Below are 144,179 nucleotides of genomic sequence, written 5' to 3'. Positions count from 1 at the left end.
GCCCCCTCAATGCAAGTCTATGGAAGGGGGCGTGACTTCCCCTCCCATAGACTTGCATTGAGGGGGCCATGGCCGTAACGTCACGAGCGGGGCTTGACCGTGACATCACAAGCCTCCGCCCCACATCGGCAGTCATGCGGCATGGAGCGAAGTTCGCTCTGTGCACTGGATGTCTGGGGTGCTGCAGCCGAGATCGCGGGGGTCCCCAGCGAACCTTTGGATAGGGGATAAGATGTCTAGGGGCGGAGTACCCCTTTAAAATGGCACAACATAAACATCCTGTTGTGTTAACGTATTCCCACCCATAACGTAATTATACATCCTAAGGCAGGAAGGGGGTTAAAGGGAGTGCTCCTGATCTCAGCTTATTACCTGTATACAACAAAAAAAAAACTACACAAGGCTGCAATGGGCTACAAGAGATTTGATGAAAAGTTTACAAGAATCAGTGCAATTATTCGCAAATGAAAAAAACACACAAAATTACTGTCGCTCTCCCTCGATCGGGGGCTCCATGCAAGATCTCACCTTGTGGAGTTTCAATGATTATGGAAACGGTGAGGAATCAGCCCAGAACCATCTTGTCATGATATCAAGGCACCTGGGACCATAGTCACCAAGAAAACAATTGGTAACACACTGCGCTGGGACGGAACGGAATTTTGCAGCACCCGCAAGGTCCTCCTGCTGAAGAAAACACATGTACAGGTCCATCAGAAGTTGGCCAATGAACCTTTGAACCAATAAAATTATAGACTGATCATTTCTTTGTCAGTGGGCAAATGTACAAAATCAGCAGGAGATCAAATATTTTTTTCCTTCACTATAATAGCCCTTTGTTATAGGATATACATGCATGAAAAAAATCATGTGGTGAATATGTACTACCCTAGCAGGACTATTCAACTGCTAAGCCATTGGCATTGCTGAGGCATAAGGGTTAAGTCATAGAGCAAAGAAACAGAAGAGAAATTGTGAAAAGGGTTAAAAAGCCCATAAAATTATTGTACAGTGTGCCCAAAGATACATTCTATAATATTCTGCAGTTTCGAGAATAGGGACCCAAGACCCAAGTCTTTTATCAGAATGGAGCAGTGGCCACACATGCATTTCATATCACCACTCCACCCCTTTAAAGCAAATATGCTATTTACTAAGTTAAACAATAGCAGTCCAAGAACTGGACTTATGGGTATACGAAATGATCGGCCACATATCTCTGAATATGATCACTGATACATTAAAAAACCAATTATAATATCAGATTTGTAAAGCAATATACTTTAATATATACATAACATAAGGCTTCAATGTGGGACAGTGCCAAAAGCTATTGCAAAATCCAAAAAAAAGCTGTATATACATGGCTGCCCCTTAGTCTAAATTTCTACTTAACTCCTATCAAAATGACGTTTTCACATATCTTCCATTATGTACTCCCTTAACAGACCCTCCACCCTGTCACACAGTCTTCTCTTTAAAAAAAAAAAAAAACCTATGTTCTATGACATACCAACTTATACTTTTTAAGGGTACTATGGGTAAGCATATTTGATGCTGTGGATGCGCTGCCGACATACACAGAGTTAAGGCCGAGTGAACTCCCTGCTTCTGCTGTAGCTCTGTGTGTCTGCTCATATCTGCAGATTTCCCACAGTCACAAGCAACACACAGAGCTACTGCAGCAGCAGCAGGGAGTTCGCTCTGCCAAATACGCTAGGATACGCTCCTGTGTGAACATACACTAATATCCTAGGAAAAACCTAGAGAATCTATAAATTCTTTAAACAAGAATACAGAACTGAACTCAGCTCTCTAGTAACTCTAGGGTGTAAACCATCTAGTTCTGCTCTTGCTTTGTTCACATTTACTTACGATCTAACTTTGCTAGGGGCATGTCTAGATTTAGTCAGCTAAGCTATGGAATAAAATAACCTAGAGTTTTATGTGCCCCGTAAAGAACTCTAACTCTTTTTTTTTTTTTTTTTTATCTTTATTTATTAATTTTCATACTTTACATCCAAAGAAAAATACAAACATATACATTAAAAACAATAACTAATTTCACGTTGATTGCCTTATCTAATGTTTATTATGACATTATACGTCCCAGAAATCCCAAGAGAGGGAAAGAAAAGAAAGGAAAAGAGGGGGGGGGGGGGGGAGAGGAAGGAGAGGAGTGAGAGGAAGGAGTAAAGTTATGTAACTTAAATAATCAGCAGCTTGAAATCTAGCCATTTAGACCAAGCATTTGTAAAAAGCCTAAGTTTACCATGAGCCGAAGCTATTGACCATTCCATAAGGCAGTTCTGATGAACAGAATTGATCGTGGCCCCCACTTTGGGTACTTTTTTGTTGAAGTTGGCCAAAGGTGGGAAGCTTACCTTCTATTAGCATATCACCGTAAGTATATATACCCTGGTCTACCCATTTTCTAAAGTTGGAATCGGAGATCTGGGACTGAATTTTCTCCAGGGGGATCTCCTCTTTAGACAATGGGAGCACTAAATCTTTTACTATAGAAAGTTTCCAGACAGCATAAGCTGCCGCTATTGTTGGAAATTCTGCTCTATGTATTATGGTTCCATAATGTCTAGATTTAGTCAGCTAAGCTATGGAATAAAATAACCTAGAGTTTTATGTGCCCCGTCAAGAACTCAAACTCTTTTTTTTTTTTTTTTGGAGTTTGACGGCCATCATTTTGATGGGGCGCAACGGGCAACAGCGGATCCCAATGGACCCAATTACAGTCAATGGTGTCCATCGAGCACCGCTGTTTTTCAGCGAGAGTAGTGGGAGAAAAAGATTTCACAAGCAGTATTTTTTCTCCCGCTGGTCTCCCTGGCGCCATCACACTACCTACCACGTGATAACTGTAGTGTGAAAGGGGCCATACATGTGTAAAGGGGTATAACCATTTTTTGGTGGTACTTAGGGTCTTGTGGGTAAAATGGCTATCTATGGTAACATATCATATCCCTTTGTACTTATTCTATTTGTTATGTTACAGGGGTATTCCAGGCAAAAACTTTTTTTTATATATATCAACTGGCTCTGGAAAGTTAAACAGATTTGTAAATTACTTCTATTAAAAAATCTTAATCCTTCCAATAGTTATTAGCTTCTGAAGTTTTCTGTCTAACTGCTCAATGATGATGTCACATCCCGGGAGCTGTGCATGATGGGAGAATATCCCCATAGGAACTGCACAGCTCCCGGGACGTGAGTCATCAGAGAGCAGTTAGACAGAAAACAGCAACTCAACTTCAGAAGCTAATAACTATTGGAACGATTAAGATTTTTTAATAGAAGTAATTTACAAATCTGTTTAACTTTCCGGAGCCAGTTGATATATATAAAAAAGTTTTGGCCTGGAATAACCCTTTAAAGTCAGTTTTTGGCTGTATACATGCATCTAGGCTCAATAAAGTCATTGGTTTCAGTCAACATCTGCACAAAGCTTACATGTTCTCCTGGGTAGTACAAAGTGATAACTTAGGGAACTTGTGACACAGCCGAGGCACCAGACAGAAGGCCCCTTTTGTTCCTGTCTGCTGCGATTATATAGACACCCCCTGACACATTCTACAACCTCCCTTATCTCACTGCATTCGTCATTCCCTCCCTCATCCTTCCGCTGCAGTGCAATGGATTCCATAACTTTCCAAGGTGTGATTTCCCAGCTTTGATCTACGCAAAATGCACATCCGAGGCCGTCCTAAGTCCTAACAAATTGTCACACTGAGAATTAGATGGAGATTAATTGAATGTATGTGTCACATTGGTGGAGAATTACTAATGGGGTTTGTACTTGGAACAAGAAGCAACCATGCGTGTGTTTGTTTTCATATAACGAAGAACCTCAAACTACCGTAAGTCTTTAGAAATGCCACACATTTTCCAACTAAATTAAATGTCAATATTTTAATTGGTCTCAGGACTCAGTTGGTAACCATTGTATTTGCCACCATTTACATAAATATATATACCGTATTTTTTGCCATATAAGACACTCCGGCACATAAGACGTACCCAATTTTAAAGGATGAAAATCTAGAAAAAAAAAGATTCTGAACCAAATACAATGTAAAGTGTATAAGCAGTAGAAAGAGAGAAGTGCTCATGGGTGTATAGGGAGAGGTAGAAGCAGTAGAAAGAGGGAAGTGCTCATGGGTGTATAGGGAGAGGTATAAGCAGTAGAAAGAGAGAAGTGCTCATGGGTGTATAGGGAGAGGTAGAAGCAGTAGAAAGAGAGAAGTGCTCATGGGTGTATAGGGAGAGGTAGAAGCAGTAGAAAGAGAGAAGTGCTCATGGGTGTATAGGGAGAGGTAGAAGCAGTAGAAAGAGAGAAGTGCTCATGGGTGTATAGGGAGAGGTAGAAGCAGTAGAAAGAGAGAAGTGCTCATGGGTGTATAGGGAGAGGTAGAAGCAGTAGAAAGAGAGAAGTGCTCATGGGTGTATAGGGAGAGGTAGAAGCAGTAGAAAGAGAGAAGTGCTCATGGGTGTATAGGGAGAGGTATAAGCAGTAGAAAGAGAGAAGTGCTCATGCCGCTGTACAGAACACTGGTGAGACCTCACTTGGAGTATTGTGCGCAGTATTGGAGGCCGTATCTCCAGAAGGATATAGATACTCTAGAGAGAGTTCAGAGAAGATACTAAACTAGTACATGGATTGCAGGATAAAACTTACCAGGAAAGGTTAAAGGACCTTAACATGTATAGAAGAAAGAAGAGACAGAGGGGATATGATGGAGACTTTTATATACATAAAGGAAATCAACACGGTAAAGGAGGAGAGGAGATTTAAAAGAAGAAAAACTACCACAAGAGGACATAGTTTTAAATTAGAGGGGCAAAGGTTTAAAACTAATATCAGGAAGTATTACTTTACTGAGAGAGTAGTGGATGCATGGAATAGCCTTCCTGCAGAAGTGGTCGCTGCAAATACAGTGAAGGAGTTTAAGCATGCATGGGAGAAGCATAAGGCTATCCTTCGTATAAGATAGGGCCGGGACTATTGATATGATTCAGATTATTGGGCAGACTAGATGGGCCAAATGGTTCTTATCTGCCGACACATTCTATGTTTCTATGTAAAGTATAGGACAGTGATCTTCAACCTGTGGACCTTCAGATGTTGCAAAACTACAACTCCCAGCATGCCGGGAGTTGTAGTTTTGCAACATCTGGAGGTCCGCAGGTTGAAGACCAATGGAGGAGGTAATACTCACGTGTCCCCGCCGCTCCGGACCAGTCACCGCTCATCACCGCTGCCCTGAATGTCGCCCTCCATCGCTGTCGCCGCGTCCCCGGGGTGTCCCCGTCGCTCCGGAACGTCTCTGCTGCCCGGTATCCTTGCTCTCAGTCACCGCCATCACGCCGCTCCGCACGCCGCTCCGCACGCCGCTCCTATTGGATGATGGGACGACGTGCGCGACGACGTGATGATGACGAAGGAGAGCGCCGGCCATGCAGGGGATCCCGGCATGGAGCAGACACCGAGGAGGCAGGTAAGGTCCCTCCCGGTGTCCTGTAAGCTGTTCGGGACGCCACGATTTCACTGCGCCAGTCCCGAACAGCCCAAGTGAGCAGCTGGGTTAGTATCACTTTCGCTTCAGACGCGGTGGTCAGCTTTGATCGCCGCGTCTGAAGGGTTAATACAGGACATCACCACGACCGGTGATGTCCTGTATTAGCTGTGGGTCCCGGCCGTTGATGGCCGCATGGACCGCCGCAATAGGACAGGGTTTTAATGTGTATTTGCCGTATAAGACGCACCAACTTCCCCCCCCCAGTTTTGGGGAAGAAAAAGTGCGTCTTACACGGCGAAAAATACGGTAAGTATACTTTTAAAGGGGGCTGTCCTCTACAGACAATACCTCCAAAATGAAAGCGGTTTCTGGACATGTGAAAACATTTCTGGAGGGTAAGGATTGGGAGGAAAAATAAAAACAGAAACTTGTACTCACCCCCCTCTAGTCACTCATGGTCCTGCACTGCCGCTGCTCCAAAGTCTATGGTGGAAATTCCCCGTTCATGTCACCATCCATCCGGGTCAGTGCGGCCAGTCACTGACCTTTGCAAAGCCCTTTTAGGGTGTGTTCCCAATTAAGAGATTTTCTGTTGATTTGCTCCTGATTTTGACTTCACTATTAAAGTTAAAGGGGTACCCTGGCGAAAGAATTCTTTTTTCTATAGTTGCCCACGGCGCCAGTTTCAAAAACTATACTTACTTCCTTACCAAGCTCCACCAATGCTCCTGGTCTCCACCACGCTCTCCTTTATGGTGCCGGAGTCCAGTAGTGTTGCTCAGTGTCCCGCTGCAGATACCCCAATGGATTAGCTTTAAAAGGATACTCTGCTCTAGTCTGTTGCATGCAGTAGAATAGAATGGCTTCATTGGAGGAATCCGGCTCACACAGCCCTGACCGACCAGGACAAGGTATGGAGGACACAAAAGGACTTTATTGACCAAGATGCAACACGTTTCTATGCGCATGAGCAGCGAAACGCGTTGCATCTTGGTCAATAAAGTCCTTTTGTATCCTCCATACCTTGTCCTGGTCGGTTAGCGCCATGTGAGCCGGATTCCTACATTGAAGCCATTCTATTCTACTGCATATACCATGTTTCCGGAGGGCAGCAGACGACCTACCATTCTTGTGCCATCATCATTGTTGTGTATGAAGCTACACAACCACCCAAGGGTGATCGGTCAATCGTTTGCTATCTCACACTGGGGATTAACAATATTGCTGTATGGAGCGCTTGACTTTCTACTTTTACTGGTCTGTTACATGACAGTCCATTGATTTCCATGTTGACTGTGTAATGTGTTTTGTCACAGGGAATTGCAGGGGACTTACTGGCCAGATATCCATGCAGATTAAGGGGCTGTCCATCAGGAAAAAAAATAGGTTACAAAAATTGGTAGCGGTAGAAGATGAGAGAGGGTGAATAATTTTTAGGGTGCCATGACGTTTGTGTCACGCGCTGTGCTCCGGCCGTGAGCGCAGTGTCCCGGGGTCCCCGTCTGTCGGCGGGGCTGGGATTCGCATCGCGGGACGCGTCCACTTGCGAATCCCAGCCCGTCACTTACCCCGCTCTGCTGCTTCTGTAACTCAGCTCCGCCGCGCTCGTCCCCGTCTCCTAGGGCGTGCGTGCGGCGGGGCTCTTAAATTTAAAGAGCCAGTGCGCCCATAAATAGTCTGTGCACCTGACACCACATTATAACTTCCTGCACCTCCCACACCCCCCTGACGGATCTTCAGTGCTCATTGCCTATTGCCTGTTTTACCTATCCTTGTTCCAGACTTTCCTGCTACATTTTTGACTCCGAACCTTTGCCGCCTGCCTAGACCTTCTGCTACACTGACTACGCCTCTGCCTCATCCCCTGGTACCTCGCCTTGCCCAGTTACCTGTGAGGTCGAGCCGTATTGGGGGCAGCGACCTGGGTGTCGCCTGCCGCAGCAAATCCATCCTGCTTTGCGGCAGGCTCTGGTGAAGACCAGCAGCACCTTAGACTCCACTCCCCGATACGGTCCGAGTCATCAGCCACACAGGTAGAGGATCCACATCCTGTTCCAGACCGCCCGCATTCAGGTGCGTTACAGTTTGTCTAGTGCTCTGCAGTACTGAGCCAAATCCCTTGCCACGACTTATTCCACAACTGATGGCACAGTATATCAGTTGTGGCATGGTCCGGCACCCATTCATTTCTGCAGGCCGCTGCAAAATGCGTTTCCCTCTCCGGCATGTGTGGTGTCACAATTGGGGCACCGGATGAATCTGAACTGTCTTATTTTTACTGTCTCATCACTTTCCCTGCAGGACCAATGCAGAAGACGAAGAGCATTACACAAGTCACACTGACAATCAATGGCCGTCCATGTAATCCTATGGTGCCCAAAGCAGAAACAATCTTTGACAGAGGTCTAAATAAGAACCCCCAATCTAAAGAAAGAAAATAATTTAAAATAATAATTATTAAATGGTAATAGCTACATAATAAAAGGTAAGTCCAGCTCAGGAAAAATCAGAACACCCGCAATAAAAAGGCCATAATTGTATGTTATTCCACAGTCAAGACATAAGGGAAGAAAAGATGGATCCAGCGCAGACTTCGTGCAAATAGGAACTTCTTTTATTCGGTTACCAAAAAAAGAAGTTCCTATTTGCACGAAGTCTGTGCTGGATCCATCTTTTCTTCATTTATGTGAATCTTTGCCGGTGTTGGGGTGCACCTGTCAGGGCGCGGACATTGACCATAACCAGGGGTGAGCTGATGAACTCTTTCTATCACAGTCAAGACATAGAGTGATAGCAGGGATCAGTGTTAGGCAGGGTTTACATATCTATGGTGTCCGTGAGCTGTCCTGGATGGGAGCGCCAGATGCAACAAGGTAAAACTTTTGCTTACGATGTCCCATTCACGGCACAATAGGCTACAATGGGGCATGGCGCCAGATCTATAGACCATCTTACATGGTTTCCCTTAATTGTCGTTTTGCTCGGACAAGTAAACGCTGCATGCAACAATTTTTTTTTTACCTGGTGCCTGACTATGCTAGACCATTTTATGAACAGGTATGAGCCCTTAGGGGCAACTTATACAGTGTGGACTGTACCCAGTCCACACTGGTTACAATTACAGGCCTCCTCTGCCTTGCTCCTATGTTATCGTAGCAACAATAGGAATTATGGCACCTAAAGCTATTTTATACTTTTATGCCACAAGATACCTGCTTGGCTGCTCAATGTCAATGCCAATAAGCTCTGAAGTACTGGGGGTAGGATTAGTTGTCATGGGGACACACTGACACAGATGTTCGCCTCACAGGAAGCCCGAAACTTCAACCACTGACTCTCAGCAACAGTATTAAGCAAGTCTGATAAATTCTGTTTTATTAACAGTTTTATTCCTACTAACCTCAATAAGAATAATACACACAGAAGTATAACGTGAAGGTCCGGCATTGCTACTGTCTAAACAGGTCCAACTATACAGATGGTTGCGGCTTCACCTGATATCGATCTCACACGGGGATGCCGTTCAACAGATCCAGTCCATAAATCCAACAATTTATAGAAAATGGAGAGAAGGCACTCACCCGTGGCAAACTTGCTTGCAGAACTTTATTCAATAAAAGCAGACATGGTTAGACAGGGATAGAGTGCAGCCCTGAACTTACCCACTCCCTCTGTCCCTTCCCAAATAAGTGATGGGTAGTCAGTGGTCAAAACATCAAACTACAAAAACTGACAAAGGTCGTGCTGGAGGCACACAAAACTAACAGAAAAAAACTAAACACACACACACTCAATGCAAAGTAATTGAGCCATGTCAAAGCCAGTAGGGAACAAGAGAGCAAAAGAGTAGTTAAAAGCCAAGCCAATAAGTCACAGAACCAGATAAGACAATATAAGTACAGAGATTGCTAGTAAGAGTCACAAGAACTTTCACAGGTGAGAAATGAATGGGAAAGGCTTCCTTATATATCCCTGTGCAGCTAGCAGGAGGACTGTGATAGGCTGCAAACTGAACCACACCCAGAAGCACAGAGGCGTAGTCCCTGCAACCAAGATAAACAAACTCTCAGGGCTAGAAGGCATTAACCCTACAGGTTCTGGCAAAAGCAGTCATCACAATGGTACAGCGGGTAGAATCAAAGGAGCAACAGCGTGACAACAGACTGTTTCCTGCGTTTACTGAATAAAGTTCTGCAAGCAAGTTTGCCACGGATGAGTGTGTTCCCTTCTTTTTCTATATATTCCTCTTATATCTTTTGTCATCTTTATGGCAGTGAGGTCTTCACACATTCACCAGGGTCCGGGTGCACCTTCCAATTGTGCACCAGTGGTATTGCCTTTGGAGGAGAATGCCTAACCATACATTGTGTGCCCTAGCAATGCCTTGTACTGTACATGAACCCAAGTGCACAGGGATCCTATATTCTTAAACAGAACACCCTCGGGGAAATGTATTATTTGCTTTGCTTCTTGCACTACACGTATGTTGTTAAAGCTATTGATAGACTGGTTTTCCCTGTGTGTATTTTATCATTTGTTGGACATCATGTCTATTACATGGCCGGTGCGCATTACACCATATAATACACTGGCCCTTGAATTAAAGAGGTGCTCCGGTGGAAAACTTTTTTTTTATTTTTAAATCAACTGGTGCCAGAAAGGTAAACAGATTTGTAAATTACTTCTATTTAAAAAATCTCAATCCTTCCAGTACTTATCAGCTGCTGTATAATATAGAGGAAGTTATTTTCTTTTTTAATTTATTTTCTGTCTGACCACAGTGCTCTCTGTTGACACCTCTGTCTATGTCAGGAACTGTCTAGAGCAGGATAGGTTTGCTATGGGGATTTGCTTGTACTCTGGACAGTTCCTGACATGGCAGAGGTGTCAACAGAGAGCACTGTGGTCAGACAGAAAAGAAATTCAAAAAGAAAAGAACTTCCTGTGGATCATAAAGCAGCTGATAAGTCCTGGAAGGATTAAGATTTTTAAATAGAAGTAATTTACAAATTTGTTTAACTTTCTGGCACCGGTTGATTTAAAAAAAAAAAAAAAAAATTCCACCGGAGTACCCCTTTAAGGTTAAAAATAAATGTCAGAATGTAACTTTTCTGCGGTAAAACCTAAAAAGTGTAATTTAATACATTCAGCACATCTGTAAAAGTAGAACATTTTTGCGCACTTTGCACGCTGCTCAAGTTTTTGCAACAATACAAAGCAGAATACACAGGGTATATGAATGATAACTCCTTACCTTTTCTTTTGTGCAGTGAGTGTGTGTATTATGTATAAGAAACAATTTCCATTTTTTGGATACGTGTATGGCCCAAAATCTTTTAAAAGGATCCATAAACCTTTAGACTGCAGCCCGTAAAGGGACACCGCATAGAAAGAGCTTCATATACCATTCAAATATATGCATGTCATTTTTCCAGACTATGATTTATTGGTTCGGGTGTGATACTTGTCTCTCCTTTGTCTGTCACTTCTCTCCCTTCCATCTCGGGTCCTCTCTCCCTTCCTTGCTCTCTCCTTCTGTCTCTTCTCTCCCCTCCCCAGTGGCTGGGAGCGTCCTGTTCCCCATGCTGGCACACACAGCTGTAACCCATCTGTCTGATTGAGCGCTGACAGTGACAAGCAGGATCCTGCTAACTGCGGAGCACCTCCACAGTCCTGGCATGTCACATGGGGTGCCCCCGGCAAGTGTACAGGCTGGATAGGTATTCTCACAATTCGAGACAATGTGCCAAGTTTCTTCCACACAAACAACACTGTGCCCTTGGCGTCCAGACAGGTTGTATGGTTACATTTACGGGATGCCATTGGCATACTGGTAGAGTGGTGGCCAGCTGTAGTCAGTCTGAACTGCTCTGTAGGCTTCTCAGGGCTACAAAAGGCTACCTGACCATTACACTTCTCTAGACATTACTAAACACCCTACTATACACACTACTAAACACCCTACTATACACATTGATACACACTACTACACAAACTAAGAAACAAATTACTAAACACCCTACTATACACACTACTAAACACCCTACTATACACATTGATACACACTACTACACAAACTAAGAAACAAATTACTAAACACCCTACTATACACATTGATACACACTACTACACAAACTAAGAAACAAATTACTAAACACCCTACTATACACATTGATACACACTACTACACAAACTAAGAAACAAATTACTAAACACCCTACTATACACATTGATAAACACTACTACACAAACTAAGAAACAAATTACTAAACACCCTACTATACACACTACTAAACACCCTACTATACACATTGATAAACACTACTACACAAACTAAGAAACAAATTACTAAACACCCTACTATACACATTGATACACACTACTACACAAACTAAGAAACAAATTACTAAACACCCTACTATACACACTACTAAACACCCTACTATACACATTGATACACACTACTACACAAACTAAGAAACAAATTACTAAACACCCTACTATACACACTACTAAACACCCTACTATACACATTGATACACACTACTACACAAACTAATAAACAAATTACTAAACACCCTACTATACACACTACTAAACACCCTACTATACACATTGATAAACACAACTACACAAACTAATAAACAAATTACTAAACACCCTACTATACACACTACTAAACACCCTACTATACACATTGATAAACACAACTACACAAACTAATAAACAAATTACTAAACACCCTACTATACACACTACTAAACACCCTACTATACACACTACTAAACACACTACTATACAAACTACTAAGCACACTACTATACAAACTAATAAACACACTAATATACAAACTAATAAACAAATGACTAAACACACTACTATACAACACTACTATGCACACATCAGCATATGCAATGTATTACACACAGTAAACTTACCAGGAGGGCACAGAGGGTGGGGGAATAAAAACTGACCACTACACTACTATACATGCACTACTTAACACCCTACTACACACACTAGTAAACACTCTACTAAACACTCTTTTTTACACACTAGTATAAACACTCCTATACACACTACTAAATACACTACTATATAAACTACTAAACACATTACTATACAAACCACTAAACACACTACTATACACACACTTCTTGACGCACCTTGTCAGCCCAGTGGGGCACCTATCTCCTACCCTTGAGGGCGTTTGGGGGTCTGGCCTCCTATGTGTCAAGCTGATAGACATAACCAAATGTGAATTGTGTATTGTACTCATGCACACTTTGCACTTTTTACATGTTCCAACATATTGCGTGTGCTATCCACCAGATGCCAAGAGGTATATGCCACCATTTGTTTTTTGTTTGTTTTTAATTGTTAAGATGCTCCCACATGAAAGCTAGTGGCCTCTATCCCATTTGCATTGCATGATATGGGGGAGGGAGGGGATCACTTCTTAGCTTACGGAGTGGGAGCGCCTGTAGTCCCATAGCAACGACTCATGTGTCATGATCAATGTAAGTGAACCCTCATTTTATTGCTGTTCACCCGCATTACAACCCAGTGTATTGGGTATAGTGCCGGTGAACGGGCAGTTGGGTTCCTTTAAACCCCCTATGAGTGCTTATCCCTGAGATTAAAAATTATTCTGGTATCAAATTGAAGCGTTGATGCGACATGAGTTGAATCTTACCCACTCCTGTATGCATGGATACGTTGATTTCTGCGCCATTGTGTTTCTTAGATAGGTAGATAGATATGAGATAGATAAATAGATTGAAAAAGAAGATCCTCAGCACTCCAAGTAAGGAGAAAACCAAACGTGCACTTTATTCACCCGTGTTTCAAGATACAACGTTTCAATGGCCTCTTGACATCTTTTTCAAGTGTGATAGCTTGGGGGAGTAGGGTATATGGGGGTGTAGCTGTGCGGTTATTAAGGGTGCTTGCTTAACCCTTTCTATTCGTGACGCCAGGTTGAGGGCTATTCTCTGTATGCTTGTCCTACCGCCACCCTTCCCAAGAGCGATAGGGAGATAGGAAATAATTGATTGTCCATAACCGGAGATTTGCAGAAACTTGTCAGAACTTTTACTGAAGATTTTAGGCAATAATGAACAGGAACAGTTCATACAACAAAGTCTATTAGAGCTTGACAACCTCGTGATTGGGACCTCGTGAATCTATTGAGCTTAGGAAGGTAATTGTTGCGGTGATCCACTGGATTTAGGGGTTTAGATTCGGTTCAGTAATCACGCTAGCTTTAGCGGGGAATGAAATTTTAACTCATGGTTTAGTTTCAGGCTGAGGCCGGCAGGCTTCTGGTCTAGCGTGTCTTTGTAAGTTGCGCAGATCCGTCCTGCTAGTCTGGCATCCATGAGAGCAACAACCCAAGAGAGTGATAATTGGCTACAGCTCCCTTATATGGGCAGGAGCTGGACTAAAGCTCACTGGTCCATACAACTGTCAATCTCCTGTACAAAGAGTTATGGGTAATCAAGTGATCCAAGGACCTTCAAAAGGTCCTCCAACATACCATAGAGGAATTAACATAGTCACATGACCGAAGGTCCTGCGACGCTACCAAGGTAAGCCCTAATATACATTATATTAAATCTATACATTTAAACATTATAGAAGAGGCGACTAGGGGCTATCCCACCTGGGGGACCCTACCTGAACGTAGTGACTCTGACTTTGGGGACCACCATACAAGGTACGGTATGCAATACGGTACCGGGACACCACACAAGCATATGGCGAGAGACCATTGAAATATTGTATCTTGAAACAGGGGTGAATAGAGTGCATGTTTGTTTTTCACCTTACTTGGAGTGCTGCGGATCCTCTTTTGGATTAGAATTTTGTTGATTCAAGCTCAAGGCCCCAACATAACAAAATGTGAAAGGGTCTGAAAACTTTTAAAAGGCACTGGAGATGGGAAAGAGATAGAAATACATGAGATAGATACCAACAGTGACATTATCCTTTCATTGCGTTCAATAAATAACCAGTAGTATCTATAAACATAAGTGTCAAAAAAATATTCACAATATCCGAATATCCAAAGGAGAATGTTAATAAGTGGTGAGTCTTCACCTGACATGTTTTATGCAAAAGTATAAACAAAATATATCCTTAAAGGGGTACTCTGCTGCTCAGCGTTTGGAACAAACTGTTCCAAATGCTGGAGTGGAGAGCTCCTTCCGTCATAGCCCTGCCCCCTCACGACGTCACGCCCCATCCCCTCAATGCAAGTCTATGGGAGGGGGGCGTGACGGCTGTCACGCCCCCTCCCATAGACTTGCATTTAGGGGGCATGACATCATGAGGGGGCGGGGCTATGACGGCACAAGCTCCCAGCTCCAGCGTTCAGAACAGTTTGTTCCAAATGCTGAGCAGCGGAGTACCCCTTTAACACATAAGATTCACCCCCCCTCCTCCCCCTCTACCACAGGTACGCTGCAAATAAGTACACAAATAAAATATTAGGAATTACAGATAATGTCTAATCTTATATTCCTTGTGAAGAGACAGGATGTTCAGATTTCTCACCTTTCAAAATCAAATTACAGTGAACACAACGTCTAAGCAGTCTGAGCTGCAGCAGGTTATAAAGCGGGAAAAGCTGAACAGACTGATAAATAGTGGAAAGAGATTTAGCAGAACTTGAATTTAAAGAAACATTCCATTTTTTATTTGTTCGCTGATGTTATGCTAACTCAGCCCAGCATTCCTGCAGTGTCATTAGTTTCTTTCCAGCTCAGCTGCATACATATATTGTAATAGAAACGTACATGCTCTACTGTGTAAACAGGAGGTGAGTCACCTGTGTTACTAACCTCATGTGAACTACAGACCTGCATCATCAAAACCATTTCGATCCCTCAAGACAGCTCACATTCTTCCCCACTTTGGTATGTCCCTAATGCATGGAATGCTGCTGAAGATTAAATGTTTGGCCTCTTTCAGAGACCAGAAAAGCAGTGATATAGTAGGTGAGTCGGTACAATGGTCAGCTGCCTAGGTATATACACCTCTTTTCTGTGTGCAAATTTTCTAGTATTCTATGTGATGCTGCTGACCCTGCCCTCCTGTGTGTAAAGGCTAAAACTCTTCACAAGGAGACAGGCTTCAGCGGTATCACATATAATTGGGGACAGAAGTTCTGTGTAACCTATCTATCACTTGCTGCACTTAGATATAACTCAGAGTAGAGCAAGAGCAGTGATGAGACTTCACCCCCTCTGTCTTTGCAAAACCAAATACGATAATGTGGCATGACATATAGTTACGTCATGCAGTGTTGACTGTCTTTGAAGCGAGCACAGGAGATACTCTTGCTTCATAGAATGTAAGCGATGGCCGCTATCAGCAGCCGACACTTCACTGTCAATGACAGACATCAACGATCATGCCAGTGTCAACCGTAACCCTTTAGATGCTGTGATTAATGCCGATCACAACAAAAAATGTGTCCAAAGGGCCCCAACGCCCTTGTGGAACCCCTCACCTAGTAAAACTTACATTTTATTAAGCTACGAGGTTACAATAACCTGTGAATATTGAAAAAAGATCAAACTCACAGATTCTATGGTCCATACTGGGCTAACCTTATTGGATTGTATCAAAAGTTCCCAAAAGGGTAATCTCACTGGGGGGGGGGGGGGGGGTACTACTATAGAATAGGGCCACACTTTAACACAGCGCTGATATGATGGACAAAACAGCACTGGTATGATGTTATAAATAGCTGTGTACTAGTCCCCAACCTAAAAACTCCCCGAAGTACATCAACTCTATTGGAATTGATTCTCACATTAAAGGGGTACTCCGCTGTCAGCACAAACTGTTCTTAACGCTGGAGCCGGCGCTGGGAGCTCGTGACGGAATAGCCGCACGCCCTCATTATGTCATGCCCCGCCCCCTCAATGCAAGACATAGTCTTGCATTGAGGGGGCGGGGCATGATGTCATGAGGGGGCGGGGCTATGACGTCACGAGCTCCCGATACCGGCTCCAGGGTACAGAACAGTTTGTGCTGAGCAGCGGAGTACCCGTAAGTCTGATTGAGTATACCCTGATGAAGCCATGTTTAGTGGTGAAACATGTAGGAGGTAGCAGTGTTGATTATTTTAGTTAGCTGCTCCTGTGTGATGTACTGTTCTCATATAAATCTATCATTGATGTGAGATGTAGTGGTGGCGCATGCTGCAGAGGAGTCTGCCACTGACATGAAATGTGGCAACACATGGGTTAATCATCTAATATTCCGTGTGGAATTACATTTTCCTACAATTGGGAAATATTTTGGTAATCACCCTCAAAATCATGTTTTACAGTGTTCGTGGCAACTTAGGTATGTAGTATCCAAAAGCTTGAATCTTTATTCCATTATTCCAATATAGAAAAATAGGTAAGAGGACAATGTGGGGAGAGAAAACATAGGAGGCTATGGAGCAAATGGTTCTGACAGCTGTTTCGTGCCCATAATACATTTTGTCGGACCACCACCAGGGATCTGATGCAATTGCAGGGATCCCATGAGTTAAAATAAGGGGCAGAGGTCTCTCTCTTACACCGTGCCACTTGATTTATCCTGTAGAAGCAGAGCGCCGATAACACTGATCAATACTGTCCTATGGCATAGCATTGTTAAAGGGGTACTCCGGTGGTACAACTGGTGCCAGAAAGTTCAACAGATTTGTAAATACTTCTATTAAAAAATCTTAATCCTTCCAGTACTTATTAGCTGTTTAATACTACAGGGGAAATTATTTTCTTTTTTGGAACACAGAGCTCTCTGCTGACATCATGACCACAGTGCTCTCTGCTGACATCTCTGTCCATTTTAAGAACTGTCCAGAGTACGAGAAAATCCCCATAGCAAACATATGCTGCTCTGGTCAGTTCCTAAAATAGACAGAGATGTCAGCAAAGAGCACTGTGTTCCAAAAAGAAAATAATTTGCTCTGTAGTATTCAGCAGCTAATAAGTACTGGAAGGATTAATATTTTTTTAATAGAAGCAATTTACAAATCTGTTTTACTTTCTGGCATCAGTTCATAAAATAAATAAATAAATAAAAATTAAAAAAAGGTTTTCCACCCCTTTAAGTGTTAGCAATGAAACGATTGCTTGTAGTAGGGGACTATTGGGACTAAAAATAGTGTTTTTTATTTTTATTTTATTTAAACAAATTATGTTAACAAATGTGAACTAACCCCTTCCCTAATAAAAGTTTGAATTACCCCCTTTTCTTATTTTTTATGCAGAAATGTCAGAAAACAATGTTAGTAAAAAAAACAATGTTAGTTAAACCACAATGTCAATGTCGTGAACGTAAAAAATACTAAAGTTAATAATTGCTGATTTTTGATCACTTCATATACCAGAAAAAAAATGGTACCAATAGAAACTACAGATCACGGCGCAAAAAATGAGCCCTCATACATCCATATATACGGAAAAATAAAAGCACTATAGGGGGTCAGAAGAGGACAATTTTAAAGGGGTATTCCAGGCAAAAACTTTTTTTGATATATCAACTGGCTCTGGAAAGTTAAACAGATTTGTAAATTACTTAAAATTCTTAATCCTTCCAATAGTTATTAGCTTCTGAAGTTTTCTGTTTAACTGCTCAATGATGATGTCACGTCACGGGAGCTGTGCATGATGGGAGAATATCCCCATAGGAGCTGGACAGCTCTCGGGACGTGAGTCATCAGAGAACAGTTAGACAGAAAACAGCAACTCAACTTCAGAAGCTAATAACTATTGGAAGGATTAAGAATTTTTAATAGAAGTAATTTACAAATCTGTTTAACTTTCCGGAGCCAGTTGATATATATAAAAAAAGTTTTTGCCTGGAATACCCCTTTAAGCCTACTATTTTTCTTACAAAAAGTTATATATTTTCAAAAGTAGTAAAATAAAAATAAAACGTATAAATTGGGTATCATTGTAATCATATCAACCTACAGAATAAAGATAATGGCCCTCATTTACTATTGAAAACCCGACATGTATTGTCGGGTAGTGAGCCAGATTTTGCGCAAGAATTGAAAAGCGTGGTCACAGAAAAGGGGCGTGTTCCCGACATTTTCACAAAAACCCAACATATTTACTAAGGTTTCCACAGAAAATGTGGTGGATTTGAGCTGAAGAAAACCGGACAGATCAGAGCAGGTGTAAAAAAAAAAAAAAAAAAGTGTAGGGAAAGTGGAAAATGTGGGGAAACCTTAGTAAATACCGTGGAAAATAAATTGTAGGGAATTAAAACCCACAAAAAAACCTACACAACACTCTTAGTAAATAAGGGCCATTGGCAGAATCTGGCGCACAACCCGACAAAACATGTTGGGTTTGCAATAGTAAATGAGGGCCAATGTGTCAGTATTACCATAAAGTGCACTGCACAGAAGCAAAACTTCCCCCCCCCCCCAAAAGTTGAAAAATTGCAATTTTTTTAATTCCCCCACAAAAAATATTCTTTTCTGCTTCGCTGTAGATTTTGCGGTTAGACGAAAGGTGTCATTGCAAAGTACAATTGCTTGTGCAAAAAACAAATATGGGCCTGTGGAAACATAAAAGGCGAGGGAAAAAAAAAAAATACATAAATATAAATTGGCCCAGATATTAAAGGGGTACTCCGCTGCCCCATCGTTCAGAACATTTTGTTCAGAACGCTGGGTGACGGCGGCGGGGGTTGTGATGTCACGGCCACGCCCCCTCGTGACATCACACCACACCCCCTCAATGCACGCCCCCTCCCATAGGCTTGCATTGAGGGGGCGTGATATGGAGTCATGAGGGGGCGTGGTCATGACGTCATGACCCCCGCCATCGGCACCCAGCGTTCTAAACTAACGCTGGGTGCTGCACAGAGATTGCGGGGGTCCTAGCTGCGGGACCCCCATGATCAGACATCTTATTCCCTATCCTTTGGATAAGGGATAAGATGTCTAGGGGCGAAGTACCCCTTTAAGGCCAACAAAGCCTGCATCATTAAATTCTTGCCCATTCTGGGTTTAGGAGCCCATTAGGTGGGCCTACTAAGTGATTGACAGCCTTTCACTTCAATAAGTTTGAATAAGTGATGACAGTCAATGAGTTGTTAGGACCACCATGGGCTTTTCCAGGGTAAATATGATTGCTGATCAGCAGTGTGCAGACATACAGCACTGCCAATAATCAGCTGTCCGGGGCCTGTACTGCACATTGAATGGGGCATGAAGCAGTTGGCTGCGTATGCTGTGTAGTGGCTGGGCCTGGTTACCGCAGCTCACTTGAATAGGAACTGTCCAGAGAAGGAGAAAATCCCCATAGCAAACATATGCTACTCTGGACTGTTCCTAAAATGGACAGATATGTCAGCAGAGAGTACTGTGGTCATGACATCACAGGAAATGCATTTGTTTTTTTGATTTCTCTGTAGTATACAGCCCCTAAAAAGTACTGGAAGGATTAAGATTTTTTAATAGAAGTAATTTACAAATCTGTTTAACTTTCCGGCACCAGTTGATTTAAAAAAAAAAAAAAAAGGCTTCTACGGGAATACCCCTTTAATCATGAAAAAATGTATTGTATTGAAAATGGAAAATAAATAATTATAAATATATATATATATATATATATATATATATATAAATATATATATATATATATATATATATATATATATTCTCCTTAGTTGCCCAGAATTCTGTGTAGCAAACATAATTCTGGGCAACTTACTAATATAGTCTTAGGCTACATTCACACTACAATTATGCAATATGGCTGCCGGATCCTGCGCCGTATCTCGTTAATTTAAATGAGCCTCATTTTTAAACCCGATCAGTTTTCATTGTGGAAATTAGTGCTAAGCCGACCATCCTTCACACAAAACACATTAAAGGGGTACTACCGTGGAAAACTTTTTTTTTTAAATCAACTGGTGCCAGAAAGTTAAACAGATTTGTAAATTCGGGTAGAAAACAGACATGGTGCACATCTACAATCTTGTATGATGATCTGATTCCTTCTCAGCATAATATCAAAAACTAACAGGTTGTTATTATACATTTTTGATCACAAGCCCACTCGCCACGTCAAGGCCACCTATTTAGAGTGGGTCCCTAACGTCCCTAGCATAAAATAGCACTGGGCGGCGACCACCACCGCCGCAACACCTGTGCCCACGGGGGGAACGACCCACTGGCAGAGCAGCCCCAATGCCACTCAAACCAGTCTATGGGTCGCACCTCCCCGCAGACACGGCGCTACGGCAGCAACGGACGGCGCCCCACACCACACCAGTGTGAACAGGATGTTACAGCTCACTTACCATGTTCTCCCAGTCAGACTGGGAGGCTGCTAGGAAAGAAATGGCCCTTGTGTAGCTAACTACTACTTATATAGGAGGGGGAAAAAAAGGAGGGGATAGAAATCACAGTGTGAATTCGGGTAGAAAACAGACATGGTGCACATCTACAATCTTGTATAATGATCTGATTGCTTCTCAGCATAATATCAAAAACTAACAGGTTGTTAGTATACATTTTTGATTACTTTGTAAATTATTTCTTTTTAAAAATCTTAATCCTTCCAGTACATTTTAGGGGCTGTATACTACAGAGGAAATGCTTTTCTTTTCAGATTTCTCAGATGTCATGACCACAGTGCTCTCTGCTGACCTCTGCTGTCTATTTTAGGTACTGTCAGAAGCAGCATATGTTTGCTATGGGGATTTTCTCCTGCTCTGGGCAGTTCTTAAAATGGACAGCAGAGGTCAGTAGAGAGCACTGTGGTCATGACATCAGAGAAATCTAAAAAGATAAGCATTTCCTATATAACCTTAAAGGGGTGCTCCGCTGCTCAGCGTTTGGAACAAACTGTTCTGAACGCTTGAGCCGGGAGCTTGTGACGTTATAGCCCCGCCCCCTCATGATGTCCCGCCCCCTCAATGCAAGTCTATGGGACTCCCATAGACTTGCATTGAGGGGCAGGGCTATGACGTCCCAAGCTCCCGGCTCAAGCGTTCAGAACAGTTTGTTCCAAACGCTGAGCAGCGGAGTACCCCTTTAAGGTTATAGAACAAAAGGGTTGCAGAAAAGGGTCGCAGAACAAAAGGGTTGGGTGTTAAAATACAACATGTCCGATCTTTCTCTCCCCTGACATCATGTATCAGGGGAGGCCTTCAGACACAGCTAGATATTTGGACAGTTTATGCGGAAGTCAGCGGGTTTAGTCAATTTATGGCCAAAATGTAAGGGGAGCCATTAGTGACAACCATGGATTCCACAGTGGTTATCACCAAGCCAGGGACTATCTTAACGGGAACCAATCAGCAGATTTTAGCATATATAAAGCTTAACAACGTATTATATATGCTAAAATCATTATCCTCACCATCCCCTGGGGGACGTTTTTGCCCCAGGGATGGTGAAGATTAAAATTTAATTATAAACTCCCCCTTGGACCCCCCGCAAGTAGTCCCGTGGGCGGGGACTTGTGCTTACCAGTCCCCATCGCTCCCCATTGCTCCAGCCGTGACTCTGCCCCATCGGCTTGATTGGCGTCTGGCGTCATTACTCAGCTCCCTAAGCAGACGGAGCAGAACGGTGATGCGAGCCGCCAATCAAGACAAGGGGAAGGGACAACAGCCGGAGCGATGGGTGCTGGTAAGTAGATGTCCCCGCCCAGGGGACTACTTGCGGGGCGGCCGAGGGGGGGGGGGGGGGGTTTGGGGACTTTATAACTTAATATCTTCGCCATCCCTGGGGCAAAAACATCCCCCGGTGATGATGAGGATAATGATTTTAGCATATATAATGCGTTGTTAAGCTTTATATATGCTAAGATCTACTGATTGGTTCCCTTTAAAGGGGTACTCCGGTGAAAACCTTTTTTCTTTTAAATCAACTGGTGGCAGAAAGTTAAACATATTTGTAAATGACTTCTATTAAAAAATCTTAATCCTTCCAGTAATTATTAGCTGCTGAATGCTACAGAGGAAATTCCTTTCTTCTTGGAACACTGATGACATCACGAGCACAGTGCCCTCTGCTGACATCTCTGTCCATTTTAGCAACCATGCATAGCAGATGTATGCTAAGTTCAACATGGTGGCTCAGTGGTTAGCACTGCTGCCTTGCAGTGCTGGGGACTTGGGTTCAAATCCCACTAAGGACAACAATAAATAAAGTGTTATTATTATTATTATAATAACATCAGCAGAGAGAACTGTGCTCGTGATGTCATCAGAGAGCATTCCAAAACGTATCCTCTGTAGTATTCAGCAGCTTATAAGTACAGGAAGGATTAAGATTTTTTAATAGAAGTAATTTACAAATATGTTTACCTTTCTGCCACCAGTTGATTTAAAAGAAAAAAGGTTTTCACCGGAGTACCCTTTTAAAGCTTCTGGGCTCCAATATAAAATCTGTAACAGAGCCCTGCATCTGCCATGTGCCATTTATGATACTGGGATCTCCCTACTTGACAGAAGAGCCCCTAGTGGTACAGTCCAATCTAAGTCTTAGTGCCAGACGGGGCCAAAAGAGTTTTTAACCAGATAATAGAACATCGGTATTATAAATGACACATGATGGCTAAGGTACTTTGGTACAAATTTTGCATGGGGGCCAAAAGCATTACTGCAAGCCTCTGGTCCTTAAAGGGGTACTCCACTGCTCAGTGTTTGGAACAAACTGTTCCGAACACTGGAGCCGGGAGCTCGTGATGTCATAGCCCCGCCCCCTCAAGACGTCACACCCCACCCCCTCAATGCAAGTTTATGGGACAGCTGTCACGCCCTCTCCCATAGACTTGCATTGAGGGGGCGGGGCTATGATGTCACACGCTCTAGCCGTCACGCCCCCTCCCATAGACTTGCATTGAGGGGGCGGGGCGGGACATCATGACATCACGAGCTCTCGAAGCCGGCTTCAGAGTTCGGAACAGTTTGTTCCAAACATTGAGCAGCGGAGTACACCTTAAGGGTACGTTCACACGTGCGGATTTTTGCAGCGTATTTAGCTGCGGATCCGCTGGTGAAGGCCCCGCTCTATGCTGGCTTTATATGTGCCTGCTGGTAGTGGCAATACGCCCCTACGAGCAGACACAGTGCAGCGATGTGCGCGGCGTACTCGCACATCGCGGCCGCTCTCCCTGCTCTGAGCTAGGCAGAGAGCTCCCGCGATGTGCGAGTATACTGCGACTCGCACATCGCAGTGTGCCTGCTGGTAGCTGCGTATTGCCCCTACGAGGAGGCACATATAAAGCCAGCATAGAGCGGGGCCTTCACCAGCGGATCCGCAGCGTAAAATACGCTGAAAATCCGTGCGTGTGAACATACTCTTAAAGGGGTTATGCACGACTCGAAAAACAGACCTATTTTCTATCAAAGGCTGCTCCCTGCCTGTCTCCACTTTGTGTGTGGTGTTACAACTTGGCTCCATTCACTGCCATAGAACTGAGCTTCAGAACCACACCCAACCTGGAGACAGACAGGGAGAGGTTTTTGAAAGAAATTATCTCAGTTTTTTGATTCCTGGATAACCCCCTTAATGGAAACAATGATAACCCCCTTAATGGAAAAATAATTCAGCATTAAGAAGTTTGGTTTTGGCACTACATAGGGAGGCAGATTTGCCATTTAGGAGTCTAGGAAAGCTTTCTTAGTAGAAAAGACTGGATACAATTTTGACTGAAGAGGACGACTCAAGGACAGTGATGATTTTATATTTGTGAGGAAATGTTCTTTAAATGTTTCATGCTCCAGAAGAGCTACAATCCACTACAATGGAGTAAATCTGTCAAGCAGCTGCCTTTTACCCAGGCAACAGTGCAGCGCAAAATATACTTCATATGACATGTACAGCACAGAGTCAGACAAATGGAGCGTATGACATTAAAAGACTCAGAAATGTTTTAGAAACTGAAATATTGATGTGTTCTATGCCATAGACTGCACTGATCATACACCCCCCCCACCCCCCACTCCATCTTCTAATGTGCCGTCTACTGCAATGAGGTCTTCGGGATTTAAAGGGGTACTCCGCTGCTCATCATTTGGAACAAACTGTTCCTAACGCTGGAGTCGGGAGCTCGTGATGTGATAGCCCCACCCCCTCAATGCAAGTCTATGGGAGGGGGCGTGACGCTGTCACGCCCCCTCCCATAGACTTGCTTTGAGGGGGTGGGACGTGACATCATGAGGGGGCGGGGCTATGACGTCACGAGCTCCCGGCGCCGACTCCAGCGTTCGAAGCAGTTTGTTCCAAACGCTGAGCAGCAGAGTACCCCTTTAAGGCTGCTTATTGGATAGACCTGTCAGAAGACCATTATGGATAATGATGAGGGAAAAGATGGCGGTTGTAATCCAACGATATCCAAGCCAAGGCAACAGATTATGGAGAGAACGATCTGTTTTCAATGTCATATGGGGTTGTTCATTTACAAAAACCCATTTTGAAATTCCTATAAGGATAGTCTTCATCTTAGGACCTCCATCGCTTAGTGGCAGGGCTTAAGCTTCTACAACGTGATGTAAGACCCAATACAGCCATGCATTATGGTGGACCACCGTGTAATGTATAATTTACCCTGCATGGTACAACTAGCCACTGTACAGTATGGGTTATTGGTACTCTGTACGAAAGATAAAGCAGAATAATCTGAATATTATTGATGGAATGTGGACATTTTCCAATGACCATTGGAGACTAGAGGCTTCTTAGTAAATACAGTGATCCCTCAACTTACAATATAGATTTCCTCCAAAAAGGCAGAGATCATAAAGGCGCTGGAGATCAGGTAAAATGCAACTTTTTCTTTATTCCCACAATGCAACGCGTTTTGCTGAAGTTCCGCTTCATCAGACATATGCCTGATGAAGTGGAACTTCCCCGAAACGCGTTTCTGCCTTTTTGGAGGAAATCGGTACTGTATCTGTGGTTATGTGAAGCGGAGCGGCTGCTGAGATCCTATTACTACATACGCTCTCCCATGGTTGTACTTGGATGGAGTAAAACCACATTTGGTAAGCGCTAATTCACACTAAGCGTTACCACATTTTACCTGGGTATCACACAAGGGAGCGCATCCTTTTGTCTCCTTTTCTCAACTTACGATTGCCTCAATATTTTCAACATACAATGGTCTTTTCTGGACCATTGTATCTTGAAATCAGACTCAACATACAATGCTACTGACATGTATTTTTTGTATTATTGTATTAACTTACATGTTACACATCCACACCTCCATCTGGGGTAGGATGCCATTGTGGTACTTGTGGTTCTTTGCAGGCATCCTCCATTGGATGCATTTTTATGCTGGGGATTGCCCATAGCAACGGACCCCAAGTGCAGGATTTGTCTCCCCAGCATAAATGCACATCGACATTTTGGGTTGAGCACATCCTGCCATCTTTGACCACGTCTTCGTAGTTGTAAAAATTTTGATATGTTTTACTAATGCGCCTCATTATCATTTGAGGTACCATTTTGGTGCACCTGTGAGGCCAGCCACATATCAGCCAACTTGGGTGGGGCTTATAGCCTGTCTGCCTCCTCCCATTGTATGTGTGCTTAGCCGCACTGGAGGTAACCTGGGAGCAGCCTGTAAGTCAGACCTAATGCTGTTGTAATTGCCTACTGGCCCCTGATTTTGCTTATCATGCACAGGTAGGTTAGTGTTAGGTCCCGTGCCACTTGAGAAACCTTGGCGTGGTGTGCGAGCTCAGGTATGTCCTTCATCTAAGGATATACTGGCGAATGTCTCAATTTTACATCAGTTTTGAGGGTTAGTCAATGTTATTATTTACATCTACCACAGTAGTGCACCTATTTTTGTATTTTTCGTATTTTTGTATTAACTTATATGTTACGCATCCACACCTCCATCTGGGGTAGGATGCCATTGTGGTATTTGTGGTTCTTTGCAGGCATCCTCCATTGTATGCATTTTTATGCTGGGGATTGCCCATAGCAACGGGCCCTAAGTGCAGGATTTGCCTCCCCAGCATAAATGCACGTCGACATTTTGGGTTGAGCACATCCTGCCATCTTTGACCACGTCTTCGTAGTTGTAAAAATGCTACAGACAGTCCAGATCTACGAAACGTGTCAATGGCTGGAAGGACCGACCAATCAGAATGGACATTTACTGGTAAAACCCCTGTACTACTGAAGTGCATGCACTGACTGGTGTCTGGTAGCGCCCCCTACAGTACAGGGAGGTATTACATGTTCTCTACTCTTTACCTGTACCAGGGTTAGCTGCTCCTTTGGACACCAGGTAAGGGCGGCTCCATGTTACTTTTTTAGGACACTGTGTACTGTACAGGACCCCGAAGAAGCTTCTGTCCTCTACATAGACAGTGATTACAGCTCCCAGCAGATCTTTATTACTTTTATATATAAGGATTTGCTTTATCTGTATTAGTTTTCTACTTATTTATCTTTAATCCTCACATTTCCTATTTTTGGATGACATTTTGGTGGCTTCAGAACCAATTACCATGTTTCCATAGAGTTATGGTCTCAACATACAATGGTCTCAACATACAATGGTCGTCCTGGAACCGATTAATATTGTAACTTGAGGGAGTACTGTATTCTGTATGGACACGACTACGGGGTTAAGTTAAACAGAAGAACCCAGAGAATCCTCCTAACAATGCAGCCGCTGATAACACATCCATGATGCCTTCCTCCCCGGGGAGCAGTTTATAAACAATTACAAGGATATTCTGTCAATATGATGATGTGATTAATTGCAGTCAAATGGCTGAATGAGCAGATGAGGTTTGAGACTGAGCATTAATATTAGAAGACAGGGCGTCTCCTGGTCTGCAGAGGGTAATGTATAAGGGCGGCAATAAAGAACTGAAAAGTCAGGGGCCTGCAAAGTGCTAGGAGAGCTTTGGGGCCCTATTACTTGGCCGATGAGAAGCCGTACAGGCCCTAGATAATGGGCCGAGGGATCAGCAAACACTCTTTGGCCGGGGGATCGAATCGTTTTAGCTGGTTAAAAAAATTCTCATTTGTCGGCCGCAAATCTCCTCTTGCAATAAGGGATATGCGGCCAATAAGTGATAAAAGTGAAAAGCTGCACACACAATCCAGTGATCATCCCTGTGGCCTTGTATGCAGGATAATAAAGCTGTGTAAAGGTTCTCTAAACAAGCGCTGATCATCAAGATTGCACTCGTATAGTAGCAACAGTCTGTCCATCTAAAAAGACCCCTACCTTGTCTATACAGGGTCGGCCATGTATATGGATGCACCTTAATAAAATGGGAATGGTTGGTGATATTAACTTCCTGTTTGTGGCACATTAGTATATGTGAGGGGGGAAACTTTTCATGTTGGGTGGTGACCATGGCGGCCATTTTGAAGTCGGCCATTTTGAATCCAACTTTTGTTTTTTCAATAGGAAGAGGGTCACGTGACACATTAAACTAATTGGGAATTTCACAAGAAAAACAATGATGTGCTTGGTTTTAACGTAACTTTATTCTTCCATGAGTTATTTACAAGTTTATAGTCACTTATAAAATGTGTTCAATGTGCTGCCCATTGTGTTGGATTGTCAATGCAACCCTCTTCTCTATATACTGCTATATACTACTATATACACCGCAGGAGAAATGCTAGCACAGGCTTCCAGTATCCGTATACACTGCTATATACTACTATATACACTGCAGGAGAAATGCTAGCCCAGGCTTCCAGTATCCGTATACACTGCTATATACTACTATATACACTGCAGGAGAAATGCTAGCACAGGCCTCCAGTATCCGTATACACTGCTATATACTACTATATACACCGCAGGAGAAATGCTAGCACAGGCTTCCAGTATCCATAGTTTCAGGTGCTGCACATCTCGTATCTTCACAGCATAGACAATTGCCTTCAGATGACCCCAAAGATAAAAGTCTAAGGGGGTCAGATCGGGAGACCTTGGGGGCAATTCAGCTGGCCCACGATGACCAATCCACTTTCCAGGAACCTGTTCATCTAGGAATGCTCGGACCTGACACCCATAATGTGGTGGTCACCATCTTGCTGGAAAAACTCAGGGAACATGCCAGGTCCGAGCATTCCTAGATGACATGACTAGCATAGGTCATGAATGGGTGAATGGTGTTGCTTCTGGGAACCCCACATTGGTCCCTACAGTGTTTTTCCAGGTACTGCAGTGCATCAGTACATGTAGCTAGTTCTGGTACCTTTCACACAATGATAACCTGCCATAAAAGCATGGCCATAGCTGAGAAGAGGTGTAACTTGTAGCTTCTGGGCCCCAATGCAAAATCTGCAACAGGGCCTGATGCGGCAATTATAATAATGGTCTCTTATGGGGTAGATGTGCTTTGGAGCCCCCTTAGTCGCCAGGGCCCTGGTGCAACTGCTAATTCTGCACCCCCTATATCTATGCCCCTGTCATAGCTTCAATAGCTGTCGTTTTTTTATTTTTTTTATTTTACTACTTCTATTATAAATTAAACCTGAAATCTAATAGTTTTCCTTCTGGCCACTAAGCCTCATAACAAGCTGACACGTCCTGTTCTGTAGAGAGTTTTCAGCATTCAAAATAGACACAAAAAAAAGTGAACAGTGGCACTAGTGTATAAATCAGACAAGATCAAGCCATTTAGAATTGATGATGATCAGAGCTCACCTCCTCCCCTCTGCCTGCACAGGTCACAAAGCATGCCCAGAAAGCTCTCCCATAGAAGTAAATTTCTTTGTCTATGGGGCTTGCTGTAAAGCATATGTCTAAATACTGTTAAAAACAGCAAGATGGCTTTACTAATACAGTGATCCCTCAACTTACAATGGCCTCAACATACAATAGTTTCAACATAAAATGGTCTTTTCTGGACCATTGTAACTTGAAACCAGACTCAACATACAATGTACAGACAGTCCAGATCTGTGAAACATGTCAATAGCTGGAAGAACCAACCAATCAGAATGGGCATTTACTGGCAAAACCCATGTATTACTGAAGTGCATGCACTGACTGGCTGTCTGGTAGCGCCCCCTACAGTACAGGGAGGTATTACATGTTCTGTACTCTTTACCTGTACCAGGGTTAGCTGCTCCTTTGGACACCAGGTGAGGGCGACTCCATGTTACTTTTTTAGGACACTGTGTACTGTACAGGACCCTGAAGAAGCTCCTGTCCTCTACATAGACAGTGATTACAGCTCCCAGCAGATCTTTATTACTTTTACATGGAAGGATTTGCTTTATCTGTATTAGTGATCTACTTATTTTTCTTTAATCCTCACTTTTTCCTATTTTTGGATGATATTTTGTTGGCTTCAGAACCAATAACCAGGTTTCCATAGAGTTCTGGTCTCAACAAAGCGCGGCAGGTTTGTACCCGTGTCTCTCTCCATCGGACCGATGTATGTGCTTTATCCATCTTGCTATATGGAATCATCTATATCTTACATCATGAAACGTGAAATGTGATACTGAAGAATAAATAAGAATACATTGGAGATATTTCCGAGTAACCGCTGCCAGAAGATTCTTTCTATATACTTCCCCTGTCTGCTGATTAACATGTCTTGATAACTGTGTTGGAAGATAGTGATGTGGCCGACTATCAAGGACATTGCTTATTACAGTCCGGCAAAGTGTGGCCAAATGGTAACTTCTGTGGATGTTACGGTCTCAACATACAATGGTTTGAACATACAATGGTCGTCCTGGAACCGATTAATATTGTAACTTGAGGGACCACTGTAATGTCGTACAAAAAAAAAATAATAAAAAAGACTACAAATTAAAAATATGGGATAAAAAAAAAATAGGGGATAAGATGTCTGAGGGGTCCCAGCGGCTGGACCCAAACCCCGCCCCCTCCCCCCCCCCCCCCCCACCGACTCAAGGTCTGGCACCGCTGAGTTCTGCACACGGAAGCTCCTGATGTCATGCTCCACCCCCTCTAATCGTGTCTATGGGGGGGGGGGGGGCATGATGGCTGTGGTCGCCAGTCATCCTGCACGGAGTGGAGTTCTCTCCGTTCACAGGATGACTCGGGTGCCGCACCGGAAATCGCGCGGGGGGGGGGCCATGCCGAGGGCGATTCGCCGCTTTGGATAGGGGTAAGAGATGTCTAGTGTGAAGTACCCCTTTATGGATCACTATGTGGCATTAAGGGGTTAAATAGCACTGCATTTTGGTTCTGACTATTAAAATATTGCTAAAAATAAGTATTTGACCAGGTAGAATCTTTGTTTAGGGTACGCAACATATTTTAGGATTTAAAATACGCTGTGCATTTCAGTGCTAGCAAAGGCTATGGGTATTTATTATTTCCCCCATAGACTTTAATAGCACAGAAATACGGAGCGCAAAATTTGCTGCGTATACGCTACGTGTGACCCTACCCTATGCTGCATTTTATAAACCTTGGCCATTGTTCACTATAACCCCATCAGGGGGTGTCTAATTTTTTTTTGGGGGGGGGGGGGGGGGAGGTTAATTTTAAGATAGAAAAGGATGCAGCATGCCCTGACTTGGCCCAGTGTTTGTCAATGTCGCAAAACTACGACTCCCAGCATGCTCGGACAGACTTCGTCTGTCTGAGCATGCTGGGAGTCGTAGTTTTGCATCAGCTGAAGACAAACACTGCCTTAGTCTATTCAGTGTTAAAGGGGTGTTCCAGGAAAAAAAACTTTTTTTATATATATCAACTGGCTCCAGAAGGTTACAAAGATTTGTAAATTACTTCTATTAAAAAAAAATCTTACTCCTTCCAATAATTATCAGCTGCTGAAGTTGAGTTGTTCTTTCCTGTCTGGCAACAGTGCTCTCTGCTGACATCTCTGCTTGTCTCGGGAACTGCACATCGTAGAAGAGGTTTGCTATGGGGATTTGCTTCTACTCTGGACAGTTCCCGAGACAGGTGTCATCAGAGAGCACCTAGACAGAAAAGAACAACTCAACTTCAGCAGCTCATAAGTACTGACAGGATTAAGATTTTTTTTAAGAGAAGTAATTTACAAATCTGTTTAACTCTCTGGAGCCAGTTGATATATATGGTAAAACAATTTTTTTTTTCCTTGATAACCTCTTTAAGCCAATAATATATTTGCCCTCCACTGGTATTTGTGCGGATCTTTTAACAAAAAGAAGAGAAATACGGGAAAGAAGGAATCGGCGTAAAGGGAGCCACAGATAATTTATCTGTCTGACCTATGCTATGGACGTTGTTATTTAGTCCAAGGGCGATGAGACCAGATAAGAAGTCCTTCATTTTTTCGTGCGCCCTTGTAAAATACAGGTCAAAGACGGCAGGTTGGGTGGTGTCTGTGGGTTCCGGCAGGGTAGCCCGCTCTATATAGATAGACTAGTACAGGAACACGAGGGGAAGAGACTTTTGGGGATGGAGGTGGAGTAGAGGTGGTTCTGACTCATTTGCATCTTTGCAACATACCTTGGGGAGCTTTTCTTACAAATGTAAATTTGCGCTTTTATTAAACTTGCCAAAAAATTTGTGTTAGCTAATGGCTTCTTAATTCTGTCTGAAGCGAGCGGGGGAAATGATGCTATTTATCTTGTATTGGTTTAAAATCACATCTGACAAGTAATCGATCATGGAAGGAACATTACCTCTTTGGATCAGACCCAAATCTGTCTCGCGCTCTCTGCTGCGTCCCCCCGATCCATTAACTCCTCTCTCACCACATTTGGCACCTGTCCCACGGCCCTCTCCCCTCTCCCTTTCTCCGCTTTTGTTTGCATACACAGATTACAAGAGTCTTTGTGTGTATCGGCGTTTGTATCAGTGTATCCGAGCCGGTGGACTTTTTTTTTTTTTTTTTTGTCTGTCTGCGAGCATGTCATTGTGTCTGCGAACGCATCAGAATGTGAGGCAAAATGTCTACACAGAGAATAGGGGGTACACGGGGGTTTATATATATATTAATAGGATTCTGCTATTACGGTTTATCTTATCGGTGCATTGTAGCTATGAGGACCATATGACAGTGCCCATCTGATCACTTTGCAAGAAGTCTACAGGCGTGAAAAACGTGGCGGAAACTTCTATACCGTATGAGGCATTATGCCATACATCTACATGTCTGCGGCTGTCATTGTATGCTGTATGATGAAAGAGAACTTGCCCTGATGGTAATGGAGATGAATAGGCTTGAAGTTGGGTTTAAAGGAACACTCTGGGCAAAACGGATACTACGTGTTATGCCTCACTCATGGCCTTAAATGAGTTCTCCGCTCCTAGACATGTTATCCATTATCTAAAGGGATAACATGCCTGATCCCGGGTGGTCCGGCCACTGGGAACCCCCCTGCGCGCGATCTCCGGAGTACCCGTTTAAAGGGTATCTGTCAGCTGTTTTGCTGCTAAGAGCTGCAGACACCATTGGATAGCTGTTAGGGTATAAAAGCAAGTTGTACCTATCCTGGAGATGATGGTGGTTACCAAACGTATAAAATGGACTTGTTATTTTCCAGCCAAGTGTCAAGGAGGTGGAGCCGATCAGCTCGAGTGCCACAGCCTGGCACGCCTCCTTTGTTTATACTCACCTCCTAGCCTCTCCTTGATTGATTTAAAGAGCCGTGTATGATAGTCAAGGAGGGACTTAAAGGGGTACTCCGGCGCTAAGACATCTTATCCCCTATCCAAAGGATAGGGGATAATATGCCTGATCGCGGGGTTCCCGCTGCTGGGGACCCCCGTGATCTTCCACACCGCACCCCGTTCGCTCCGGGTCTGATTACTGGCGATCACGGGGACGTAGCATAGTGACATCATGGCTCTGCCCCCGTGTGATGTCACGCTCCGCCCCCTCAATGCAAGCCTATGGGAGTAGACTTGCATTGAGGGGGCGGAGCGTGATGTCACACGGGGCGGAGCCGTGATGTCATTATGATGTCGAGATGGACTCAGCCTGAGGACCTCCAGTGGCTCTGGAAGCCGCTAAAGGTGGGTGCTGCATGGTAGATCGCGGGGGTCCCCAGCAGCAGGACCCCGGCGATCTGACATCATATCCCCTATCCTTTGAGCAGCTCAGCTCCGCCCCTTTGACACAAAGCTGAGAAATTAAAAAGCAATTTTATAAGTCTGGCAGCCCCCCTAACAGCTGTACAACAGTGTCTGCAGCTCTTAGCAGCAAATATAGCTGACAGATTCCTTTTAAAGGGAATCTGTCATCACCCTCCTATTGCCTGAACCACAAGTCATCAGGGAGGCCCCGGCGACTTCCTCCAACCCTACCAGCCTATACTAAAACAAGGGGAGAGATACATTTTGGGCAGAAGAAGCCACTGGGGACCAACCTACTGACTTGTGGTTATGGCAGGATGAATCTGCTGGCAGGTTCCTTATAAAGGGGAACATGTCAGTGGACTCAACCTGCCTTAAACACAGGGAACATGTAATACCGACAAGTTCCGTTATCACAATGAACTACATTTTACAATGAGACCCTACAGTGTTTTTATAGAAAACTGATTTAAAGGGGTACTCCACCGGAAAAAATGTTTGCCAGAAAGTTAAACAGATTTGTAAATTACTTCTATTTAAAAATCTTAATCCTTCCAGTACTTATCAACTTTTATATGCTCCAGATTAAGTTATTTTCTTTTTGAATTTCCTTTCTGACAGACCACAGTGCTCTCTGCTGACACCTCTGTACATTTTAGGAGCTGTCCAGAGTAGAAGCAAATCCCCGTAGCAAACCTCTCCTGCTCTGGACAGTTCCTGATATGGACAGAGGTGTCAACAGAGAGCACTGTGGTCAGACAGAAAGGAAATTCAAAAAGAAAAGAACTTCCTGTGGATCATACAGCAGCTGATAAGTACTGGAAGGATTAAGATTTGAATAGAAGTAATTTACAAACTTGTTTAACTTTCTGACACCAGTTGATTTAAAAATTTTTTTTCCAGTGGAGTACCCCTTTAGGAAGAGCTGGACCAGGTTAAGCTTGATTGATAGATTTCTCCGTATTTGCATATAGACACTAGACAGAGACCAGGCAGCAAGAACGCGAAGGCCACATCCCCTGTGTCTAGGAAGGTACAAGAAAGCCTAAATGCATAATAAATATAGTGCAAGGCAAGAAAATATTTTGTCCGAAATTAATGGGGATGATAAAAGAAATTTGCACTAGGCAGGAATTTGAAGGGGAAAAAAAAGTATCTCCTACTGTCGTTCATGTGCAACAACAAATGAATGTGACCACTGAGGTCAGTGTAAGGCTGGGTTCACACCACATTTTGTTAAATACGGCTCCCGTATACGGCTGTGAGGAGGGGGCGGGGCTTAATCGCGGTGCCCGCACTCAGCCGTATTCGGGAACCGTATTTAATGTATGTCTATGAGCCGACCGGAGTGAACCGCAGCCTCCGGTCGGCTTCATTTTCGGCCGTGTGCGGTTTCTCGACCGCAGGCAAAAACGTGGTCGACCACGTTTTTGCCCTGGTCAGGAAACCGCATACGGCCGAAAACGAAGCCAACCGGAGGCTGCGGTTCACTCCGGTCGGCTCATAGACATACACTAAATACGGTTCCCGAATACGGCTGAGTGCGGGCGCTGCGATTAAGCCCCGCCCCCCCTCCTCCCAACTGTATACGGGAGCCGTATTTAACAAAACGTGGTGTGAACCCAGCCTAAGGTACGGTATATGTGGATGCCATCCGGTATGGGCATTTGATAAAATTTGTGGAGGATACAAATTTTCAAAAATTTCACTCTTCACATACACTAAAAAACTAAGCTAACTCTGGACTTTTTAGTGGTTATGCGTCCATTTTGCACCCTTTTCACAAAAAGTCTCAGTTGATAAATTTATTCCAACTGCATAAGACTAACCTTAACAGCTGGTCTGTACATACTTTAAAAAAAAAGTGTAAACCAAAAAGGTGCAAAAAATAGCTTGAGGTGCAGCGTTGCTCCAAATGTGCGACAAACATACACACAAAAACAGCTCTAAAGACAATGATAAATGATAAATGTCGTCCCCCCCCCCCAGTGACTACATTTGGGCAATTTTCTGAGCATATCCCATAAAAAAATTGTGATCTGCCACGTTTTTCAGTCCAAGCCAAAAGTTGAGTACACTTGTAAAATTACCCAAATATAGTTACTAGGGGGGAGATTTATCAAAACCTGTCCAGGGGGAAAGTTGCCCAGTTGCCCATAGCAACCAATCAGATCTCTTCTTTCATTATTCAGAGGCCTTTTTTCAAAAATGAAAGAAGCGATCTGATTGGTTGCTATGGGCAACTCAGCAACTTTTCCGCTGGACAGGTTTTAATAAGTCTCCCCCTTGGTGACTACATTCGGGTAATTGGATTGAATGGGGCCTATGACGCTCCAAGCACGGATACCTTGGCAGACGATTTTGAGCTTATCCCGACATATCTGTGCCTCAGAGGCATAAATCGCGATGTGAATGCAGCCTAAGACGTTACATTGGTCCATCAAGTATTCTGTGTTTTTCGACAGAATCGATCTTCTTTTCTGGCTATTTTTCTGTGAATTCTGACTCATAGGGGGGAGATTTATCATTGCTTTTTGTCTATGTTTTGGCGCAGTTCAGGCGCAAGCAGCATATTTGGAGACTTTTATGCGCCTTTTGATATAGACAATTTCACTCTTTTTGCCGACCCAAAGAACTTTTTCTTTTTGACCATGCAGTGGTCACGTATTTATCATTTGCGACTTTTGTCAGAAATCGTTATTTTGTGCGCAAATGTACTTTTTTAGGCGCAAAGCTAAACCACCTACCAGTAGGCGTGAGAATCCCTTCTACCTTCCACAATTCAACCTTTAACCTCTTGAGGACAACAGCGTCTCACTCCCCTTCTATGACACGTGCTCAGGAGCTGAGCGCAGTTCATAGCTGGGTGGTCCTGGCAGCTATCTGCCACCAGGACCCATCACTAATGGCAGACATCACCGATCATGGTAATGCCCAGCTTTAACCCCTTAGACACTGCAATTTGATTGTAGCGTCTTAATTGCAAGTAAAAATGTCCCGGCAGCTCTGTGAAAGTAAAAACACCGAACCTGCCAAATTCAGGACCCGGGAAAGTGTCTACTTCCCTCACCCACAAGTGTCTAGAAAATGTGTATGTGGTAGAGCTTCTCCCACCACAGCAGAGCTGCGCAAAATTCATCATCCTGCTGCACCTTCTTGATAAATAAGATGCACTCTAGTCATACCCACCACCCAAATAAACGTGGGAAAATAGCTCTACCGTATACATTCTGTGATAAATCTGGGCCATAGAGTACAGTAGTAATTCACATGTTAGCCTTGTGAATCATAACGTAATCTAGGCGGCAACATTTTACTATTTCTTTACTACTTTTACTGTTTAAAGGGGTATTCTTTTTTTTTTTTTTTTATCAACTGGTGCCAGAAAGTTAAACAGATTTGTAAATTACTTCTATTTAAAAAAAATCTTATTACTTCCAGTACTTATTAGCTGCTGAATACTACAGAGGAAATTATTTTCTTTTTGGAACACAGAGCTCTCTGCTGAGATCACAAGCACAGTGCTCTCTGCTGACATCTCTGTCCATTTTAAGAACTGTCCAGAGTAGGAGAAAATCCCCATAGCAAACATATGCTGCTCTGGACAGTTCCTAAAATAGACAGAGATGTCAGCAGAGAGCACTGTGCTCGTAATTTTTTTAATAGAAGTAATTTACAAATCTGTTTCGCTTTCTGGCATCAGTTGATAAAAAAAATTATAAAAAGTTTTCCACCAGAGTACCCTTTTAATGATGATACAATAAACACAATAAAATAGCTACAAAGTCGGATAATATATATCCAATAAAGAGAAACAGTCTAATGTCAGCACTGCCACTAGGATGCAAACGACGCACTGTAGTTGCACAACAACCGCTACTCACGGACCCTCCGCCGATACCCCGGTGCTCATCCAGAATAGCAGAAACAAAATAGAAAAGGAAGATACGGAGGCACTCGAGTCTTCAGCGGTGAATTTATTCAGGAATAGGTCATACAGGAGGTCGGGATAGGTCATACAGCAATGGCTGGCCCGGCCAAGCATTGCTGTATGACCTATTCCTGAATAAATTCACAGCTGAAGACTCGAGTGTCTCCGTATCTTCCTTTGTGGTTCAGATATTTTTATATACAGTACTAGCTGAGTACCCGGCGTTGCCCGGTTTTTCCTTCCTAATCCTCGTTGCAGAGGAAAATAAACAAAGGAGGAAGCTTTTGACTTTACATCCCATCCTCATATATTGTTGTCATATCCCAACCCCATATCCTGTTCTCACATCCCGACCTCCTATGCCGACCTCCTATCCCGACCTTATATCCCATCCCGTCCTCATATCCCGTCCTCATATCCCGACCTCCTATCCAGTCCTACTATCTCGATCTCCTATCCCGACCTCCTATCCTGTCCTCCTATCCAGACCTCCTATCCAATCCATCTATCCCAACCTCCTATCTCGACCCCCTATACTGACCTCCTATCCCATCCTCATATCCCGTGCTCCTATCTCGACCTCCTATCTCAACCTCCTACCCCGTCCTCCTATCCAGTCCTCCTATCCCGTCCTCCTATCCAGTCAATCTATCCCAACCTCCTATCTTGACCTCCTATCCTGACCTCCTATCCAGTCCTCCTATCCAGTCCTCCTATCCCGACCCGTAATATGTGTACCAGGTATTGAAATATCTCCGGCCGTAAGGAAGTTATGGGGGAACATACATTTCCCATTGATTTGCATGGGGCTTTACACAAAAATCCTGACCATGTGACCAAGTATTATCGAAATATCTCCAGCCATTCCTGGCAAATGGGGTGGGTAAGGGTTAAATCACCTTTCCTATGTTTGTTGCTGACATATAAGTAACATGTGGCCAAGTTTCATGTTAATATCTTTAGCCGTTTGGACGTGATGCTGGAACATACACACATACATACATACATACATACGCATACATACATACATACACATACATACATACATACACACATACATACATACACACATACACACACATACATACATACACACATACATACATATACACACACACATACACACACATACATACATACACACGCATACATACATACATACACATACATACATACATACATACATACATACACACATACATACACACACACATACACACACATACATACATACACACATACATACATATACACACACACATACACACACATACATACATACACACATACACACACATACATACACACACATACATACATACACACATACACACACATACATACATACACACATTGAGTTTTATATATATATATATATATATATATATATATATATATATATATATATAGAGAGAGATTATTATTTATATTATATTTATATTATATTATCAGATATATTTATATTATGTATAAAAGAGAATTTTGAATATTTGGTGTATGTTGCTTTATAGAAGCAAAGGATCGGACCCCTGCGGTACCCCTGATACCAGAGAAACGAACCAGATCCAAGCCCTGGGAGGTATTGTAGAATGGCAGGGATGGATGTGTCTAACATTGTCCACAGAGCTAGAGAACAGATTATCACACTGTATGATTCAGGAACGCCATCTGTAAATGGATATGTTTCCCTGGACAGGATATAGAAATATGCACATCATGTCTTTGTGTTGAGATATAATAAAGTCGATGCAGTAGACCAGACCCTTACCATCCATCCAGGGTCGTATTTACCCCATAGCACTGAAAGCCCATTGCCTCGGGCGATACCTTACGAGGGGCGGCACATATCGTTTTTTTGTTGTTTTTTTTCTACAAGAACCCCCAGCAATGAATCCAGAAAACCAGTACACAATTGTATCACTTGACACTATGAGAGTCTATAATCTACTGTAATCCTATACATTTACTTCCACTTATATGAAGCAAGGAGAGAAAAAGGGAGACCACACGAGGTGCCTAGTGCATTATCCCAGATGATTAGATAAAAAAAAAAAAAGTAGGTGGTAATGTGCTCACCTGGAGCGCAAAGATTAGCGCATATAACCCAAAGCAATGGGAACAGACGTTCTCTGGATACCTGGAGGAGTTGCAAGAGCCGTGGGAAGGTGGATACGGGCTGCGTCTGTCCACAATTGATAAGGCTAAAAGCAGTGAATAAAATCCCCTCTAGGCGCAAAGTTCTCCGGATGGAATCAAGCGGAGTGGTGTATTTAAAAACACAATATTTTATTTAGACCAATGACGCGTTTCGGGTATACACCCTTCCTCAGATTGGCATCCTATCCATTGGTATACTAATCTGAGGAAGGGTGTATACCCAAAACGCCTCATTGGTCTAAATAAAATATTGTATTTTTAAATACACCAACTCTGCTTGATTCCATCTGGAGAACTTTGCGCCTAGAGGGGATTTTATTCACTCCTTTAAGCCTCTCCACTTAAATGGGCACTGTCAGATACAAAAACTGACATGTTGTAAAGCATATATAACCAATAGTTTTTCCAATTGCTTTCATTAGTAAATGTTCAGTATTTCATACAGATAAAACCAGTCAAACAACTGCCCCCCTGCCTGCTTGGGGACACACTAGTCCTGCTGTGTCCATGCATCATCACCTATGTCATGGACACACTTCCTTGATTGACAGCTGTGAGCGCAGGGCTCAGAGCTGGAGGAAAAATCCTCCCACTGTCATCTTGTGTCCCGCTACTGTCAGTGAGGACAAGCTGGGAGTTGTAGTTTTGCTAATGCTAGGGGAGATGTGAGCAGACAGCATACTGAGGGAGGGGGCGGAGACCTGCACAGTGAGGCCACACCCCCTCCCTTTGAGAGGAATTCAGACTAGTGAGCTAAATTAAAAGTGTAATAAAAAAAAAATAAGGTGCTAGACACAAAAAATTGATGTACCTGGTCAGGATTAGGTACTGAGTGATGTATTTAAAGAAAAAAAATGTTGTTAGATCTGACGGGTACGCTTTAACATTTTACTATTTCATTACTACTTTTACTCTTCAATGATGATACAATAACACAATAAAAAAAAGCTACAAAAACAGATTACATATAAAAGAGGATTTTGAATATTTGGTGCATGACCCTTACCCTACATCCAGGGCCGTATTTACCCCATGGCACTGAAAGCCCATTGCCTCGGGCGGCACCTTATGAGCGGCGACACACACACACATATATATATATATATATATATATATATATTTTTTTTTTTTTCTACAATGAATCCAGAAAACCAGTAGACAATTATATCACTTGATACTATGGGAGTTTATAATCTACTGTAATCCTATACATTTACTCCCACTTAAACAAACCACATATGGGAATTTGTTGGTCTATTTAACGCACATTTGGTACCTACGGCCATATGATACAATATAGGGCAAATATCTGGGATGGGATTTAGTGAAATGGTAGTTAAAGGGGTATTCCAGGAAAAAATATATTATATTATATATATATATATATATATATATATATATATATATATATATATAGCAACAGAAGAATGCAGCAGCACACTGCCAGCACAAGGATATAGGTGCAACATGAATATGTAGTTAAAACATGGAGAGCTATACAGCTATGGTGTAATAGATGCAAATGTGAAACTATGAAATAGTGAGGCACTTAGCTCGCAAATTTGTCTCCGCCGGCGGTCAAATAGCTTGGACCGTCCCACCGCGATAAGGTAGCCTCCTGGGACGGACCCTACACTGTGAATATGCCTCTGTGTGAACAGTTCAGTAAGCATGGCAGGATCTGGAACATCCAAGCCACCTTATATACACACCTGATGGAGATATATATATCTCAACCGGCTCCAGAAAGTTAAACAGATTTGTAAATTACTTCTATTAAAAAAATCTTAATCCTTCCAATAATTATCAGCTGCTGAAGTTGAGTTGTTCTTTTCTGTCTCTGTCTGACAACAGTGCTCTCTGCTGACATCTGTTTGTCTCGGGAACTGCACAGAGTAGAAGAGGTTTGCTATGGGGATTTGCTTCTACTCTAGACAGTTCCCGAGACAGATGTCATCAGAGAGCACTTAGACAGAAAAGAACAACTCAACTTCAGCAGCTCATAAGTACTGAATGAATTAAGATTTTTTTTAATAGAAGTAATTTACAAATCTGTTTAACTCTCTGGAGCCAGTTGATATATACATTTTTTTTTCCCTGGATAACCCCTGTAAGCCAATAATATATTTGCCCTCCAATGGTATTTGTGCGTATCTTTTAACAAAAAGAAGAGAAATACGGGAAAGAAGGAATCGGCGTAAATGGAGCCACAGATAATTTATCTGTCTGACCTATGCTATGGAAGTTGTTATTTAGTCCAAGGGCGATGAGACCACATACTAAATCTAAAGCCATATACAACTTAGGCTGCATTCACATCTCGTTTTTGCAATACGGGTCCCGTATCCCGTTTCTGTACAAAAAACGTATGTCTCTAAACCGGACCGAAACGTATGCAACCGTATATGCCTCCTCACATTTTTAAACCATATACGATTTGAAAACGGATGTCCGTTTGCATACGTTTTAATACGTTTTCCTTTTAAAAAAAACGCATACGGTTTTATGTTTGTCAACATTTTAAATAAAGTTCTTTTTTTATTGAATTTCCCAAAAAAAAAAAAAAAGAAAAGCAGTATTGTGCAAACCGGATGTAAGCGTACGCACATACGGTTCAATACGGTTACCATAGAACTCCATTTTAAAATAACTGTATACAGGTTGGATACGGTTTTGGACCGGGACACAAAACCGTAGTAGACTACGATTTGATGTAACCGTTCAAAACCGTATAAACCCGTAAGTGATGCAAAACGTACACAACCTGATGCTACAGTTGGCATACGGTTTACAATGAAATGTCTATATATGCGGTTTGCAATACGGTTCGATACGGTTTTTTTCAATGAAACCGGATACGGCAACCGTATTGCAAAAACGAGATGTGAATGCCGCCTTACATGGAGGTACATACTGTTTTGTATCACTCCCTGTACAAGAAATACTTCTTGAATAAACTACCGGTATAATATGGCGTGCATGGAGAATGCCTTCAGCTGTCTCGGCATGCCGGAAGTTGTAGTTTTGCAACAGCTGGAGGCACACTGGTTGGAAAACACTGCTACAGATGAATAAATAGGGATATTTTAAAGCAAGAAGTAATTTTGACCCTATAGATCAGTGGTCTCCAACCTGCGGACCTCCAGATGTTGCAAAACTACAACTCCCAGCATGCCCGGACAGCCGTTGGCTGTCCGGGCATGCTGGGAGTTGTAGTTTTGCAACATCTGGAGGTCCGCAGGTTGGAGACCACTGCTATAGATATTAAAGCAGTCTTAGTACCCTACTAAATAGGTTCCTTTTCAGCCACCTACAATTCTTATACAATGTTATATTTATATGTGGGTATATATGGTGGGTATATATGGATTCCATGCATATATATATATATATATATATATATATATATATATATATATATAACTGTGTGTATATATATATTTTGTTTAAACATCTCCGTAGCCACAGTCTATGGGACTTCCGATACATCTTCTGATGTTACTCTCAGGCTGCGGAGATTATCAGGTGCTTTTAAACATCCTGCCACCAGGGCAACATCATGGTAAAGTATGATTTTACTGTTGGGCAGGCAGGTGCAGAGAATAGTAAGTGCGGGGACAGGGGAAGTGAATGGGGTGGGTAGGGGAGAAAAGATTTATTGTGGGCAGAGAGAGGAGTGATGGGAGGGAGAAGACAACAGTGTGGGGGCAGGGATAGGGCATGGAAGCCCTGCTGCAGTGAGGAGCACAGTAAGGACAAGCAGTCTATCACTACTGGGTCTTGAGGAAACTGGAAAAGCAGGGTAGCATGCAGCATGCGTGCCTCCCAGATTTTCCGGTCTCCTGAAGCCCCAGCAGTGATAGACTGTTTGTCTTTCCTGTACTGCTCACTGCAGGAGTGCAGGGAGGACAATGCTCTACAGTACCCAACAATATTCCCCCGAGGTGAAGATAGATATCAGTTTAACTTAAAGGGGTACTCCGATGGAAAACTTTTTTTTTTATCAACTGGTGCCAGAAAGTTAAACAGATTTGTAAATTACTTCTATAAAAAAATCTTAATCCTTCCAGTACTTATTAGCTGCTGAATACCACAGAGAAAATTATTTTCTTTTTGGAACACAGAGCACTCTGCTGACATCACGAGAACAGTGCTCTCTGCTGACATCTCTGTCCATTTTAAGAACTGTCCAGAGTAGGGGAAAATCCCCATAGAAAACATATGCTGCTCTGGACAGTTCCTAAAATGGACAGAGGTGTCAGCAGAGAGCACTGTGCTCGTGGTGTCAGCAGAGAGCTCTGTGTTCCAAAAAGAAAAGAATTTCCTCTGTAGTATTCAGCAGCTATTAAGTACTGGAAGGATTAAGATTTTTTAATAGAAATAATTCACAAATCTGTTTAAAGGGGTATTCCAGAAAAAAACTTTTTTTTTAGATATCAACTGGCTCCAGAAAGTTAAACAGATTTGTAAATTACTTCTATTAAAAAATCTTAATCCTTTCAGTACTTATGAGCTTCTGAAGTTAAGGTTGTTCTTTTCTGTCCAAGTGCTCTCTGATGACACGTGTCTAGGGAAACACCTGGTTTAGAAGAGGTTTGCTATGGGGATTTGCTTCTAAACTGGGCGTTTCCCAAGACACGTGTCATCAGAGAGCACTTAGATAGAAAAGAACAACCTTAACTTCAGAAGCTCATAAGTACTGAAAAGATTAAGATTTTTTTAATAGAAGTAATTTACAAATCTGTTTAACTTTCCGGAGCCAGTTGATATATAAAAAAAAAGTTTTTCCTGGATAACCCCTTTAACTTTTTGGCACCAGTTGAATAATACAAAAAAGAGTTTTCTACCAGAGTACCCCTTTAAGGCAGGTCTACCCATCAACAAGCGAAACAACCAGCAAGGAGGTTTCAGCGATGGATTTGTTTGATTTCTGGCTAATGGTTGAAGAAACTGAACAGAATGACATATTCCATCAGTTCATCGTTGACATTATTTGGAAATTGAGATTAAGCATCTTCTTATTATTCGTCTTCTTATCATTGTTGTTTTTTCCTTTCTCACAAGGTTTACACAGGAAGACTGGGCAACGGGTACCCAGCTAGTATTATTATAAAATCTGACCTAGATTTCTACCTAAATAAGTAATCCTTCTACCTTCCCAAGGTCATCGGAGATTTACCAGCAACCTCTGCAGCCCCCAGTGGCCCAGAATGGGCACACCAGGGCCTCTGCGTCCTAAGGCTTGGCATAGGACATTTCTGAGAATCTTCGACTGCGCCCTCTCTGCTCAGGAATACATATGCCCTCCACTCACCTGCCTGCACAAACCGCTGAGGATGAAGATACAGAATATTATGGTGTGTCAGAAATAAATGAGAGCCGAGCCAGAACCTAATCTGTTGTTCTAATATGACCACAAACAGAGAGTTAGAGGAATTAGGGTGACAGCTGCTAAGTCTCTCCCTATCTCGCTCTCCTCCCTTTTTTTCCCTCCTCTCTCTCTCTCTCTCTCCCTTTTCATTGATGCTTAACCATGACTGTGTTTCTGCCTGGACCTCGCTCGCTCTCTCTTTGCTCCCCTTGCACTTAGGCCGTGCCAACCTGGCACTGCCCCTGTTACACCTTACTGCTTTAAAGATGGCTCCTCAGAGAGTCCCTGCAAAATGGCATCTTAGTGAGAATGCAAGTTGGCAGATGAGAAAAAGTGAGACAGGGTTCAGGAGATGGCAAAAATGAGAGAGACAGAGGGTGGCGGGGGTGATGGCGGAGGCGGGGGGGGGGGCGAGAGTTTATGACATGAACGAAAAGAGCTCGAGACCGTCAAACTTAACAGAGAGAGAGAGACGAGAGAAAGAGGCAATAGTGGAACATATGACAGTATGGAGGGAGAGAGTGAAGTTGGCAGAGATTCCAAGGTTTCCCCCAAGAGGGCAATATGGAAGAGCGAAAGAGAGAGAGAGACAGAAAAGGAGGGAGAGAGATGGAAAGACATGGAGGGAACCAGTTCAGAGATAATGAAGACATTTCTACTCTAATAAAGTCAAACAATGTAGAGCATGGCGCATCTCCTGTACTGTATGCCCAGATGAACACATGTGTGCCACGCGTGTGCGCATGGCTCCGTCTTCCCATGTTCTGTCCCCCCCCATTTCCCTTGTATTTTTTTTGGATAGCTGCAGATTTCAGTATGTTAATGAGCTGGTTATAACCAAAACGTTCGTCAAGCTGAGCTGAGAACACATTAATAGGCGTTGAATATGCATGCAAATTTGTTAATTAACTTAATTATTCTGCTGAAAATGCATTTGTCTTCCAAGGGCGTTCTGCAGAGCCGGGAACATCCTCCAACCACTAGGCTGGCCGCACTGCACAGCGGTGCCGAGTATGTATAGATACTGGCGGCGAGCACATCGTACCATATAGAAGCATTGAGTAGGCAATGAATGCGCTGCATTATGGACGCCGGGTCTATAGGTTGTGAAGGGTTGCATGGAGGAATACAATAGCATTGCATGCCAACATGTAAATATCTATATATACACACTCAAACATATATATACACATACATATATATACACATACATATACACACATACATATATACACACATACATATATACACACATACATATATACACACATATACATATACACACATACAGTGGGGCAAAAAAGTATTTAGTCAGCCACCAATTGTGTAAGTTCTCCCACTTAAAAAGATGAGAGGCGCCTGTAATTTTCATCATAGGTATATCTCAACTGTGAGAGACAGAATGAGAAAAAAAATCCATAAAATCACATTGTCTGATTTTTAAAGAATGTTTTGCAAATTATGGTGGGAAATAAGTATTTGGTCAATAACAAAAGTTCATCTCAATACTTTGTTATATTCCCTTTGTTGGCAATGACAGAGGTCAAACATTTTCTGTAAGTCTTCACAAGGTTTTCACACACTGCTGCTGGTATTTTGGCTCATTCCTCCATGCAGATCTCCTCTGGAGCAGTGATGTTTTGGGGCTGTCGCTGGGCAACATGGACTTTCAACTCCCTCCAAAGGTTTTCTATGGGGTTGAGATCTGGAAACTGGCTAGGCCACTCCAGGACCTTGAAATGCTTCTTATGAAGCCTCTCCTTCATTGCCCGGACGGTGTGTTTGGGATCATTGTCATGCTGAAAGACCCAGCCACGTTTCATCTTCAATGCCCTTGATGGAAGGAGGTTTTCACTCAACATCTCACGATACATGGCCCCATTCATTCTTTTCTTTACACGGTTCATTCGTCCTGGTCCCTTTGCTGAAAAACAGCCCCAAAGCATGATGTTTCCACCCCCATGCTTCACAGTAGGTATGGTGTTGTTTGGATGCAACTCAGCATTCTTTCTCCTCCAAACACGACGAGTTGAGTTTTCACCAAAAAGTTCTACTTTGGTTTTATCTGTCCATGTGACATTCTCCCAATACTCTTCTGGATCATCCAAATGCTCTCTAGCAAACTTCAGATGGGCCCGGACATGTACTGGCTTAAGCAGGGGGACACGTCTGGCACTGCATGATTTGAGTCCATGGTGGCGTAGCGTGTTACTGATGATAGCCTTTGTTACTTTGGTGCCAGCTCTCTGCAGGTCATTCACTAGGTCCCCCTGTGTGGTTCTGGGATTTTTGCCCACCGTTCTTCTGATTATTTTGATACCGCAGGGTGAGATCTTGCGTGGAGCCCCAGATCGAGGGAGATTATCAGTGATCTTGTATGTCTTCCATTTTCTAATAATTGCTCCCACAGTTGATTTCTTCACACCAAGCTGCTTGCCTATTGCAGATTCAGTCTTCCCAGCCTAGTGCAGTTCTACAATTTGGTTTCTGGTGTCCTTCGACAGCTCTTTGGTCGTGGCCATAGTGGAGTTTGGAGTGTGACTGTGTGAGGTTGTGGACAAGTGTCTTTTATATTGATAAGTTCAAATAGGAGCCATTAATACAGGTAACAAGTGGAGGACAGAGGAGACTAATAAAGAAGAAGTTACAGGTCTGTGAGAGCCAGAAATCTTGCTTGTTTGTAGGTGACCAAATACTTATTTTCACCATAATTTGCAAATAAATTCTTTATAAATCAGACAATGTGATTTCATGGATTTTTTTTTCTCATTATGTCTCTCATAGTTGAGGTATACCTATGATGAAAATTACAGGCCTCTCTCATCTTTTTAAGTGGGAGAACTTGCACAATTGGTGGCCGAGTAAATACATTTTTGCCCCACTGTATATCTCAAAATATACAGTAAATACTGTAATATAATAATAGAAATAGAAATGCTGCAAAACCTGGAAAGCAAACCTTCTTACCTACGAGGAAAGAAAGAAGAAAGTGTAAACTAGAGCACTAATCCTCTAGATGTCGCAAAACTACAACTCCCAGAGAGTTGTAATTTTGCAAGATCAGGAGGGCCAGTTACCCCCCCCTGCTCATCATTACCCCCCTGCTCATCATTACCCCCCCCTGCTCATCATTACCCCCCCCCCCCGCTCATCATTAACCCCCCCCAACCCCCCCGCTCATCAATCCCCCCCTGCTCATCATTACCCCCCCCTGCTCATTATTACCCCCCCTGCTCATCATTACCCCCCTGCTCATCATTAACCCCCCCCCAACCCCCCCCGCTCATCATTAACCCCCCCCAACCCCCCCCGCTCATCATTAACCACCCCACTCATCATTAACCCCTCCCAACCCCCCCCCCCGCTCATCATTAACCCCCCCAACCCCCCCCCGCTCATCATTAACCCCCCCCCCCAAACCCCCCCCCCCCCCGCTCATCATTCCCCCCTGCCAATCAATCCCCCCATCATTGCTCCCCCCTCTTCCTCCTTTTTCTATTTTTCATATTCCCTTACCTGGCCACGCTCAGCAGGCTCAGGTGATGCGTCGGGTCTTGTGGGCTGTGACGAGTTACGTCTCCTGCGGCTCCTCTGCACAGCATCAGGGGCGTCACTCATCATTTCCTGCAGTGCTGGGGTGTAATGAAGAAAACTGTGCCCTGCAGGAAATGATGAGTGACATCCCTGACGCTGTGCAGAGGACCCGCAGGAGACGTCACTCGTCACAGCCCACATGACCCGACTCATCACCTGAGCCTGCCGAGCGCGGCCAGGTAAGGAAATATGAAATATAGAAAAAGCAGGAGTCCGGGGCGGGCCCACAGGAGCCGCCGCTGGTCCCTGTTTTAAAGTGGCCGTGGCCGGGCTATCGGGGGGCCCCGATCCACTACTGAACAGCCTGCAGGGATGTCCCGAATGTGACGTGGCCCCCTGCGGGCAAGGGGCCCGGAGCAGGTGCTCCATGAGCGCCAATGATGATCCGGCCCTGGGTATTCCCATTGGTGTGGTTGCACTGCGGCGGTCATTGTTACTGTGATGCTTTGTCTGTGGGAAGGTGTGGCCCGGAGCCAGGGGCTTGATTGGGCTGCAGTGGGGCTGCCTGGCCACTGGGTCGATCCCCAGTGGGCATGGTGTTGCGGCGGTGGTGGTCGCTGCCCGGCACTATGCCAATGTTTGGTTAGGGACCCACTCTAAATAGGTGGCCTTGACGTGGCGAGTGGGCTTGTACTTTTTGATCAAAATGTATATGTGTTGGTGTTTGAATTTATGCTGAGAAGCAAGTAGATCAAAATACATATTGTGGGTGTGCAGCTGTGTTTCTTTTTCTCTATTTTTTTTTTTTTAGCTGATCGGACCCTGAAACGGGTCAGATGCAAACGGCTACTACCGGGTCCAGATGGACCACATTTACTTGCATGGGGTCTGTTGGTGATCCGGTAATATTACAGGAATTCAGAGGAGATGAAAATAGTGCTTGCTAAACTCCCATTGTCCTGATCGGATTGCCGACGGAACTCCCAATAGCGGAGTCCGAAGGCAAAGTGAACGAGGCCTAAAAGGTAATCTGAACAAAGGCCCCAGGAAAATAATACCTCTAAAGCAAAGAGTTTATAGCAAACCTTTATTTTTATTTTTATTTTTTTACTTTGGATACAGTTGCAATACAGGTAAATAAAATAAGATTTGAGAATAGAAGTACACTTGGTTGTTTTAGTAGTAACTGGTAATCTGTCAATAGTCAAATGAAACAGATAGGGAAGGGACCAAAGTCACTGGGTGATCTAGTGTGGTGCCTGGGGGCTCAATTCCCAGTAGTGACACAGTAGAAAAAAGGCTCACACACTATAATACTGCAACAATTATTTTTTCTTTATATGTATTCTTCAGAGATGCAACACAAAAAGCTGAAAATAATAATCACCCAGTGTGGAACATAGCAAGTCCGCATATAGTTACTTGGAGAATTCCCCGGCTTCCTGAGCTTCCATTCGCAGCTCCACTGCTTGCTTCTTTAGCCGTCTCCATTCACTCGAAGGACAGGTGAGAACGTGTGCTGGTAATTTGTCACTGTCATAGTCCTGGAGTAATTGGCAGACTTGAGATTTGGTTATTATAATAGTTGTAGTCCTCTTGAGATTTAGGCTCTCCATTGTTGTAGGTGTAAGACTTAAAGGCTTTCGGGTAACCTGGGCATCGTATGTGTTACCTTTGTGGTGTAGCCTGCCTTGTTCTAAACTGCACTTTTCGGGTGAGACTTGACTTTTGTCACTCTTGTAACACGTGGTAACTCAGAGGCTGTGGCTACCCTGAATGTACTTTGTGTACTACCCTCTGTGGGTACCTGGCTTGTTCCTTGTGGTACATAGGATCTGACTTCTTTAAAGAGACTTAGATTTGGCTGTAGACTGTATGTCCAATATGCATGCTTCAGCGGTCTTCATGTGCCATGGTAACAAATGCAAAGATGTCTTCCCTCACTTACATTTTCTTGGGTGATCTAAGATACAGATTTTTTTTTTTAGAAAGGAATCCCTATAAGCCAGTGTGTCCCTGACTAGGCCAGGTCTGGAGGAATAGCCACACCTAGTCTTTTAATAGGACCCATTGGGTTTGTCTTTGTCCCTAATGTTGCCCCTCGTACAACCCCTATAGTGGGACATTCTAGACAGGTTGCAGCTATGTTGCCTTGTGCTGAAATACTGAAGATGGAGGCAATCTCCCTCTAAGGGTACGTTCAGACAAGCGGATTTTGCTGTGGATCCGCCACTGAAGGACCTCTATATGCTGCTTTACATGTGCCTGCCTGGAGCGGCAATACGCCGCTACGAGCAGACACACTGCGATGTGCACATTGCCACCCGCATGCTCACACTCAAACATTGTGGCAGCTCTCGGCCTAGCTCATTGAGCAGGGGAGCGGCCACTATGTGTGTGAGTACACCGCTCATGCGTGGCGACTCGCACATGGCTTCAGTGTGTCTGCACGTAGCAGCGTATTGCCGCTCCGAGCAGGCACATGTAAAGGCACCATACAGAGGTCCTTCAGCGGCGGATCTGCAGTGTAAAATACGCTGTAAATCCGCTCGTCTGAACGTACGCAGGGTGAGAGAGATGCAAAAGGTGATATTCTTTCTTGTCTGGCTAGGCCAGTATTGAACATGAGCTTTAGGATCCTCCTTCTATTCTTGGGGAGTGGGGTGGAGACAAGACAGACCTTAGCCCTACTGGTTAAGGAGTGAACATGTGACATATTATCAGAACTTTTAAAGTGAAGATAATAATAATAATGTATTTATATATATAACAAACACAGATTCCGCAGCACTGTACACTCAAAGATAAGACTTTTGGGTAGAGAATGTTAATGAGTACCTGTCCCCAAATTAAACTTTCAATATAGTGTTCCTTGTTGTAATTAGCAGACACTTTCCCATTCACTTGCTTTTAAAATTATCAACATAAATATGTTTAAAATGTAATAGAATAAACGGCCACTAGGTGGCTCTGTTCTGTTCCCTGCCCCAATTAATACAGTGAGTTTGGTCTCCTCCTGGCCTGGCAGGAGACCAAACTCAGGAATTGTTTCTCTGCACTGAGCTTGATTGACAGCTGCACAGAAAGTGAAAGGTCTACAGATTCTCACAGAAAGCTGCACAGACTGAAACCTGCAGAACCTCACTGATAGCAACACAGACTGAAACATGCACAGAGCCTTAGGTCTTCTATTCATCACAGCACTGCAACCATGTGAGGGCAGAAGTGGTCCCCCAGCAGGCTTCAGTGATGCCATGCCTGCTGGGAAACACCCACTTTCTCCTGCTGGGAAATATGAGCAAGAATAAAGGTATGATACACAGCTTTTTAAAGCTCTGAATTTTTTGTAAGGGCTGGAGGGATGTTAGGAGTAGTTAGGGAACATAGCATGAGTTAGTTTAGAACTGGTACTTTTTAACCCCTTACACTTAGATCAGACTCTGCATGCATGCAGACAATATTAAAAACACAGAATAATATGCATAGGTATTATACTTATAGAAGTAGACTAAAAACAAAGCAGGAAACTAGAGATGAGCGAACTTACAGTAAATTCGATTCGTCACGAACTTCTCGGCTCGGCAGTTGATGGCTTATCCTGCATAAATTAGTTCAGCCTTCAGGTGCTCCGGTGGGCTGGAAAAGGTGGATACAATCCTAGAAAAGAGTCTCCTAGGACTGTATCCACCTTTTCCAGCCCACGGGAGCACCTGAAAGCTCAACTAATTTATGCAGGAAAAGACATCAACTGCAGAGCCGAGAAGTTCGTGACGAATCGAATTTACTGTAAGTTCGCTCATCTCTACAGGAAACCATTGAGGTTTCACAGAGTTTAGAGTAGCAAAAGTTGACTCCGCTCTGATACACGACAATATCTGTCAGCCAAATGCTTGTTCAGTCAACGTTCAGCCCAGTCCCCATATGTACGTGAACGTTTGGATCATTTGAACATTCATGAGTTTAAAATGAAGAGGAGGGGTAAGTCACTGCCAGGCTTTTCTTGCAGAGGCATATCTACCCAAGAACAAAAAGATCGCGCAATTAAAATTCACTATGCCTGATCCTTCTTTACCCAGTGTCATCTGTCAGGGGGGAGTCGTGAGGTCTTCATATACAATGGTCTCGCCATACAGTTTAATTAAGTGACAATTGACAATTCACGTATTTTCTGATCAGCATCGTTCTTTTTAATTTTGTTCTCCATTTGGTTTAGACCACCATGGCAACTTCTTTCAGTCAAAACTTCATCTCTTCAGCATCTGCAGGTCAAACATCTTGGACTCCACAATTTCCATTCCCTTCCCAACTCTACACAATCTCCTCATCTATAGGCCCTCAAACTGTAAAAAATGCCCCCCTTGGTGAACCACCCAGCAAAAATAAGTAAAACAACAGGTCTCCTATTAAGTACGTATATCCCTTCACAGTAGGCAGGTAGGCATTTCCCACAGCAGTTAGATCCCTATTCCTTCCCATAGGCAGGTATATGAGCAGGTAGTTAAATACATTCCTAGTTTAGTTAGCCGCCCCCCACGTAGATATGTAGGAAAGTAGGTAAATAAGTAGGTAGATAGATATATACATAGGTAGGTAAATAAGTAGGTAGGTAGATATATAAGTAGGTGGGTAGATAGGTAGGTAAAAAGGTAGGTAAGTAAGTAAATAAGTGTTTAGATAGGTAGGCTTCTAGCCATATAGCTGGGTAAACAAGTAGTTAGAAAGGTAGGTTGGTAGCCAGGGAGCTAGATAGGTAGGTAAATAAGTAGCAAGATAAGTAGGTTGTTATCCAGATAGCTAGGTAGGTAGCCAAATAAAACATTTTTTGGGATTTGGAGGTAGTGCTGCTTTCCTTCTACTGCTTGGTAGGTAGCCAGATTGCTAGGTAGGTAGCTATGTAGGTAAAAACCAGGTAGCAAGGCAAGTTGCTATGTAGGTAAGTAGGAAGGTAGAAAGCTAGCTTTGTAGGTAAGGAGATAGGTAGCCAGGTAGCTAGGTAGACCAGTAGGTAGCCAGGAAAGTAGCTATGTAGATAGATAGGTACGTAAATAAATAAGCAGGAAGGTAAGTATGTACGTAAGGGGGTAGGTAGGTATGTAGGTATGTAAAAAAAAAAGCAGGTAAGAAGGTAACTAGGTATGTAAGTAGGTAGATAAAGGTAGGTAAATATGTTGGTAGGCAGGTAGGTAACCAGGTAGGTAGCTAAGTAGCTATGTAAATAAGTAGGTGGCTATGTAGTTAGGTAGCCAGGTAGGTAGACATGTAGATTGGTTACTATGTAATCAAATAGCTATGTGGGTTGATAGCCAGGTAGGTAGCAATTTAGCCAGGTAGGTAGTTAAGAAGCCAGTTAGGTAGCTATGTAGCCAGGTATTTAACTATTCAGGTTGGTAGCTATGTAGGTAGGTATCCAGCCCCTCCAACCAATCCCAGAGTGAAGGAAAAAAAGAAGGAACAAAACCAAAGCTTATACTTACTTTCTGTCCCATGCAGCAGTCTCCTCGGCAGTATAGCCGGCACACGTCTTCCTTCCTCCACAGTGCAGGTGCCAATTAGTAACGCCATCAGGACCTGCACTGTGTGGGGGTGGAGGTCACGTTTCTCCTCTCAATGTAGGCTGCAGATGCTGTCAGCTGCATGCAAGTGTGCACATGCAGCTGAAAGCACCGCTTGCTCGCCTGGGGATCTGGGACAAGTGCCTGTGTCGTACCTATGCTTTGGTGGCTTGCGTCAACATTAAAGGGGTACTCCGGTGCTTAAACATCTTATCCCCTATCCAAAGGATAGGGGATAAGATGCCTGATCGCGGGAGTCCCGCCTCTGGGGACCCCCGGGATCATGCACGCGGCAACCCGTTTGTAATCAGTGCCCGGAGCGTGCTCGCTCCGGCTCTGATTACCGGCGACTGCGGGGCTGGCGGCGTGTGACGTCATGCCTCCGCCCCCGTGTGACGTCACGCTCCGCCCCTCAATGCAAGCCTACGGGAGGGGGCATGATAGCTATCACGCCCCCTCCCATCGGCTTGCATTGAGGGGCGGAGCGTGACGTCACACGGGGGTGGAGGTGTGACGTCACACGCCGCTGGCCCTGCGGTCGCCGGTAATCAGTCCCGGAGCGAACACGCTCCGGGCACTGATTACAAACGGGGTGCCTTGTGCATGATCCCGGTGGTCCCCAGCAGCGGGACTCCCGCGATCAGGCATCTTATCTCCTATCCTTTGGATAGGGGATAAGATGTTTAAGCACCGGAGTACCCCTTTAAATGAGGCGACAGAAATTATGCTTGTTGGCTCCCGCAGACGAAAGATGACAGTACCCGACCAAAGGTTCACTCAGGGTTTTCGGATTGCTAAGAGGTCCAACCTTTTACCCTCTCAGACCGATAGACTGTGTGAAACTGGTCTTCCTCGCGAAAGCTGCAGACGGGAGACGTCAAGCAAGCAAGGGCAAAGATGGTACATGGGGTAGTTACTGAATAACTGCACAGGAACTGGACTTGGTCCCACACCACCCAGGGTAGGCCTTGACAACCAATTCCTAACTGCTCCTTATGCTTGTTTTCTGCCACTTTTAATCTTAATTCAGATTACTCAATGGAGGTTTTACAGGGCTTAAAGGGGTACTCCGACGAAAAACCCCTTATCCCCTATAAGGATCTCCAGCGCAGCACCTCGGTCATCCGTGCACGGAGCGAACTTCGCTCCGTGCCGGATGACTGGCGACTACAGCCGCCACGACCCTCCATTTATGTCTATGGGAGGAGGTGTGGACATGATGTCATGTCTCGGTCTCTGAGGCAGCACAGAGATTGCGGGGGTCCCAGCGGTGGGACCCCTGCAATCGCACATCTTATCCACTATCCTTTGGATAGCAGATTAGATGTATAAGGCCGGAATACCCCTTTAAATACATGTGACACTAAAGAACTATTCACAAAACATTTGGTCAAGGTATGGTTCGGACAGGCTGACCTTTCACTCGGCTCAGTTTCTTTCTTGTAGCGTTATGTCCAAGTTACTCCAAAAGACGTCAGTCTAATATTTCTTATCTTCCTCTACACAGGGGTCAGGTAGATCTAGTTATACTCGGAGATGAAGCAGCATGTGACCTAAGGAATAAATAAAGATTAATGTCATTTGAACAGGTTCAAAGTCCTAAGTATAAGTATTCAGACCCTTATGACACTTGATATCTATCTCTGGCTCCTCTATTTTCTCTTGATCATCCCTGAGATATTTCTCCACCTTAAGGGTCTATTCACACGTACAGTTATTCTGCGCAGATTTGATGCGCAGGATTTGAAGCTGCGCTCAGTCATTGAGTTTACTTTGAAATCTGCAGCAGAAAATCCTGCGCATCAAATCTGAGCAGAATACTGTATGTGTGAATAGACCCTAAAGGGGTACTCCACAGCGTTGGGACAATTTAGTTCCAAAAGCTGTGTGCCCACGTGCTGAGGGGGTTTGCCACGCCTCCTCGTTACATCAGGACACGCCCCCTCAATGCAAGTCTATGGGAGGGGGCGAGGTGGTGTCATGTCCCCTCCAATAGACTTGCTTTGAGGGGGCGTGGTATGTCATGAGGGGGCATGGCCAACCTCCACAGCACGCACACAGCGTTCGGAACGAAATGTTCCGAACGCTGGTCAGTGGAGTCACCTGAGGTAAATTTAGCTTATTGGACAGGATTTGGGAAGACAAAGCACTGTCCATATAAGTCTCACAGCTGACCATGTATATAGCAGCAAAAACCAATCAATGAGGTGGAAAGAACTGTCTGTAGAGCTCACAGACAGGATTGTGAGGAGGTACAAATCTGGAAAATGGTACACAAATATTTCTGCTGCACTGAAAGTACCAAAGAGCACAGTGGCCTGAGCTGGCCACCCTACCAAACTAAATCGGGGGAGAAGGGCCTAGGTAAGAGAGATTACCAAGAAACCAATTTTCACTCTAGCTGGGTTTCAAAGATCCTGTGTGCTGATGGGAGAACCTTCCAGAAGGTCAACACTGCAGTACTCCACTTATCTGGGTTCTATGGCAGAATGGCCAGAAAGAAGCCTCCTCTGGAAATATTAAGGGAGATTTATCAAACCCGTCCAGAGGAAAAGTTTCTGAGTTGCCCATAGCAACCAATCAGATCGCTTCTTTCATTTTGAATCTGAAATATAAAAACAACAAAAAGGCGCTCCCTGTGGAGAATCACACGTGCAGGATGTTAATTATACAGAGGGGGGCACAATGGCCACTTACCCGCTCCGGTTGTGTACCGGCATACCCAACAATGGACAGCATGAAATGAGTGACAAAATATTCATGGACCCATCTGCAGCCTTCCCGTGAAGATTAAGGAGACCATGGAACTTCGGAGAGACCGGGAATTTTCGTGGCGCTGATTGGGGAGAAGTCAATCACGTTGTGTACATCAAGATAAAATTCATTCAATGGTTAAGGTGCAATGCGTTTCACTGCGCAGGTGCAGCTTCCTCAGGCCTGGCAGTGAAACGTGTTGCACCTTAACCATTAAAGGAATTTTATCTTGATGTACACAACGTGATTGACTTCTCCCCGATCAGCGCCATGAAAATTCCCGATCTCTCCGAAGTTCCATGGTCTCCTTCATTTTGAAAAGGCCTCTGAACTCAGTGACTTTTCCTCTGGACAGGTTTTGATGAATCTCCCCCCATAATGTCTGGAGGACACCAGGTCCTGCTCATCCCCTGGCCCTTACCATCCCTACAGTGGAGCATGGTGGGGGCAGCATCATCCTGGGGGGTGGGGTGGGGGGCGTTACAGACTGGTCAAGGTTGAGTGTAATATAAATGGAGCACAATACACACTGCAGGTAGCTTTTTGCCCACAAAATGTCTGCAGTAATAGGTAGATTAGGTCTGTTAAAATCTCAGCAGCATTCTACCATGATATTCCATGTGCAAATCTGCATGGAAAATCAGCAACTCTGTCCTGTGTGCACTTACCTTTAGTACCTTGCATACAGTCTGGAGGCAGAAGGATGGAGCACTAACTGCTTTTTTTGAAGGGTAGTTTAAATAACACGATACCTGAAGATTGGACTGTATTGTATATATCATCTGCTCAGCTCCTCCTGCTCTATAACATGATGTCTGCAGATTGTACTATATTGTATATATAATCTGCTCAGCTCCTCCTGCTCTATAACATGATACCTGCAGATTGTACTGTATTGTATATATCATCTGCTCAGCTCCTCCTGCTCTATAACATGATACCTGCAGATTGTACTGTATTGTATATATCATCTGCTCAGCTCCTCCTGCTCTATAACAGGATACCTGCAGATTGTACTGTATTGTATATATCATCTGCTCAGCTCCTCCTGCTCTATAACATACCTGCAGATTGTACTGTATTGTATATATCCTCTGCTCAGCTCCTCCTGCTCTATTACATGATACCTGCAGATTGTACTGTATTGTATATATCATCTGCTCAGCTCCTCCTGCTCTATAACATGATACCTGCAGATTGTACTGTATTGTATAAATAATCTGCTCAGCCCCTCTATAACATGATACCTGCAGATTGTACTGTATTGTATATATCATCTGCTCAGCTCCTCCTGCTCTATAACATGATGCCTGCAGATTGTACTGTATTGTATATATCATCTGCTCAGCTCCTCCTGTTCTATAACATGATGTCTGCAGATTGTACTGTATTGTATATATTATCTGCTCAGCTCTTCCTGCTCTATAACATGATACCTGCAGATTATACTGTATTGTATATATCATCTGCTCAGCTCCTCCTGCTCTATAACATGATACCTGCAGATTGTACTGTATTGTATATATCATCTGCTCAGTTCCTCCTCCTCTATAACATGATACCTGCAGATTGTACTGTATTGTATATATCATCTGCTCAGCTCTTCCTGCTTTATAACTTGATGCCTGCAGATTGTACTGTATTGTATAAATAATCTGCTCAGCTCCTCCTGCTCTATAACATGATACCTGCAGATTGTACTGTATTGTATATATGATCTGCTCAGCTCCTTCTGCTCTATAATATGTTACCTGCAGATTGTACTGTATTGTAAATATCATCTGCTCAGCTCCTCCTGCTCTATAACATTATGTCTGCAGATTGTACTGTATTGTATATATCATCTTCTCAACTCCTCCTGCTCTATAACATGATACCTGCAGATTGTACTGTATTGTACATATATCATCTGCTCAGCTCATCCTGCTCTATAACATGATACATGCAGATTGTACTGTATTGTATAAATCATCAGCTCAGCTCCTCCTGCTCTATAACTTGATGCCTGCAGATTGTACTGTATTGTATAAATAATCTGCTCAGCTCCTCCTGCTCTATAACATGATACCTGCAGATTGTACTGTATTGTATAAATCATCTGCTCAGCTCCTCCTGCTCTATAACATGATACCTGCAGATTGTACTGTATTGTATATATCATCTGCTCAGCTCCTCCTGCTCTATAACATGATACCTGCAGATTGTACTGTATTGTATATATCATCTGCTCAACTCCTCCTGCTCTATAACATGATGCCTGCAGATTGTACTGTATTGTATATATATCATCTGCTCGGCTCATCCTGCTCTATAACATGATACATGCAGATTGTACTGTATTGTATTTATCATCAGCTCAGCTCCTCCTGCTCTATAACATGATACCTGCAGATTATACTGTATTGTATATATCATCTGCTCAGCTCCTCCTGCTCTATAACATGATACTTACAGATTGTACTGTATTGTATATATATCATCTGCTCAGCTCATCCTGCTCTATAACATGATACATGCAGATTGTACTGTATTGTATATATCATCTGCTCAGCTCCTCCTGCTCTATAACATGATCCCTGCAGATTGTACTGTATTGTATATATCATCTGCTCAGCTCCTCCTGCTCTATAACATGATACCTGCAGATTGTACTGTATTGTATATAATCATCTGCTCAGCTCCTCCTGCTCTATAACATGATACCTGCAGATTGTACTGTATTGTATATATCATCTGCTCAGCTCCTCCTGCTCTATAACATGGTACCTGCAGATTGTACTGTGTTGTATATATCATCTGCTCAGCTCCTCCTGCTCTATAACATGATACCTGCAGATTGTACTGTATTGTATATATCATCTGCTCAGCTCCTCCTCCTCTATAACATGATACCTGCAGATTGTAATGTATTGTATATATCCTCTGCTCAGCTCCTCCTCCTCTATAACATGATACCTGCAGATTGTAATGTATTGTATATATAATCTGCTTAGCTCCTCCTCCTCTATAACATGATAACTACAGATTGTACTGTATTATATATATCATCTGCTCAGCTCCTCCTGCTCTATAACATGATACCTGCAGATTGTACTGTATTGTATAAATAATCTTTTCAGCTCCTCTATAACATGATGCCTGCAGATTGTTCTGCATTTTCAATGTCAGGTTTCCTTTAAGCTTCCATTAAAAGCTTAAAAACATTACCCTAAAATATGTTCAGTGACTATTAGTGGTTTGTTCCTTTAATGTTACCATCAATGACTCTTGAAGGTAATGACCCACAGTGTCTTGTAGGTCATCACTGTCCTTCTGATTCAGGAAACAGCAAGGACCCAGGCTCAATGACTCCCATTATTGGTATCTTCTGACACATCAGGGAGAGGTGGATTTCCCTTATAATGAAGACCCTGCAGCAGATTGTGCATGTTCTGCTAAGCATATGCCCACATCTCCCAATGGTGTAAATGTTGGCATGGTTTCCCAATTAAACTTCAGGGTTTTAGTGGGAAAAGGTTTAGGGCACAGAGCAGACAGAAGAGAATTTAGCTTTTTATCTAATCTATCTTAATACTATTACATATTTGGATGTGATGTGATCTAACAATGCGAAGTATCCTAGGTTGCAAATGTGGAGACTGCTATCCCAAACTGCTATCAGGGCCCATCATGACCATGATGGGCTATACCCTATCATGACCATTCAGGAGTTAATCATTAACATCCAAAAAATGTAAAGGGTCTGTTTAGTTTAGAAAACTTTTTGTCAAATATTAGGGATTCAAAAACTACAGAGGACCCAGTCCATGCAGTAAACTGATTTAGTTTAGCCAATTTAGTTAAATGGAATCTGTAATACTTAAAGGGGTACTCCGCCCCTAGACATCTTATCCCCTATCCAAAGATGTCATGCCCCACCCCCTCAATGCAAGTTTATGGGAGGGGGCGTGATGGCCACCACACACCCTCCCATAGACTTGCATTAAGGGGGCGGGGCGTGACATCACGAGGGGGCGGGCCGTGACGTTACGAACCTCCTGCCCCCGTATCGCCAGTCATCAGGCACGGAGTGAAGCTCGCTCCATGCACCCGATGACAGGGGGTGCTGCAGCCGAGATTGCAGGGGGGGCCCCAGCAGCGGGACCCCCGCGATCAGACATCTTATCCCCCCCTATCCTTTGAATAGGGGATAAGATGTCTAGCAGCAGAGAACCCTTTTAAGGGAAATCTGACAGCTGAATTGGCTGGTAAGAGCAGCAGACGCGGTATATAGCTGTTAGGGTATAAAGGTAAACTATAACTTTCCTGGAGCTGATGGTGGTTGCAAGGTGTGCCATACTGTGGCACTTGAGCAGCTTGGTCCTGCCTCCTTGACACTTGCTTGAGAAATAAAAGGGCAATTTTATAAGTTTGGCAACCACCATCAGCTCCAGGAAAGGTACAATTTTCTTTTATACCCTTATAGCTATCCAATGGTGTCTGCAGCTCTTAGCAGCAAATACAGATAACAGATTCCCATTAAGGTATTCCTGTCATTTAGAACAACTTTTGACATATCACAAAGACATGTTAAAAGTTTTGATCAGTTGTGGTCTGAGTTCTGAGACCCCACTGACCATCACGTTTCACTCAATAACTTGCAGCTTTAAAGGGGTACTCAGGTGGAAAACTTTTTCTTTTTTAATCAACTGGTGCCAGAAAGTTAAAGGACAACTGCAGTGGTAAACATTTATATATGCCCGTGCCTGGGCCTCAAAAATAAACAAAATAAACTCATACATACCTTCCTACGAGCCCCCGTTGGTCCGGCACAGGCCTCACGGTCCGGCAGTGCCAACGTCATTCCACTTCCTGGGGACGGGGACGCCGCAGAGCCGTCGGCGTATCACCGGCCATAGCGATGTCCCGCCCCGGCCTGTGATAGGCTGAGCCCACTGTCATGTAAGAAGCCGGCCAGAGCTCCTTACATGACAGTGGGCTCAGCCTATCACAGGCCGGGGCGGGACATCGCTATGGCCGGTGATACGCCGACGGCTCTGCGGCGTCCCCGTCCCCAGGAAGTGGAATGACGTCGGCACTGCCGGACCGTGAGGCCAGTGCCGGACTAACGGGGGCTCGTAGGAAGGTATGTATGAGTTTATTTTGTTTATTTTTGAGGCCCGGGCACAGGCATATATAAATGTTTACCACTGCAGTTGTCCTTTAAACAGATTTGTAAATTACTTCTATTTAAAAATCTTAATCCTTCCAGTACTTATCAGCTGCTGTATGCTCCAAAGGAAGTTCTTTTCTTTTAGAATTTCTTTTCAGTCTGACCACATTGATCTCTCCTGACACCTCTGTCCATGTCAGGAACTGTGAGCAGGATAGGTTTGCTATGAGGATTTTCTTCTGCTCTGGACAGTTCCTGACATGGACAGAGTGTCAGTAGAGAGCATTGTGGTCAGACAGAAAAGAACTTCAAAAAGAAAATAATTTCCTCTGTAATATATAGCAGCTGATAAGTACTGGAAGGATTAAAATTTTTAAATAGTAGTAATTTAGAAATCTGTTTAAATTTCTGGCACCAGTTGATTTAAAAAAATGCTTTCCAACGGAGTACCCCTTTAAGGCTTACAGGTTCTCTGAACGGTCCCATATATTTATAATGGGGTTGCAAAATGGTGATCGATATGATCCCGGAAGTGAAGTGCGCTACCATGTACTTCTCCCCACTCCTGATTGGGGGGAGGAGTCTCAGCATTCAAAACTTTTGACATGTATCTGTGAAAGGTTTTTCTAAAGGACAAGGGCACTTTAAATTGCCCTGTAGTAGCACTGCAAGGGAACCGAACACCTGCCCCATAAATTTCCCCCCAGATTACAGCGGGGGAGATGATACGTACATGCTCATACAATTGCAAAGTTAGTGTAAGGGCTCATTCACATCTCTGTCATCCATCATTGCTTAATTGGTTGTATTTACATTTTCATTTTTTTGCACACATTTTTATTACATACGTTTATTTTTTTTTATTTTTTACAGCATGTTCCAGGAGCCATGTTGCTGTAATTTTTAGACGTCAATGGGATAAAAGCAAAAATGTACGTTCCATTTTCTCATGTGCGTATTTGTTCAGTTTTTCCATCAGTTTTTTCAGCAAAAATAATAGTTGATCCATTAATAAAAAAAATTGATCATGCACGCGGCACCCCGTTTGTAATCAGTCCCCGGAGTGTGTTCGCTCCGGGTCTGATTACGGTCAACTGCAGGGCCGGCGGCGTGTGACGTAACGCCTCCGCCCCCGTGTGACGTCACGCTCCGCCCCTCAATGCAAGCCTACGGGAGGGGGCGGGCCTCCCGCAATCAGGCATCTTATCCCCTATCCTTTGGATAGTATAATACTACAAGTACAAGTATAATAAGGGTCCCTTTTTGCACATGTATTTTGGTCACAGTTTAAGTCAATAGTGGTCAAGTTGAGATTTGCAGCCATAAGACAGGTGCAAAGATAAGTAAAACGCTGGTGTTAAATTTGCCTTAAAGGTGTACTCCCCCCCTAGACATCTTATCCCCTATCCAAATGATAGGGAATAAGATGTCTGATCGTGGAGGTCCAAAGGATAGGGGATAAGATGTCTAGGGGTAGAGTACCCCATTAAGGTAGGTTTGCACAGGCGTATTTCCTAACAAACTTGCAGTCTGTTTCATGATGCAAGTTTGAAAGGGGGCGGGGTCTCTACCGGCTGTTGCGCTGTTGAAAATCCGCCACAGACCCCATTGACTTCAAAAATTTCCCACAGACAGCTGACGAAGACCCCGCTCCCTTTCAAACTCACTGTGAGTTTGTAAGGAAATACGCTTGTGTAAACCTACCCTAAGGCTATAATCACACACTCGACTAAAATGTAAAAAATTACATCCCGGCTGCTCAGCGGTGCTAATCGGGAACACTGCGGTGAAACAGCGGTGTCCTGGTCAGCTGAGAGGATGGCAGGAGGGCCCTTAACTGCCTCCTCGCCGTCCGATCAGTGCTCCAATCAGCCATGGCAGGCTGGAGCACCGATAACAGTGATCAATGCGGTTCTATGGAGTAGCACTGAACAGTATATGCAATCAGGAGATGAATGGAGCATGTGCCGCCAGCACTGCTCCTCACTGAGTGCCGGGTCCGGGTGATCAGTAATCCCCCTAAGGGCATAAGATTATTTTTGCCAGATTTCTCCTTTAAGGGGTTAATGGACACTTTCTAAATGGACTTACAAGGTCAAAGATGCAACCTTGATTTTGATTTTATTTTTGTTCTTTCTTAGTCTAATGACATTTAACTAAACATACCTAGGCTGGAAAAAGTGTTAAAAATGTTTCCTAAATAGACAGTTATAAAAAAAGAATAAAAATAAATTTTTTTGCCCTCAAAATTCTGTGTGTGCACATAGCCTTACATATAGACAATACCACATCCACATGCAGATTTATGCTGTGAACGGGGACGGAAGCAGACTGCTGTATCTGCACCCTCTATAGCTACAACTGACTTGCAAAAAAAAAGTGTTTCCTAGTACCTGCAAACCCTGCTTTGAGAAGTTTGGGAAAAAATATTGAGTTAAATGAGCTAAAAACAAATTCAGCTATTGCACTCATTATGGTAAATAAAAAAAAAATCTTTCTAATGTACTTTGTTTAAAAAAAAAAAAAAAAAAAAGAAGTTTTCTATGGTTTATTTGTGTTTAAAAAAGCTTCCACTAGGTGTCTCCCTACTTGTCCAGAGCACATTTCCCCCCCATCTCTTGCACAGACTTTGGACTCCTCTGGCCTGGCAGAAGTCCAAAATCAGGAAATGCAGTCTGAAGTGCCGAGGGGGGGGGGGTGCAGCCTTATCCAATCATAGCTCATCTCACACTGAACTGCTGTGGGCTGTGCATAGCAGAGTGAGGGAGGAAGTTCTCTCCTGTATGGCTTCAGATGATGTCACGCCTGCTGGGGAACGCCCCTTCCCAGTCTGTGAATCTGACAGAGACTGAGCAGAAAATACAGAGCAATATCAAGGTAGAAAACTAACAAATAATAAAAATAAAGGCAGGGGGTGGTTTATCATGATGGGGACAGTGACCTGGGGGATTATAAGAGTTAACAAGATCATGAGAGGTACTCTTTAAAGGATAAAATTATTTCGGTCCTCACTAGGGGAAGCTCTCTGCAGAATCATTTATTGTTCCTGGACCACAGGAGGCTTATTTTTAATCTGTCACATGGGGCCCTATCATGTTTATGTGAACTACTGTATGTGCAAGATATCACCCAATTCCCAAGTATCCCTAATAAAACATCATCAAAGGTTCAGGTGATCAAAATGAGTTGGTTAGGCGACATATGGTACACTTCCATATGAAAACCACATTTTGGCTCAGTTAGGCTGTCTCTCAGGGATGATAAGGAGAGATGGGGGACCCCAGAGACAAATTTCAAGTATTATTGCAAAGGGTCTGAATACTTATATCCGTGCAAAAGATTAGCTTTTCATTGTAATGACTCGACCCAGATTTGTCCGAAGGGTTAAACCTTTCTAGCTTCTGGCAAAGTTTGTGGTTGCTGTGGCTAAGCCCTGGCCTATCCTGTTTTTTCTCTGGTCAATTCTGTGTCCTCTTTCAGTCCACACCCTTCAGCTTGCCTATTTAAGCAGTGTGCTAGTACAACTGGCCTGTGAAAGAAGTAATTTCTGAAGATAGCATTACCTGAATTGTATTCTGTTTTCTGGCATTCTGACTTTGGCTGTGTTTTCTGGTTAACCCTGATTCAGCATCTCTCTAGTCCTTTCGGTTCTGACATCGGCTTGTTCACTCTGATTTATCTGTTTGTTGGTCTCTCTCTGTATTAGTTTGTGTGTTTGTATACCTTTGCTACCCCTGACCCTTTACTGTGTTTTTGTAGTTTGTTATTTTGACTAGACGTCCCAGCACTTTAGTTAGAAAGGGACCATCTTCATGGGTTGTGGATATGCTATAGGTAGGGACAGGGACTGATCCCCTGTCCATATGTGACATTCATTTTTAATAAATTAGCAAAAAAATTTAAAATTCTGTTTTCCCTTTTATGTTTTTTTTTTAGCACAAGGCCGCAACATAACAAAATGTGAAGAAAGTGAAAGGGTCTGAAAACTTTCTGCATGCATTGTATATAAACCATAAAGGATAGGGTTAAAAGAGTTATCCAGGATTAGAAAAAATAAATTTCTTTCAAAAACAGCACCACACCTGCCCTCCGGCTGTGTGTGGTATTGCAGCTTGTAAAACCACACACAACCTGAGGACAGGTGCAGTGCTGTTTTTGAAAGAAATTAAATTGGTACTCTGGAGGGGAAAAAAAACGTTTTTGAATCAAATGGTGACAGAATTTTTTTAATCTAATCCTGGAATAAAAGAGATGATGGGTCTAAGAAGCAGGCTTAGCAGTCCAATAGCAAGTCACCAGAAATGTCTTAATGGGTGATAATGAGGCTAAATATGGTCAGTGTCTTAAAGGAGTACTCCGCCCCTAGACATCTTATCCCCAATGCAAAGGATAGGGGATAAGATGTCTGATCACAGGGGACCCGCCGCTGGGGACCCCCACAATCCTGGCTGCAGCACCCCAGACATCCGGTGCACAGAGTAAATTTCGCTCCGTGCCGGATGACTGGCGATGCGGGGCGGAGGCTGGAGACGTTACGGTCACGCCCGCTCGTGACGTCATGGCTGCCACGCCCCCTCCCATAGACTAGCATTGAGGGGGCGTGGCTGTTCATCGAAAGCAGGGCGTGACAGTGACGACACGAGTCTCCGGCGCTGCACCTGACGCTCTATCTATCTATGACATCACTAAGTGTGATGTCATGATACACGTGATGTTCCTAAGAAAGTATTTAAAGTTTGGATTTTATTCCACTTATTATGCCATGACTAAGGACCTGTAACGGTCCGAAATGAGTCGGCTTCTGCCTGATGCAAGTTTGTATCCGTTGATCCTACAATAAAGTACCTGTTGTTTTACCGCACTTTGCGCTGGACATTACTTTAGAATATTGAAAGTGGTTTATCACAAAATGGGCCAATCCCGAACCAACTGCAAAACCCACATCTTAGTTTGGTGAGTGGGACTTTATGGAATGCTTCAGCCCAATGGATAATTGTAGGTATACAGTACATCCTCAACAAACCAAGGTGTGGCTTTAGCAGTGGGATAATGACCAGCCCACACCATTCAGTGATAGACTACTGCAGGCAGAGGCAACCTTCAGTACTGCAGATGTTTTGGACTACATCTACATAGTAAAATAGTTCATAAGGTTGAATAAAAGACCAGAGTCCATAAAGTTCCACCTATATCCATAATGAGTTCCTACCGAGTTGATCCAGAGGAAGGCAAAAAACCCTCATACTAGAGGTAAAAATTCCTTCCCGACTCCAAATATGGCATCAGAATAAATCCCTGGATCAACGTTCTGTCCCTATTAGTTCTAGATGTGAAAGCATCATTGGAGATGTAGTCCAACATATCTGCAGTGCCAAAGGTTGCCTATGCCTGGGCTACTGTCTAATTTCTGGTCACCTTGATTTTACCCTACTGTTTTTCCCACTGAAGAAGCTGGGAATGAGCACCCCAGCAGAAACACGTCTGGGAACTTAATGCAATTCACATGTAGGTCTATCATGAACTTGTGCAGGGATAGTTGCACAGATAGGTCGCTCTTCTCAGGGTGGGTGCTCCATTAAGAACCTAAGATAGGAACCAAGTCCGGAACAGTGTATGCTACCTCAGCACCCCTTGTGTTGTCTAAACCAGAGAAAATGATACCATATCTGGGTTCAACATAACCCTTTAAAGGGGTACTCCGCTGCTCAGCGCTTGGAACGAACTGTTCCGAACCGCTGGAGCCGGTAGCTCGTGAGGGCATAGCCCCACCCCTTATGACTTCACACCCCGCCCCCTCAATGCAAGTCTATGGGAGGGGGCGTGACGGCTGTCACGCCCCCTCCCATTGACTTGCATTGAGGGGCGGGGCGTGACATCATGAGGGGATGGGGCTATGACGTCACAAGCTCCCGGCACCAGAGAGTCTTTATGGAATTCTTTTTACCCGGCTTTGCCATATGGGTTACAGTTGACATATACCGTGACCTCTATGATTGTCGACTGTTTGCCTGTTTGGGCACACAGTAGGTTGGCCTTCACGGACCCTTGTCTGTTTTCCAACCTTATCGCCTCTACTGCAATGAAATTTAACCCCTACTTATCCTTACACCTAGCTCCTTACTATATATGACAGAGCACTGTACCAATCTATAGCCTCTCCATGGATTATTTTACTATTATTATCTTACATTATAAAAATCACATGCAAAATCAAAATAAAGATTTACACTAGGGGTATGTGTCAGGCCCACCCTAGAAGGAGGTCGGACACTGTCATTTCACTTTCTTTTGTTTTATGACTAACTTTTTTTTTTTTTTTTTCCCTTCTTCTTCTGGTGCCAAATTTTCAACACATTAATTAATTGCTGTAGCCAATTAACTGTACTTGTGCAAATGAGTTTAGCACTAATTACCATGCAGCGCCTGAAATCAGAGAGAACAACGGAGGGAGAGAAGGAGGAGAAGAGAAGGGATAGAGAGAGACTGTGTGATCCAGGAGTGTGACAGACGGGTGAGAGAGGAGCAGGAAGACGGAGAAGGGGGGGAGACACTAATGACATATATCAAGGTGTGAAGCCAAGGCGAGACATTCTGCGACATGTGCAACTATAACACAAAACCGAAAGGCTTCAGTAACAACGATGAAGTGGATGAAGTGCAAGGTGATCCCTTATCTATACACAAAGGCAGCGGCCATTTTGTTGCCTGAAGCAATGCTGTGTATTCATTTACCAGCGGTGCCCCATGCCTCCGTAATGTTGGCCGTACACATCAGTCTAGACACGACTTCAATCAAAACAATCGTTGGGTGAAATTAAAAGAGAACTTGTCGTTATTTTCATGCTGTCGAACCAGAAATGGCCCCCGCTGGCTGATTCCTGCCCCTCCGACCTTGATTGACAGATCTCTATCTATACCCAAATGTGGAGAGATCTATCAATTCAGGCTGGTGGAATAGGTAGATGCCCCCGGGGACCGTCCCGATAACTCGTGGTTCAGGCAGCATGAAAGCCGTAACAGGTTTCCCATAACATCAAATGATTGTTTTAGCCAAACGATGACAGATCATCATAATTTACAAGAAGCAAAACTACTACAAGTGGACATGGTTTTATATTGGAGGGGCAAAGGTTTCTGCAGGAAGTATTACTTTACTGAGAGAGTAGTGGATGCATGGAATAGCCTTCCTGCAGAAGTGGTAGCTGCAAATACAGGAAATGAGTTTAAGCATGTATGGGATAGGCATAAGGCTATCCTTCATATAAGATAGAGATAGGTATAAGGCTATCCTTCATATAAGATAGTGATAGGTATAAGGCTATCCTTCATATAAGATAGGGATAGGTATAAGACTATCCTTCATATAAGATAGAGATAGGCATAAGGCTATCCTTCATATAAAATAGAGATAGGTATAAGGCTATCCTTCATATAAGATAGTGATAGGTATAAGGCTATCCTTCATATAAGATAGGGATAGGTATAAGGCTATCCTTCATATAAGATAGGGATAGGTATAAGGCTATCATTTTATATAAAATAGGGATAGGAATAAGGCTATCCTTCATATAAGATAGAGATAGGTAAAAGGCTATCCTTCATATAAGATAGAGATAGGCATAATGCTATCCTTCATATAAGATAGGGATAGGTATAAGGCTATCCTTCATATAAGATAGTGATAGGTATAATGCTATCCTTCATATAAGATAGAGATAGACATAATGCTATCCTTCATATAAGATAGGGATAGGTATAAGGCTATCCTTTATATAAGAAAGAGAGAGGTATAAGGCTATCCTTCATATAAGATAGGGCTAGGCATAAGGCTATCCTTCATATAAGATAGAGATAGGCATAAGGCTATCCTTCATATAAGATAGGGATAGGTATAAGGCTATCCTTTATATAAGAAAGAGAGAGGTATAAGGCTATCCTTCATATAAGATAGGGCTAGGCATAAGGCTATCCTTCATATAAGATAGAGATAGATATAGGGCTATCCTTCATATAAGATAGAGATAGGTATAATGCTATCATTCATATAAGATAGAGATAGGTATAATGCTATCCTTCATATAAGATAGGGATAGGTATAAGGCTATCCTTTATATAAGAAAGAGAGAGGTATAAGGCTATCCTTCATATAAGATAGGGCTAGGCATAAGGCTATCCTTCATATAAGATAGAGATAGGCATAAGGCTATCCTTCATATAAGATAGGGATAGGTATAAGGCTATCCTTTATATAAGAAAGAGAGAGGTATAAGGCTATCCTTCATATAAGATAGGGCTAGGCATAAGGCTATCCTTCATATAAGATAGAGATAGATATAGGGCTATCCTTCATATAAGATAGAGATAGGTATAATGCTATCATTCATATGAGATAGAGATAGGTATAAGGCTATCTTTCATATAAGATAGAGATAGATATAAGGCTATCCTCCATATGAGATAGAGATAGGCATAAGGCTATCCTTCATATAAAATAGAGATAGGTATAAGGCTATCCTTCATATAAAATAGAGATAGGTATAAGGCTATCCTTCATATAAAATAGAGATAGGTATAAGGCTATCCTTCATATAAGATAGAGATAGGTATAAGGCTATCCTTCATATAAAATAGAGATAGGTATAAGGCTATCATTCATTTAAGATAGAGATAGGTATAAGGCTATCCCTCATATAAGATAGAGATAGGTATAAGGCTATCCTTCATATAAGATAGAGATAGGTATAAGGACTATTCAGTATTCAGTATATTGGGCAGACTAGATGGGCTGAATGGTTTTATCTGCCAACACATTCTATGTTACTATCATCTGGAAAGAAAGTAAGTTTACAAGTTTCATCCAAAAATTGCTAGTACTTTAGTGATCATAGTATAGTCAATACAGGAACGATCGTCATCAAGCCTTGTTGACCATAGCAACCAACCAGAGCACAGCTTTTATTTTTTAAATCAATAAATGCCTCATTGTGATAGATAAGATAATAAAACACATAAGTACCAATCATAGGGATAAATGTCAGACTCCCACAAAAAACGGGCAGGCCTGGCTTTTTTTAGTATTATATTTTTTTAAATTTAACAGATCTGTAAGTGGTTTAAATAAAAAAAATGGTAATAACTGGAACTTTATCTTGATTGCATAGGGGATATAACTGATGATCAGTCGGCATGACTGCTGGGACCCCTACTATTCTCAACAGACTTCACCTCCATTCTCGTGATCAGTGGGGGGCGGACCACTGGGATCCCACCAATACTAACTGATGTCCACTCCAATTTCATGATTGGTAGGGTTCCCTGTGGTCAGAAAGGTTTATCCCCTATCCTATAGTTAAGGGATAACTTCTAATTGTGGGAATACCCCTGTTAAGTCACAACTTTTACTCTAGTCCTAGACAACCCTTTATGCCAATTAATGGGCAATATGGTGACTAGCATATATTGAGTTCTTCCTATTACCCTGACATTAGACAACGCAAGAGTCTTCGGTCTTCAATTATAATCGCCAAAGCTACACACAGCAACTTACTCTTTTGGTTAGCAATGGACAATTTCACAATTTGCTGTGTGTGTAAGAGCTTGCACACAAGGCAATTGACCTGTACGGTGTAACACAGAATATCTATAGTCCCTGCGTAATACCAAATGCTACACAGCACCCAACATTGGAATGCATGGGTATCATCTCATGTCTGTGTCAAATTTAAAGGGTTTGTACAACCATTAGAACTTACCCTTTAAGGGGGATAAGTGTATGATTTCAAGGGGGGGTCAACTGCTGGGACCCCTGCAATCTTGAGAACAGTGTCTTATATCGGAATGGAGGACACATGACATTGCCGATCCATTCACTGTCTATGAGAGGTGCCTAAGACAATATATAGAGCAGTGCGAGCACACAACCGCTACTCTATTCCAACAGGAAATTCAGATCTTGTTTTTGAGAATACGGGGTTCCAGCAGTCAGACACCCCCATCTCTCCAAGATTATGCACTGGTAAGACAACCCCTTTAATTCTCCTCTATTTAGTAGGGTGAAATATTTATCCATCCAGCTGTGATCTGATCTTGAATCATCCCAGAAATAAACAATTAGCCGCAGCCAAGATCCTTTGGGTTTGAGATAATATGTCTAGGGGCGAAGTTCCTCTTTAAAGCAGTCAGTATTATTCTGGTGACAAATTCCCTTTAACCCCTTATGGCGCATGGATACGCCCTGGCTTTCTGGTACCATACGCCCGTGGGAATTTCGGTCCCCGCCGCGCGCCGGGCGGGGACCGGACCGGGTTGACTGCTGATATCTATCAGCAGGCACCCCGCGCAAATGCCCAGGGGGGTCATCAGACCCCCCCCCCCCCCATGTCGGCGATCGGCGCAAATCGCAAGTGAATTCACACTGGCAATTTGCGCCTATTCCGGGGCATACAGGATCTATGGTGACCTGGAATATAAGGGGGATTGCGGTTGTCTAAGACACGTTCGATCCCCCTGAAGGGATAGGAGTGAGGTGGCAGGGGTGCCACCCCTCCTAATCCTGCTATTGGTCATCAGAAGCGACAACCAATAGCAGATCTGGGGCGGGGGGGTTAACTTTCGTTTTCCGCGTCCTGCCCACCCACAATAGGCGGGGCAGAACGGGGAAACGACAGTGGACCGACTGTAGAAGATCCACTTACCCATCCGGAGGCAGCGGGCGACAGTGATCGGCGATGTCCCACTAAAGATGCGGCGATGTCCCACTAATGTCCCACTAAAGATATACAGTAAAAGTATGTTCACACTGGGTAATTTGAGCAGTATTTCCTCACGCGGAATTGCTCATCAGAAATTTGCACAATGAAAATTACCATGAAAAATTACCATGGTGAAAATGGGTCTTCCGCAGACCGGTTCACACTGGGGAATTTCAGCAGCAGAGAATTCCGCCGCTGAAATTGAACTGCGCTAAGAATGAACCTGTTTATTGTTTGCGTGGAATTCTGCGAGCACTGAATTGCTGTCAATGGTGGCAGCGCAGAGCTGTGCAGTCCTACCGCTGAAGGATTTCGGTGGCGGCCGCCAGATGGAATCTCCACTCACGAAATTCTGCAAGCGGAGATTCCATGGAATTCCCCAATGTGAACATATCCTATATGTGCCCAAACAGAGGACCAAGAGTCCAACTGGCACTACTACGACTTAATAAAATCCATCAACTTGAACAACCTAATCAAAGGTCCCTCGGTGGTGCTAGGACAAATAATGACTAGAATCAGCTAATGCAATACCATAAGAAAAAGATATTCCTGCACTCACCGCATGGGTACCGTAACTTCTACTCCTTCTCCCGGAATTCCCGTTAGCTCAGCAGACAACCATCGCGTGGGGCGCTCAACTGAGCGCATCACGCGATGGTTGTCTGCTGAGCTAACGGGAATTCCAGGAGAAGGAGTAGAAGTTACGGTACCCATGCGGTGAGTGCAGGAATATCTTTTTTTTATGATCTTGCATATCCTATATGTGTAAATGACAGGGAGATGGAGATGTAGGCTGTATAGGCTGGTCAAAGGTGATAACATCACTCAGGGGCGGGGCTAGAGCTAAAAGACAAGCTCAAGCCACGCCTCCTAACACAGCAGATGACAATGTGTCTTCTCAGGGGAGAGGAAGGAGTCGGGGAACCAGAGACAACACCACGCTGGCAATGAGAGGACTATATAACTTCCATTCAGGAGTGAATGATACAAAAGCATGCTTAGGCTGCATTCACATCTTGTTTTTGCAATATGGTTCCCGTATCAGGTTTTTTGTAAAAAACGTATACAACCGTATATACTTCTGTACGGTTTTAATCCGTATACAGTTTGAAAACAGATGTCCGATTGCATACGGTTTAGTAAGTTTAAAAAAAAAAACGGATACGGTTTTATGTTTGTCCTTAAGTAAATAAAGTTCTTTTTGTTCTATTTGTGGGAAGAACTTTCGGCGTGCACTGCGCATGTGCAAACTGCAAAACCGTATTGTGCAAACCGGATGGAACCGCACGCACATACGGTTCAGTACGGTTCCCATAGACCACCATTTAAAAAAAAAAAAAATGTATACGGGTTGGATCCGGTTTTTCATCCGGACATAAAACCATAGTAGACTACGGTTTTGTGTACGGGAAAAAAACGGATAAAACCGTAAATGATGCAAAACGTACAAAACCGGATGCTGCGTTTGGCATACGGTTTTCAATGACATGTCCATACATACGGTTTGCAATACGGTTCCATACGGTTTTTACACTGAAACCGGATACGGGAACCATATTGCAAAAACGAGATGTGAATGCAGCCTTAAAGGGGTTCTCCACCATAAGGTGATTTTAGTACGTACCTGCCAGACAGTAATGGACATGCTCAGGGCTGCCATTTTGGGGCCCCTTACATGGCTTGTACTCTGGGCCCACTACGCCCCAACCCCCTCCCTCCCTCACTGTGGCACCCCCTGGATTTTATCTTAGTATTGGGCTTAGAAACATAAAATAATATCGCTACTCCATATTAGTTCTGCAGTGACTAAATAATACCACCATACTGTCAGGAAATAAAAGCCACTATATGCAGATCAGTATCACTAATAACACCAGAATACAAGGGACATATAATTCTGCCACACCATGACCACTACCATTACCACTGACTAACACTGCTATATTGTTATTGGAAAAAAAAACGCTATACAAAAGATCAATAACCCCTATATAGGAGTAGATTTGAGCTGTACACAGGTGCTGTAGACCATATAAGTCATTATAGTTACATACTCACAGGGTCCCGTCTTCTCTGATCGAAGTCGGTCACTTTTCTCTTTCTTCTGCATCTGTCCTGGGTCATCATGAAGATTTCTCCCGATCACAACTCGTCTTTACCGAATCTGCCAGACAAAAATTTTAGGCTCCTCGCTACAGCAAAGTCCTCAACTCTATACAAACCCCCTATATGTATCACACTGCCCCATATAGTATTAGACTCCTCTGTGCAGCTGTATAGTATTAGGTCCCAACATTGTCCCTATAGATTACCAGGAACAAACATTTCCCCCATAGGTTATTATGCCCCTCACATTGCCCCCATTGTATATTATGCCCCTTACATTGCCCCATTGTATATTATGCCCCTTACATTGCCCCCATTGTATATTATGTCCCTTACATTGCCCCATTGTATATTATGCCACTTACATTGCCCCCATTGTATATTATGCCCCTTACATTGTCCCCATTGTATATTATGCCCCTTACATTGCCCCCATTGTATATTATGCCCCTTACATTGCCCCATAGTATATTATGCCCCTTACATTGCCCCCATTGTATATTATGCCCCTTACATTGCCCCCCATTGTATATTATGCCCCTTACATTGCCCCCATTGTATGTTATGCCCCTTACATTGCCCCCATTGTATGTTATGCCCCTTACATTTCCCCCATTGTATATTATGCCCCTTACATTGCCCTCCATTGTATATAATGCCCCTCATATTGCCCCCATTGTATATTACCTCCCTCATATTGCCCCCATTGTATATTACCCCCCTCATATTGCCCCAATTGGATATCTCATTTTGTCCTCATTGTATATTATGCTGCTCATATTGCTCCCCTTTCTATATTATCCTCCTCCTTCTCTTACTAATGCTGGGTTCACACCACGTTTTTGCAATACAGTTCTCGTTTCAGGTTTTTATTATAAAAACGGATTCCTCAAAACCTGACTAAACTGTATCGAAACGTGTGTACAAATTTTAATCCATATACGGTTTGAAGAATGATGTCCGGTTACATCCGTTTTTTAAGATTAACTTTTCACTCCATTATGAATAAAGTTTCACTTGTTTGACTGAAATTCCAAGAGAAACACTGTCAAACTGAAAACACAAAGTCAAAAACCGTATGGTGAAAACTGGATGGAACAGTATGCAAATACAGTTCTGTACGGTTCCCATTGACTCCCGTGTTAAAAAAAAAAAATGTATACGTTTTAATACGGTTTTTCACCCAGACCAAAAACCGTGTTTTGGGTACAGGAAAAAAACTGACAAAACAATACAGGATGGAAAACAGAAACAACCTGATGCATCTTTTGGAATAGGTTTTCAAGGGAGAGTCAATGCATACGGTTTTAAATACGATTTCAAATTGAACATGTATACGGGATTGCAAAAACGTGGTGTGAACCCAGCCTAAGCCGCTGCCACACAGGAAGCCCAGGCTGGAGTGACCGGATGAAGCTGCTGGCTCCTTCCTGTCACTCCAGCCGCCAGCACATATTGAATCCAGTGTGCGTCTTAAAGGTGCGCACACAGTGCTGCCGGGCAGGAGCAGTGATGAAAGAAGCACCAGGGACAGACACTGACAGCAGAGGGCCCCTGTGCAAAGAATGTGCCTGGTCTCATAAAATTGCACTGCAACTCACATTAATCTTCAATAGGTAGCATAGTTTCCCCACATTAGGTAGCATAGTTTCCCCACATTAGGTAGCATAGTTTCCCAACATTAGGTAGCAAAATTTCCCCACATTAGGTAGCATAGTTTCCCCACATTAGGTAGCATAGCTTCTCCACATTAGGTAGCGTAGCATAGTTCCCCCACATTAGGTAGCATAGCATCGTTTCCCCACATTAGGTAGCATAATTTCCCCACATTAGTTAGCGTAGCAGTTTCCACACATTAGGTAGCATAGTTTCCCCACATTAGGTAGCAAAGTTCCCCACATTAGGTAGCAAAGCATAGTTTCCGCACATTAGGTAGCGTAGCATAGTTTCCCCAAATAGGTAGAGTAGCATAGTTTCCCCACATTAGGTAGTGTAACATACTTCCCCACAATACGTAGCGTAGCATAGTTTCCCCACATTAGATAGCGTAGCATAAATTCCCCACATTAGGTAGCACCCCTTCAACACACACATGCAAGCACACACACTCATACTTTTACTCGCACACTCTTACCTGGCCTGTGCTACTTACATCTGCCTGTGGGGACTTCCTTGCAGAGGTGCGCGCTATAAGTGATGTCATCGCACGCGATATGCAGGACGTCGGCGTCCAGGCGCGGCACTTACCGCACGCACCGATGACGTCACTCACCGCACGCACCTCCGCCAGGAAGTCCCCACAGGCAAATGTAAGTAGCAGTGTAGTGACGGGGCAAGACTGGTTGCCACGCCATATGTTCACCGGGTCCCATGGTAGGGCCGGCATCAGCAAGCAGTATACAGTGGCGGGCCCCTAGCAGTCAGTGAGTGACAGACACAGTCACTCACTGACAAGCAAAAAAAAAAAAGACAGGGCTTGCTGGCCCCCCCTGAAACTCTGGGCCCCTTACAGGAGTACAGGTTGTACCCCCCTGATGGTGGCCATGGACATGCTTAGGAAGGATCTGCGCTTGTCTTGGGGCTAAATGGCTATGTTGTGAGATTACCATAACGCTGTGGCTAGCTTTTCGTGAACTGGTATTTCCTGTTTGAGTTTCCTTCTTTCCCCTACAAATCCCATAATTCTCTTTTCCTCCCACCCACACATCAGCCACCCCACCCATTGAAATATAAATGAGATGCATCCATTCAAAAGACCTGTGGTTTTCAATCAGGGTGCCTACAGCTGTTGCATTAGTTTCAGAATGATCTCTTTCCCACCAATGATCCCTCCACCCATTGAAGCAGACAGGCTCCCTGTCATCAGCTGACTAGTGATGTCAGGTCTCGGCCACATTGCAACCTGGGAAAAATCTGAGACAACAGTCATTTTGTATGCTGTTAAAAATAAATATTGGGGTGAAAATCAAATAAGAATTGTGAGAAAACCGTCACACACAGGTACAGATACTATATTATGAACAACACTAACTGTAAAGTAATGATTAGAATGCTTTCTCTATGGTATATGGGTGTACAGAATGCTCCCTATATTGTATGAATCACTAGAATGCTGGAATTGCATTTGAGTAGCTAAAATGCCCCTATATACAATATAGATGAATAGATTGCTCCTTGTATCATATATGGGTCACGAGAATGCTCTGTGCACTGTATATAGGGAGAATGTTCCCCGCATTGTATATTAATAGCTTAGAAATGTGAATTCTAATGAATGACTTTGGCGTTGTTAATTATAACAGGGGACGTCTCTTTCACTTCTATCCCCAGATGAATTTTAAAAAATGTCTAGAAACAAACAGCTCCATGGTTAAAGAGTATGTGCTGTAAAATGTATACATAATACAATATGGCTTCACATGATAGTCTAGTTTCCATTACCACATACACTGTTTATCTCAATCCTACATCAGAACAAATTGTAATGGGATGGACTGTAGACTGAAATGATCATGGACGACTGACTGTACCACAATTATAACAGTTCCGCTTGGCCATGAAAATACAAAATTAATGGGCCACATGGTTCTGAGTCTTCTCCGTGTCCAAGTAATTCCATCATGAGGGCTGCATCGTGCTGCAGACAGAACGCTATCTGATACATCTATCTACCAATATCCATATGGTCTTCTATTTAGATCTGTATCTATCAATTTATCTATCTTTTATCAATTTATCTATCCTTTATCTATCGCATAACTATTTATCTATCTCATATCTATTAATCTCATATCAATGTATCTATCTTATATCAATTTATCTATCATCTATCTCATATCTATTTATCTATCTATTATATATCTCCCATATACATATATATATATATATATATATCTATATATGTCATATCTATTTGTCTAATATATATATATATATATTTATTTATATTATCTATCAATTTAACTTATATCTATCCATAAAACAAACTCATATCTATCTATAATATAGACAGATAGATTTGAGATCTATGCCATATCAATCTATCTCATTTCTATCTATCTATCTATCTATCTATCTCATTTCTATCTATCTATAGATCTATCTCATATCTATCTATCTCATTTCTATCTATCTATAGATCTATCGATTGCTCTCATATCTATTTAAAGGACATCTGCAGCAAAAGACAACTTATTACCTATCCACAGGATAAGTGATAAGTGTCTGATCGCGGGGGGGGGGGGGGGGGGGGGTCCGACCACTGGGACCCCCGCGATCTCCTAGACTGGGCCCTGCATTGCCGCTCTATGTAAGGGGCTAATGCGCGTAGCATCGACCTCTTTGAGGTCGACAGTACTCCCCCTCCACATACAGTTCTATGGAAGAACTGCCTCCCTGCCTCTCCCATAGAACTACATGGAGGAGGCGTGTCGGCCGCGACGTCACGCTGCGGCCGTAACGCCTCCTGCATTGGAGAGCCGCGGCAGAGCCGTGGCCCCGTGCAGGAGATCGCAGGGGGTCCCAGCGGTCGGGTCCCCTGTGATCAAACACTTGTCCTGTGGATAGGGGATAAGTTGTCTTTTGCTGCAGATGTCCTTTAATAACTCATATCTATTTATCTATTTCTGTCTGTTTCACATCTATATTTATCTATCCATCATTTAACATCTATGTATTTAATTTATTTCTAACTATTTTATCTGTATATCTCATATGTCCATTTTTCGAATATCTGTCTATCTATCTCCTATCTATCTATATCATATCTATCTATCTCCCTAACTGTAAATCTATCTCTTATCTATCTCATATCTATCTATCTATCTCATATTTATCTATTTATCTCATATCTATGTATCTCATATCTATCATATATATCTATCTATTTATCTCATATATATCTATCATATCTCATATCTAGTGTTGCTCGCGAATATTCGCAATTCGAATATTATTCGCGAATATCGCATATTCGCGAATTCGCGAATTTCGCGAATATAGCGCTATATATTCGTAATTACGAATATTCGTTTTTTTTTTTTTTTTTTTTGTTTTTTTTCACAGTACACATCAGAGTGATCATCCCTCTCCGCTTCCAGCTTGTGTGGTGTAAAGAAGGCTGTAATACTACTGTGTGAGACTGGCGTGCGAAAATTCGCATATGCGAAAATTAACATATGCTAATTTTCGCATATGCGAATTTCCACATATGCTAATTTTCGTATGCGCGTATTTTCGCATACGCGAAAATAAAACGAGAATATAACGAATATGCGAATATTCGCGAATATATGACGAATATTCGTCCATATATTCGCGAATATTCGCGAATTCGAATATGGCCTATGCCGCTCAACACTACTCATATCTATCTATCTATCTATCTCATATCTATCTATCTATCTCATATCTACCTATCTATCTCATATCTACCTATCTATCTATATAAATTGAAAGGAGAGCAGCACCCGAGCAAACAGGAATCGGTGCACGCAGAGTCCAGACCCGCGTCAGGGATCCATATATAAACAAAAATTGGAAATATCCGCAGCACACTGAATGATAAAGTCCAAAATAAGCTTTTATTCCATCACAGTGAGGGTGTCCAGAACAATGTTTCAACCAGCTCCCTGGTCTTCTGAGCTTTTTCAAGCTCAGAAGACCAGGGAGCTGGTTGAAACGTTGTTCTGGACACCCTCACTGTGATGGAATAAAACCTTATTTTGGACTTTATCATTCAGTGTGCTGCGGATATTTCCAATTTTTATCTATCTATCTCATATCTATCATATATATCTATCTATTTATCTCATATCTATCTATCATATCTCATATCTATCTCATATCTATCTATCTCATATCTATTATCTATCTATCTCATATCTATTATCTATCTCTCATATCTATCTATCTCATATCTATCTATCTATCTATCTATCTATCTATCTATCTATCTATCTATCTATCTATCTCATATCTATCTATCTATCCCCTTAACTGTAAATCTATCTCCATTTGGTAGAAACTAGACTGACCAAGGTATTTTGGCATGTTGGGCATTACTGGGGAATGTTTTCCACCAAAAGAAATGCAAAAAAGAAATCTGGAAGCTTCTAAGAATTATCTGTCAGATTTCAAAATCTTTAGTTACATATTTTTGTTACAGATTCTTTACGCTTCCAGTAAGTTTCATGCACCGGTGGCCAACCATATATAAGGTTGTATATCACAGGATATCTCATCTATATGTATGGAGGGAGAGCTGCGCACTTGTCTTCCATACCCGCTGCTCTCAGGGGTGTCATTTGGATTGCATATACATTGTCGATATTGTCTGTATGATATTTTGTTCAGTTTTCACTGACTTCGAAAAGACGTCTGGGGAACATATTTTGTTGAGAAAGTGTGTGGTGTTAGTGGGTTGGGGGGGTTCTTCCTTTAAGGTGTCAGGCTTGGGGGAGATTGTAGGGAGGGAGGCAGGGCCAGCAGGCTGTCTCTAGGTTACACGGAACGCAATGAGGATTCAGCATCTGTTCCTCTCACTCTGTCTGCATCACAATGCCAGAAAAATACTAATTGCGCACAGCGAGTGCAGGCCGCAATACATTGTGGGAAAGCAGAGCCCGGAAGTGTCAGATCCCCATCCCCACTGCCGAATGTCTAGAAACCTAAATATCATGTGGCGTCCATTGCTGCAGAGCACCGTGTCTTCGTAGGTAGCGGAACAGTAATGCGCGGAGCAATGCTAAGCAGCACAAAGCATCTATGCCACAACAAAGGGTTTCTTTATGTCTGCTAGACAAAAGACCGCTTCATACGGATGTAGCAGAGCTGAATTTGTCATTAAAGTATTATTTTTTTTTTTTTGCGCCGTGTTTTAGGCTTTATTCTGCACAATCATATTGGGGGGGAAATGTATCTCTTATTTTTCCAGAGGAAAAGTTGCTGAGTTTCCCATAGCAACCAATCAGATCGCTTCTTTCATTTCTCAGAGGCCTTTTTTCAAAAATGAAAGAAGCGATCTGATTGGTTGCTATGGGCAACTCAGCAACTTTTCCTCTGGACAGGTTTTGGGGGGGATTTATCAAAACCTGTCCAGAGGAAAAGTTGACCAGTTGCCCATAGCAACTAATCAGATCGCTGCTTTCATTTTTGAAAAGGCCTCTGAAAATGAAAGTAGCCATCTGATTGGTTGCTATGGGCAACTTTTCCTCTGGACGGGTTTTGATAAATCTCCCCCCATTATGTCTCAACAGTGTTATTAACAGTACTGTCCTGGGTAAGGCTGGGTTCACACCGCGTTTTGTAACTACGGTTCCCGTATACGGCTGGGAGGAGGGGGGCGGGGCTTAATTGTGGCGCCCGCACTCAGCCGTATAGGGGAACTGTATTTAATGCATGTCTATGAGCCGATCGGAGTGAACCGCAGCCTCCGGTCGGCTGCGTTTTCGTCCGTATGCGGTTTCCCCGACCGCAGGCAAAAACGTGGTCGACCGCGTTTTTGCCTACAGTTGGGAAACTGCATACGGCCGAAAACGCAGCCGACCGGAGGCTACGGTTCACTCCGGTTGGCTCATAGACATGCATTAAATACGGTTCCCCTATACGGCTGAGTGCAGGCGCCGCAATTAAGCCCCGCCCCCTCCTCCCAGCCGTATACGGGAACCGTAGTTACAAAACGTGGTGTGAACCCAGCCTAAGCCTATGTTCACACCTCCATCATGTCCTCCGTTTACAGCGGATCTATTCGTGTACCTTAACGGATCCTTAAATAAGGAAAACAAACACCCGTTGCCATAGACCAGTGTTTCTCAACCCTTGTGCCTCCAGCTGTTGCAAAACTACAGCTCTCAGCATGCCCGGACAGCCGAAGGCTGTCCGGGCATGCTGGGAGTTGTAGTTTTGCAACACCTGGAGGCACCCTGGTTGGGAAACGCTTCCATAGACTTCAATAGAAAAAAAGCATGTGTGTCTGTTTTGTTCAGTCTCCATTGTTGTTTTTTCAATTAGCAAAAAATATTATTGAATTTTATATATTTTTTTTAAACAAAAGCAACCAGATACAAATTAAAGATGCATTGAAATAATTCGGAGAAGCCAACGAAATAATTCGGAGAAGCCAAAAAAGAAAAATTAAAAAAAATTGCTGCTTTCTTCCAAATAGAGTGCCGCTCTTGTCCTCATTTTCTGTGAGGTATTCAATTCAAGTGAATGGAGCCAAGAGGTAATACCACTCACAACCTGAGGCCGGGTTTGGCGCTGTTTTTGCAAGAAAGCAGCTATTTTTTTTCTAACTCGGATAACCCCTCTAAGTTCTACCCATGATCCCCTGATGGTAACTACGTATTCAGCAGTAAAGAAAAAGCGAAATTGGAGTTTACACGGAGCGATTATAGAGCTGTATACATATAGAAGGTAACAGCTAGAAAAAAGACATTATCCGCCCTGCTACTTTGCATTTGTGCTTTGGCCTGCTCTATGTAAATGCAGACAGCTCCCAATTTCCCACCGCTGCACGTGTGCTCGGAATGGCGGTTGGCGTCACCCGACGGATACAGCAAATAGAAACAAGACGTCCAGCACACCATTTGCAACAACAATGCTTCTTGGGGGTTTATTGAGGCATAAAATCAAATACACGGAGCGTATATCCTACGCGTTTTGGGTATTGCTACCCCTAATCATGGCATAACAGGTTATGCCATGATTAAGGGTAACAATACCCAAAACGCGTAGGCTATACGCTCCGTGTATTTGATTTTATGCCTCAATAAACCCCAAGAAGCATTGTTGTTGCAAATCGTGTGCTGGACGTCTTGTTTCTAAATTGCCTGCACTATGTTTCAGAGAGAGAGAGAGTCATTGCTGGAATTATAATTGGCGCCGGGCGTTCTTAGTTATCTGAAAACACCAACTCGATACTTCTGTGTCGGATACATATGTACCAGCTGTTGTCTTGGCGATGCCCATCTACTACAGCTTCCTAAAACCTTACCCACTGTCTGGCACATTCCACCCACAGGTCACCTGCATACCTCGATCCGACACCCTGCCCAAACAATGCCTCCGCTGCCAAGGAGGAGTTAAACACTAAATATTCATGACTGCCCTACATACACCAACTCACACCTGACCCCAGGATGAGAGGAGGGTTCCTTCTGCTCAATCCTCCCCCCCCTTTTCCTTCACAGGCAGCTGCCCTTCTGCCAGCTTATGGTGCCAGTGGGATCTTCTGCCTGCAATCTACCCCCAGCGGGCCCTGCAGCTTCTGCCACCAGAAGGCAGAGAGAGGCAATGATGCAAAAGGAGAGGGCACCAGACCAGCTGTGCTACTGTATGTACATGTCAGCGCTCACTTCTCTTTATACTTTTCTTCATTCTTACTGTATATATCGGTCCTAGCAAAAGGATCAGCACAATAGTCACCAGCACATGGTGTAACGCATATAATGGGAACATGAGGGTAAGGTCTTTGTCTGCATTACAGAGACAAGACGTCATCTCTGAAGAGTTGCAGAAAGCACATGGAGAAAAGTAGGAAGGCTGGATCTTGGGCTCCGGACATTACTTGGAAAATACTTCATTGTTCTGTTACAAAGTTAGAACTTTTTTTCCTTGGGGGCCACAGAGGAGCAAATGGAGCTATGCGGAGGGTCTGAAGGTGGAAGCGTGTGGAGGTTGGCACACAGAGCTGCAGGACGTTGTGCCCTTCCAGGACATGGACTATCTGCTGCGCGTCCCTCTCACACTGGCAAACAGTGAAAGTGCCATGTGATTGATGACAGAGCTTGTGTTTAAGCGCACCCAGTGGTCCGATCTTCGTTCCTCTCCCAATTCCTCCCCAGCCCCTATTCAGGGATAAAATTGGTCTCATGTTGGTCTCTAGAGCCCCATTAATTAAAAATACATCCAATTAAAAGGCAGGTGAAAACGTGCCACCCCCTCCCTTTTTCTGGCTCAGCTGTGCTCCGAAAAAAAAAAAAAAAAAGAGAGAGAGACGAAGAGAGAAATGTGTGTGCCAGAGAGGGTTTGTGCCAATCTGCCCTAGTGCCCACGCCCCACGGCTGCAGTTTGGAATTATTACATCTCATCAGCTGCGTCCTGCCATTAGAATGATATCTAACCTCAACCCCATACCAAGAACCTAATCCATGCCAAGAGGGCATAGACTGGCTATCAAAGAAACAGCATGGCACCAGGGAATGATCAGGATACCATGTTGTCTCCAGTAATAGAAGAAACCTACAGTAATTACATTCATATCATCACAGTGTAGATGTTCTGTGGTCTTGTGTCTTATGCAATGCTTCTACTGACAACTACATATCCCGCTCAACACTGACATATGGGCTAGGGGTTTCATCTATAGGGCAGAGGGCCCGATGGCAAACAGGCCATCCTGGTGCTGGTGCACAACTATCATCATACCCAGGACCAGAAAACCAGAGGATAGGGGATAAGATGTCTAGGGGCAGAGTACCCCTTTAAGTAGTCTTAAGTAGTTGTTGATACACCCAGTTTAGCAACACCAGTGGCAGTGTGTTAGTGGATAAAGCTGGGTCCATGTATATTTGCATCAGTTTTTTATGCAAAAAGGAATCAGGTGTCAATTTTCCGGCTGATCCTTTTTGTAATGAAAAGTTTAGAACGGGATACGAAATGGCTCCAGAAGACGTCTTCCTATCTAGTTGCGGGACAAGTTTTGCATCTAAAAACAATATGATCAGTTCTGGCAGAAGCTTCCCTCCAAAATTGTGTTCCATGTCGTCTGATCAGCAGCACAATGGTTGAATCTCCACTCCTGTGAGCTGCAGGACCTAGGAATTTTTAATAGTAAACTCAAAAACACGCCCCCGCCCCCCCCCCCCCCCCCCCCCCCAGGGTATAAAGCTTTTCTATGAGCTTCTATGAGATTTTTCTGTCCTGTGAAGCAGGACCTGGGTGGCGAAGGTTTTTTTTTCTTGTCTATCCCTTGGAACTTCGGTCTAGCCTACATCTTTCCAACGACTTCAATGATATCGAGGGTATAAATGAAAGTCAAACAGGATCAGGCCTCAGTGATAGCGGTAATCCCGTTTTGGCCCCAGAGATCCTGGTTCTCCCAACTCATGATAATGAGCCAAGTTGTGTTCTGGAAACTTCTTCTGAGGCAGAACCTGGTGTCACAGGGCACTCAGCTTTGCCACAACCTGGCATCTCTCAAGCTGACGGCCTAGATGTTGACAGGTCCATATTAAAAGCCAAGGGCTTTTCTGACCACATATTGGATACGCTATCTCACTCTAGGAGTGAAGCTACCAATAAGTCATATGCCAGAATCAGAAACATCTTTTTCAAATGGTGTGTTGCCAAGCAGGTTGATGCTACTGCTCCCACAACTGCTCAAATTTTGGAATTTTTGCAGGATGGCTTTGACCGAGAATTGTCTCCTAGTACTCTAAAAGTACAGATTGCTGCAATGTCTGCCTTTCTGGGACAAAGGTTGTTCCAGATTCCTGAAGTCAAAAGTTTTGTTAAAGCCATCACTAGACTACGTCCTAGAGTTATCAAGCCTGTTTCTACGTGGGACTTAGGTCTGGTTCTTAAACATCTGTTTCCCCCCTTTTGAGCTTTTGCAGAAGGTTACAACAGCAAAAAGAGTTGGAGAGATCGAGGCTTTTTCTTCTTCCGAGCCTTATATGGTCTTCCTGCCGGATAAGGTCTTATTAAGATACTTACCTGATTTTTTTCCAAAGGTTCCTTATTTTTCTAATCGAAATATATTAACCTGTCCACCGAAATATATACCGGATACTTCGTTGGAGAAGAAAGCTATCTAAATAATTTAGATTTAGTTAGAGCTCTTCAAATCTACATTGATAAAACCAGTTCCTTTAGGAAAGATGAAAAACTGTTCATTCTGTACCATGGCTCAAAAAGAGGTAAGAAATCCTCTAAGCCCACTATAGCACGGTGGATCTCCGATTGTATCCAGGATGCCTACTATGTGGCCAATATGGAAGCTCCTGAATTTACGGCACATTCAACCAGAGCCCTATCTACCTCTAATGCACAGCGAGGCTCGGCACCTCTAGACCATATATGCCTGAGTGCCTCCTGGGGAACTCCCTTAACTTTCTTTATTCATTATAAAATGGATAATGTATCTTCTGATAATTTTATTATTGATTCCGCTAACCTGTAATTCCCAATCATTGTGCTGCTGATCAGACCACAGGGAAGTTAAAATTTAAGTAGTTGATTTGTTTTCCCCTAAGTCTGTCAGCAGCACAAGGTTCCCTCCCTTTTCTTAAATATTTTACTTTGCTATATATAACTCATACTATGCCCTGGGGGGGGGAGGAATCCTGAAGCTCACAGATTCACCCCCATAATTAAGATACTTACCTGATTTTTTTCCCCAAAGGTTCCTTCTTTTTCTAATCGAAATATATTAATCTGCAGGTCACAGATTCACCCCTATAATTGTGCTGCTGACAGACTAAGGGAAAACAAATTAACTACTTACATTTTTACTTTTTTACGATGCAAGGGAAACTTTGCCAGGTATAAGGAATCGGTCCTAAACAAAGAAGTATGATCTATAATTAGCTTTTTTGGTGGGTAAAAGGCACTGTGCCAAGTGAAATGTGTTGACCTTCAGGACCACATGTCAAAACTTCAGTGTATCTTTTGAACCTAGAAAACTCTGGATATATTTTATCTATATGGAACTTTTGCTGTTTAGTATGAAACCTCACAGCAAATGATTTTGAGTTTCCATGCAGCGCCACCACAGGAGAAATGAAGTATTACAGTTTCCAAGAAATGCCTGGATATCCTCAGGTCCTCCAGCAACAGGTGCTCTTTGGCTGATATTGGGAGGTTCTAAAAAAAAAAAAAAAAAAAAAAAAAAGAGACTCCTCTCTGGTAAAGATTAAAATAGTTTGTTCAGAGTTAGGAGAGAGGGGCTGATTACATTTTTTTTCCCCAGAAACACTTGAATACAGAGGATATGCAATTCCAGCCACAGCCTAAAGACTAGGATGAGGCAAAAATGTATGGCATTTCCACAGTTAGATCCTAAGGAGAAAATTGGTACTAAATTGGGCAGATTTTAGAGAGGTTTTTTTAGCCAATATAGGAGGTTAAAAAAAAGTGTTGAAAAGCTCAGGTTATGGATTTTGCTGCATTTCCATAAAGGTCAATGCAAAAAAACACCACGATGAATTGACACGCTGAGGATTTACAATTCACACTGCAAATCACTTTCTGTGCAGATTTTTTCCACAGTGTGGTTGAAATGTCCTAAAATCTCCTCCAATTTGATGCTAATATGCTGCGGATTTTCCCCATGCAAATGTGCATCATATATGTGAACATACCCTAAGGCCATGTTTACACGACGACACTGGAAAAATTCCGCATGGAAATTCTGCTGTGGAGAGACCCATTTTTTCAATGAGTTTCTGCTGCACCATGTACATGGTGGAATATTCGCGGCAGAAACATCTGCCACGGAAATCATGATGCCAGCCTCTGTCAAAAGAATGGACATTTTCATTAATTTTGGTGGTATCCCCTTGGATACGTATTTCCATCTTTGGAGACGGCACATCTCCTAGCGGTCCTAGCGCCGGCATGTTCTGCCCGCACCCGCTATTTGTGGAATGTCTGCCTGTGTTTTCCGGGTGGACATTCTGCAAATATTCCGCCTTGTTAACATCGCCTTGGAGTACAGGTATTTATAGTAGCGGCAATGTGGTAAGGCTTGAAATATCTCTTCCAAACACAGCAGAAAAAATCTGGCCTGGATTCTGAATCCGCAGAATGTCAACTGTGGCAGATTTTTCTTACTAACCTCAATGGGGATGTCAAAAACTACAATAAATTTGCAGTGTTGCGGATTTTTATAGCTAGAACACTGCAGATCCACAGCAAAATCTGCAAATTATTAAAGCGCAATTGTCACCAAGAATATGCTTGTGAAACTGCACACACAGTGCACAGGGGCTGTAAAGTTAGTGTAGTTCATAATATCTCCGTACCTGTGTTTGATGGATGGTCTGGCAATTCCTATGTGATCTTTGCCCCGATGTTTATTTTTAACAGCATAAAAAATGAGTGTCGTATCAGCTTTTCCCAGGTTGCAGTGCGGCCCGAGATCATCACTAGTCAGGTGTTCAATGGAGCCAGTCAATGGGTGGAGCGACTGCTAGGTGGGAAGGAGATCATTCTGCAGTGAATTGTAGTTTTGGAGTTGGAGGCACCCTGGTTAGAAAACAATGGTCTATTGTTCAAAGCAAAGCATGCAAGGCAGCCCACCTGTGTTTCACTGGGTGGGATGGCTGATGTGTGGAAGGGAGAAAAGTGACCTCCCACTTACAAACAAGGAATCCTGGCACTTGTAGTTGGAGGGAGGGAACTCAAACAGTCATTTCACAATAAGAAATCAGCAGCGTTATAGTAAACTCAGAACACAGCCATTTAGCCCCGAGGCAAGCAGAGTTCCTTCCTAACCATTTTATCGGCATACCTGTATACATAAATTAGACTGCTTTATACTTACCAAAAAACAGCCTTATAATTCCTCTGTGAGATGGGCCAACATTCGAAGAGGCGGAGCCCGGGGTCTGCTCTACCCTGTCTCTCCGCTAACGTTGCGCAGCTGATTGGCAGTCAGTGCGCATGCAATAGAGATACACAGGGCCAATGCAGGCAGGTGAGCCCTGTGTGTCAATCAACTGCAATCAACTGCATGACACAGCTGGAGAGAAGCGTTGTGGCCCGGAGCAGAGTGGACCCTGGGCTCCACCTCTACGACTGTTGGCCCGGCTCACAGAGGGATTATAACGCTGTATTTTGGTAAGTATTAAGCATTTAATTATAAAGGTATGCCAAGAATATGCTTGTGAAGCCCTAGTGCACTGTGTTCAGCTTCATAAGCATATTTTTGGAGACAGTAGCGCTTTAAACAAAAGGGGAAGATTTATGAAAGGGGTTATCCGGGATTAGAAAAACTGAACTAATTTCTTCTAAAACAGGACCACAAGTGTCCTCAGGTTGTGTGCGGTATTACAACTTGGCTCCATTCACTTCAATGAAGCTGAGCTGCAAAACCGCACACAACCTGAGGACAGGTGTGACACTGTTTTTGGAAGAAATCAGCAGTTTTTTTTATTCCTGAATAACCCCTTTAAAGCTTGTATGCCCCTTTTCTGGCATACAATAGTGGCAATTTTCTACACAAGCCTTGGTTTCTTCAACAATCTGCAACTTTTCACCTTTTATGTTGCTCTCGCTGCTTTTGAAAAATGGGTGGGGTTAGCAAAAAAGCTATAGCCCTGCCCAGTGGATTTATTCTAATTTGCATCAGGAATGGTAAATGATGTCTGGTCATAGTCGGTGTAGATTTAAACTGCGGGTTATGGACAATGAAAGGTGCACCAAACATACAAAGAAGCACCTCTTAATGGATTTAGCGCATCCAAAACCAGATATATATATTTTTTTCATCCGGATTTTTTTTTTTGATTGTTTGCATATTGACACTGAAAATTCCCAGTGGACATTGGTGTGTGTTTTTTTCCTATGAATTTTAGTGCAAAAATGCAGTGTACTATCCTATGTGTAAACTCTCCAGCATTTCCACCATGTATGGCCGTATCCTTAAAGCGCAACTGTCACCAGTATTTTACCCCCCTGACTACCCACATGAGCTTACTGTTGTGAACACAAGTAATGCAGCTATATCTTTTGGCTGTGCTTCTGGCTGCTTTATCTGTGCGAAAATCATGTTTGGATAACGGTCAGCAACAGTTGGATATGTGTGGCTGGGCTTAGCAATGGCCCCCCCACCGCCACACCTATCCTCCCTATGTCACCACTTGGACCTTTGCCCGAGGTCCTCAGCACGTGCACCAATGATGTCCTGGACACGCATGGGGCCCAGCTTGACTTACCAGAGCGAGTGCTTGCCCCCCCCCCGAGAGTGCTGGTTCCTGCCAGCTGAAACCTCCATGTGCCTGCGCTGTGCTAGAGGTAGAGAGCTCACTCACTGCCTGCCTCAGCGCTCGCTCTGGTAAGTCACGCCGGGCCACGCATGTGTCCAGGACATCAGGGGAGCAGGTACTAAGGACCTCTGACTCTATGGCAGCGGTCCAAGCAGTGACGTAGGGAGGATAGGCGTGGTGGCATTGCAAAGCCCAGCCACACATATCCAACTGTTGCTGACCGGTATCTGAACATGTTTTTTGCACGGATAAGCAGCCAGAAGCGCAGCCAAAGATATGGCTGAATTACTTGGGTTCACAACAGTAAGCTCATGTGGGCAGTCTGGGGGGTAAAACACTGGTGACAGTTAAATTAAACCTACTAGTTCCCATTTCTCCTAAAAAATTGCAGATTTTTTTTTTTTTTTTTAGAACACCAGGAATATTTGGGAAACATTACAAGTCACATCTACCGCAAGTTTCTTAGAAAATAATGGTACATGGTAGATGCACTTTAAAAGACATTCCATCCGCCAGACCTGGGATCAATGGATACTCAAGCCAAGTGTGAACATTTTTCCCATCAGCATGTGCGTTCTCCGTTCACATTTATTATCTCACGTTTACAGGATCAGATCCACTAATTAATAAAACAAATTAAAGAACATAAAACTATAATTACACCTGTTTCGTCTGGGAGACGGAGCAGCCGACCATTCATTTCAGGGGAAATTTTCTGACCTATTTAAAGTGGACTTGTCAGCACAAATTAACAGCTGAATGTTGCATCAAACCCACCTATGTGCCATGTCAGCCATATGTTCTTGAATTTATTTTCCATCCTTGGCAGCTACTTGCTAATGGCGATGGCTATTTCTGAAATGGAGAAAAAGGAGACAGATTTATCAGACGATTCTTGTACTGCTAAAGAAAGATGATTTCAAAAAAGAACTCTACGATTGGGAGGGATCACATCTGTCTTTCCTCTCTACGTTTTATCTAAATAGATCTAACCTAGCAACCTGCAGACACTAATATATGGAGCTTATCGCTTACAACTTAGGCCCCGTTCACATCACTTTGGGTCATAGTAAAGAAAAAAATTATTTGATTTGGTTGATTTTCTACATGTGCCCGCAGATACAATAATGATCAGTCTGTAATTTTAATGGTAGGTTTAATTGAACAGTGAGAGACAAACTAATAGCAAAGAAATAAAATAAAAAAACGGATTTTAAGTAAGTTGTGAATTGATTTCAATTTTAGTCAGTGAAATAAGTATTTGATCTCATACAGATCAGCAAGATTTGTGGCTCCCAGTTGTCTTATACAGGTAGCGAGTTGAGAGTAGGAGCACTCACTTAAAGGGATTGTTCCTTCTCTCAGATTGCTACATGTATAAAAGAGACCTGTCCACAGAAGCAATCAACTACCATGGCCAAGACCAAAGAGCTGTCCAAGGATGTCAAGATTGTAGACCTACACAAGGCTGGAATGGGCTATAAGACCATCGCCACGAAGCTTTGGGAGAAGTTTTGTAGTCCATTCCAGCCCTGTGTAGGTATATTGTCCCCCTGACATCCTTGGACAGTTCTTAGGTCTTGGCCATGGTGAAGAGTTCGGAATCTGATTGATTTCTTCTGTGGACAGGGTTTTTTTTATACAGGTAACAAGCTGAGATTTGGAGCACTCCCTTTAAATGGCCACTGTCAGATTCAAAAAAGGTTTATATGTTTTAAATCTTGGCAAAACATTAATCATTGTAATATATTTTATAAGAAACATTTTTTTAATAAGAAAAATATATATAAAAAATTTAAAAAAAAACACTTGGGGTCCCTATACCATCCAGAACATAATCCTGTGCGGCTGCAGCATCATCTTTGTGCAAGCTAAAGTGCAGCCAGGGACAAAGTCCAGGAAGTGAGGGTAAGACTCGCACACTTCTGTGCTCACTCCTGTCCTATCAGACTACAGCATGAAAACAGAGAGGAGGTGGTTAAAGAGCAGCCTGCAGTGACTGAATGAGGAGACCCAGCACAGCACAGCAGAATCAGGGAGGTAGAGCAATGCAGAGGACATGCCCCCTCCAAAGCACAGAATGACAAACCAAGTGAGGAACCGATATAAGGTATTTGTGAGAGAAATATAGGTTCTAGACACATAAAAAACATTTTTTTTTTTGTGGGATATGACAGGTACTTTTTAAGAGAGTGCTCCCCATCTCAGCTCGTTACCTGTATAAAAGACACCTGGGAGCCAGAAATCTTGTTGATTGATAGGGATCACATACTTATTTGAGTTTTTCTGGATTTTTTGTTGTTATTTTGTTTCACTGTTTCAATAAACCTTCTATTAAAATTATTGAATGATAATTTCTTTGTCAGTGGGCAAACGTACAAAGGCGGCACCCCTACCATGTACGCATTGCCAATTAGTACTGTAAAGGAGCAAGGAACATGAATCCTTGCCTTAGTACGGTACCTCGGCGATGCCATGTAACATGTGGGGTCAGCAGAGCACTGAGCAGTGTGCAGGAGCACAGACAGAAGAGGAGGCCCTTGTGTCAGCATAGGAGCGGAGGGAAGGTAAGTGGGATTTTTATTTAAATGGGCACTGTCAGATATAAACCTTTTTGTTGTACATCTTGGCAAAACAATAGTTTTTCTAATATACTTCTTTGAAAATTGTTCACATTTTATTGAAGAAAACCACCTTTGAAAATGCCATCACTAGGGGTCCCCATACCTCCTGGGACATTGATGAGTCCCACAGCAGCATAAGGGTGTCCAAGGGTCATGGACACGGGATGGCTGATTGACAAGGTTGCTGGAAGAACACAGCCTGCAGCAACACTCCTGTAACACAGTTTTACCAAACATGTGCCTTCAGCTATAGCAAAACTACAACTCCAAGCATGCCTGGACAGTCAAAGGATGTCTGGGCATGCTGGGAGTTGTTGTTTTGCAAAAGCTGTAGGCACAAAGCTGAAGGCAACACTGCTGTAAAAAAAAGTTATCCGAACACTGTACCTCCAACTATTCCAAAACTACAAGTCCCAGCATTACAGGACTGGCAAAGAATGACACACATGAACGACATAGGAAGATGTAAGCTATACACTCACCATATTGTGTGTGTGCGTGTGTGTGTGTGTGTACAACATAAATCCAGAGAGGAAAGGGTTACAGAACAGGGCTACCAGGCTGGCTCCCCAGAGCAGTGAGTCAGCAAAGTGAGGGAGGGGGAGGAGTCATCACAGTGCAGGCAAGAGAAGATGGAAAAGGAAGCTGTAATATGCTATTTTTTGTGAAATATGGGTGATAGATACATAAAAATGACATGTACATGACCAGGATGAGGTACTAAGTAACATATAACCGTTTTTGTTTTTTTGTGGGATCTGACAGGTAAGCTTTAAGGAAGGGGGTGGGGTTACCTACCTACCTACACACCTAACTGCACTATTTACCAACCTACTAGTACTACCTACCTACCAGGGGGCTAAGAGGGGATAACCTAATACCTTATATCTACCACACTTTATCTTACTATATAATGTACTGAGATTCAAAAGAAAAATTGGTGGGGCGTAACACAAGAAATAAATAAAAAATGTTTTTTTTTTTGGGGGGGGGGGGGTTGTTTTTATGGCTTTAGTGGTTGTTCTGGCATGCTGAGAGTTGTAGTTTTGCAGAATTTGGAGGGCCTCAGTTTGGAGACCACTAATATAGATCAAGCATCTGTCTAAAGCCCCCTTTGGGCTTAAAAGAGTACTCAGCATTTTGAACAAACCGCTCCGAATGCTGCAGCCGTTGCTGGGAGCTCGTGACGCCACACCCCGCCCCCTCAATGCAAGTCTATGGGAGGGGGCGTGACGACTGTCACGCCCCCTCCCATAGACTTGCATTGAGGGGGCAGGGTGTGACATCATGAGGGGGCGGGCTATGACGTCATGAGCTCCCGGCTCTAGCGTTCGGAACAGTTTGTTCCAAACGCTGAGCAGCGGAGTACCCCTTTTATAATGCATGGCCCAATTCTGGTCTCTTTTGAGCAGTATGATAAAGTAAATATTCCTCCAAGTACAGTCAAAATCAGAGGCATTTATGAACCTGGGGCATTCCAGGAAAAACCTTTTTTTTTATATATCAACTGGCTCCAGAAAGTTAAACAGATTTGTAAATTACTTGTATTAAAAAAATCTTAATCCTTTCAGTACTTATGAGCTTCTGAAGTTAAGGTTGTTCTTTTCTGTCTAAGTGCTCTCTGATGACATCTGTCTCGGGAAACGCCCAGTTTAGAAGAGGTTTGCTATGGGGATTTGCTTCTAAACTGGGCGGTTCCCGAGACACGTGTCATCAGAGAGCACTTAGACAGAAAAGAACAACTTTAACTTCAGAAGCTCATAAGTACTGAAAGGATTAAGATTTTTTAATAGAAGTAATTTACAAATCTGTTTAACTTTCTGGAGCCAGTTGATATATATAAAAACATTTTTTTTCCTGGATAACCCCTTTAATGGGGTTATCCCAAGATGAAACCAATCCACAGGATAGTGGATAACTCTATTCACTCAGATAATTGATCTTCTTGATCGGGGGGGCCCAGCAGTCGGACCCCTATTAATAACTAGCTGTCCCCTATCCTGTGCATAGGCGAAAACCCATCAAGATCATACCAGCAGTGAACAGATCATCTGAGGACAGACGATTCTCATGACATAGATATTGGCTTGCAAAAAGACCCAGTATCTTCAGTCAGATGATACAGAAGAAGGCAAAAACCAATACAATTTATCATAAAGAAGAAAAAAAAATCCCTCCCTGACCCCTGCTAGTACATAGAGAGATAAATGGATCAACATTAAAGGGGTATTTTGGCCTTAAAGAAAAAAAAAAAAAGGTTAAATGTAGTTGGGATTTTAAAAAGAACTTTGAGACTCTATAGTTACCTAGGTCCTAGTGCAGCTCATGTTTAGCTGCTTTTGGTCCTCCTTCTGCTTCCAAGATGAGGAATTTGGAGCAGGTCTTGCCCACTCAGCCAATCAGTGGCCAAGATGGGACATCGCTGTGGCCAGTGATTGTGTGGCCACTACTAACTGTGTGCAGGGTGTATAGATCAGTTCGTGCTGCCAGGGCACCGTTAACTTAAATGGTCCGAGGTTGAGATAGCCTCTCCTGGGCCAAGCACGGGGACAATGATGACCCTGATGCAAGGTATCTTTACTTAGGCAGGGATTGTTAAATCCATCACAATACAGACTTTGGTGCTAAGGGAAGTGCAGAGGGAACTAGGATAGCCTGTCATCCTGCTGGGATTTGTAGTTGCTGAGACTTGAGATTAAATAGCAGCCCACACTGACTTGAAGACTTTAGACTGACTGAAGAGAATGTTTTACCCCAGAATTTTATGCTCACCGCTAGGCTTTGACTTTACACCACAAAACGGCCAATGTTGGGATACTCCCATTCGGGCGTCAGGGTCACTCTGCAGCAAGCCCTTAACTTGCTGCACAATCACCCCCCTCCAAATCAGATGCCATAACAGGAGGTCCTTTTCAATCTTTGCCATGGGGCATCCTTCTATGTAGACTACTGATCCAAGGGATTGGATTCTCACGCTACATCGCTGTGGATTTTGCTAGATCCCATGCCTTTCCTAATACAAGACAATATTTTGCTGGCATTTAGTGCAGCAGGCTGGCACTGCACACTATCATTTACTGTGGTCTTTCATTAACAATTACACCCCAATCCTTCTTTACTGTAGACTCCATTTAGGGAATTTGTAGAAAGTTTATATTATTTATTTTGCTCTTAAAGGGGTACTCCGCCCCTAGACATATTATCCCCTATCCAAAGAATAGGGGATAAGATGTCTGATTGTGGGGGTCCCGATGCTGTGGACCCCCGTGATCTCAGCTGCGGCACCCCAGACAACCAGTGCATGGAGGCTCATGACATCACTGCCAAGCCCCGCTCGTGAGATCATGGCCACGCCCCCTCAATGCAAGTCTATGGGAGGGGGCATGTGGCAGTCATGCCCCCTCCCATAGATTTGCACTGAGGGGGAGTGGCCATGACATTACGAGTGGGGTGTGGCTGTGACGTCACGAGCCTCCGGCACTCTAAACGAACACCGGATGCAGCAGGGAGAGCTCAGGGGGCCCGCTGCTGGGGACCCCCGCGATAAGACATCTTATCCCCTATGCTTTAGATAGGGGATAAGATGTCTAGCGTCGGAGTACCTCTTTAATTGTTTAGTCTAACAGTTATCAACATGTCATTTTGCTGCCTAGTTGGACATTTTATCCAGGTCACCCTGGAGCTGTGTGTTCCAACCAGGGTACGGAATTATGCCTCAAATTAAAGTCTGTGAACTAAAACTTAACTTTTAATAAATATGCTGTTAAGAAACAAAGATACTAGTGCAACATATATTCACAAGGGATATAGAACTGTCTTTACAATGCCTGGTAATCACCCAGTCTGACCAATCACAGTCATATCCTAGGCCATCAAGCATATAAATTCTGCACAATGCCCTCCCCTACGTGTTTCGGTCCACCTCAATAGGTGACCTCATCAGGGGCTGTTTATAAAATGCGTGCACATAAACCAAAAGGAACTTATGCCCTCATATATAGACAACTAGCTTTTGCCCGCGGCTTTGCTCGCATTAAATTTGGGGTTACATAGATCTACTTTTTATGATCCTATAGTAATGAGGCTGCTCTGGGTAAAGTTTTTCGTGTTTTGATAGATTTTTTGGAGGATTAGTATTATTTAAATACAGAAACAGACAGACGTTGTTTTTATTTAAGAGTAATGGTGCAAATTTCTTCTTCTATATCCCTTGTGAATATATGATGCACTAGTATCTATGTTTCTTAACAGCATATTTATTAAAAGTTAAGTTTTAGTTCACTCCCCCTTACCATTTGATTATATATTTCCTTGGGAGTCTGTATCATCATAGTGAGTAGACACTCTATATATCTACTTTATTTCAAATAAACGCCCAATAGACTTCTATGGGATTCCGCACTCCCATTCACACTTCTGAATTTCCGCTTGCGGAAATCCGCAAGCGGAAATTACGAAGTGTGAATGGGAGTGCGGCAGGGCTCAAGTCCTGCAGGAACGCATGGGAATGGAGTTCCTGCACTTTTTCCACAGCAGGAGCACTGTTCCCATTAGCAGGAGTCCTGCAGGACCATCCCTTGTGTGGAAATCTTAGGTGAGTTCCCACCCCTGGAGTGCGGTATCCCATAGAATTGGGCTTTCATTTGAGGCGGAATTCCGCAAGCAGAAATTCTGGCATGTGAATAGACCAAATGCTCCAGTATCAAATGCTCCAGAAAAAGAACAACATATAAGGCATTTGGGCACATGAGGATACAATATGAGATCGGAATAAGAGGACAAGAGCGTCATTGTTGCTTTTCCTCCCCCACAAGAGTTAGGTAGGAAGAGCGGGCAATGCCAGATACTCTGATGGTTGTCAATACACTTTCAAATACCTTTAATTTTATTTTCCCTGTTTTTTGGCCTTAGGGTATGTTCACATGGTGGATTTTCCGCAATGCCGCAGAAATACTGGTCAGCGAAGCTGAATACTTAATTCCCCCAAAATTCAAGCCCAATTAACATCATTGGGAAAGCGGAATTTCCATAGCAAAATGCCCTTTGCAGAAATTCTGCTGTCTGAATGGGACAGTGAAATCCCAATGAAAGTAATGGGCAGTAACCATGCCCATAGCAACCAATCAGATCGATTCTTTCATTTTTTTTTAGAGGCCTTTTAAAAAAAAATGAAAGAAGCGATCTGATTGGCTGCTATGGGCAACTCAGCAACTTTTCCTCCGGACAGGTGTAGATAGATTATACCTCTAACAGATAGCAACCAATGATAAATATACCACATTTGGTTCACTTCAAAGATATACACCAACAAAAAGAACCAATAGTGTAAAATGCTCAGTTTATTAAACATATATCAAAAAAGTACAAGACAGAAACATGCCCTGACGAAGCACAACGCGAAACGTACGTTGGGGTTGGAGCTGGTAGGTTGGCAGCACACATGGCAGGATGTCTTATGGAGTTTCAGTCATTTTTTGTGTAGTTTATGCTTTTCCCATGTGATTTTTTTCTACTGTTTTATACACTGTGGCATATTTCTCTATGTTGGCTACTATAATACTGTGTTTTTACCAGTGACTTCCTGGGGTAATGTGCCTGCTGGATTTTCTCCTGTATTTCTCTGTCCCCTGTATTCCATGTGTATGCGCTTGTCCCGCCATCTCCACTTTTCTGTATTGTCACATCAGTGCCTTAGTTTTAACATCTTATTTTTAAATGTCTGTCTTCTACTTTTTGATATATGTTTAATAAACTGAGCATTTTACACCATTGGTTCTTTTTGTTGGTGTATAGGTTTAGATAAATCTCCTCCAAAGAGTGGCACAGTTGCCCATAGCAACCAATCAGATCACTTCTTTCATTTTTCAGAGGCCTCTTTCAAAATGAAAGCAGAACTCTTCAGGTTTGGATAAATCTCCTCATTAGCCCTTGAACCTTTCCTGAATTTAAGGATAACCTTATCCTTTCACCAGTCCATTGGTACCTTTCCTCAATTTGTGACCTCTGCAAATAGCCAGATTGGCAGGACAAGAGAACCAGAAATTCAGGACGGTGTTGTGTTGTGTTCACACTGTGCTTTTGTCTTTGTTTTACTGTTTCCATTAAATGGGCACTCTCATTAAAACTAATTTTTGCTATTGCACTCCTTATGGTAAAAAAAAAATCTTTGTAACATACTTTGTTTAAAAAAATTAATAAAGTTTTCTATGTTTTATTTGTGTTTAAAAAAGCTGCCACTAGGTGTCTCCCTACTTGTCCAGAGCACGTTTCCCCCCATCTTTTGCACAGACTTTGGACTCCTGCTGGCCTGGCAGAAGTCCAATATCAGGAAATGCAGTCTGGAGTGCTGAGGGGTGTGTGTGCAGCCTTATCCAATCATAGCTCATCTCACACTGTACTGCTTTGGGCTGTGTGTAGCAGAGTGAGGGAGGAAGTTCTCCCCTGTATGGCTTCAGATGATGTCACGCCTGCTGGGGAACGCCCCTTTCCAGTCTGTGAATCTGACAGACTGAGCAGAAAATACAGAGCAATATCAAGGTAGAAAACTAAAAAATAACAAAAATAAAGGCAGGGGGTGGTTTATCATGATGGGGGCAGTGAACTGGGGGGGGGGGATTATATCATTTAACAAGATCATGAGAGGTACTCTTTAAAGTACGTTTATTTATGCTGTATATGCTTAATTTCTATTTTTTTATGGCACAAAGCAGCTTTTGTTTTTAGCATCTGTTAACGTATACGTTTTTTTTTCTTTTCAAGTGAACGGAAACAAAAACGCAGTGTGAAACCAGCCTTAATATTATTCCAGACAATTCTAACAATAGCAGTGTATCTGGAATACATCTGTCACTCGTTTAGGTCATGTCTATTGTACTTGTTTTTTGGCTTATGCTATACACTTTAGTATTCAAGAACCCTTATTTTTTACATTCCCAGTTTTCTTGTTAAAATCACCTTAAAAATGTTTCACTCCTTTCTCTGTTTTAGGCGCTGCTCTTTTTCTCTCTCCAGGAGGTGCTTCTAAACTGTACCCATGACATTGCCTTGGCATGCTAGTCCACCAATATACGTACACATCATTAATGTAGGCATTTTGGTGGATGGCTGGTACTCCAGTGGAAAACTATTTTTTTAAATCAATCGGTACCAGAAAGTTAAACAGATTTGTAAATTACTTCTATTTAAAAATCTTAATCCTTCCAGTACTTATCAGCTGCTGTATGCTGCAGAAAAAGTTATTTTCTTTTTGTCTGACCACAGTGCTCTCTGGTGACACCTCTGTCCATGTCAGGAACTGTCCAGAGCAGGAGCAAATCGCCATAGCAAATCTATCCTGCTCTGGACAGTTCCTGACATGGACAGAGGTGTCAGCAGAGAGCACTGTGGTCAGACTGAAAGGAAATTTAAAAAGAAAAGAACTTCCTGTGGAGCATACAGCAGCTGATAAGTACTGGAAGGATTAATATTTTTAAATAGAAGTAATTTACAAATCTGTTTAACTCTGGTACCGGTTGATATAAAAAAAATTGTTTTTCCACCGGAGTACCCCTTTAATGTTCCCTGCAAGTGAGTATGCAGGAATTTTCTTAGAGATTCCTCTGAACTAATCTAGCATTGATGTGAATGGGTCTTCCGCTTACAAAGTTACACTGTGGAATTTTAGTGGCAGACAATTCTCCCACGGAAATTAATACGCTAAAAGAATGAACATGTTTTACGTGTCGGCTAAAAGAATGAACAGAATTACGTGTCGGCTGCATTACCGTCAATGATGGCAGTGCAGATCCACGCGGTCCTAGTGTCGAAGGATTTCGGCGACCGCCGCTCAGACAGAATCTCCGCCCTGGAATGTCTTGGGATGGAGATTCCGCAGTGTGAACATACCCTTATGCCATACATGCTCAGAAACCTTGTATCACTGATGGATGAATAATAAAATAATTAAACACTATTTGGAATTTCTTTGGAGGGCCCCCTCCCCACTTTTTGGAGTTTTTGGCATGCTCAGAAACCAGTATCATAAGTTTTCACTCGATTTTAATCTTTTTCCATGCTAGAAATGTTATTGGGGTCTGACCGAAAGGCATGGCAAGGATAGGATGGCAAGTTACTGCTATAGGGGAGGGAGACGGAAAATACCCTTTCCCATTTACAATCTACAAAGGTGCTTTGGGGCCCCTTAGGCACCAGCCCCCTCCCCCCCAATGTGACTGCGACCTTTACACTCCAAGTGGGCCAAAACAAAAGGCCCAGTCTCCAACTACAAATCACCTTAATCCCCACTCACAAATAAATAAATAAATAAATAAATAAATAAATAAATAATACAGGCACTGGGTCCAAAATAACTATCAATTAAATTAATTATTATTATTTATTTTTTTTTACTTTTTCTGAGCAAAATGTACCCGTGCAAATTATATTTCGGGTAAGACAAATTTGTCCACTGAATAAAATATTCTCTCTCTTATTTCAGCGTCAGGGATTTAAAAAAATCTGCGCTGCCGTTTGCAAATTCTAGCACGGTTAGCAAAGCGAATTATTGGTCTCTAGCGCCTCCTAGTGGTCATAGCTAGAATTTTATGTGAACGCAGTCAACCTGGGCACAGGCCGCAGTGTTAGTATCAGGTTGTTATAAGTAACCGTCCTGTTACATCTACATCATGGTGATAAGGACTATCCGGTTCATCAGCTGTTGGATGGTGCTTAGGTCTTCATGACAATTTAAAGGGGCACTCCGGTGAAAAAACAAAAAGAAAGTTATACAGATTTGTAAATGACTTCCATTTAAAAATCTTAACCCTTCCAGTACTTATTAGCTGCTGTATGCTCCACAGGAAATTATTTTCTTTTTAAATTTATTTTCTGCCTGACCACAGTGCTCTCTGCTGACACCTCTGTCTATTTCAGGAACTGTCCAGAGCAGGAGAAAACCCCCATAGCAAACCTCTCCTGGTCAGGACAGTTCCTGAAATGGACAGAGGTGTCAGCAAAGAGCACTGTGGTCAGACAGAAAATAAATTAAAAAAGAAAAGAACTTCCTGTGGAGCATACAGCAGCTGATAAGTACTGGGAGGATTAAGATTTTTAAATAGAAGTAATTTACAAATCTGTATAACTTTCTGGCACTAGTTGATTTGAAAAAATTGATTTTCACCGGAGTACCCCGGAGTGCCATATTTTTGCTGCAGATTTGCTTCTGCAGATTTTGCTGCCCATTAAAGTCAATGGGCAGCAAAATCTGCAGCAGCAAGATCTGCAGCAAAAATATGCACATGTGAACGCACCCTAAGCTTGGAAAAAGCTTGAATAGAGGAATAAAGCGATCACTAGATACAAAAGAGCACTGATCTCTAATCTAGGGCTATCTAGCTCAGTATTTCCCAACCAGGGTGCCTCCAGCTGTTGCAAAACTACAACTTCCAGAATGCCCGGACAGCCGCTGGGAGTTGTAGTTTTGTAACAGCTGGAGGTACCCTGGTTGGGAAACATTCCTCTAGCTGTTGCAAAACTACAATTCCCATCATGTCCTAACAGCCGCAGCTTCAAAAACGAACTGTAATGTGTAAAGTGCTCATCTGCCATGCAACCTCACCAAAACCAATGGGCACTCCGAGTAATGCGTGGACCAATTCAGGCCTGGAGAAAGAGGGAGGGCGATAGAGGCCATAGGTCTCTATATATTCTAGTCAAATGTTGGCCAGACCTGTTGACTTTGGATGGAGCGGTTGATTGCCTAAAATGTAGGGGGGCCTCCCGACCCCTAAAAAGGTGATGTTTGGGTAGATAAGGATTGGGCATATTGGATTTCAACCAGTGGACCTTTTCATTCTCAGAGACATAAGTCACCAACAAAGCTGTCTCCTCTCCCCATTGAGGACAAATGAGTGTTTGGCTGTGTATATGGGGAGATTGGGAAGGTATATACAATAGAAATGCTAAAAACCACATCACTCATTGCAGGGCCTTGGCTGATCCTGCATTATGCAAGCAGCACATGACTTCATTGAGCTCTGTGTAATGCTTAAAGGGGTACTCCGGTGGAAAACTTAAGGACAAGCAGTCTATATAGCGTGCCTCCCAGCTTTTCCGGTATCCTGAAGCCCTAGTAGTGATAGACTGCTTGTCTTTCCTGTACTGCTCACTCCAGGAGTGCAGGGAGGACAATGCTCTACAGTACCCAACAATATTCCCCCGAGGTGAAGATAGATATCAGTTTAACTCAAAGGGGTACTCTGGTAGAATTTTTTTTTTTTTATCAACTGGTGCCAGAAAGTTAAACAGATTTGTAAATTACTTCTATTAAAAAATCTTAATCCTCCCAGTACTTATTAGCTGCTGAATACTACAGAGGAAATTCTTTTCTTTTTGGAACACAGAGCTCTCTGCTGACATCATGACCACAGTGCTCTCTGCTGACACCTCTGTCCATTTTAGGAACTGTCCAGAGCAGCATATGTTTTCTATGGGAATTTTCTCCTACTCTGGACAGTTCTTAAAGGCTGGACAGAGGTGTCAGCAGAGAGCACTGTGGTCATGATGTCAGCAGAGAGCTCTGTGTTCCAAAAAGAAAAGAATTTCCTCTGTAGTATTCAGCAGCTAATAAGTACTGGAAGGATTAAGACTTTTTTTTATAGAAGTAATTTACAAATCTGTTTAACTTTCTGGCACCAATTGATTATTTAAAAAAAAAAATGTTTTTCACCGGAGTACCCCTTTAAATTCCCTTTTGGTGGCGCTGTAGAAGACGACCCATTTAAAGCTACAGGTCAAAACTGAAGGAATGATACAGGCACTTGGCAATTGCTTCATGTAGATGGACATTAAAAGGATATTCTGTCCCAAAGCATTTTTTACCTATCCAATGTATAGCTGATGCATGATAGATTGGTGGGGGTCCCACAGATTAGACCCACCACTGATCACTAGAGCTCAGCTGGCTCGGTTAGGCACCATGCACATTGAATGGAGTGGTAGGGCGGATGTTTGACTCCTACTAGCCGGGCCCAAGTGGTTGGGGGAATGGGAAGTTGGGGTCTAGTGGTTGGTGGTCAGGTCAGGCCCCCGTTTATAGATGATGGGAGCTTTTGGCTGGAACAACCCTTAAAGGGGTACTCCGGTGCTTAAACATCTTATCCCCTATCCAAAGGATAGGGGATAAGATGCCTGATCGCGGGGGTCCCGCAGCTGGGGACCCCCGGGATCATGCACGCGGCACCCCTTTTGTAATCAGTGCCCGGAGCGTGTTCGCTCCGGGTCTGATTACCGGCGACCGCAGGGCCGTCGGCGTGTGACGTCATGCTCCGCCCCTCAATGCAAGCCTACGGGAGGAGGCGTGATAGCTATCACGCCCCCTCCCATAGGCTTGCATTGAGGGGCGGAGCGTGATGTCACACGGGGGCGGAGGCGTGACGTCACACGCCGCCAGCCCTGCGGTCAACCATAATCAGACCCGGAGCTGACACGCTCCGGGGACTGATTACAAACGGGGTGCGGCGTGCATGATCCCGGGGGTCCCCAGCTGCGGGACCCACACTATCAGGCATCTTATCCCCTATCCTTTGGATAGGGGATAAGATGTTTAAGCACCGGAGAACCCCTTTAAAATTATCATGTTTATGTTATTTTTCTGGCATGAGTTACAGTAAAAGAAAAATATATATATTGTAAATACTGGCATCAACTGTTGCAAACTTCTCATCAAGCTTCTTGGTGATGGTCTTGTAGGCCTTTCCAGCCTTAAAGGGGCACTCTGATCCTAGACATCTTAGCCTTTATCCAAAGGATAGGGAAAAGGCGTCTGATCGTGGGGGGTCCAACGCTGGGACTCCCACGATTTCCGGGCCAGCACCCCAGCGTTCTGAACGCCGGCAGTGCTAGGCTTCGGAGCAGCCGTGGTTGTCAACCCCCCCCCCCCCGCCTCCATTTATGTCTATGGGAGAGACGGAGATACAGTGTTTGCGTATCTCCCATAAAGTTACATGGAGGGGGGGGGGGGGTGTCGGCCACAACTTCGGGCTATGCTCGCCAGTAATCCAGTACGGAACAGAGATAAGAGGTGATAAGAAGTCTAGGAATAGAGCACCCCTTTAAGTAGGTCTACAGTCTTGTCCCTGACATCCTCGGGCAGCTCTTTGGTCTTAGCCATGGTGGAGAGTTTGGAATCTGACTGATTACTTCTGTAGACAGATGTCTTTTATACATGTACAAGCTGAGATTAGGAGCACTCCCTTTAAGAGAGTTTTCCTAACCTCAGCTCATTACCCATATAAGGGTACGATCACATGGGCGGATTACCTGTAGAATTTCCGCAGCATGTTTGCTGCAGAAAATCTGCAGCAGATTTTGCTTCCATTAACTAAAATGGGTCAGCAGAAAATCCGCAATAGAGGCAGATTTGCAGATTTTCCAGATTTTGAAGGTAATGGTAGCAAAATCCACTGTGGATTTTCTGCAGCAAATACGCTGTGGAAATTCCGCAGCTAATGCGCCCGTGTGAACGTACCCTAAAAGACACCTACCTGGGATCTAGAAATCTTGATGATCAAACACTTATTTCACTGATTAAAATACAAATCAATTCATATCTTGTTTCTAATGCATTTTTCTGGATTTTATGCTGCTGTTTTTCTGTCTCTTGCTGTACAAAAAAAACTACTATTAAAATTATAGACTGATTATTTCTTTGTCAGCGGGCAAATGTACAAAATCAGCTTTTTCTTTCACTCTATAGTAGAAGAGAACAGACTAACAAGATCTCGGCCATGTTTTTGGGTGATTGGATTCAGGTTCTAATCTAATTACCATTGTATGATTGTGTAGAATAACAATGGGGCACACGGCTGCGGAATACACAGGGAGTTGCCTTAGTTTCTTGTGGGGTGGGGTGTGGCGCATTTATGTTAAAATCACATTAGCATGTAGATTTCCTTCTAGGATGAAGTTTTGCTCAAAGATAACAGAAGAAGAATTAAATATGTTGCAATTCGTGAGAAAAAAAAATGGTATTGCCCTAAATTCAGTGCCCGTCGCCAACCTGTGCCGCTCCTGCCATTAACATATTGATTATTTCATTGGAGCAATAATCCCGATTCATAGTGGAGATAACTGCTCCAATGGTGACAAACCATCAGTCTCATAAAATATTATCAGAACAGTACAGGAGGTTAAAGGGGTTATCCAGGAAAAAACTTTTTTATATATATATATCAACTGGCTCCAGAAAGTTAAACAGATTTGTAAATGACTTCTATTAAAAAATCTTAATCCTTTCAGTACTTATGAGCTTCTGAAGTTAAGGTTGTTCTTTTCTGTCTAAGTGCTCTCTGATGACACGTGTCTCGGGAACCGCCCAGTTTAGAAGCAAATCCCCATCGCAAACCTCTTCTACTCTGTGCAGTTCCCGAGACAAGAAGAGATGTCAGCAGAGAGCACTGTTGCCAGACAGAAAACAACAACTCAACTTCAGCAGCTAATAATTTTTGAAAGGATTAAGATTTTTTAAAAGAAGTAATTTACAAATCTGTTTAACTTTCTGGAGCCAGTTGATATAAAAAAAAAAGTTTTTCCTGGAATACCCCTTTAAAGGGTTGTCTCATAAATACAATCCCAGAGAAGGGGGGATCTTTAGCTTAGGTCCCATCCAATTCATGTATTCCATGTTCAGTATGTAATACAGCAGTTCACCTGTAGTGGCCACTGTGAGAAAACTGTATGGCTAGCTGCAGCAAACCCATGGGGGAGCTGACATTTTTAAAGGAGTACTCAGGTTAGGGGATAAGTGTTGGATCATGGAGAATCCAACCACTGGGACCCCCTGCAATCTCCCATACGGCACCCCAGCTCTCCTCATGAATGGAAGCATGTTGACCACCACACGAAGTTGTGGCCAAAACGCCCTCTATCGTAAAGTCAGAGATACCCGAGTGCTCCCATAGAGATGCATGAAGTGGGCATGTCAGCCACATGCGGTGGTCGACACAGCTCTTTACATGCAGAAAGCCGGGGAGCCGTACTGGAGAGCATGTGGGATCCCAGCGGTCGGACCCCCCGTGATCTGACACTTATCCCCTATCCTTAGGATAGGGGATAAATTTCCCTGACTCGGAGAACTCCTTTAAATTACACCTTTTTGTTTGCTTTGGATATGGGTTTTCTTCCATATTCCATATTTCTACCATATTTGCTATAAGCACTCCATATATATATATATATATATATATATATATATATATATATATATATATGAGCATTGACAGAAATTGCTCATAAATTCTACAGATAATTAAAATATCCTTTATCCAATCTGGTATAATAGCGGTAGGTGATAGATAGATACAGTATACCACATAAGTGAGTTCACCTCCACAGTTCTGTGAATATTTTCTTCTATCTTTTCATGTGACGACACTGAAGAAATGCCCCTCTGCTACAATATAAAGTAGTGAGTGCACGGCCTGTATAAGGGTGTGTTGCCCGCTGCTGCCGTAAGTTTTGCGCAGCATCAAATACGCTGCGTATACGGCAAGTGGGAACGCACCCTAACAGTGTTTAATGTTGTGTCCCCTCGAAATAATTCAACATACAGTCATTAAAGGGGTAGTCCAGTGGTGAAAAAGTTATCCCCTATCCTAAGGATAGGGGATAAGTTTGAGATCGCGGGGGGTCCGACCACTGGGGCCCCCTGCGATCTCTCTGTACGGGGCCCCGGCTATCCGCCCAGATAGCGGGTGTCGACCCCCGCACGAGGCGGCGGCCGACACGCCCCCTCAATACATCTCAATGGCAGAGCCGGAGATTGCCGAAGGCAGCGCTTCGGCTCTGCCATAGAGTTGTATTGAGAGGGGCATGTCGGCCGCCGCCTCGTGCAGAGGTCGACACGCCCCCTTCCCGCGGGCTGTCGGGGCTCCGTACAGGAGATCGCAGGGGGCCCCAGCGGTCGGACCCCCCGCGATCTGCAACTTATCCCCTATCCTTAGGATAGGGGATAAGTTGCTCACCACTGAGTCACCACTGGACTACTCCTTTAATGTCTAAACCTTGGGAACAAAAGTGAGTACAACCATAAGTGGAAATGTCCAAATGGGGTCCAAAGTGTCAATATTTTGGGTCCATCATTTTTTACAGCACTGCCTTAAAGGGGTACTCCACCCTATACCCTATCCAAAGTATAGGGGATAAGATGTGTGATCTAAAGGGCCCTGCCCCTGGGGACCCCCGCGATCTCCCTGCTGCACCTGGCGTTCGTTTAGAGTGTCGGGTGCAGAGCCGTAGACTCGTGACGTCATGGTCACTCCTCCTCAATGAAAGTCTATGGGAGGGGGCGTGACAGACGTCACGCCCCCTCCCATAAACTTGCATTGAGGGGGCGTGGCTGTGCCATCATGAGCGGGGCGTGACTGTGACGTCACAAGCCTCTGCCCCGCATCACCAGACATCCGATGCACGAAGTTCGCTCTGTGCACCGGATGTCTGGGGTGCTGCAGCCAAGATCGCAGAGATCCCCAGAGGCGGGACCCCCGCGATCAGACATCTTATCCTCTATCCTTTGGATAGGGGATAAGATGTCTAGGGGTTGAGTACCCCTTTAAGCCTTTTGGGCATGGAGTTCACCAGAGCTTCACAGATTGTCACTGGAGTTCTCTTCTATTCCTCCATCATGGAGCTGGAGGATGTTAGAGAACTTGCGCTTCCCCACCTTCTGTTTGAGGATTCCTTCAGGGATGACCGTCATGTAGACAAATTTTATGCAATGTGCAACATATGGTTTAAGCACTAAGAGGCTGACTCCCCTCCCCCCCCCCACCCCCCTATTTCCAAAAGACAACCTCTGCTACCTAGTACACAGGACCGTCATCAGGGGATACAGCCAATACCCCGGTAAGGGGCCCAGGCCCCCGTACAGAAGCAGAAGACCGATGTTTAAACAGTGATCTCCTGCTTCTGTACGTCCGCCGGCCACATCATTCACCCCCCCGCTACTTTATTCCCCTGTGCCAAATCATCCCCCCCCTTTTTACCCCTTGTGTCATATAATTTCCTCTTGATCCCCTCCACTGCTATTTATTCCCCCCTTTATTGCCCTCTGTGCAAATTCATCCCCCCTCTTTACCACCCCCTGTGCCATTTTATTCCCCTTTTGTGTTGCCACTTCATAAAGAGGGGGTTTGATGAATTAACACAGAAGGTAAAGAAGGGGGAATGAAATGGCACAAGGAGGGGGGGGGGTCAAGGGGAATGATGCATCGGTGGTAAGGTAGGGGGGGGATAATTTGGCACACTGTATGGGGAAATAAGGTGGCACAGGGTATAGAGGGGGATGAAATGATATGGGGGGTGATAAGGGGAGATTAAATGACACTGGAAGATTCTACTGTAATATTCCTTTTTATCATGTTTTATAGGTAATTACACTCTGGAGTGAGTACAGGACAGTATTCCGTCATTTAGGAAGAATTTTGAGCTTTTACCAAATAATGGACATCTCTCAATAGTGGACACTTTTTATTCCCTGTGAGTGTCCACTATTGGGAGATACTGTATATACACACACACACACAGTATATGTATATATATATACACACACACAGTATACATATATATATATATATATATATATATATACACACACACACAGTATATGTATATATATATATACACACACACAGTATATGTATATATATATATATATATATATATACACACACACACACACACACAGTATATATATATATATATATATATATATACACACACACAGTAGATATATATATATATATATATATGTATATCTATCCATATCTATTTATATATATATATATATATATATATATATATCTTACAGTCATTTCTATTAAGACTAGATGAAGTTTTCAAGTTATTTATATAGCATATTAGAAATGAATGTAAATTTTATATCTATTTATATATATACACACACACACACATATATAAATATATATACATACATATATATATTGTGGGTGTGTATATTTATATGTGTGGGTGTGTATATACTACACACAGAGTAGTCTGCAATAGCCGTAGTCCAGTGATGCAGATGCAAAACCTTGTTATCCCTTTTTATTGGACAGTATGTTGTAGAGACAAGGACTCCCTAAAAGACTGCTGCTACAGATATTACTGTACAATATATCTCTATATATAAAACTCAACGTGTGTGTGTGTATATATATATATATGTGTGTGTGTGTGTATGTTCCAGCATCATGTCCAAACGGCTAAAGATATCAACATGAAACTTGGCCACATGTTACTTATATGTCAACAACAAACATAGGAAAGGTGATTTAACCCTTACCCACCCCCATTTGCCAGGGTCAGGTTTTTGTTTAAAGTCCCATACAAGTCAATGGGAAATATATGTTACTGCATAACTACCAAACGGCTAGAGATATTTCCATAATACTTGGTCACATGTTACTTATATGTCCACTTAAAATATAGGATAGTTAATTTAACCCTTAACTACCCCCATTTGTGAGGGTCGGGGCTTTTGTGTAAAGTCCCATGCAAATCAATGGGAAATGTATTTCCCCACATAACTTCCGTACAGCTGGAGATATTTCTATACCTGGTACACATATTACGGGACGGGATAGGAGGCAGGGATAGGAGGATTGGATAGGAGGACGGGATAGGAGGTCAAGATGGCAGGTCGAGATAAGGATAGGAGGACGGGATAGGAGGTCGAGATAGGAGGTCGAGATAGGAGGTCGAGATAGGAGGTCGAGATAGGAGGTCGTGATAGGAGGACGTGATAGGAGGACGTGATAGGAGGACGGGATAGTTGGTTGGGATATGACAATAATATATGAGGACGGGATATGAAGTCAAAAGCTTCCTCCTTTGTTTATTTTCCACCCCAACAAGGATGAGGAAGGAAAAACCGGGCAACGCCGAGTACTCAGCTAGTATATATAAAATATATATATATATATATATATATATATATATATGTGTGTGTGTGTGTGTGTGTGTGTAATTTTTTTTTTTACAGTAATATCTGTAGTAACAATCTCTAGGGAGTCCTTGTCGCTACAACATACTGTCCAATAAAAAGGGATAACAAGATTTTGCATCTGCATCACTGGACTACAGCTACAATACATATCAGTCATTTTTAAAAAGTTTCACAAATAATATGAAAGCACTGGATGCAGACACTTCTCACTTGGTCAATTGTTCTGTTTATAGTCACTTTACAAGTGACAGCTTCATAGGTCAAGGTGCGAATCTACTTAAGACACCTTTGGATGTTCTATTATTACCAATGACTTTACATAACAATAGGTAGAAGGCGTAGCCTCCAAAATGGGCATAAATACTGGAATTACAGAGCAAAGATACTACATCTGCACCGTGGATACAGAAGAGGAGAGACGAGGAGACTCAAGGTAAGACCAAACTTAGACCAGCCATAAACCTAGTATAAGCCTGCACTGTATATAAGGGATTGGATTAGATAAGTCACATGTTACAATTCAAATATATATATATATATATATATATATATATATATATACCCTTTAGAGCAGTGTTCCCCAACCAGCATGCCACCAACTGATGCAAAACTACAATTCCCAGCATGCCCGGACAGCCTTTGGCTGTCCGGGCATGCTGGGAGTTGTAGTTTTGCAACAGCTGGAGGCACATTGGTTGGGAAACACTGATACAGAATGACACATCTCAATGCAATTTTGGGTGAAGGCTTCACATATAAATAAATTTCCACACTCTGGGCGCAACATTTCTCGGATCATATTGCGGAGCTAAAATAGAAAAGTAGAACAACAATGTAATTTATCAGGATTTAATTCTATTCTTGGGCTGAGCATTAAAGGGGTACTCCGGTGGAAAACAAATGTTTTCAAATCAACTAGTGCCAGAAAGTTAATCAGATTTGTAAATGACTTCTATATAAAAATCTGAATCCTTCCAGTACTTATCAGCTGCAGTATACTACAGAAGAAGTTGTGTCGTTCTTTCCAGTCTGACCACAGTGCTCTCTGCTGACACCTCTGTCCATGTCAGGAACTGTCCCCATAGCAAACCTATCCTGCACTGGACAGTTCCTGACACGTACAGAGGTGTGGTCAGACTGGAGAGAGAACTACACAAATGTCTGTGGAGCATACAGCAGCTGATAAGTACTGGCAGGATTAAAGGGGTACTCCTCTGGAAAACATCTTTTTTTTTAAATGAACTGGTGCCAGAAAGTTATACAGATTTGTAAATGACTTCTATTTAAAAATCTTAATCCTTCCAGTACTTATCAGCTGCTTTATGCTCCACAGGAAGTTCTTTTCTTTTTCAATTTCCTTTCTGCCAGACCACAGTGCTCTCTGCTGACACCTCTGTCCATTTTAGGAACTGTCCAGAGTAGGAGCAAATCCCCATAGCAAATCTATCCTGCTCTGGACAGTTCATGACATAGACAGAGGTGTCAGCAGAGAGCACTGTGGTCAGCAGAAAATACATTTGAAAATAAAAGAACTTCCTGTGGAGCATATAACAGCTGATAAGTACTGGAAGGATTTATATTTTTAAATAGAAGTAATTTACAAATCTTTTTAACTTTCTAGCACCAGTTGATTTAAAATAAATAAAAAAATAAATATATATATATATATATATATATATATATATATATATATATGTTTTCCAGCGGAGTACCCCTTTAAGATTTTTAAATAGAAGTAATTTACAAATCTGTATAATTTTCTGCCAACACTGTACTAAAGGAATACCCCTTTAAGGGTGGGTTCACACCACGTTTTTGCAATGCAGTTTTGTTTTCAGGTTTTTGATTAAAAAAACGTATTCCTCAAAACCTGACTAAACTGTATCAAAACGTGTGTACAAAGTTTTATCTGTATACGGTTTGAAAAATGATGTCCGGTAGCATCCGTTTTTTAAGAAAAAAAAACGTATACGTTTTGAACTTTTCCCTCCATTAGGAATAAAGTTTCACTTGTTTGATTGAAATTCCAAGAAAAAAAACTGTGTAAAGTCAAAAACCGTATGGTGAAAACCTGATGGAACCGTACGCACATACAGGTCTGTACGGTTCCCATTGACTCCCATGTTAAAAAAAAAAAAACATATACGGGTTAATACGGTTTTTCACCCAGACCAAAAAACGAGGTAGGCCACGGTTTTCTGTCCAGAAAAAGTAAAAAAACGTGTGGTTTGAAAAATGGAGACAACCGTATACAATATGGTGCATACGGTTTTGAATGGAAAGTCCATGGCCACGGTTTGCTGTACGGTTGCATACGTTTAAAAAAAAAAAAAACGTATCCAAAAACTGTATAGAAAAATCTTGGCGTGAACCCACCCTAATACAGCAATATACAGGAGCCATGAAGGTCTTCAACTGGCAGCTCTCCAGGTGTTGCGAAACTACAACTCTCATCATGCCCTGACATTCGAAGGCCACCTCATTATCTTTCAAGAGAGATTCCTTCTTCATTTTTATTTTTTTTATATTGCTTACATTTTTTGTTATCTGTTCTCTATCCCTAAATCTGGACATGTATTTCCTTATTGCAGAGCAAGATAAACCATGTCCCAATGCTGGAAGTCTCCCTTGGTCAATGGAAACAGAGATGGCGGGATGACGCCATTCCGGACCCCACCGCAGAGGCACGATTCACCGAAACACTGGAGCTCCCCCCATCAGAACCGACAAAGCAGGAACTGGTCATCTTCTCCGAGCAACTGGAGCCCTCAACATTACAATTCCAGTCCAGATGGATACTGGGGACACCAGCGACAGTGGTCTCCTAACCAATGGGATCCGGCGTCTAACTACCACAGAAGCTGGGGCTTCACCCCCAAGACTCCCCAATACTCACCTTCTTATAAACAGAGTCCAGAGCACGGCTCAGTATACCCCGAGAGGAAGAAACAGGTATGACTGAGCGGCTTAGACTTGTCCAGTCTGTGTTATATTTAGGGTGCGCTCACATGTTCCAGGTGCGAGGAAATGCTGCACAATTTTGTTGGTATTAGGGTAAGTCCACATGGGCGTATTTATTTGCGGGTTTCCCGCTGCGTATTTGAAAGGGGGCAGGCTCTTCTCGGCTATCTGCAGCGGAAAATCTGCCGCAAGCCCCATTGAATTTTCCACAGCAGAAATTACGCAGCGGAAAATCTGCTGCGGACAGCCAAGAAGAGCCCGCCCCCTTTTCAAATACGCAGCGGGAAACCCGCAAATAAATCCGCCCGTGTGAATGTACCCTAAGGCCAGGTTCATGTGGCCGAAAATGTGTCCGCCCGGAAAACACGTGTGGATATTCTGCACGTTGGAATGATCCAGCAGGCACTAGGACAGCTCAGAAATGCGTCATCTCATAGACGGCAATGCATTTCTGAATGGAATCCGCAGAAAGAATAGGAGTCCATTTTTTCTGTCGATTCCGGAATCAGGATTTTCGCAGCAGAAACATTTGACGCAGAAATTCCACCATGTGCACAGCGCAACAGAATCCCATTGAAGTCAATAGGACTCTGCAACTGCGGAATGTCCGTGTGGACATTCTGCCACATGAACATACCTTTCATGGGCTTGGTTTCGATCACATCTGGCACCAGCAGCATGTTGCGCACACCCTTAGGCTATGTTCATACGGCAGAATTTCCGGCTGGAACATTTCAGGTGGACACGTCCCGCAGACAGCCGGCATTGGCAGACATGCCGGCGCTAGGACCGCTCGGAAATGTCCAATTCTTTCTGCGGCAGATGTTTTTTTGCCGTGTGCAGGGTGCAGCAGAATTCCATTAAAAATGATGGGACTCTGCTGCAATAAAATTCGGATCAAGCACGGAAATTCTGCTGTGTGAACATGGCCTTAGGGGCCCAATCACACTACAGAATTTGCGAGCGAAAAAATACCACACGGAAATTCCGATGCAGCAGAGTCCCATTTCAATGGGATTCTGCGGCACTGTGCAGCATGGAGCTGGAGGGAACAAGCCATATTATTTTTATCTTTGAGGCTGGAAAATTCAGGTGCAACAGAATCCAATTGCTGTCAATGGGGTTCTGCTGCACAGAGCCACTGAAATACCACCGCCGTCTGTGGAGACAGCAATGTATGCCCAGTCCGAGCACGCCGACTGATTCGGTAGGCGCTAGCCACCCTCGGCATGAACGAAGACTTTCAACGTGCCAAGTCTTTAGATCACACAAGTTGTATGTATGGTATAAATAGCCATTTCCTAATGTTCTGCTATAATCAGGAAGCCATGGGTTCACTTAGCAACACTCTTCCTTGTAAGTAAATGTATAAGGAGATTTTTTCTACAAACAGGGTTCCTCCAGCTGTTGCAAAACTACAACTCCCAGCATGCCCGGACAGCCGAAGGCTGTCCGGGCATGCTGGGAGTTGTAGTTTTGCAACAGCTGTTGGCACCCTGGTTGAGAAACACTGGTATAAATCAAGGTTGGCCCCCAGAGATGAACCATTAGGAGTTGTCTTGTTTACAAACCCCATTTTCAATGTCCAGTGGTCCCTCAAGTTACAATAGTAATTGTTGAGACCATTGTATGTTGAGACCATAAGTCTATGGAAACCTGGTAATTGGTTCTGAAACCCCAAAATGTCGTCCAAAAATAGGAAAAAGTGAGGATTAAAGGGGTACTCTGGTAGAAAACTTTTTGTATTTTTTTTTTTTTTTTTAAATCAACTGGTGCCAGAAAGTTAAACAGATTTGTAAATGACTTCTATTAAAAAATCTTAATCCTTCCAGTACTTATTAGCTGCTGAATACTACAGAGGAAATTATTTTCTTTTTTGGAACACAGAGCTCTCTGCTGACATCACGAGCACAGTGCTCTCTGCTGCCATCTCTGTCCATTTTAGGAACTGTCCAGAGCAGCATATGTTTGCTATGGGGATTTACTCCTACTCTGGACAGTTCTTAAGATGGACAGAGATGTCAGCAGAGAGCACTGTGGTCATGATGTCAGCAGAGAGCTCTGTGTTCCAAAAAGAAAATCATTATCATTTCCTCTGTAGTATTCAGCAGCTAATAAGTACTGGAAGGATTAAAAATTTTTAATAGAAGTAATTTACAAATCTGTTGTCGCAGCGGCACAACTTTCTAAACTTGCTTCTCTTCTCTTAATAGGTCCATTTCAGAAGAAATCTTAAAGACATCGGAATCTACTACAGCCCATCCATGGTGGAGGACCCTTGGGCAGAACTAGAGGCCAAAGCTACTGTTTCGGCAGGGTCCAAATGAGGCCTTGAAGCACCCTTAAACGGGTACTCTAGTGGAATTTCTTTTGTTAAATCAACTGGTGCCAGAAAGTTAAAAAGATTTGTAAAATTACTTCTATTTAAAAATCTTAATCCTTCCAGTACTTAGCAGCTGCTGTATGCTAAAGAGGAAGTTCTTTTCTTTTTGAATTTTTTTTCTTCAGGAACTGTCCAGAGCAGGAGCAAATCCCCATAGCAAACATCTCTTGCTCTGGACAGTCCCTGACATGGACAGAGGTGTCAGCAGAGAGCTCTGTGGGCAGACAGAAAATAACAACTCAACTTCCCCCGTAGTATACAGGAGCTGATAAGTACAGGAAGGACTCATATGTTTTAATAGAAGTCATTTACAAATCTGTTTAACTTTCTGGCACCAGTTGATTTAAAAAAAAAAAAAGAAGAAAAAATTCCACCAGAGTTCCCCTTTAACCCCATATCTTCTATGAAGACATGAAGCATTGTACTGCTGGATGATTTATTCTTTACACAAGGACTATAAAAGTTTTTAAAGCACAATATCAAGACAAAAGCTGAGAAGGACAGGGCTGGAGAATATCAGCCAAACCTGCAGTTTTTGGGGTGTGAGCGTATGTGCAACCATCAGTATACAGATAAGAACATCAAGCAACAGTGCCACCATGAGGCCGAGCTGCAAACTACAAATCCATGTTCCTTATGCAGACTGCAGGCGATGCTTGGAGAGAATAGGTGCACAACACCTTTTTGGAACTTCCAAAACTTTGGGTATATAGTAATATTTTATCTTACTCCAGCAGTCCCAGAACTACAACTCCCAGCATGCCCAGCGGCATAATTCTGCTAATTATTCACTATGCCTGTATGATGATTTGATACAATAAAAAAGTATTATCTATTTCTAACAACATTGTCAGAGTTTATTCACAAGATTGACACCCCACCTTAAAGCGGTACTCCGGTGGAAAACTTTTTTTTTTTTTTATTAACTGGTGCCAGAAAGTTAAACAGATTTGTAAATCACCTCTATTAAAAAATCTTAATCCTTTCAGTACCTTTTAGCAGCTGTTTGCTACAGAATTTCTTTTTTGTCTTGTCCACAGTGCTCTCTGCTGACACCTGATGCCCGTATCAGGAACTGTCAAGAGCAGGAGAAAATCCCCATAGCAAACCTATGCTGCTCTGGACAGTTCCTGACATGGACAGAGGTGTCAGCAGAGAGCACTATGGACAAGACAAAAAATGTATTCAAAAAGTATAAGAATTTCCTCTGTAGCATAAAGCTGCTAAAAAGTACTGGAAGGATTAAGATTTTTTTTTATATAAGTAATTTACAAATCTGTTTAACTTTCTGGCACCAGTTCATTTAAAAAAAAAAAAAAAAAGTTTTCCACCGAAGTACCCCTTTAACCCCCCCCCCATTGATTATTCTTTAACCCTGAGTGAACAATTCCTTAAAACAGCCAAAATTACAACTCTCAGCAACAACTGGAAGCACTTTAGTTGGGAAACACTGCCCTAAAGCGTTATTGTCATCCTAAAAAAAACTTTCAACATGTCAGTGTCATGTTTTGCTGAGACCCCCAGTGATCAATAGGTACAGCCAGGTGAAGCAACTGGTACAGAGTTTCACTCCCCGACACCCTGTTCAGTCACTCATGTTGTCAGTGACTGGCTTCATAGGCTATAATAGAGCCCATCTCCTGCAATGAGACATGGCAATATTTTTATAGGTCGGGGTCCCAGTGCTGAGACCCCCACCAATCGTAACATACAACAGGGTAAAGCGAGTGGTACCGGGCTTCACTCTTCAACCTGGCACTTAGTTCCTCATGTCAGAGTCTTGGTGCTGAGACCCCCACCTATAAAACATTTGCCATGCCAAACAGCTGACATATATAAAAGCATGCTCCTTGTGCACCAGGTTGTGAGAATATAAAAAAGTAACGTGCTTACCAGGAGTCATTGGGCTAAGACCAAACAATCTATTCAAGCACGTTGTTTAAATTACCGGGTCAGCTGACGTGAATCCTCCCGAACGCCCAACAGAGACGGTCATCATGCAAGAGCAAACTGACTTCTCTCAAAAGGATATCCCCAAGGCGTTTCTTACTGAAGGAATATTTTATGTTTTAAACATTTCCGGCCCGTAATGGACCATGTAGCTGAGGAAGGGTCCATTATGGACTGGAAACGCGTTGCAAAGTGTGAATATTCTTTTCTGTATTTATTGTTTTAAAGAAAAAAAATTTAAATATTCCTTCTGGAAGAAGTGAGAAATATGCTTTTTTCAAGAAGCCCATCTGTTCCGATTTTTTTTTTTTAGAAGGACCATAACGCTTTAACCCATGTTTGGGCTAAGTACACAATGATAAGAACAGAGTCCAGACAAAAGTCCAGGTTTGTGGCAGTGAAAGTTACCATAAAAGTCAGATCACTAGTGATTTGACTACTGATTGTTGCCAAAAATCTATGTATAAGCCCGGCCTTTAGAACAGTGTTTCCCAACCAGGGTGCCTCCAGCTGTTGCAAAACTACAACTCCAGTATGCCCAGACAGCCAAAGGCTGTCTAGGTATAGTGGGAGTTGTAGTTTTGCAACAGTTGGAGGCACCCTAGTTGGGGGACACTGCTTTATGTCATAGAGATCTAACATGGTTATTATAGGACTACATTCACCAATAAATACAAAATTACTTAAAGGGGTACTCCGGTGGGGAAAAAATTTTTTAAATCAACTGGTGCCAGAAAGTTAAACAGATTTGTAAATTACTCCTATTAAAAAATATTTACCCTTCCAGTACTTTTAAACAGCTGTATGCTACAGAGGAAATTCTTTTCTTTTTGAATGTCTCTTTTGCCTTGTCCACAGTGCTCTCTGCTGACACCTGATGCCCGTATCAGGAACTGTCCAGAGTAGGAGAAAATCCCCATAGCAAACCTATGCTGCTCCAGCACTGCGGACAAGACAAAAAAGAAATTAAAAAAGAAATTAATTTCCTCTGTAGCATACAGCTGCTTAAAACTACTGGAAGGGTATAGATTTTTTAATAGAAGTAATTCTGGTGCCAGAAAGTTAAACAGATTTGTAAATTACTTCTGTTTAAAAACATTAATCCTTCCAGTACTTTTCAGCTGCTGTATGCTCCACTTTGAATTTCTTCTCTTTACGACCACAGTGCTCTCTGCTGACACCTCTGTCCATTTCAGGAACTGTCCAGAGCAGGAGAAAATCCCCAAAGAAATCCTCTCCTGCTCTGCATAGTTCCTGACATGGACAGAGGTGTCAGCAGAGAGCACTGTGGTCAGACAGAAAAATAAATTCTCCTGTGGAGCATACAGCAGTTAATAAGTACTGGAAGGATTAAGATTTTTTAATAAAAGTAATTTACTAATCTGTTTAATTGTCTGGCACCAGTTCATAAAAATAAAATGTTTTCTACTGGAGTTCCCCTTTAAAGGCAGAATATCTTCATAATATTAACTCGAAAAACATTAAATTTTTTAAATTAGGAAAACCCTAAGTGTGCCTCTGAAATTGAAAGCACACACAAAAAAAAGTATACTATATACAGTAAATCTGTACAGATCCGTACAACAAAGATCCACTATATAGTCATGTGCAAGAGGCTTATAGGAGAAAACTGTTCATTCCAGGTTTTTCTAACACTACTTTGTGGTAGAACCCCTACTCGTAGGAACTACATTATCAAGCCAGTCAGTCTTCCTCTCCTGAGCTCCCTTCATGGTACTACCGCAGTAGTGCAAGTGACTCCTGCCATTTGTGTTTTTAAGGGGGTACTCCGGTGGGAAAACAAATTCTTTAAAATCAACTGGTGCCAGAAAGTTATACAGATTTGTAAATAACTTCCATTAAAAATAATCTTAATCCTTCCAATACTTATCAGTTGCTGTATACTACAGAGGAAGTGGTATAGTTCTTTTCAGTCTGCTCTCTGCTGACACCTCTGCCCATGTTAGGAACTGTCCAGCTCAGGAGAGGTTTGCTATGGGGATTGGATTCTACTCTGGACAGTTCCTGACATGGACAGAGGTGTCAGCAGAGAGCACTGTGGTCAGACAGAAAATAACTCCAGAAAGAAATACAACTTCCTCTGTAGTATACAGCAGCTGATAAGTACTGGAAGGATTAAGATTTTTTTTAATAAAAATAATTTACAAATCTGTATAACTTTCTGGCACCAGTTGATTTAAAAAAAAAAAAGGAGATTTTTTATGCTTACCGTAAAATCTCTTTCTCGAAGGATCCATTGGGGGACACAGACCATGGGTATATGCTGCTGTCACTAGGAGGCTTGACAATATGGCAACAGAAAAGTCGGCTCCTCCCAGCAGGATATACCCGCCTCCAGGTCACTGAGCTAATCAGTTTTAGTCCCAGAGCAATAGGAGGAGACCGACAGGTCAATGAAAAAAACACGAAATGTCCGAGAACCAGAAGAAAAATATAACTGAACACTCCCTCAGACAGATAACCAAAGAGTACATACAAAACAATAGACACAATATTGGGAAAATATTACGCTGATTTGTTATCTGTCTAGTGACACCCCAATATCCAGTGTAGGCCGTAAGTTATGAACTCCAAACTAATATTGCAAAGACCAAAGAGAACACAACGGAGTCATTTCAAAAAAACGTATGTGCCAAACATGCACAAATTTTATTATTTCCGTACAAAACAAGACAGTGCATAGATAAAAACATGTCCCAGACGAAGGGGACGTACCGAAACGTACGTTGGAGTGGTGCTATCCCGGTCTCTGCCAGTGCACAGTACTTAGGTCCACACGCTGCTACTAGGTCTGTATCCCTTTATGCTGCATTTACAGGCAGCTGTTCTATGCACATAGCACTTTCTTTAAATGTTTACATTGCTTATGCTCTACATATGAGCGATCTTTATTATGTGCAATATCCTTTAATGTGCAATAGCTATATATATGTACTTTAGATGTGCCCTTGCCATCTGTTCATATGCATAAAAAATATTTTTTTATATTTCAATTTGGGATATATTTCATTATATACGTACCTTGATTCCTTTCTGTGCAGAGCCGGTGATATCACCATCTATTGTTGTATTCCTCTTTCTCGCATATACATGTTTTTATCTATGCACTGTCTTGTTTTCTACGGAAATAATAAAATTTGTGCATGTTTGGCACATACGTTTTTTTGAAATGACTCCGTTGTGTTCTCTTTGGTCTTTGCAAGATAACCAAAGAGGAACACCAGAAAAGGGAGGGAGCTGTGTCCCCCAATGGATCCTTCGAGAAAGAGATTTTACGGTAAGCATAGAAAATCTCCTTTTCTCTATCGGCTCCATTGGGGGGACACAGACCATGGGACGTACCAAAGCCGTCCCTTGGGTGGGTAGAAAATCGGTCAGGCAGACGGCTGAACCACTGCCGCCTGCAGCACTTTACGGCCCAGACCAGCATCAGCCAATGTGAAGGTATGAACCCGGTAGAACGGGGAATGGAAAAAGTAACAGGAGAAAAGGCCTGAGATTCGCACCAACGAAAATAATACCGCCAGGTACGGTGATACATTTTTGCAGAGGAGGGCTTGCGGGCAGTGAGCATGGTGCGAATCACTTGGGAAGAAAAACCGCGAGCTCTTAAAACCGCGGTCTCAACCGCCACGCCGTCAAATGCAGCGACTGTAAATTGGGGTGGCAAAGGGGACCCTGAGACAGCAGGTCCGGACAAAGAGGAAGGTGCAACGGCACGTCGTCCAGAAGCCTGACCACGTCGGCGTACCACGTCCTTCAGGGCCAGTCTGGAGCCACTAGGATGGTGGAGACGCCCTCCGCATTGAGCTTCCTCAGGACCCTGGGAAGGAGAGGAAGGGGAGGAAACAGACAGGGCAGGGCAAAGCCCGCCCAAGGAATTACTAGGGCATCCACTGCTAGGGCCAGGGGATTTCGGGACTTCGACACAAACGGAGGAATCTTCCGATTGTGTCAAGACGCGAAGAGGTCCACGTCTGGAACGCCCCAGAGGTCGCAGATCTGTGCGAAGACCTCCGGATGCAGGGACCACTCGCCGGGGTCGGCTAAGGAAGTCCGCTTCCCAGTTGAGCACACCCGGAATGTGAATCGCTGAAATGGTCGGAACCTTGTGTTCCGCCCATAGGAGGATCTTTGTCATATCGGCCATCGCCGCCGAGCTCCAAGTGCCGCCCTGCTGATTGATGTAGGCCACGGCCGTGGTGTTGTCCGACTGGACGCGGACAGGGCGGACCTGAAGCAGGGACTCCAAATAAATGCAGACAAAAATGGATCGCCCTTAGTTCCAAGATGTTTATGGGAAGGGCTTCTCAGGGAGACCAGAGGCCTTTTACCATCCGGTCCCTGAAAACCCCTCCCAGCCCGACAGACTTGCATCTGTCGTGACCACCTGCCAGTAGAGGGGAAGAAATTATCGCCCCTGAAGAACTAGGGGGGAGCAGAGCCACCAGAGAAGAGACTGACGGGTCCGACGAGGGAGAACAATCTTGTGGTCGAGAGACAGAGGAGACCTGTCCCACCGGGAGAGAATTGCCAGTTGGAGGGGGCGGTAATAGAACTGGGAAAAGGGCACGGCCTCCATGGCCGCCACCATCCGACCCAGGACTTCCATGCAAATGCGGATGGAGACTGGGGCCTGCGCCCAAAGGGAGCGGACTCCTGACAGGAGAGTCAGCCGCTTGTCCAGCGGAAGGCGAATCCGAGCTGAGGTCATGTCGAATTGAAGCCCTCAAGAACACCAGAGATTGGGTGGGGGAGAGGACGGACTTGTCCCGGTTGACCATCCACCCGAAGCGATCCAAGGTCTGGAGAGAGAGTCACATTCTCCAGAGTCTGGGCACTGGTGGGAGCCTTTATGAGAAGGTCGTCCAAGTAAGGGATCACTGAGACCCCTCTCGACTGCAACAGGGCTATCACGGGTGCAAGGATCTTGGTAAGACCCAAGGAGCCGTGGCCAGGCCGAAAGGGAGGGCTACGAATTGAAAAGGATTCCCTGGAACCACAAAACTGAGGTACCACTGATGGCCGTGAAATATTGGAACGTGGAGGTAGGCATCCTTGATGTCCACCAAGGAAAGAAACTCCCCTGGTTCCATAGACGCCACTACCGAACGAAGGGATTCCATTCGGAAATGTGGGATGAGAAGATGTCGGTTGAGACATTTGAGATCCAAGATTGGCCGCACAGAACCGCCTTTCTTGGGGACCACGAAGAGATTGGAATAGAAACCCTGAAAGCATTCCCAGGAAGGAACGGGGACAATGACTCCTTGGAAAATTAGGGACTGGAGAGCCTCCCGAAATTCTCCGTTAGTGAAGGAGACCAGGGGGCCCGGGACTGAAAAAAATCGATCCCTCCGGAGGGAGGCAAATTTGATCCGGTATCCATTGGACACCACATCTCTGACCCAGGAGTCCTGAATGTGCGTGGTCCAGATGTCGCGAAAGAACAAGAGACGACCTCCCACCCGAGAAAAATCTGCGGTTGGGGGCGCTCCTTCATGCGGAAGTGGGTTTGTGGTTGCCTGATTTGGCAGCAAAACGTCCGGAACAGTTGTTGTTGTCCGACTTCCAAGATGGGCGCGCCCGAAATGAGGGAACCTTGGGACCAAAAGTTTAAAAGGACCAAAAGTTTAAAAGGACCGGAAAGAGGAGGACTTCCTATGGGAAGTAGTGCGAGACTTATTTTGAGGTAATAAGGAACTCTTGCCCCCAGTCGCCTCTGAGATAATCTCATCAAGGCGCTTGCCAAAAAGTCAGGAACCGGCGAATGGAAGTTCGGTGAGAGATTTCTTGGAGGCGGCATCCGCATCCCATGCCTTAAGCCACATGGAGCGACGGAGAGCCGCTAGGTTATCAATGGCAAAGGCAGCACAGCGGGCTGACTGCATGGAAGCCGAACAGAGAAAGTCTCCAGCATTGGAGAGCTAGTGTAGACAGATCCTCCGGGGGGGATCCTGAAAGAATACCCTGACAGAGTTGGGAACACCAAACTGAAAGGGCCTTAGACACCCAGGCAGAAGCGAATCCGGGAAGCAGGGAGGAACCCGCTGCTTCAGAGGCATACTTTGCCAAGGACTATTTTCTTATCTGCCGGATCCTTGAAGGCAGGCGCACCCGCCAGCGGCGTAGTAGCCTTAGAGAGGAGGGAAACTGGTGGAGGAGGGGAAGTCACCTTTGAGACGAGGTCCTTGGCGAAAGGATACCGCGCTTGAACCTTCTTCGCTCCCGGAAACCTCTTGTCAGGATGTCTCCAGGCAGATTCCAGGAGGGCTGAACATCTGGGGTGCCGGTCTGAAAGGATACTTCAGGTTCGTCCGAAGTTCCTGGGTCCTGTAGGTGGAAGGTGTCTCTTATGGCTGCAAGCTATGAGTTCAACGCGTCAGCTGTGTCCGAGCGGTCCTCTGAGTCGGATGCCGATTCAGAAGCCTCGTCCGCCAGTTCACCAGGAGTGTGTGAACGAGTGGAGGCAGCCCTGGAAGAGGGAGACACAGACTGGGTACGCGGAGAGGCAGAGCGGCGATCCCGGGAACGTCTTCTGGAGGAGCGACGTGTGTGACTAGATGGAGCGGAGGGGCGGGACCCACGAGGGGAGTGCCGTGCCTACCCCAAGACTCAAGGGAAGAGTCAGAGGAGGTGCCCCTAGTATGCTTGTGAGAGTGTGAGGCATGGGGAGAAGTGGAGCGGGTCCCTCTAGAGAGCCGGCGCAGAGCAGACCTCTCCAAGGCAGACACCACGTCACGAAAGGCCTCAGCCACCGAGTGGGAGACTTGAGCCAAGTCAGACATATACTGGGAGAAGGAAGGAAACCAGACTGAAGGGGCGGCCGAACCCACCGGGTCTGAAAGAGCATTCGGGGGAGAAACAGCAGGGGGGTCTGGGGGAGCAGTGGAGCAGGCAGAACAAGTGGGTTCAGTAGAGCCGGGCATTTTTGAGTTACAGTTGATACAGACGAAATGAGTAACTAACGCTCCAGTTATCTGTTTAGAGGGAGGAACAGTTCTGGGCACGGACATAGTAAAAAGGAACTCTCACACCCAAGTCTGTGTTCCCAGTGCAGCTACTGTGAGGAAAACTCTGCTCTGGGTCAGTCAGAGAGGAGAAAAAGGCCAGCCAATGGTAAGAGAGAGGTGTGCTAGGAGAAGGCGCCTCTGATTGGCCCGTCACCCACATGCGCGCGCACAGCGCTGATTGGAGGCCAGCTCGCGCCATACAGAAGCTCCGGCGGTCCTGGGTGGGCGGAGCTAACGCACACCGGACCGCCGAAGAAGAAGGAGAAGAAACAGTAATGGCCCCCGCTTCCTGCCCCGAGCGCAAATGCGTATGTGCTCTCGGGCAACAGATCGGGCGAATACACTGCCAGCAGCAGCCGCTGCCGAAAGCAAAAGTTAGACGGGCATACTGTGCGCCCGCAGAGAAGGTTACGCCGCGGCTGTGTTAAGAAATAGTGTACACACAAGTGGCCAGTGAAATAAACTTTGCCCCACTGATACACCCCACACAATAAGAATTGTACCTCCACTGCTCACCCCAGAAATAAAGAAAAAAAAACCTGTCCTCAGGCCAACCCCATCTCCCATGATAAAAGTGGGCCAAAAACTGAGGGTCTCCAGAGGTTGCAAGTCGTACCTGAGGGAAAAAAGGGAAAAATACTCACCTCAGTCAGAAGAACTTACCTCATGAAGTCTTCCTATGAAGTCTTCAGCCAGCTTTTGTCACCTGCATCACGCCGGGCTACCATGTGCGAGCGAGGCGAGCAGGGAGGTAGGGGGACCCGGACCCATGAGGTACAATCCCAGGCGCTGACCGTTGGCGAGAGGGGGTTGACAGTACATGACGCGATGTCTGTGCCCCCTCAATCGCAATGGGGAAACAGTGAGCCGCAGTTCCTGAGTCCCCTCTGAAAACAGGAAAGAAAACTGAATAAAAAACTAACACATCCCTAAATCTAGGAAAATAAAGAAAAAAAGAATAAGACCTGGTCTGGGGAGAACCCCAGACCAGTGTCCGCCTCCTTAAACAAGAAGCTAAAAACGGATTAGCTCAGTGAGCTGGAGGTGGGTATATCCTGCTGGGAGGAGCAGACTTTTCTATTGCCATAGTGTCAAGCCTCCTAGAGACAGCAGCATATACCCATGGTCTGTGTCCCCCAATAGAGCCGATAGAGAAAAAATGTTTTTCACCAGAGTACACCTTTAGTGCATAAAAGTGTCAGGAGGTTGTCAGCAGTACCAGCTGAAGAGAGGAAGGGGGTCTCTGCATTCCTGCCTTGGGAAGCTTTACTAAAAGGGTCTGTAAATAAACACTGATAACACTGGAGTTTTCCTGAAGGGTCCAATAGGGTGCATTCACATTAAGATTGTGCTTTCTGAGGCAAGGATATGTCGGCATCCAGTAAAAATGGGATGCAGTTGTATGCGTGCGGAGAGAGGCACGGGCTCCATTAATTCCAGTGGCTTGAATGTAGTCAGCAAGTGACTAGATTTGGGTAATTTTACAAACAGATCTACGTTTTTACTTGGACTATAGAGCACAGCACACCACACTTTAAGGTCAGAGTGCAAACACATTTGTATTTGGAAAAAGACCTGAATGTAATCACTAGCTGACAACAGTCAACCCCGTGAAGTTAAGTGAAGTTATTGAAGCCTGTGCCTGTTTGTGCAGATAACATCTGCATCCCATTTTGACAGGATGCTGACATATCCTACTGAGAAAAGAATATAAATGTTTTTTAAATCAACTGGCACCAGAAAGTTAAACAGATTCGTAAATTACTTCTTTTTAAAAAATCGTAATCCTTCCAGTACTTATCAGTTGGTGTATACTACAGAGGAAGTTGTGTAGTTCTGTGCAGTTTGACCACAGTGCTCTCTGCTGCCAACTCCGTGTCAAGAACTACCAGAACAGGAGCAAATCACCATAACAAACCTTTCCTGCTCCAGGTAGTTCCTAAAATGGACAGAGGTGGCAGTCTACTTTGGAATAAGTCACTCAGAAGCTAATATGGTATCTGTTTAATGTATTTTTTTTAATCTAATAAAAAAAAAAAATTATATATATTTTATATTCTGCTGGGATGGTCTTCTTCCTGCTTCCGTCATGGGAGGTTGGAGAAACACCTGCCAGCCCAGCCAATCACTGACTGAGATAAAACCCTGCGGCAGGCAGTGATTGGCTGAGCCGGAAGACTGGGGGACTGGGTGGAGGCCAACAGGAGCTGCAGAGGACCAGAGCTAAGTAAGTATGTTTTTTTTACTGTTTCCCCTGCACCAGCAGCATATGGGGTTAAATCTATCATTCAAGATTAATTTTTTTTCTTGGTGGTAAATTGTTGCAATTTTTGGTGCAATTCATTTAGAGTCATACGAAAAAACAACTTGAATGTAGTCCGACATGGTTGGCTTTTTGCAGAAGCCGGTGATTTATGAACTGGGACATTAAAATTATCAAAAAAAAATTTGTGCAGATATTTTTTTGCGATTTCCCACCAAACCAGACCACACTTAGAAACTTGTCTACATCTAATCTACTTTGTCATTTATATAGAATAGTTAAGTCCATACATTATTTAGTGCAGTACACTAATGTAAAGGTCACCCTTTTGGCCTCTGTATGACAATTGACCATACACAATACACTTCAGATAAGTTAAATTTGGATTTGGAATATAAAATGGGGGGGGGGGGGGGGCGCGATATACTGATATTTGGAATGTGTTTTGAATGGGTGTATATAAAAAAAATTAACAAAAATGTTATAATAAAAACTAAATTAAAGTAATAACAGTCATGTATATGAACTTTTGAGATGTCACCCAGATATGTCAAAGTTTTCCATTGCACAGGGTCTCAGTCCTGAGACTGGCTGCGATCTGGAGCTATAACTTGTTGAAGTGTGCTTCACTCCCTGGTTGGCCAATCCAACCAACGCGATGTTCTATAGTCTACAGACGACGTGTCAACATTTTATATAAATGACAGTATTTCTCATTCTCTCCATTTCACGGAGAAACTCAGCATGTACTCACAAGCCGCCCTCCTCCTCCTCAGCTACGCCACAACATAGTGCACGGGACTGAACATGCTAGCACTGTGCTAAGGATGATTTAGAGCTAAGGATGATTTGGAATATTGGGGGAGGAGGTTATTGATATACTAGGTTTTCAAGGTGCTATGCGAGCAGAAAGAAAACAAACAATTGCAGAAAGGACCACAGCAAGGAAGGGGGTACATCACAAAAAACTCTCTGCTCTAAGCATTAAAATGCTGATAACATAAAATGGAGAGGGAAGTGGGGCTTATGTGATGTCCCACAGTGTGCATCTCATGGTCCTATCAGCTTGAGTCCCTGCACGTCCCCCGGGCTCACCTGCATTGTACCCCTATAATCTGTATAATTGTAGATTATATGTAAAGGACCTTTGATATGGTCACATGGTTGTTAGTCACATGATAATGGTTGTCACATGTTTGGTTAGCCAGAGAGCACCAGGTGACCAGATGACCCGCAGCTAGCCTATGGGCTCCTTGCTCAGCCCCCCCCCCCTTTATAAGGAAGGGAGGAGCTACAATCTGCCTCTTTGCGCTCTTTTGCTCTTCCACCACACTTTCTGCTGAGGTCAAGTCCAGTCCAGACGTCTCAGAGCCAGTGTCCAGCACATCTGGAGGCCTCAAGCCTAAATTACAGCCATAAGTCAGTAAGTCATCTCTGTCTGCTGTTACTATCTTTAGTTCAAGTCAAGTCAAGTCTATTATAGTCAGGGTGGCTGTCCTAAAGTCTTTCAAAGTCACTGCAAGTCCCAGCAAGCTGCGAGGTCTCCTGTGTTACTGGTCACCTCTCTGGGATCCTGGCCTAGCTGTCAAGACTGTACCATCTGTCTACCTCAGTAAAACTACCATTAACCCTAACCTGGCCTTGGACTATTATTTGCCCTGCTTAACTAGGACTAGCGGTGCTACCGTTCTGGTGGTTCTCGGTTAAAACCACACCCTGGCGTCACAAACACTTGGGGGTTAACACCATCTGACCCATAAACCTCACATCACAGCCCCGTGGCGCATCACAACTTTGGCGTCATGAACAGGATACGGGTGTGTGCCAAATACCACAAGTCCTCCCCCCTAGTCTGAACTGTAAGATTAAATGAAAAGAAAAGATCTCTCTTAGGCGCTGCTTCTCCCAACAAATTTCTCTTGGACGTAAGTAGATGAAAATATGGTCTTTTTTATTATACCAATGACGCGTTTCGGGTTCGATTGGCATCTGAGGAAGGGTACGAACCCGAAATGCGTCATTGGTATAATAAAAAAAGACCTAATTTTCATCTACTTACATCCAAGAGAAATTTGTTGGGAGAAGCAGCGCCTAAGAGGGATCTTTTCTTTTCGTTTAATCTTGCATTTTGCATCAATCTGGATCCACATCCCGACGGCAGTGCAGCACTCCCGGCATCATTTCATTTTCTTGTACCCCAGCTATCAGGGTGATATGCTCATATTATTGCGCTCAAGGTGAGCTCAATACCAGCACTTTATTTTCTCTTGCACTAGGCGCCCTGAGTTGTCCTTTTTGTTTTTCTATTTCTTTTAGTCTGAACTGTGTCCGAGAAAAATTGCATGCGGATGCGAAAAAGTTTGCGCCAGAAAAGTGTACAGGACTGTTAATGCAAAGTGTTACGGGCAGGCACTGGTAAAATAGTGGGGGAGGTGAAGGAAAGACTGTTAATTGCCATTGCGGAGTGTTCAAAATCAGTACATGAAAGGGTTAAACATAGTCTGGAATTTCCCGCGTGGGAGCGGTCGTAGCTCCCACAGTCAGTCCCCAGCAGCAACGCCTCTTCAGTGTTTTGAGGAGGAACTAAATGTCCGCCCTGTGTTGCACAGGGACACAGGGCGCAGCCATATTGGAGGTTCCGGCGGCTGCTTCCAGCTCCACTGTCCCTAGTCAAGCATCCGCTGCAGCGCAGACTGTGCATATACTAAACGATCATCGCAAGTAAGTCTCTGGTACCGGTGGCTCCCTGCATTAATCCTTTAGTGCCCAGCAGCGTCACCAGGTACTTACCACATCGGAAGGGGGGGGGGGGAGCGCCAGAGTGTTCCCGTCAGTCAAGACTAAGCTGCTGCAGCACCTCATCAAGCATCTTAAAGGGACAGCGCACTCAATTCCTCTTAAAGCGACAACACGCTCAATTCTTCTTAAAGTGACCCCGTGCTCAAAAAGTCTACAAGATGTCAGCACCGGTATTCATGGGGAACCCTGTCCTCCCTACCTACCTACAACGGAGATCCCTTCACCCTGAGGGATTTCAAGGAGAGGATCCAGAGTTTGTCTTTTATTCTTCCCCCCTAATTAACAGGTGCAGTTGCTCACAGGACAGCTACATGGACCAGCACTAGAGGAAGTCCGCACCTGGCTCGCTTCCGAGAAGGCGACTGTTGCGCAGATCTTTGAAGGACTGTACCAGGTATATGAGTCACATTCTCTGTCAAAGGTACGCCTGCCAGGTGAGACCGTACGAGCTTATGCCATAGACTTGCAGAATACCCTAGAGACTGTCCAAAAATTACATAGTATAACTCCCGCGCAGGGCATCAAGGTGTTAAAGGACAGATTTATTGATGGGGCTCTTAATAAGTGGGACAAAGCCCAACTGAGAATGTTAGCAGTCCAGAATCCCAATATACCATTCCCCGCTTTCAAGAGACTGGCTATACAAGTGATTGAGTCCGGTACTGAGTTAGAGGAGGTCTTACACCCGTCCAAGAGCCACTAATGGCAGTAGCCAGACCACCACCATCACCTGTCCTCGCCCCAGTGTCATCTACTTTGCCAGTCACCGCAGTCCAAGCAACCATGTCGGTCACTACAGATTCAGACCTACAGTGTATTAAACAAGACATTGCACAATTGACTAAGGTTGTCCAGGAGCTCGCCACCCGGCCTGCTCCCCTCTCCCGTGAACAATCCTTGCCTAGAGAAATCCCCTCTGCTCCTGCCCCCATGTAATCCCAGTTACTATGCTCCTTCACCCGCTAGATATTCTGGGAGTAATAGACCCTTCTTTACCCACTGTAACAAGTCTCGACACTGGGCAATGCACTGCTCTGGTTTAAATGGAATTCCCTCTGAGGTCAAGGACCATCCCCCAGGAAAACATCCAGCAGTCACAAATCCCGAACGCCCTAAGTCAGTACTAACACATTGTGTTGCCTCTTGCCCCTATGTAAAGATTATTGTGAAAGGTGTACAGTTGGAGGTGATGATAGATGCAGGGTCACAAGTGTCTACTATACCTAAAAATGTTTTCTATAAGTATTGGGATGCTCGTGTATTGTGGGAGCCTGATGTTGAACTGAGAGTAGTGGCGGGTAACGAGCAACCAATACCCAGACATGGATATTGGGAGCCAATCACTCAAGTGGGAGAGCATGTACTTAGAGGGCAGGGAGTGATTGTAACTAATGTGTCAGATAAGGGGTCAGCTGAGTTTTTATTGGGGATGAACATCATGAAAAACTGTTTTGCTGACATAGTATATTCCTTGCATGCCTCTCTCCCCTACATGTCCCCCTCAGCCCAGCGGGCTGCACAGCACCACTTGAAAGTCCTACAAGCGGAACAGAAGTTTGCCAACAAGCAAGGCGAGATCTGCAGAGTACAAGTTCAAGACATCTAGTCGGTGACCTTACAACCCAATACAGAGACCATCATCTGGTGCCATGCACGTCTTGAAGTAAGGAACAAGGACTATCAAGCCCTGCTGGAGCCTATGCAGCTGGAAGATCATCCCCTTGTACAAGCTGCGAAAAGCCTTGTCAAAGTTACAAACGGGAGAGTCTCAGTCCGGTTTATCAATCTGTCGGATGTTGCTGCTAAATACACCCCAGTCGCCCAGCTGCATCTTCTAGAGTCAAGGGACATCTTAACAGAATGCATAGTGACACAACAGCGGGCACCCAAGTGACTCCGGGATCTGCTGCAAGTTCCCGAGCCCTGGTGGGCACAACTCCAAGTGAGACGAGACCACTCCGAGAGATCAAGTCAGTGCAGTCATCAATGTCGCCAAGAGGTTCCTCGAGGCTTTCAGTAAACACCCAACAGACTTTGAACGCACGTCCATGATCCAGCACAGGATCCTGACAGGCGACAGCCCACCTATCAAAGAAAGATACCGTCTGGGTGCACCAGACATGTATCAAACCGTCAAGAAGATGCTGGTTGACATAAAGGATGCTGACGTCATTCAAGAGAGCCAGAGTCCCTGGGCGACGCCCCTTGTCTTGCTTAAGAAGAAAGATGGGACCATCTGTTTTTGTGTCGACTACAGGAAATAGAATAAATGTCACACACAAGGACGCTTATCCCCTTCCAAGAATTGAAGAGTCACTTACAGCCCTCGGGTCGGCTGCTTACTTCTCCACCTTGGACCTATTCAGTGGGTATTGGCAACTGCCTATGGCTGAGGAAGACCGAGAGAAGACAGCCTTTGTGACACCCATGGGACTGTTCGAATTCAAGAGTATGCCGTTGGGGCTATGCAACGCCCCTGCTACTTTTCAGCATCTGATGGAGTGTTGCCTGGGCCATCAAAAGTTTCCGAGTGTCCTGTTGTACCCAGATGATATCATGTACTCAAAGTTCTACCAGGAGCACCTTCATCTGTCAGACGTCTTCCAAGTCTTGATCAAACATGGGCTGAAGATTAAGCCGTTCAAGTTTCATCTGCTTAAACCTCAGGTACATTACCCTAGGTCATGTTGTCAGTGCCAAGGGAGTCCAGCCTAACCCTGAGAAGATAGAGATTGTCAAGGACTGGCCTACCCCGCGCACAGTGAAAGATGTCAGGATCTTCCTGGGATTTGCCGGCTACTACCACCGCTTCATTTCCCACTTTGCACAGATTGCAGAACTCCTCATAGCTCTCTTACGGGGTACGGCAATTGAGAACTACAGTGGAAGACTACCTGTTGAATGGGCCGAGGAGCAAGACACAGCATTCCAAGCTCTTAAACACCTGTTGACAGAACCACCCATCCTGGCGTATCCAGACTACTGTCAGCTGTTCCGGTTGTATACCGATGCCAGCTTTGAAAGTCTGGGAGCTGGCCTGTCTCAAGTCCAAGAAGGGCAAGAGCGAGTGTTAGCCTATGCCAGTTGTAATCTGCAAGGAGTAGAAAAGAACGATGCCAACTACAGCTCCTTCAAGCTGGAACTCCTCACCCTCGTATGGGCCGTAACTGAAAAGTTTAAAGAATACTTAGCTGCTATGCCATTCAGTCTACACAGATAATAACCAGTTCGCCCATCTGAATACTGCCAAACTGGGTGCCATCCAGCAGCGTTGGGCCTCAAGATTGACCAACTACAACTTCACCATCAAGTACAGAAGCAGCAAGTCAAATGTCAACGCCTATGTATTGTCTCGAATGACCCCCGGCAAAGAACCACCTGTCGAGGACGAGTGGGAAGACGTGCAGATGCCCCCATTTTACCAGAGGTTCGTGAGTCAGAATACTGTGACCACCCTTGAAGAGGGTGAACCCAGGTCCGAGAAGGTCCAGGAAGACCTATTCACCTGGAAGACTCTACAAGATGAAAGTCGAGTCATTGGGGATCTGTTGAACTACCTTCTGATGAAAAAGGTACCAACCCGTCTACGCCGGGCCTGGTGCGACTACGAGTTGAAACGTCTGTGGTGACAAAGGAAGCGACTGTTCGTGTACAAGTGACTGTTTTACCAAAACTCTTTGGATCCTGTTTCTGGTGATTGACTTCATCAGATTCTGGTTCCCTGAAGAGACGCGGCGATGGTCCTCAACGCATGATCAGTCAGGACACTTTGGAATCCACAAAACCGAAACTACTGTCAGACGAAAGTTCTACTGGATTGGGATGTGGACATCGAGAAATGGTGCAGTGAGTGTGCAGTCCGTAATGTCACAAAGAACGGGGGCAAGGACGCCAGAGCACCCCTTCATTCCATCCAGATTGAAAGGCCGAACCAGTTGGTCGCACTAGACCATGTCAAGTTGTCTCCTACCCGGTCCGGGTACACTTATGTTCTCACCATGGTGGACCACTACTCCAAGTGGGTTGTCGTAGTGCGTGTTAAGGAGCTCACAGCCAAAACCATGGCCCAGATGTTCTACAGTCATTGGGTGCAAATCCTTGGGTGTCCGGAGTCTATCCTAATGGACCAAGGAATGGCCTTCGAGGCCCAACTCTTCCACGAGCTATGTCAGTTCCACGCTTGCAAGAAACTCCGGACTACTGCTTACCACCCCTCAAGGGAACGGGCTCTGTGAGCGCATCAATCAAGTTTTTATCCACCTGGTGCGAGCAGCGTCCTTGTCAAAGCACGAAGCGTGGCCTCGGTTGTTGCCCAAATTGCTGGAAATTTATAATAACACAGTCCATTGTTCTACGGGATACACTCCGTTCTACTTGATGATGGGCCAACACGGGCAGCTGCCAAAAGATCGGACGTTCGGACTTCAAGCTCCCGTCAACAATTCTCCACAAGCTTCTATGGAGTGGGACTCTGACCACCAAAGAAGGATCCAGGAAGCAAAACAGTATGTCAATAAAAAGATAGGCGAGGCTCAGCAGACAACAGAAGGACTACAAGCTTCATGCCTCCGCCAAACCTCTCCAGTTGGGCGACAAGGTCTGGCTGCGGAAGTTCCCCAGGACCCACAAACTGGACTCTATCTGAGAAACGGAGCCCTAAACGGTGACAGCTGTACCCTACCCAGACTCAGATGTGTACGCAATCCAGAAACCAGGGTACGAGCTGCAAGTCATCCACCGTAACCGGATAAAGTTATGTTGTAAAAAAAGACCTGCCTGAACCTCCTCCACCAGCTGTCAGACCTATACGGGAGTATGTACCTGGAGAAGGGATCCACCCAATGTTCTCTCCCAGCCATCCTGCAATCTACGGTTTCATGCCATCTTCGGGGCCAATGCAACCAACTCTAGTCACCTCACCAGCTCAAGTCCTGTCACCATTGGCACCAGTCTACACTTCTATTTCCAGGTCTTCAGTATCCCTGCCAGCCAGGCCGAGTCCAGAACCAGTTCCAACTCTAGAAATGGATCTTCAAGAGGCCTCTATCCCTCCAGTCGTGCCAAGAGCTCCCGAAGAGGGAAGTTTTCCTGAGTCGCAAGAGGTGGTGCTGCGTAGATCCCAGCGGACTACCCAGGGTCAATTACCCACATAGTACAAGGACTAACATCATGTACAGTAAAGAGTAAAGTCGTGTACTACACATAGTCCACAAGTATACAAAGTCATGTACACATGTTTCATGTACAGTAGGACTAACACAACCACACAGTCCATAAATCTGTCTAATAAGTCTAAAATGTCAAATGCAATATTTCTTGTATCCTCGTGCTCAGGATACTGTGCTGGCCAGAAGGTATTCCTGTTACCCACAAAAGCACACAACAAAGTCAAAAGGTAATAAAATGTCAAATGTTATCTAAAAAAAAAAAAAAAATTTTAAAAATGCCTAGCAAAGAAAATGTCTAGCATAAAAATAAATAAGAGTGTAATGCCAAGGGACCCCAGTAGCCAAGGCATTAAGCAGAAAGCCTCTGACAACCCAATCCGACAGTGTTGTGTCTTAATGTGTCAATGTATAAAGTGTTGGTATGCATAGCCAAATGTCACAAGATGCGTAGTCAAATGTCATAGTATGCATAACCACAGTCTAATGTTATGATATACATAGTCATAGTCCATAAGTAGTGTTATACCATAGTCATAGGTATGTTATTATTATACATTGTCCTTGTTATCCAGTAATTCCATGGTTTTTCTCCTTTATACAATTTACCAGAGCATTAACCCTAAACTGACCTTGGACTATTATTTGCTCTGCCTAAACTAGGACTAGCAGTGCTACCGTTCGGGTGTTTCTCGGTTAAAACCACGCCCAGGCGTCACATACACTTAGGGGTGAACACCATCTGCCCCATACACCTAACATCGCACCACACTTACATTCAGGAGCGTGTTATGCAGGGGAGAAAGCCTAAACTAAGCCCTGTCCTCCATTTCTGTATACTGACTTGGCCTCTCAGCTGCTAGAAAGGGGACTGAGCCTAACAAGCAGTGGACAGCAGGAGGGAGACACCTAGTACCCAAAACTTTAGAGCCCCCGCCCCTCCCCTTGGATAAGGAGTAATTTATTTGAATGTGAAGAAACGTACAAATGTCAAAGATCCCATAGCCTATCAAATGGAAAGAGGTTATCTAAAACAGAGACCAGTAAAGATTCAAGAATACAATAAAAATCCTAAAATAAAACAGGAAATCAAACTTTACATGTAAATCCTTAATCTTTTTTTTTTTTTTTTTTTTGAGAGATGATATTAAACACCACATAATGTTTTCCTTGTGTCACAATTTATTACATACATCATAAAGAAAATGCCTCTTCGATGAGTAGCTTCTCCAATAGTTCCACAAAGGTTATTCAATTCAAGTGTCAAGTCAATTTGGTTTGCAGGACAGAAAAAAAAATAAAAAAAAGATGGTTAATAACCTAGAGACAGTAAAGGTACTGTTAATGTGAATGCACCATACACAAACAGAACGATCTCCTTACTATCAATATTTATTTAGAACATAAATTGTTGCTGTCAATGGATTCATCAGCTTATTGAGCGCAAAGCTAGATGAGAGTCTGCAAAAATTGGGCACATGTAAACGAGCATTCAGAAAGCACACAGATTTTCACATTTTGTTATGTTCTGGCCTTGCGGTTAAAAAATTAAAAATCAAGTCCGTCCCCCCCCCCCCCCCCTCCATTCTGCACTGAATATCCCATAGTGACAAAGTGAAAACAGAATTTTAGAATTTATTTGCAAGAACATACGTATTCAGACCCTTTGCTATGACACTCGAGATTTAGTCTCCTCTCATTTCTCTTGATCCTCTGTGAGATGCTTCTCCACCTTTGTTGCAGTCCTGACTGGAAAGGATTTGAAAAGACACACACAGCTGACAATGAATATCAGAGTAAAAAAACAAGCCATGAGGAGGAAAGAGCTGCCCATAAACCTTAGAGACAGGATTGTGTGGATGCACAGTTCTGAAGAAGGGGACAAGAAAAAAAAAATATATATATATACATCTGCTGCACAGTAAGTTCTCAAGAGCACAGTGTTCTTAAAGGGGTATTCCTGCTTTACACATCTTATCCTCTATCCAAAGGACAGGGGATAAGATGAATGATCGCATGGGACCCCCACAATCTTGGTGCAGCCCCCGGCATTCTGTGCTGGGTGCTGCCTCAGAGTCTGCAACGTGACATCATGACCACGCCCCCTACATTCATGTCTATGGGAGGGAGCGTGACACCCGTTGTGCCCCCTCCCATAGACATAAATGGAGGGGGCGTGGCTGTGACGTCACGTCTCAGACTCTGAAATAGCACCCAGCACATAATGCCAGGGGCTGCATCGAGATGGAATGGGCCCTTGGGTCCTTTGGATAGGGGATGAGATGTATAAAGCCGGAATACCCGTTTAAAAATGGAAGAATTTTGGAACAACCAGGAATCTTCCTAGAGCTGCCCATCCCACCAAAGTAATCGGAGGAGAAGGCCCTTGAAAGAGGTGTCCAAGAACCCAATGGTCTAGCTGAGCTTCTAAGATCCTGTGTGCAGATGGGAGAAACTTCCAGGAGATCAACAATCACTGCAGCCTCCACCAATCTGGGCTTTATGAAAGAGTGGCCAGAAAGAAGCCTCTCCTTAGTAAAATAAACATTAAAAGCCTCCTGGAGTTTGGAAATCTAAGAGAGTCTCAGACTGTGAGAAACAAGATTCTTTGGTCTAATTTAATCAAAATACATTTTTGAGGTCTCATTTCTAGGTGTCAGGTGTGGAGGAAACAAGGTACAGCTCATTGCCTGCCCAATATCATCCCTACAGTGCATCATGTTGTGGTGACGAGAAGAAAAGAATCCAGCGCTGGTCTGAAGCAAACTCCTTTTCTTTTTATTTTCAACAGAACATGAATTTGCTTCAGACTCAAAGCTGGATTATTTTCCTCTCCTTGTGCTATGACAGCCTGCCATCCGAGGTCTGTCCGCGCTTGGCTGAAGACCGTGATACACAGGTGAGCTGGTTTCTTTTTCTTCTATACACCCTATGGGGACAGGGAGACTGCTCAGGGTTGAGAGAAAGATGAATGGAGCAAAGTACAGAGAAATTCTTGAAGGGGTACTCTGCCCCTAGACCTCTTATCCCCATCCAAATCTCGGCTGCAGCACCCCATACATCCGTACATGGAGTGAACTTGCCGGATGACTGAGCGGGTGTGGCCATGATGTCACGAGCCTCAGTCGCTCCACCCGCTGCTCTAAACGAACGCCGGGTGCAGCAGGGAGATTGCGGGGGTCCCCAGCGGCGGGACCCCCACGATCAGACATCTTATCTCCTATCCTTGATAGGGCATGAGATGTCTAGGGGCGGCGTACCCCTTTAATGACAACCTGATCCAGAGTGTTCTGGACCTCAGACTGGGCAGAAGGTTTAACTTCTAACAAGACAATTGTGGAGATTTATCAAAACCTGTGCAGAGAAAAAGTAAGCAGTTGCCCATAGCAACCAATCACATCGCTTCTTTTATTTTACTTTCTAAAAGTTAAGTGATCTGATTGGTTGCTTTGGGCAACTGCACCACCTTTCCTCTGCACAGATTTTGATAAATCTCCCCGCAGCCAAGACAACAGGGGAGCGGCTTATGAACAACTCCGTAAATGTCCTAGAGTGGCTCAGACCGAGTCCTGACTTGAACCCAATGGAACAAGTCTGGAGAGACCTGAAAAAGACTTCTACCGACAGTCCCCATCCAAGCTAACAGAGCTAGAGAGGAACTGCAAAGACTAATGGCAGAAAATCACCAGAACCATGTGTGACCTCATCCCTAAGTAGACTGGAGGCTGTAATCACTGCCAAAGGGGCTTCAACTAAGTGAATACTTATGTCAGTGAAAGATTTTAATTTCTCCTTTTTAATAAATCTGCTAAAACTTATTTTTAACATTCTGTTTTCACTGTCATTTGGGGATTTTGAGTGCAGAATGATGGGGGAAAGCATGAATTTTGTTGGCCGCAACGTAAAACGTGAAAGAGAGTGAAAGGGTCTGGAGACTTTCCGAATGCACTGTATCTCTCCGAATTTCCCCCTCCATACACATGAACATACATCTTGGCTGAGAGAGTGGAAAGAAGAGAGGGGGGCATAGCCGCTACCACTCATCAATGTTGCTGGTTTTTCTGACGAAAAACAAAAAGATTGGGCAGCTAGCTGAAGAGTATCCAGAGGCCCCTCACACAGACAGTCAGCCAGTCCTGCGTTCCCACCTGGCAGCGTATTTTACGCTGCGCAAAATTTGTGGCTGCAGCGGGGAATATGATGCGTATTCCTCACTCACTATACACACAGGGCTTTCTGGCGGCAGTCCTACGTGTGCAGAGTTTTGGAGGCGGAGCCACGCGTCACAGTCACGCCGGCACACGGCCCCACCTCTAAAACTCACTACACGCATAGGGCTGCCGCCGGAAAGCCCTGTGTGTATAGTGAGCGAGGAATAGGCAGCGTATACGCCAGGTAGGAACACACCCTATAAGGAACATTTTGTGCCGAGCGCTGGGTGCGGGTGTCGTGACGTCATGGCCACGCCACTCGTGACACCACGCCCCCCTCAATGCAGCCACGCCCAACCCATCCCTTAGATTTGCATTGAGGGGGCGTGACATCACGACCCCCGCACCCAGAGTTCTAAAAGAACGCCGGATGCTGCACAGAGATAGAGAGGTTCCCAGCTGCGGGCCCCCTGTGATCAGACATCTTATAAGATGTCTAGGGACAGCGTACCCCTTTAACATGTAAAATGATTGACTATTATGGTTATGACATATACCTAGGATTTGCAACCACTAGGACCCTCACCGATCCTGAGAAAGACTGGGCTTCAGTAATATCTCATTGCTGTGTCCCCTTACCTGACCACTCAGCTGTGCATAAAACAGCAGTACAGCCCTGTTCACCTGAATGGAGCAATGCTGCGGATCTACTGCAAAGCGAGAGGCCATGTGCAGGGAGAGATTAAAGGAAGCGCAGCATTGACGTACCTTCAGTACGAGCGTTCCACTGGTCTGACCCAAACGAATCAAAGTAATGACATACTCTAGCAATATATACCATTACTTTGTGGTATAGGTATACATCCTATGTAGTCTTTTTATAGTACAAGTGATTTTAAACTGAATTCACAGGTAGCGGATCCCAACCTGGTTGAGGTACAAGGCCCAATGCAGCCAAAAAGCCATGGCAATGTGCAGATTATCAATAAATTGGCATTGTTTTTAAACAATAACTCATTTCTGCAGGTAAATAGCAGTAAAACCTGCAAAAACCTAAGGCCATTACCCATGAGTTTTAACAATGCGCCTCACCCGGGATGTGAACTCACCCAAATATACACGCCTATATTTTTTTTGTTATCACCCTTAGATTTTAGGATAGACTACAAAATTGCATGTGTTACTAGCCACACAATTACTTGTCTAATACTTTACCTTGACCCCCAGGAAAATCACTGGGATATATTCATAAAAAAATGGTGTAAGGAAAAAGTGGAGCAAGCTGCCCACACCAACCCGACGAATTAGTATTATCGTTTTTATAGGCCCTTTTCACACGATCATCTGCATTACACAGACCGTAATGTTAATATATGGGGCTATACATAACAAAGGCAGCATTGTGCCACATTTATTCTTTCAGCAAATGGAAAACGCCCATTAAAGGGGTACTCCACTGGAAAACATGTTCTTTTTTAATCAACCGATGACAGAAATGTAAACAGGTTTTAAATTACTTCTATTAAAATATTTTAATCCTTCCAGTACTTAGCTGCTGTATGCTTCACAGGAAGTTCTTTTCTTTTAGAATTTCCTTTGTCTGCTCACAGTGCTCTCTGCTGACACCTCTCATTGTAGGAACTGTCGAGAGCAGGATAGGTTTGCTATGGGGATTTGCTCCTGCTCTGGACAGTTCCTAAAATGGACAAAAGATGTCAGCAGAGAGCACTGTGGTCAGACAGAAAGGAAATTCAAAAGAAAAAGAACTTCCTGTGGAGCATACAGCAGCTGATAAGTACTGGAAGGATTAAGATTTTTTTTCCGAATAGAAGTAATTTACAAATCTGTTTAAATTTCTGTCATCAGTTGATTTAAAAAACATGTTTTCCAGTGGAGTACCCCTTTAAGGTATATGGAGAAGAATTAAAATATAGATCTATCTGTTTTTGAATGTGTAATTTAATGTGTCACCTAAAAGGCACCATCGGTATTTACTGTACAGCTGTGACTCTACACCACAGTTTCCCAACCGGAGTGCCTCCAGCTGTTGCAAAACTACAACTCCCAGAATGCCCGGACAGCTGTGGCTGTCCGGGCATGCTGGGAGTTGTAGTTTTGCAACAGCTGAAGGCACCCTGGTTGTGAAACCCTGCTCTACACAGTAGCAAAACCACAACTCCCATCAAAGGACAGCCAGCCAGCTTAATGGGAGTTGTAGTTTTGCAACAGCCAGAGAGCCCCAGATTGGGGGAACACTGCTGTATAGGAATACTGATAAAATACTGATACTTCATCTGTAACACATCCATAGTTCAGAACCATATTTTGGGTGTGAATACACATATGTTCATGTGAACCAGACCTTAAAGTGAAAGCTGCTATACTTTTCCTCTGGCCTATATATATATTTTTTTTTTAATCTGCCCAATTTTCACAGGAGGGGCTCTTTAAATAAAAAATAAATAAAATAATCTAGAAGGAGTTGCTTGGCTCATTTACACACAGCAAGTGAGACATTTATTATGCCTGTGTGCGTCAAAAAGAATGGGAAAATGTACCACACTTGACAGGGGGCATTGCCTGCTGGAAAAGGGTTGTAATATGGGTGGCCTAAAACGCAATGTGCCGAAGTTTCGCGCATTACTGGTCTATTCACACGTACAGTTTTCTGTGCAAATTTGACATGCAGGATTTTCTGCTGCAGATTTTAATGTAAACTGAACACAGCTTGAAACCCTGCACATCAAATCTGCGCAGAATACTGTATGTGTGAATAGACTCTAAAGGGGTATTCCATTAAAAAACTTTTTTTATTTATATATATATATATATATATATATATATATATATATATATCTCAACTGGCACTAGAAAGTTAAACAGATTTGTAAATTACTTCTATTAGAAAATCTTAATCCTTCCAGTACTTATCAGCTGCTGACGTTGAGTTGTTTTGTCTGACCACAGTGCTCTCTGCTGACACCTCTGTCCATGTCAGGAACTGTCCAGAGTAGAAGCAAATCCCAATAGCAAACCTCTCCTGCCCTGGACAGTTCCTGACATGGACAGAGGTGTCAGCAGAGAGCACTGTGGTCAGACAGAAAAGAACAACTCAACATCAGAAGCTGATAAGTACTGGAAGTATTAAGATTATTTAATAGAAGTAATTTACAAATCTGTTTAACTTTCTGGCGCCAATTGATATGGAATTTTTTTTTTTTCATGGAATACCCCTTTAACCTTTCCTAAAGTAAGCTAACAAAGGCCCTGTTCACATCTGCAGAGCCAACACACAGAGCCAGGCAGTCTATCGCACAACAGATCCCATTGACTTTTATGGGGTCCATCAGTGGTCTGTTTAGAAGGATCTAACTTTAAAAAAAAAAAAAAAATGAAAAAAAAAAAAGATGCTGTTTGCACCGTTTTTTCTCTCTGCTCAGGTAACGCCAATCAGACAGAGAAGCTTCAACGCAGATGTGACCGTAGCCTTAGTTGATGCAAGCTTAGACTAGACAGTCTACACCTATGCCAGATGTATCAATCAGCCTGAACCACTGTGATAAGTCCGAAGCAATTGAATACGGTCTATGTTTGCAGTAAGAATTAAAGGGGTACTCCTGTGGAACTTTTATTTATTTATTTATTTTTTTTAAATCAACTGGTGCCAGAAAGTTAAACAGATTTGTAAATTATGTGTGGTAGATAGAGTACCTCCATGCTTTAGTGTTTCCCAGATTTGTAAAAATTCTTAATCCTTCCAGTACCTATTAGCAGCTGTATACTACAGAGGACGTTCATTTCTTTTTGCTTTTCTTTTCTGTCTGACCATAGTGCTCTCTGTTGACACCTCTGTCCATTTTAGGAACTGTCCAGAGCAGCATATGTTTGTTATTGGGATTTCCTTAGGCTCTGGACAGTTCCTGACATGGACAGAGGTGTCAGCAGAGAGCACTGTGGTTGTGACAGAAAAGAAAACCAAAAAGAAAAGAATCTCCTCTGTAGAA

The 144,179-nt window shown here is 43.6% G+C and overlaps 1 protein-coding gene across 2 annotated transcripts; it reads left to right on the top strand.

Moving 5' to 3' along the window:
* Positions 1-49,637: 49,637 nt before the first annotated feature.
* LOC130296202 (gastrula-specific protein 17-like) lies at positions 49,638-116,812 on the top strand. Of its 2 annotated transcripts, none has more exons than XM_056547504.1 (3): positions 49,638-50,058; positions 114,061-114,421; positions 116,644-116,812. In XM_056547504.1, exons 2-3 carry the CDS (start codon positions 114,074-114,076, stop codon positions 116,755-116,757), a joined length of 462 nt encoding a protein of 153 aa, XP_056403479.1. In that variant the 5' UTR covers positions 49,638-50,058; positions 114,061-114,073; the 3' UTR covers positions 116,758-116,812. The 2 variants fall into 2 exon arrangements, with proteins under 2 accessions (XP_056403479.1, XP_056403478.1); XM_056547503.1 differs by lacking the exon at positions 49,638-50,058 and adding an exon at positions 111,686-111,902.
* The last annotated feature ends 27,367 nt before the right edge of the window (positions 116,813-144,179 follow it).

Source organism: Hyla sarda, chromosome 12 (assembly GCF_029499605.1).
Source record: "Hyla sarda isolate aHylSar1 chromosome 12, aHylSar1.hap1, whole genome shotgun sequence".
Classification (NCBI taxonomy): Eukaryota; Metazoa; Chordata; class Amphibia; order Anura; family Hylidae; genus Hyla; species Hyla sarda.
Note: the sequence above shows the minus strand (reverse complement) of the source record. Positions and strands in the feature narration are given on the sequence as shown.

What these genes read in the sequence shown, in the direction of transcription:
- LOC130296202 (XM_056547504.1), top strand. Translation starts at nt 114,074, where the DNA reads ATGTCCCAATGCTGGAAGTCTCCCTTGGTCAATGGAAACAGAGATGGC. An exon ending in ACCCCGAGAGGAAGAAACAG is followed by an intron (nt 114,422 to 116,643) that starts GTATGACTGAGC and finishes TTCTCTTAATAG; the next exon opens with GTCCATTTCAGAAGAAATCT.